This window comes from Bubalus kerabau, chromosome 9 (assembly GCF_029407905.1).
Source record: "Bubalus kerabau isolate K-KA32 ecotype Philippines breed swamp buffalo chromosome 9, PCC_UOA_SB_1v2, whole genome shotgun sequence".
Taxonomy (NCBI): Eukaryota; Metazoa; Chordata; class Mammalia; order Artiodactyla; family Bovidae; genus Bubalus; species Bubalus kerabau.
The window spans coordinates 68843113-68987291 of record NC_073632.1 but is presented as its reverse complement, the minus strand read 5'-3'; the positions used below and the strand labels follow the sequence as shown (position 1 = coordinate 68987291).

The following is a 144179-nucleotide window of genomic DNA, read 5'->3' as shown; positions in this document are numbered from 1 at the left end:
ATGCTGAAACAAGTCACCTTATCATTCCATGGACTCTCATCTCCCTCCAAAAACGCATCCTGACAGAGAGCAGGCAAAGGGAACCCAGAGCCCCACGATGCCCCTATTCAGCCTGAAGAAGCCAGAGTGGTCATCGCCCCTTTTCCTTTGAGACTGGGTTCCCAAATGCCTGAGAAGGGAAGTAGGTAGGTAGGTAGACATGAGCAGGGTATCAAAAGGGGCCAAAGAATTGGCCCTAAAATTAACGAGAGGGAGGAAAGTGATGATCCCAGGATGAAAGAGCGGATGAAACCAAGGAGGGTTTTGGAATGCAGGAACTGAAAAAACAGACCTTCTTGTCTTTCCCTCCCCCATGTTGTAACTATTAGTGGAACAGTAGAACCTGTCTCCCCTCCTACCCCATGGGGAGAAGGTATTTGCTCCACTCTTCCCCCACGCAGTATGCATGCCTCATCCAATCAGCAAATGACCCACAAGACCCCTATCCCACTCCTTGTACCCTGGGTATAAAAGTGGACTAAGGACCCTTGTTCAACATCGGTTCTCCCTTGAGCTGGCCCACTGTTCTAACAGCATCTCCCAGTCTAATAAATTTTATTTCCCTCTCATTCTGTCTCATGTCTGGAAATTCTTTTCCAACCTGCAACCGGACCAAAACAGAGGCCAGTTTTGGGCGGTTACCAGGAAAAAACACAGTAAAAGGTAAGGTTTGTTACGGAGATTTAAGTCTCTGCCTTAAAAATGTCTCTTTGGCAGGTGGGTTACTTCAAGCTAAAAACAATGAAGGCCTGAAGGCCTCGGGAAAAAACTTGGACCTTCCCCCTAACTGCCTAAAAAAGAATTTAGATATAAGACCTGTTCCCAAATACAGCTATCTCTAGAGATATCTGCAAAGACTGTGGGTTACATGTGCAGGGAAAACTCTAGAGATCAGGTCCACTCTGAATCCCATTGTTTCTCCATGGCCCGGGCAAGCATTTATTTACCAAATATTTGCTTTCTCTTTTGTTTTTCACCTCCATGTCAATTGTCTTTCTCCCTTCTGAAGTCCCAAACCACTACCCCAAACATCTCTTGTCTTTAACTGAAGATAGTATTGTTGTTGTTATTGTTGTTCAGTCCCTAAGTCACGTCTGACTCTTTGAGACCCCATGGACTGCAGCACGCCGGGCTTTCTTCATCTTCACTATCTCCCAGAGCTTGCTCAAACTCATGTCCATTGAGTCCGTGATGCCATCCAGCCATCTCTTCCTCTGTCATCCCCTTCTCCCCCTTCCCTCTATCTTTTCCAGCATCAGGGTCTTCGCCAATAGAAGTCAGCTCTTCACATCAGGTGACCAAAATATTGGAGCTTTAGCTTCAGCATCAGTCCTTCATTCAGGGTTGATTTCCTTTAGGATTGACTGGCTTGATCTTGTGGTCCAAGGCACTGTATTAAGATAGTATTAAGGTTCATTAGTGGTTTTGGCCATTTTGGTGAGTTACTCAGTTTTCCTGGGTCTCTCCCAGGTAGATGTGTTACGAAACTTTGATTGTCTCCTATTAATCTTCCTCATATCAGGGCTTCCCTAGTGGCTCCGTGGTATGGAACCTGCCTACCAATGCAGGAGACCCAGATTCGATCCCTGGGTTGGGAAGTTCTCTTGGAGAAGGGAATGGCAACCCACTCCTGTATTCTTGTCTGGGAAATCCCATGGACAGAGGAGCCTGTGGGCTACAGTCCACGGGGTGGCAAAAGAGTCAGACACAACTGAGCAACTAATGCTTTTCACCTTCATGTCAATTTAATTCTTAGATCAAGCGGAAGAACCTAGAAGGGTAGAGGAAAATGTATTTCTCTCTGACAATGGCTAATGTCTTGAGAAATAAAACTTTAGGGTTTGATGACAGAATGGACATATCACACAAATGAAGTGATGAAATAAAATTATTTTAAAGCAAGACCAGAAAATTTTAACAAAATTTTCTCTGCCATTTGAGTCACTCTCCCTCCCTTTAGCGTGCATTGTGTGTGTGCATCTTGCATGTGCTTTCTACTTTAACTGGGTCCCCTTAGAAGACAGAGGAATGCCTAGTCACCAAAACAACAAAAAGGTAATTACCTCCTGACACCAGCAAGTAACCACTTAGGAGATGGTATTTTTTTCTTAATCCTGTAAGAGATCACGATGACCCACTACTCACCTTGTCAGACTATTTAAACTGTCAGAATGTCACTTTGATATAGAACCTTTTGTCTCAAAAATGTCTATAATCGTGCTTTAACATCTAAAAAGAGAACCGACCTCAGAGCTTCTTGAAAAACTGTCTCCCGGCTTGTAAACCTTCAGGTTGACTGGAATAAAATCTTCTATTTCTTTCTTAGATTGATTTTTGATTCATTTTTTTCATCAACAGAAGCATCAAAAATGACCCTAGTTTTTCTTTCCAAATCAAAAAGTTGCCAACTTTCCAGCTAACAATAAGAATCCTAAAAGCCTATTTTTTTTAATCAATTGGCTTTATTTTTTGGAACTATTTTATGTTTACAGAAAATTGAGCTGAAAATACAGAGTTCTCTCCCTCCCAACAGTTTCCTCATTATCGCCTTGCATTAGTATGGTACAGTTATAAGTCCATGGGGTCTCTAGGAGTCGGACACGACTGAGCAACTTCACTTTCACTTTTCCCTTTCATGCATTGGAGAAGGAAATGGCAACCCACTCCAGTGTTCTTGCCTGGAGAATCCCAGGGACAGGGGAGCCTGGTGGGCTGCTGTCTCTGGGGTCGCAAAGAGTCAGACATGACTGACGCGACTTAGCAGCAGCAGTAAGCCTATTATTATGCCAGCAAATTTGGAAAACTCAGCAGTGGCCACAGGACTGGAAAAGGTCAGTTTTCATTCCAATCCCAAAGAAAGGCAATGCCCAAGAATGCTCAAACTACCGCACAATTGCACTCATCTCACACGCTAGCAAAGTAACGCTTAAAATTCTCCAAGCCAGGTTTCAGCAATATGTGAACCGTGAACTTCCTGATGTTCAAGCTGGTTTTAGAAAAGGCAGAGGAACCAGAGATCAAATTGCCAACATCCGCTGGATCATCAAAAAAGCAAGAGAGCTCCAGAAAAACATCTAGTTCTGCTTTTTTGACTATGCCTAAGCCTTTGACTGTGTGGATCAGAACAAACTGTGGAAAATTCTTAAAGAGATGGGAATACCAGACCACCTGACCTGCCTCTTGAGAAACCTGTATGCTGGTCAGGAAGCAACAGTTAGAACTGGACATGGAACAACAGACTGGTTCCAAATCGGTAAAGGATTTGTATATCAAGGCTGTATATTGTCACCCTGCTTATTTAACTTATATGCAGAGTACATCATGAGAAACACTGGACTGGAAGAAGCACAAGCTGGAATCAAGATTGCAGGGAGAAATATCAATAACCTCAGATATGCAGATGACACCACCCTTATGGCAGAAAGCGAAGAAGAACTAAAAAGCCTCTTGATGAAAGTGAAAGAGGAGAGTGAAAAAGTGGGCTTAAAACTCAACATTCAGAAAACTAAGATCATGGCATCCGGTCCCATCACTTCATGGCAAATAGATGGGGAAACAGTGGAAACGGTGATAGACTTTTTTGGGGGGGCTCCAGAATCACTGCAGATGGTGACTGCAGCCATGAAATTAAAAGATGTTTGCTCCTTGGAAGAAAAGTTATGGCCAACCTAGACAGCATATTAAAAAGCAGACACATTACTTTACCAAAAAAGGTCCATCTAGTCAACAGTATGATTTTTCCATAGTCATGTATGGATGTGAGAGCTGGACCATAAAGAAAGCTCACCACCGAAGAATTGATGCTTTTGAACTGTGGTGTTGGAGAAGACTTTTGGGAATCCCTTGGACTGCAAGGGGATCCAACCAGTCCATCCTAAATATTCATTGGAAGGACTGATGCTGAAGCTGAAACTCCAATATTTTGGCCACCTGATGTGAAAAACAGACTCATTGGAAAAGACCCTGATGCTGGGAAAGACTGAAGGCAGGAGGAGAAGGGGATGACAGAGGATGAGATGGTTGGATGGCATCACCGACTCGATGGACATGAGTTTGAGTAAAGTCCAGGAGTTGGTGATGGACAGGGAGGCCTGGCATGCTCCAGTTTATGGGGTCGCAAAGAGTCGGACATGACTGAATGACTGGACTGAACTGAACTGAGGCCTATTATTTCACATGTAACAAACAGTATTAAAGATGTATATATTAGATCATTTCTCCTCAATAGTGAGAATTTGGTTGCGTTTATGTTCCCCTGGTGGCTCAGAGGGTAAAGCATCTGCCTGCAATGTGGGAGACCTGGGTTCAATTCCTAGGCTGGGAAGATCCCCTGGAGAAGGAAATGGCAACCCACTCCAGTACCCTTACCTGGAGAATCCCAAGGACAGAGGAGCCTGGCGGGCTACAGTCCATGGGGTCGCACAGAGTCGGACACGACTGAGCGACTTCACTTTCACTTTCACTTTTCATGTTAAAAACTACTGTAGAATTTCTGGTTATTTCCCGGTATCTGAAAATTGATGCCTATAGCACATTTGGCCACTAGATGGAGCTGAACACTGGGAAATGCAGCCTCACCGTGTTTTGGTGGCCAAGAAAGTAGGTCAGTGAGTCAGATTCTTTAATTCCACATGTGGGTGCCGATTTCAAAGGGTGAATTTGGCCCCGGTTCACCAAATTCATATTAACACAGATCAGCCTAACCATCGAGATGATTAAGAGTAACTAGCAGAGCACCTGTGCCGGGCAGCTTATATAAGTATTTTTACTAGAAAATATGAAAAATTAAAAGGGAAAAAAATAACTGTCTTCTAAACATTACTGTCAGAGCATGAAGATTTTTAGAGATATAAATAGCGATCTGCTTCTGTGTGCAGTAAAAAACTTACCTCTACTGTTTAAATTATGCAGAACATTGTCTGCCTTTCCATCAGAGAATAATAAGCCTTCTCATGTGAACAGTGCCTTGCGCAAAATGTTTGGAGATTTTCTGATTTGAGTTAAACCTCACAGTTCTGTGAGGCAGACGTTTCATAGATGAGCAGACAAGCTCAGAGAGGTTCACTAACTTGTCCTAAATCTCACAGCCAAAAGCTAGAGAACCAGGCTGTGAAGTGGTGAGTGATGCTGGAACCACCAGCCGAGTCAGAAACCTTTTTGTTCTTATCCATTCTCTGCCTCCCATGCCTATTAGAGCTGGAGGGAGAAAATCACCCTTAAAATCCCAATTTCTGTTTTTCCATTTGAAAAACGATGAGATGGTCCCTAAGTCAGTGTACCTTAAATGTAAATGTATTCAGTCTCTGGAGATCTTGTTAAAATGCTGATTCTGATACCATAGATATGAACTGGACCTGAGAGTGTTTCTAGCCAGCTCCCCCAGTGATAATCACACTGCTGATTGGAGGACCACATTGTCCAATTTCGGGCAGCTAATATCTAACGTGTTGGCTTCCCAGGTGGCTCTAGTGGTAAGGAGCCTGCTTGCCACCACAGGTAGATATAAGAGAAATGGGTTCGATCCCTGAATTGGGAAGATCTCCTGGAGAAGGGAATGGCAACCCACTTCAATATTCTAGCCTGGAGAATCCCATGGACAGAGGAGCCTTACGGGCTACAGTCCATAGGGTGGCAAAGAGTTGGACACAACTCTTTGTGTTGTGTTTGAAGTGACTTAGCAATGACTAACATCTGCAAGGGATGTGCCAACAGTAAGAAATGAGCAAGCCATGTATCTGCAGTTTGGTAGCTATTTGAAAGGAACTCTATTGCCTGGTATTGATCTATATTTTATGTGTCTAGATTAGTTGGAGTCTAGCAGATCCTACTGAAGAATGCAACTGTTATTCCAATTATCAGCCAGAATTTCCTTATCATTTTTGGTTTTTATTGCTGATTGATAGCATACCTGGCATCTCAGATGGAGTCACCCCAGATTTCCTGCATGACATCTGATCTGAAGCCCATGTTTTATATCTTTGCAATGCAAAACCATAGTCTCTACCTAATTACATGCTGGGACACAGGTAAGCATCCTATTTCCTAAATAAATAACCTCAAGATTTTATACTCTCTCCATCCTGGAACATGCTTTAATCTCCACGTGCTAGGGGGTTAGTAAACCATAGCATGTGCTTGAGACCCATTTGTCTGAGAGATTTTGCATTTGTTCTATGCAGTGCTTTACGATTTATAAAAGCATTTTCACCTAACTCATTTGATCCTACAAAAATGTGGTGAATTAGATAGGGAAGTTACCATTTTCCCTATTGTGGAGGAAGAGACAAAGTCTCCAGAAAGATTGTGAGAGGCAGGAACACAGCCAGGGTCTCCTGACTAAACCCCAAGCGCCTTCCACTGCACAACACGGCTCTTCTACTCTACCTCATGTTCAATGTACGTGTGAATCTGTGAGCAAGGAGTGAGTTGATGCTGTAGGTGAAAGAAAAGGAAATAAGGGGGTAAGCTTGGCATCACTGTGTTAGAAGAAACTAAGAAATAAAAGTAGAACGTTGAGGCAGGTTGATGGCTAGGAAAAATCTGAAGCTTCTGGTGACCTATTTAAAAACTCTAGGCTTGATTTCTACAGACCCACAACTTCAAAGGTCAATGACTCTTTCTAGAATGAATGTCTGAAATCAGGCCCACAAAAGTCCACTCAAGCCTAATTCATTCATCCAATGTCTACTGAATGCTGACTGCATGTGAGAAAATTTAGGAGATGCAAAGATGAAGACACATTCTTGGGCCATAAAAAGTTTCTTATTTAATGTGTCTGTTACTTGCTCCGTCGTGTCCAGCTCTAAGTGACCCCATGGACTGTAGTCCACCAGGCTCCTCTGTCCATGGAACTCACCAGGCAAGAACACTGGAGTTGGTTGCCATCTCCTTCTCCAGAGGATCGTCCCAACCCAGGGACTGAACCCAAGTCTCTCGCACGGCATGTGGATTCTTTACCGTCTGAGCCATCAGGGAAGCCCAATAGAGGGGGTTAATTATTTCAGTTACTCATGGACTGATTCATTTCAAATATGATGCTGCACCTTGCTACATGCCAAACACTACCCCAGGTGCAGAGCAACGGCAGGGACTAAGACAAAGCCCTTGATGTTTTATTTTTCCATCTGAAAAATGATGAGATGGTCCTTAAGGCAGTGCACCTTCGATTTAAATGCACTCAGTTCCTGGAGATCTTGTTAAAAGGCAGTTTCTGATTTAATTGGTCTGGGGTGGGCCTGAGAGTCTGCATTTCTAACCAGTTCCCCTGGTGATGATCATGCTGCTGATTGGAGAACCACACTATGAAGTCTTCCCTGACCTCAAAGACTTCACTTGGCTGGTATTGTTGTTGTTGCTGTTGCTGTTCAGTCACTCTGTCATGGCAGACTCTTTGTGACCCCATGGACTGCAGCACGCCAGGCCTCCCTCTCCTTCACTATCTCCCAGAGTTTCCTCAGACCCATGTCCCCTGAGTCGGTGATGCCATCCAACCATCTCATCCTCGGTTGCTCCCTTCTCCTCTCACCTTCAATCTTTCCCAGCATCAGGGTCTTTTCCAATGAGTCAGTTCTTCGCATCAGGTGGCCAAAGTTCTGGAGCTTCAGCTTCAGCAACAGTTCTTCCAATGAATATTCAGGGTTGATTTCCTGTAGGATGGACTCGTTTGATGTCTTTGCTGTTCAAGGGACTCTCAAGAATCTTCTCCAACACCACAGTTAGACGCATCAATTCTTCCGCACTCGGCCTTCTTTATGGTCCAACTCTCACATCCATATAGGATACCGAAAAAATCAGTACGATAAGTGCCACAATGCAGGGTGACGAGGTCCCAAGTTTCCATAGAATCATAGAGAAGGGCATCTATTCCAATCTTGAGTCAGGAGACTCTTTCTTTCAAAAGAGACATTTAAGCTGAGCCAAGCTGGAGTAGAGGGGAAAACATATGTACACAGTTCTAGAAGCAATGCTATATGATAGATATTTAATAGCCATTTCTCTAGGAGTAGTTGAGAAAGCCCGAATTTGTGGATTTTGCCCATTTCCTTGATATAAATACTCCCACCATGGCTGACTCCCAAACCAACAGGACATCACTGAACACATGATTGGGAGAAGACGCGCACCAAACTCACAAGCAACTAAAAATCCCCTTCAGAGCATCACTGCCGAGAGGTCATATGATGCTTCTAGGGAATTCCAAGCAGTCCTGTGGGGCGAGAACTCACCGTGGGGGGTGGGGGCAGCAGGCAGGGGAGAGGAGTGCAGGCAAAAAAGGGAGAGAAGGCTGGAAAGGACCACATGCCATTTTAAACAGTTTGGACTTCATCCAAAGGTAAATACGGAGCCACTGAACAGTTTTAAAAGGGAGTGACCTTGGTGATAATAATACCTGTAGAGTGATGGAGCCTGACCACAGTGTTCTGGATGCAAATAAGGAGCAGTCCTGGGAAGCGGAAGCAGTGAGTCCAGACAGTATCTATACTTTCCTGCTAAGCAAACCAACCAAAGATGAAAGCAGAACTGTTGGGTAACTTGCAGCCCCAAATCCCTGATTCAGAGATTTAACATGAAAGAAAAAGTGATTGCCTTTAAATGAATATGACAGGGAATTCCCTGGCAGTACAGTAGTTAGAACTCTGTGTTTTCACTCCTGGGTTAAATCTCTGGTTGGGGAACTAGGATTCCACAGGCCATTTGCTTGCTGAACTAAGACTTAACAAATAAATGAATACGGTAAAGAGCCAGTAAGGAGAAGAGGGGACCACTGATGGAGGAAGGTCTCTGAGAGCAGGTAAGGATGGGACCCCAAGTTCAGATGACCTAGTACAGGGTAGAGGAGTATAAGGACCATGAGATTAAGGACATGTAATTAACGCTAAAAAAACAATCCAAAGTAGTGCTCGGAGGACTAGCCTCTTGTTCATTCTTCTCAATGCTGCCTCGCCAGCGCCTGGAACATGGTGAATGCTCATTGCTCAGTCATGCCTGACTCTTTGCAACTACATGGACTGTAGCCTGCCAGGCTCCTCTGTCCATGGAATTCTCCAGGCAAGATTACTGGAGTAGGTTGCCATTTCCTTCTCCAGGGGGAACATGGTGGATGCTCGGCAATTATTTGCCAAGTGAATTAATGCATGAACAGCTAAGAGGTACTACTGACGAGACCCATGCTTTGCGGCAGGTCTGTGAAAATGATGGTAATGTGTATGCTCTTGAATTCTTACAACTGCTCTGAGAGGTGGACAATTCTTCCTACTTTGCAGATGAGGAAAGAAAGATGTAGAGAGATACAGACATGAAGGCGTTCAGGATACGCCACCCCAAAATATATTGCTTTGGTATGATGGTCATTTTGAGCTGAAGGAATTTGAGAAATAGTTCCTCTCTGAAAGGTTCTCCGATCTTCCCTTTTCTACCTAAAAATAGAAAAAAGTTTCCCAGGAGGAAGTTGCCCTCACTGTACCAGAAAGAGAACATCCTTGTCCCCAGAGATGGGGAGTTGATACTGAAATGTACAATCAGTCTGTACAAACATACTGAAATAGCCCTTCTCTTCCACGAATTCCCCTCATGGGTCTCCTGGTCACTTCCCCACGACGCTCTGTTATCATTTTTGATAACAGAGCCCAGCCCCTTTGTTATCATTTCTTTTCTAAAAGCTACAAAAGCTTCTTGCTGTGATCACTTCTTTGGGTTGTCCTTCTCTTGTAAAATTTGATTAAAATGTGTACACTTTTCCCTCTGTTACTATGTCTTATGTCAGTTCAATTCTTAGACCCAGTTGTAGCCCCTAAGAGAATGGAGAATTTTTTCCTCCCCTACAGAAACTTGCCCATAATCACACAGCTAATGAGTAGCAGATGTGTGATTTAATCCAGGTCAATCTGTTTCAAATTCCTGCTTTTTAACAATGATGATGATTTTAAATGTCTGGCTTTTACACATTCTGTCACATTGCCATTTTACCGTATTCGCAAAGTACTGATGCCTGAACTCACCCCAGACCAACTGAACCAGAATCCCTGGATGTGGGACCCAGGTATCAGTATATTCTAAAAATATCTTCAGGTGATTCCAACGTGCAGAGAAAGTTGGAACCTACCTCATTAACTCATTTCCTAGTTTGAGACTACAGATCTTTTCTAGATCTGCCATTTTATTTTGAAGGAAAATTTTTGCAAATACACCAAACAAAACATTTCACTTTATTTTCATCGAGTCAGTAAAGTACCAGGCCTACAGTAAGCATCCTGTCATTGGACAGTGTTCTCTAAAGCACTAATTTAATACCTTTATAGAGAAGTAGTAAATATTTGAATTAAAAATTGAAAATATTCAGAAAGAAAGAGGAAAACTTGTGCTACCTTATGTCAGTAGAATAAGTATAAATAAGCTAATTACAGAGAGACAGAAGCTAGCACTTAAGCATGGAGCATGTGGCACCATAAATCCCAGCTCAATGCTCACTAATTTGTAAACTTCAGCAAGTTAACCTCTCTGTGCACCATTTCCCTCTCCTATACAGTGGAGTTGCTGATAGTACCTACTTCCCAGGATTGTTAAGAGAAATGAAATGAGTTAATATGTGTAACCACGTGGAGCACAGGAGCATTTTGTGTCAGTCAGGGTTGTAATTGCCTATCTTTTCATCCAAGAGTAAGAAAATTTTTGTCTGTTTTCTTCCCAGCCTGCTACATGCGGCCTTCCATCAATGCTTATTATCGTTATTTTAAAAATAAGATAATTATGTAAAATAACTGTCCAGCCTGTGTGTGAATGCCACTCAAAAATATTCACTGAATCTAAAACTAAAACTACAAAATTTACTCATAAAGCATGTTATGACATCATTCTTTTGAGGAACTTGGTAAACCACTCTAAAATAAAGAAACTGATAGCTTCATTTAAAAAAATATGATTAGATAGTCAGGCCTTAAATTTTACATGTTATCATTCAAATAATATTGACCTTAGGTTAGAATAAAAATATGCAAAAATAAAAATGATTCAATATTAAAACTATAGAAGCACAGTGACTTTACCCTTTTTCTTAGCTTTGTTATTACATCATCATTTTATAGGCTACCTGTTTTTCCCTACTGATATTAACTTCTCAACAACAGTTGAGAAGGAGAAAGAAAAGATAGGAAATATTCCAACAACTGAACTGCACTGAATAGTTTAATGTTGCCCTTTTAATAGCTGGAAATTTTTCATGAAACAGCTCTGGCCACTCCACGACTTGTGAAACAAGTAATTTAGGAAGCTAGTGCTTTGTGAGCAATTCATAGCCCTTAAGGAAGTTGGAACAATGAAATGTACACTGTGCCTATGAGTCATCCCTCAGATACTGGCATTTTTTTCAACAAGCCTCTGTAATGAGAGAAAAAATTATCCTTTCACACAAGCTTCTGAGGCCTGTTATCACTTTGTAGATTGAGTAACCCTTGGAGACAAGGCAATCTACTGGCCTGACAGCGTGGAAACAGCTTCCAGACCAATCAACTCCCTGGAAACTGTTCTTGGACCAATCAACCACCTAGAAACAGTCCCTGAACCAATCAGTGTTTTCTAAGGACTACTCCTAAAACCTGCCACTGCTGCCTTGCAAACCAAAGAAATAAAACTGTACCTAAATTATTTCTCTGCTGACCTCATGCGTCCTGGCCCCTTTGACAGCTTATTTAACAGGCACCTGGAACTCTGCGCCCTTCAGTGGGATTTGTTCTGTACCGAATAATTTGTTTAGCCATGTCATATCCTTTATGGAATAAGGTAAGGAATAAATACATTTAAGAATATATCATGTTGTACATTGTAGTGGTTTTGATGTTATTTTATGAGTGGTTCTTTTTGTTGTTGTTGTTCAAACTAGGTGATTGTCAACCTTGGCTGCACCTTCCAATCACCTAAGGAGTTTTTAGAATCCTGATGCTCAGACCTCCCCCTACATGAGTTAAATCAGAATTTCTGTATCAGTATCTGTTAAAGTTTTGCAGATGATTCTCATGTGCATCTTAAATGGAAAACAACTGCTTAACTGGAGCTCAGCTAGATTAGAAGTTCTCCAAAGGCAAGACGATTTCTTATGTTTTGCTTTATTTCACCCCATGCAGCCTAGTGCAGTTTTTCTACCCAAACTAGGAAACTGGTTGATAGTAAAAACACAGGGAGTTATGGACAGGTATCTGGGATTTGAGGTAAGATCAGAATTATGTGATCCTCTGAGCACTGGAAGAAGTTTATAAGAGCTTGTTCTTCTGGGCTCAGATCTGTGTTTGAGGTCCAATTCTGTCACCACCCAACTCTCTGTCCTAAAGTAAGTTAATCATAAAAAAAATAATAATAAAGTAAGTTAATCATAAAATTAGGAAATAAAAGTATCTATTTGAAAAGGTGTCATAAGGGTTATACTAGATAATGTAAGGAAAGCACTTAGCCTGACCTTTGGTACATGCTCCAGAAATATCAAACTAAGAATAAAAACAAAATGATTGCTATGACCCACTTCCAAGAGTAATCCTTCCTAAAAGATGATGCATGCCATTCATGGGGAAGTTGAGAAAATAACTGCAGGAACAGTGTTCTAAATGTATCTGCAGGCCTGTTATTTAACTAAACAGGAATGTAATCTGATCAACCCTCCTGTCACCTGAACATTTCAGGTGACATTATAGTAATGGAAGTGCCATTGCCTGCACAGACTATAAAAAGAGAAAACACTATAGAGATAGAAGAAAAGAAAGAAAAAAAGAGGGAGAGTTGATGGTGCATGTCTAGCACTGTATGGGAGAAAGAACATACCTTCCATAGTGAAAGCAATTCTGACCCCAGCTCTGGGAGACTTTCCTGGATTATTAAAATAAAGTGAGTGTGCAGTTACTCCAGCTACAGCTCGATTCTCTAGAATCAATGGGCCCTTTTGGAGGAATTCCCTGAAGAGTATCAGGCCTTATTTAATTACACAGCCTGATGAATGTGAGTGTGAGAATCATAGAGAAGCCCCATCTTTTGTCCTCAAGAAACCCCTCTTAAAGTGTAGGAAAAGAAAAAATTTTCAAAACTTAATCACATTTACATGCTTCCCAGGTGGCGCTAGTGGTAAAGAATGCGCCTACCAATGCAGCAGATTTGAAACGTTAGTTCCATCCCTGGGTTGAGAAGATTCCTGGAGGAGGGCCTGACAACCCACTCCAGTATTCTTGCCTGGAGAATCTCATGGACAGAGGAGCCTGGTGAGCTACAGTCCGTAGAGTCGCAAAGAGTCAAACACAACTGAAGCGACTTAGCACCCACAATCACATTTACATTCCAGCTTGTTAGGGCAGGAACATCTTTTGATTAGCCTCTGTTAGTCACAATAATAATGCCACCTCCCATGTACATGAAGGATGTGATTCTTCCAGTATCTAAAAGAAGTCTTCAGCTATTGGCTTATGAGATTTCATTTTTGCAGAGATATAGCCTTTGCCCCTCCATCCAGCTAGGAGTTTCACAAATATATATCACTGGTCATGAGTGAAATTGGAAATTTCTCCTGCTACTACGAATATACAGGGAGGGATTAAATTTGCTGTAAAAACAGAAGGCCATTTTTATTATATCATCCAGGAAGTAAAGCATTATTTAATGAATTAGAAACTATTTTCTAAACTATGCCCTTGTGTCTTCAATGTTATTTCAGCCCCTTAACAAGTTTTTCATAATAAATAATACTCATGTGGCTTGAGAAAGCTAATATAGCAGTACAGATGCATAATTTATTTCCCAGGACATGGATAACACAGGCTCAAAATTGTAATTTGTCACACATATATACTACGAATGTGATTATATACAATGACAGTTTTTTTATACATTATCTAGTTCTTCCAGTCACATGTGTTATTAATATGATCGTCATTTTTCCCACTGGATTCCCTTGACACCTTTTTTGAAAACCAATCAACTGTAAAAATGTCAGTCTACTTCTGGATTCTATTCTGTTCCATTGATCTATTTACACCAACATCACTCTGTCTTGATGACTGTAACTTTTTAGTAATTCTTGAAATCAGGAAATTCTGACAACTTGACAAGTTTGACAAAGTTCTCAAACTTTATCCTCTTTAAAGCTCATTTTTTCTGTCCTTTGAAATTTCACAAAAAAATTTACAAATCAGCTTGTAAATTTCTTTTTAAATGACCCTGCCATGATTCTGATTTGGATGGTTTTTATTCTAGATCAGTTTATGAATGATTGACATCATGATAATATGAAGGCTTCTAATCATGAGCAGTTCCCAATTTCTACTCTATTTAGATTTTAATTTCTCTCTATAATACTTGTATTTTTCAGTATAGATGTTTTGCACATTTTTTGTTAAATTTGTTCATTCTTAAGTATTTTGTTGTGCTGCTTTCATAAATAGTATTTCTTTTTAAATTTCACATATGGCCCGGTAGCATAAAATATATCTTGGTGAATGTCTGATATGTGCTTGTAAAGAATGTGTACTCTGCAATTTTTGGATCATCTAAATATGTCAGTTAGGTCAAGTTGGTAAGAATGCTGTTCAAATTTCCTATATCCTCACTGATATTTTTGTCTATTTATTCTATCACATACTGAAAGAGAAGTATTAAAACCTCCAAGTATGACTGCAGTTCAATTTCTGTCTTGTCAATTTTTGCTTTTGTATACTTTGATACTCTGCTGGTAAGTGATCACACAGTTTGAACTGTTATGTTTTCTTGATTGATTGACCTTTTATTGTTACAATATCATTCTTGGTTCCTGAAAATACTCTTTGTTTTTAAATTTACTTCGCCTGATATGTGGAAATACAGAAATACTAGCTTTCTGATGCTTAGTGTTTGCATGCTATAGAGAAACAGCTTAAAAATTAAAGAGGTTAGAAATTAAAGAAGGTTAAAAATATAAATCTTTGTATGTCTCTGTATTTAAGTGTATCTCCTATAAACAGAATATAGTTGGGCCTTGCTTTTTATTCAGGCTGACAATCTTTATCTTTTAATTGGAAAGTTCAGTCCTTCAAATTTGATGTATTTATGTTATACGTAGGGCTTCCCAGGTGGCAGTACTGGTAAAGAACCCGTCTTTCAATGCATGAGACATAAGAGACATGGGTTTGATCCCTAGGTTGGGAAGATCCCCTGGAGGAGGGCATGGCAACCCACTCCAGTATTCTTGCCTGAAGAATGACATGGACAGAGGAGCCTGGTGGGCTACAGTCCATAGGGTCACACAGAGCCAGACATGACTGAAGCATCTTAGCACATATGCATGCACACGTTATAGGCAGATTTAAGTCTCCTATTTTGCTATTTGTTTTGAATTTGGTCTTCTTTTGGGTTGAGGTTTTTTGGTTTGGGTTTTGTATGTATGTGTGTGTGTGTTATTGTTGTTTATTTTTGTGTACTAGCTTATCCCCTCTATTGGCTTTTTAGCTTTTTGTTTTTTTGGCTGCATAGCTGGCATGATCTTAGCTCCCCAACCAGGGATCAAACCTGTACCCTTGACAGTGAAAGTACCAAGTCCTAACTACTGGACTGCCCAGGAATTCCCCTTTAGGTAATATTTTTAAAGTGATGACTAGAGATTACAATATACATCCTTAATTTATCAAAATCTATCCTGAATTGATATTATACCACTTCATATATACTATAAAAGCCTTGTAACAGTATATGATAATTTTTGGTAAAAGTTGTACCTTTTTTGAAACTTCAAATTTTCATGTACATGTTTATCAACACCCATCAAATGGAATACTTAAGATGTTTGTATATAAAGAACCATGAACAAATATTAAACTCTAGAAAATGGTATGCATACTGAAGTGTCCAGGGATGAACTTGACTGATGTCTCTAACTGCTTTAATATGCATCGAAAAATTAGGTGGATTGATGGATGGTGAGAGGAATGGCTAGATGGATAGATATGTGACAAAGTAAAGCTAAGAAATATAGGCAATTCTTTCCATTTTTCTCCTTGTTTGAAAACTTTTATAATGAAATGTTGGATTAAAAAGCCAATCTTCTAATATGGCATAAAAATTAAATTTTAATCTATTTTGCAACAACAATTAATTACATATGAAACCTTAAAGGCAAAAGAATTATACATATAAAGTCTTCCAGTGATAGCCTTCCACACTAGCCCAGTGATTCCTTGACTTTAGTTTTATTTTTTAATTAAAAAAATTTAAATTGTATTTATTATTATTATAATTATTATTATTATTTGACCACACCATGTGGCTTGCAGGATCTTAGTTCCCTGACCAGGAATAGAACCCAGGCCCATGGTAGTGAAACCACTGAGTCCTAACCACTGGACAGCCAGGGAAGTCCCTCCTTGACCTATTAATTCCTGACCTAGCCTGAGTCCTAAATTCACCACACTGTTGCAAGGCTACAGAAGATCTCACACTTGCCTACCCTGCAGTCTCACATACAGCCCTCTTTTCACTCTGCACACCAAACACAGGAAACTTTCAGCTCCCAGAATGCCCTGGGGTTGATCTTGCTGAGGCCCCAAAGCCTCCACTCTGTTTCCTTGCCTGGATGCTGCCCTCCCCTCCAACCCTCTCCTTGTTTTGGAAACGTCATGCTTACCGTTTGGATTTCAACACAAATGTCATTTCTGTTGAAATGAAGCAGAAGCAATCCCTCCTCACCCAAAGTAGGTGGGGTTCCTGTTCTGGAGGAACTGAGGGAAAGCACCTCCCAGGGCCGGAATTTTCTCTGAAGCCCTCAAGAATCACTGAATTTCCTTCTCAAAGAAGGCAAGCTGTGACCTTCGTAAGTTTTCCTTAGGCAAGGCATTCCCCTTCCTCGTTATGTAGGAGTGTGTGTAACACCTAAAAATTCCCAATTAAAAGCCTGTTTGGGTGTAAAAACCATGCTTGCTTGCTTTTCACGTTATATCATCAGGAGAGAAATATTGTCCCTCCCCCGTGTCCTAAAATGAGGGGAGAGAGGTGTGATACGGTATTACCCTGGACCCTTGGGAAGCAAAGCAGGGTCAGAACAGCACGCACACACACACGCACACACACACACACACAGCAGTCAGGCAGTAACTCCTCAGCAGCATGTGCAGAGCTCCACCTTCAGCCAGAGATCTGAAGCAGTGCCTTTATAACAACAGTGACAAACCAGAGTCACCAGCAACAGAGAACCAGTGAAAACCGTGGCTTGCTTTCTACTGTGGGAGGCCCTGAGTTGCCTGTCTTGTTAGACAGAGCCAGACTGGATTCTGAAAAGAGAAGGGAAGCAGCTCCAAATTTAACAAAGCCCAGAGCAGCCTTCAGCTCCATAGCTCCCTGAGGTTCTCTTTGTAAAACCAACCCCATCCTTCCCTCCATGTTTTTGCATCAGCATCTAAGCTCCATGAAGGCAGAACCATCATTTGTCTTGCTCCCTGTGGTATACCTCAGCAGTTAGTGCAGAATAAGACTTTCTTAAATGCTAGGTGAAAAAAAAAAAAAAACAAAAACAAGGCATCCCTGTCTCTCTTCTTCATTATAATACCATTCTGTATCTTAATCATGGGCTTCCCGGATAGCTCAGCTGGTAAAGAATCTGCCTGCAGTGCAGGCGATCCCAGTTCAATTCCTGGGTTGGGAAGATCCCCTGGAGAAGCAATAGGCCACCCACTCCAGCATTCTCGGGCTTCCCTGGTGACTCAGATGGTCAAGAATCTGCCTACAATGCAGGAGACCTGAGTTCCATCCCTGGGTTGAGAAAATCCCCTGGAGGAGGGCATGGCAAACCACTCCAGTATTCTTGCCTGGAGAATGCCATGGACAGAAGAGCCTAGTGGATGGACTACAGTGGCAAAGTAATGCTCAAAATTCTCCAAGCCAGGCTTCAATGGTATGTGAACTGAGACATTCCAGATGTTCAAGCTGGATTTAGAAAAGGCAAAGGAACCAGAGATCAAATTGCCAACATCTGTTGGATTATAGAAAAAGCAAGAGATTTCCAGAAAAACACCTACTTCTGCTTTAATGACTACGCCAAAGCCTTGACTATGTGGATCACAACAAACTGTGTAAAATTCTTCAAGAGATGGGAATACTAGACCATCTTACCTGCCTCCTGAGAAACCTGTATGCAGGTCAAGAAGCAACAGTTAGAACCAGACATGGAACAACGGACTGGTTCCAAATTGGGAAAGGAGTATGTCAAGACTGTATATTGTCACCCTGCTTATTATATGCAGAGCACATCATGTGAAATGCAAGGCTAGATGAAACGCAAGCTGGAATCAAGATTGCCAGGAGAAATATCAGTAACCTCAGATATACAGATGACACCACACTTATGGCAGAAAGTGAAGAGGAACTAAAAAGGCTCTTGATGAAAATAAAGGAGAGTGAAAAGACTGGCTTAAAACTCAACATTCAAAAAACGAAGATCATGGCATCTGGCCCCATTACTTTATGGCAAATAGATGGGGAAACAATGGAAACAGTGAGAGACTATTTTCTTAGGCTCCAAAGTCACCGCACATGGTGACCGCAGCCATGAAATTAAAATATACTTTCTCCTTGGAAGAGAAGTTATGACCAACCAAGACAGCATATTAAAAGCAGAAATATTACTTTGCTGGCAAAGGTCTGTCTAGTCAAAGCTATGGTTTTTCCAATAATTATGTATAGATGTGAGAGTTGGACCATAAAGAAAGCTGAGTGCAGAATTGATGCTTTTGAACTGTGGTATTGGAGAAGACTCTTGAGAGTCCCTTGGACTGCAAGAAGATCAAACCAGTCAATCCTAAAGGAAAGTCCTTAATATTCACTGGAAGGACTGATACTGAAGCTGAAACCCTAATACTTTGGCCACCTGATGCAAAGAACTGACTCATTTGAAGAGACCCTGATGCTGGGAAAGACTGAAGGCAGGAGAAGGGGACAACAGAGGATGAGATGGTTGGATGGCATCACTGACTCGATAGACATGAGTTTGAGCAGGCTTCTCAGGTGATGGCCAGGGAAGTCTGGTGTACCGCAGTCCATGGGGTCACAAAGAGTCAGACACGACTGAGCGACTGTCATTACATTATCTTAAGCCTGACTGCCATAGTATGCATTCTGCACTGCATTCATTCATTCTTTCCTTTAATCATTTATTCAACTGACATTTATACATCTGCTAAATATTGAGCGAGCAAGTATTACTATTACAGATTCCTTACCCTTCAGAAGCTCATACTCCATAAGAAGTCCAGAGACTAGCAAGGAAACCACCACCATCTCATGTGGCAGTGCCACATGCGGGCATGAAGGGGATAGACGACAGACAGGAAGGTAAAATAGCAATGAGGAACTCTCCCCTATCAAATTAGCAAACATAGAAATAAAAGAGTAATAGTCCGTCCCTCCTTGTTCCTTTCTAACAGAAGCCCCAGTTTTTCTTTGGGTGTTCCTGCCTCATACATGCAGTCAGATGACTCAAGAGAAGCTGACTTTATCCCAGAATCCAAAGGCAGATTCCTAATAAACACAGTGGCCGTCCATTCAGTGGGTGGCCAGTAATTGGTTCAAGAGCCCAGGCTTAAGGTTAGAGTTAGATTCCTCCAGCAACTATTCTATGTCCAGGGAAAAGCACATGATCTACAAGTGCTTTTAAATTTGACCCAGTCAGACCTAAAAGTGGAATTTTATTTCATCATCAGGGTAGCATTTCACCCCTTCACAAGCCAGGAAGAGGCTATCTCAGCTTTGATGTGAGGGGGCCCTGAGGACAATGTCAGCCCATGGCGGGAGTGTGGAGCAACTGCAGATAGGAGAGAACTACAGAAAAATAGAGTAAAAACTCAAATTATAGCCTGCCTGAAGCCTGCCCTACTTCTGTGGCTCTTGTTACAGCAGTGATTAGGATGCATTCCTTATTGTTCAGGATATTCTGAGATAGTTGTTAACTTGGATCCAAAAGTATTCTAACTGAAAAAGCAAAGGTATTGTGAAACTGTGTAATAATACAGGGAAGCATTTACACTAATACTACCAGCGACCCCACCAAAAGGAGACTGCCAAGTGATGCACACATAGTGATTATGTGTGCATCGCATAATCACTAATCATAAAATATCATATCACATAATCATAAAATAAGCAATATTTTAAAATCTACAAGTATAGTTATGAAAGTACTTAAAATAGGATACAAATAGTTTTTAAAAAAATAACCATGATTGTATTTGGATGGGTGTTAGTCACTCAGTCGTGTCCGACTCTTTGAGACCCTATGGATTGTACCCCACCAGGCTCCTCTGTCCATGGGATTCTCCGGGCAAGAATACTGGCGTGGGTTGCCATGCCCTTCTCCAGAGGATCTTCCCAACCCAGGGATGGAACCCAGGTCTCCCGTATTGCAGGCAGATTCTTTACCATCTGAGCCACCAGGGATAGATGTACTATTGAGGAATAATTTTTAGCTCTCACAACTTTCTATAATAAATATATGTTACTGTTATGGTGAAAAATGTTTGAAGATTTAGTGGAAACATAAAGGAATGGATGCCTAATATCTGGAGTAGTCAGAGCAGGCTTTACAAGGAAGTAAGGCAAGCTGATGCTGTCAGGAAAAGTCATTCACCCGAGGCAATTCTAGGTCACACTCACTTTTTTTGTTAGATTTGGGCAAAGAAATGAACTCTTACCAGCCTCATTTTATTTTTTTGGCGTCACAGCATGCAGGCTCTTAGTTCTCCATGCGTGCTAGGTTGATTCAATCGTGTTGGATTCTGTCACCCTATGGACTGTAGCCCACCAGGCTCCTCTGTCCATGGGAATTCTCCAGGCAAGAATACTGGAGTTGGCTGCCATGCCCTCCTCCAGGGGATGTTCCCAACCCAGGGATCGAACCCGCATCTCAAGTCTCCTGCATTGGCAGATGGATTCTTTACCACTATGGCCACCTGGAAAGCCCCCTTAGTTCTCCAACCAGGGATCAAACCTGCATTCCCTGCATTTGAAGCACAGAGTCTTAACCAATGGACTGCCAGGAAGTCCCTCAGGGTCCTCATTTTAAACTACGGATAATATGACCTATGTCACAGAGTTTTAGTTGGAGATGATGTTGATAATGACTGATGTTATGTCAGAGGCAGAGTCATGAATGTGCACAGCTGGTTCAGAAAGATTTGAATATTTTAGTGTGTTTGGAACACAGGGCCCGTGTCAGACCTGGAGCAGTAGCCAGTTTAAGAAGGGCCTTGTGGGTCCTGTGGGAGATAAAGCTTCCAGTAACCTGAAGCCCTATCCCATTTGGGAAAGTCAGATTCAGATTTCACTGGAAATTGTTCTAGGATTCCACCTGGGCCCACTGTGGTTGCTTAGGAATGTACTGAGCCTGCTACACACCATCTATATTACAACCTGAGAAAAGGCAGAAGTGCATATCCTCCCCAGGGCAGAGTGCTTCCTACCATGAGAAAGTTAATTCATAGTTTGCAGAAGGAGGCTGGCAGGAACACAGAAGAGCTATCAGCTTCTGAGACCAACTGGCCATCCTGAAAGGGACTGGGATGGTCTCTCCTCAAAAAGGATGCTGGTCCAGTGGCAGCATCAGTATGCAAACGTGCTAAGTCACTTCAGTCATGCCAGACTCTTTGCAATCCCATGGACTGCAGCCCTCCAGGCTCCTCTATCCAGAGGATTCTCTAGGTTGGTTGCCATGCCCTCCTCCAGAGGATCTTATGTCTCCTGCATTGGCAGGCAGGTTCTTTACCACCAGGGCCACCTGGGAAGACCATGGCAGCATCATTTTAGGGTGTGTTTATGGGAACTTGAGGACAAGGAAAACTTTGGCTTTCCTTTGGGGAGGATGCTGCCAAGTCTTGCTTTTTTTTGTTGTTGTTGTTTTTATTTTTTTAATTGAAGTATAGTTGATTTACAATGTCATATTAGTTTCAGGTATATAGCACAGTGATTCATATAAATATATTCTTTTTCAGATTCTTTTCCCTTATATACTATTACAAAATATTGAGTAGAGCTCCCTTTACTATACAGTAGGTCCTTGTTGGTTATCTATTTTATATATGGCAGTGTGTATATGTTAATCCCAAACTCCTGATTTATCTCTCCTCACACCCAAGTTTTGTTAAGCACAACATTTACCAGATTGGAAATCATACCTTTTGCCTGTGGTATTTAGAGCATCTTTTCATCACCTCCATCACCCTTCCAACAATCACATTACTTGTCAAGGAATTTGCTTGTCTCCTGTAGGCCAGTGGTTCTTCCCTCTTGTGGAGTCACAGACCTTTTCAAGACTGTTACGAGGGCTATATATGCTCTCCCAAGGAATGGACATAGTCATGTCAGTTGTCTGCACATCTTCCAAGGGTTTCTGGCCCCTTATCTGCTTAATATCTGTGGACCATGAGTTAAGGACCTTAGCAGCAGAGAATGGTGAGTCCTTGAAGGGTTTTATGAAAGGGAGTGGCCAATCACCCCAGCAGTGGGGTGAATCCAGAAATGGATTCAGAGGTAGAGGGAGTGAAGGCGGTGCTAGTGGTAAAGAACTCACCTGCCAGTGTAGGAGACATAAGAGATGTGGGTTCAGTCCCTAGTTGGGAAGATCCCCTGGAGGAGGACATGGCAACCCACTCCAGTATTCTTGCCCAGAGAATCCCATGGACAGAGGAGTCTGGCAGGCTACAGTCCATAGGGTCACAAAGAGTCTGACATGACTGAACTGACTTAGCCCGCACTCACAAAGTGAGGAGACCGAAGGCAGGAAAACCACTTATGAGGCCACCACAAAATTCCACAGGCCTGAACTAGAGCAAAGTCAACAGCAAAAGAGAGAAGATGGCAGCACGGTCTTTGTCATGAGATCTGTGGAGGCTGATGGAGCACTTGAGCGAGAGGATGGGTTAGGGGAATCCTGGACACGACAGAAGCGACTTAGCAGCGACTTAGCAGCAGCAGCAGCAGCAGCAGCATATACCTTCAGTCACCATGGTTGAAACTTTGTAACTCCAGGAGAGTCAGTTCTAAGCTGCTTAATGTTTAGGCCTCCTTATGCCCTTTCCTCACAAACAGAGCAACCCAAATGTCCAATCTGGCAGAGGTTTATGATCTATAACACTTTTTTAAATATGAAAATAACAGAATAAATTTACTGCAAGTTCTGGTCCTTTGGAAGTATATTCCATGATAAATCTCCTGTCTCAACTTTCTTTTCTTTTTTTCTATTTTAGAAGCTCAGTCGAGTCCTACTCTTTATAACCATGGACTATACAGTCCATGGAATTTTCCAGGCCAGAATACTGGAGCAGGTAGCCTTTGCCTTCTCCAGGGGATCTTCCCAACCCAGGGATCGAACCCAGGTCTCAACTTTAAACAATAAAAATAGAAACAACTTCTCAGAAAGCATTATTCTATATTCTAACAGAACTCTATCTTTTGGATAATGTTAGTTGAAGTAGCCACCTAGAAACAATCAATTTTCAAAAGAACATAGAGTACTTCTCCAGAGATTTATTACTGATATGAATTTCTTTTTTTAACTTAATGACTCACCAGCAAAATCCTTTAGAATTGGAAGGCTCTGTACTTGGTGAGTGTGCCGATGTTAGTCCCTGATTTATACCCCTGAGTATAATTTGGAAGAAACTGCTGTGTAAATCTGAATACTGTAAACCTGTAAACCATGAGTCTTTTTTAATCTAGTTTCCCAATTAATAGTGTGTAACGCTTGAGAGTAGAATCATGAATGGAGTGAGGAGAGGAATATGGAATCTTTGCTGTGCTAAACTTATATGTAAAAACTTCTACTGAACCTACATTCAGAGGATCAGTGGCAGATTCAGCACAAATAAAAGCAGAGAACCAGGCCCTGGGATGGGGCAGACTGAGGTGGTTGACCATGATTACAAGGACTGATGTCTTGAAGTTGGGTAAATAATCCTTTGTTGTTGCTTAGTCACTCAGTCATGTCCGACTCTTTGAGACCCCATGGACTGTAGCCCACCAGGCTCCTCTGTCCGTGGAATTTCCAAGGCAAGAAAACTGCAGCAGATTGCTTGTTCCTTCCCCAGGGTGGGGGATGGGGTGGTCAATAATCCTGAAATTGTCAAAGGGAAGGAACACCAAAAAAAAAGTCATTCTTGTAAATGCGTCACTACAAAATATGCTGAGTATCATGAAAGCCATGTGCATGGTACTCTGATAATGTCTAACTGGGGATTGACTTGGTCTAGGAAAGTTGGAGAAATTTTCTTTTCCTTTTTTGGAGGCATTTTCTCTGGATGACTCAGTTATCCGTTGCTGCACAACTAGCTACCCCAAAATGTAATGACTAAAAGCAACCATCTTGAAGAAGAGGAGCCTTTTATTCTACTTGCTCATAACTTTGTGATTTGGGTGGAGCCCTGCTAGTCCTTTCAGGGGTCACTCACGCAGCTGCATGCAGCTGGCACGTAGGCTGGGACACAGCTAGGGTTCTCAGGAGAAGCCTCTCCATTTGGTCTCTCCAGCAGGGGAATCAGACCTTTGTTATACTTGCCCAAGTCTTCCAAGAGCACAAAGTAGAAGTTTCCAGCTTTTCTTAGGAGTTAGCCTCGGGACTGGCACAGCCCCATTTGGTGCTGAATTCTGTTGTTTACAGCCGTCACAGCACCAAGCCAGAGTCAAGGGGGGAGAGACTACAAAAGGACATGAATACCAGAAGGTATAATTCATCAGGACCCACGTTGAAGCAAACTACCAGAATGACACCAGTCAGGGATCTGGAAGATGAGTAGGAGCTAAATGGCAAAGAGGGTGGAAGACTGTTCCAGGCAGGGGCAATGGTACCTGCAAAGCAATTGCAGCAGAAGAGCAAAGGGGCTTCTAAGTGACTGAAAGAAAACCAGTGAAGCTGGAATACAGAAAGCCAGGGGAGGATGCTTACAGGCGGCAAAGGGCCAAACCACACCGTGCTATTGTATATTTCTTAGCTATCTTCCATGTGCAAGTGGTAAAATTCCAAGAGAAACTGGCTTAAGCAAAAATAAAGAAATCAATAGAAAAAGAGAGGGGGAGAGAGAGAGAACTTAGTAGTTCATGGTCCTGAAAATTTACTAGTTCATGGTCCTGAAAAGGCCAGGGCACAGTTCACTTCAAGTGTGGCTGTATCGGGACTTTCCTGGTGGTCCAGTGGCTGAGACGCCCCCCTCCCAATGCAGGGGGCCTGGATTAGATCCCTGGTCATGGAACTAGATCCCATATACCACAACTAAGACAGGGTGCAGTCAAATAAATAAACAAGTTTTAACAAGTATGGCCATTATCTGTTGAGGCAATCTGAGAATGAGTTGGAAAAGAATTTCCAGACACAGAGCATTTCAGAAGGGAGTGAATTTACTAAGAACAAAGAGCAGAGATAAAGTGGGCACTGCAAGCACAGGCAGGCCGACCTCCTGACAGGCCAGGAAAAGTTGACACTTTTCATGGGTTAGTAGCCAATTTTTAGAACTTCAAGACAAAGAAAATTCCTGCTAGAAGGTTGGCGTTAGGTGGTTGGTTAGGGCGCTATAGGGTGACTACGGAGGTGGGCATATTTGCCTAATATGGGTCAGGAAGCCTGCTTGTGATGATCAGGGGTCCTTTTGGCAAGGTTACAAAGGGGCTGTGTCAGCTTTTGAGGTGACCTTGGTTCTGGGTTCTGCTTTTGTGGCCTTGGTAAAGGCCTCACACAGCAGAATCCAGGGCTGAGATGATATGGCTGGGATTTGTCTACCTCCGTCTCTTAGCTCTGCCTTCCTCTTGGTTGCCTTTGCTCTCAGCTTCTGAAGCTCTAGTTTGACATCCTCCCAGATTTAAATGCTATAGAAAAGAGAGCTCTTTTCTCTCTGATTAAACATTCAATGGTCCAGGATGGTATTGGAATCAGTTTGGGGCCCACTAGGAATCAGATGGCACACTCTAATTAGGATAATTTAGAAAGAATTCATTTATAAGAGGACCATCTCAGTGAGTACTGTGCTGGAGCTGGCTCATAACAGTTTATAAAAGCCACCTCTTAGCATTGCCTCCCAACTCTGTGTTCAGTGAGTTCACACTGGTAGCTTGAGATGGGCCATGACAGGAATATTTACACCCGAGCAAGTGGCAGGTGCTACAAGTTAAGTCTCTCCCACACCCCTCAGCCCCAGCTATCTACCAGCATATCACCAGCTTATTTTGAAAATGTGGGAGAGATATAGGGATCCTGCAAGGACCCAGGGCTAACAGCAGTCAAGGTCCAAAAGAGCAGGAGGAGAGGGAGGTTACCAGGAATCCAAGAGAGAGGAGTTGTGATACCAGCAGTCTGAAGGGGTATCACAGGAAGGGAGCTGGAGAATAAATAGCCCAACCTTATTTTCTGCACCAAAGACTTAGTAATATTGTTTTATAGATTCTAGAAAGAAAAAACTTGAAATGGACTAATCAGTGTTCAATCAATTCATACTAATAGAATGTGGAGTATTTAGCTGCCAATTTATTTGCCTGATATCAAAAAGTACGGTGCTAGCATTAGGAAGTCCCCATCCTTGCCTTGCTGGAAACTCCCGTGGCCTGACGGTTTAGGAGCCAATCCTGTTCTTGTCATGGACTTCCTCCTCCCATTGGTTTCAAATTCACTTCTACATAGAACCTGAAGAACTGCCAATGATATGGGAATTTAGTATACAACAAAATGGTGTTTAAAACATTAGAGAGAAGATAAAGTGAAAGTGTTAGTTGCTCAGTCATGTCCAACTCTCTGTGACCCCATGAACTGTAGCCCGCCAGGCTCCTGTGTCCATGGGATTCTCCAGGCAAGAATACTGCAGTGGGTTGCCATTCCCTTCTCCAGGGAATCTTCCTGACCTGATCGAATGGGTCTCCGGCATTGCAGGCAGATTCTTTACCGTCTGAGCCACCAGGGAAGAGAAAAGATAAAGTATTTAATAAATAGTATTGAGACAATTGTCTAGTCATTTGGAAAATAATATCAGATCCCTACCTTATACCAAAATCATATGTTAAATGACCTCACAACAATCTGTACAATGATTCTCCCTTTTCTGTGGTCCTTATTCTCTCTATAGTTTCCTTTTGTGACTTTTTGCACCAGATAACTTTGTGTAAGTTATATTAAAAAGATTAAAATGTGTATGAGAATATAAATCATTCCCTTACGGTAAATAGCACTAAGGCCATTCATTCTATTTCATCCAAAAGTTTAGTTGATGAGGCTACTTATATGTGTAATTCAAAAGCATTTCAAAAGACATGAATCCAAATGGTAAGATTTTTCTTGTTTTACTTTTTAAACTCCACTCAAGTGCATTATTTATTTTAACAGAGACAGGCAATTTACAAGTGTAAAATTGTAAAAAGCTGTATTTGGAAAACCTGAATTAACACAGACACCACAATCTAATGTATTCAGCAATGATTTGTGCCTCTTAGAGGTAGTTCAGGCCACTGCTGCCTGGCTTGACCCCTAATTCAGCTCTGTCTGCAGTATTTACATTTCTGGTAGGCACAGCCTTTCGGAGTAATGAATTCTATATTTTCATGCGTGTTATATAAAGAGGTATTTCCCTTTTATTTTTAGTGGAAGGATTTTCAAGCTTATGAAATGTTTCCTATTTCTTTTTTTTTTTTTTCAGATTTGAGAAAGTAATCTGATTATTCTTTGTGAATTTAAGACTTTTTTTTTCAAATAGAATCTTTTTTATTTTTACTACTATACCTACCTAATTCCTTCTACTTTGATCATCTTTAATATCCTTCTCTGGGTTTTTCCCTAGCTCTATCTTATACTAGAGAGACCAAAATCCTATGAAATATTTATCATGTAAAATATTCCAGGACCAGGCACTCCTTTGATTATAGTCACCTCTCTTTTTCTACAACAATCCCCAGACCTGTTTTCAGTCATTTCTCTGACATATCTCACAGACCTGTGCTTGCCAGAGACAGAACCTTATTGGAGAGTTCACAACTTGTGCCTCCATTCTGGCGTGAACTGAATCCAGTCAAAACAAAACACACTTGACACCATAACCTTTCCTTCATCAGATATTTATAGGAGTTTAAGAATGTGCCAAGCACAGTGCTAGGCATGCAGACATGGTACTAGGGGTTGTTTTTGTTTTTTTTTTTAATTTTATTTTATTTTTAAACTTTACAAAATTGTATTAGTTTTGCCAAATATCAAAATGAATCTGCCACAGGTTGGGATGACCCAGAGGGATGGTATGGGGAGGGAGGAGGGAGGAGGGTTCAGGATGGGGAACACATGTATAGGGGGTGTTTTTAAAATATTAATAAGAAGCAAGAGCACCTTGACTTTTCCTTGGCAGAGAGGGCCTTATTGAACTGGGTTTTGTCTCTGTCTATTCTTCATTTGGTACCTTCATTTGAATCCTGACTCCTCTGCTTGCCAGCTGAGATGATGGGCAAATTATTTTAAAATACTTTGTATTATTTTATATAGTAAAGGGACTTCACAGATATTAAGTTAAGGATCTTGAGCTGGGTAAGTACCAAACTGTAGAGTTTGGTACCCAAGGCTTTACCCTCCTGAAACAAACACAATTTGAAGTAAGGATTTGTTCACATTCATCACAAAGAAGAAAAAAAAAAATCATCAGACCCTAAGACACCTAATCAGCCTAATGGGGAAACATATGACTTTAAAATTATATACAGATATAGATATGTAAATGTTATGGAATTCACTCCATCTCCTATTAATGCTGTAGCAATTTAACACACACTTAGTGGCTTAATTCAACACCAATGTATTCTCTTACAGTTCTGGAGATCAGAAATCAGAAATGAGTCCTAAGGGTTAAAAATCAATGTGTGTGACAGGGCTGGTTCTTTCTGGAGGAAAATCTGTTCCTCATTTCTCCCAGCTTTTCAAGGCTGCCAGCAACCTTTGGCTCACGGCTGCCTCATTGCAGTCTCTGCTCCCATCATCACACTGCCTTCTCATCTCTCTGACCATCCTGTCTTCCTCTTATAAGGCCCCTTGTGATTACTTCAGACCCATCTGGATAAACCAGGATACTTACCCAGCTCAAGATCCTTAACATCTGTGAAGTCCCTTTACTATATAAAATAATATAAAGTATTTTAAAATAACTTGCCCAACATCTCGGCTGGCAAGCAGAGGAGTCAGGATCAAATGAAGGTGTCTGCCCAGAGCCTCTGCTCCAAAGCATGATGCTGTCAAAAAAATGAAAGAGAGGGCATTCCAGGACAAGAAAACATTAAAGGCCAAGAAGCCTGAAAGAGCACAGCACCTGTGAGTTGTAACTGGGGTGAGGATGTGAAGGGAAGAATGATGGAGAATAAAGATTGTAAGGGAGACAGAGAGTCAAGGTGATGGGAGAGCGAGTGTGGAATATTTTCTCTGTCAATAGTGGCAAATCCTTAAAAGATTTTACAAAGGAAGATAACCTGATTTGATGGCTGTTTGAGAAAGATCACTGGTGTCAGCATTTTGGAAGAAAATTACAGAGGGGTGAATTTAGTAACAAAGTTATTCTAAAGATCCAGGTAAGAGCTAATGGGAGCCTACACTGAAGCCTGGGAGGATAGGAAGACCGATCAGAAGAGTCATGGAAGAGGTAGAATCAACTGGATTTTGCTGACAATATCCATATGGGTGTGAGGGAGGTAAAGAGGGCAGATTTAAGCATGTCTTAAGATTCTGGCATGGCTACTGGGTGTCAGTAAATTAAGAAGGAGCTTCCCAGGTGGTGCAGTGGTAAAGAATCCACCTGCCAGTTCAGGAGACACAAGAAACTGGGGTTCCATCCCTGGGTTGGGAAGATCCCTTGGAGGAGGAAGTGGCAACCCTCTCCAGTATTCTTGCCTGGAGAATCCCATGGACAGAGGAGCCTGGCGTGCTGTAGTCCTTGGGGTCACAAAGAGTTGGACAGGACTGAGCAACTGAGCACAAACTGAGAACAGTAGAAGTTTCACATATCACACGGTATGAAAAGCCTTCTATTTTGATTAGTAAAAGTCATTGAGAGCTTTCTACTTTCTGAGAAACTGCAAGAGAAACTGAGAAATGCTGCCAAGAGATAACCCTCCTCAGTGGTCTGCCAGTGACTCATGTCCAACAGCCCAATCACAGGGTCCCTACATCCTAGCCACCTGGTCTGATCTTACTACCACCACCTAACTGAACTGAAAACAGTGACGTCACCAAAGTAAACTGCCCACCAGCCACAGCCTAGTCCAAACCTGCATGTTCTTGCTCTGTGACTAAGTAGACATTCCAAGAGGACTTCAGAAAAGAGTAAAAGGTTTTCTATCTCCCTGGGAGGGTTGAGGCTTACTGTGGGTATAAGATAAATAGTGTCCATGAAATAGTGAGCAAAAGTACAAGGGAGCTTAAAATAAAGCACTGACTTATGAAGTACATTCCATTCAGAGGAACGTGATATAATTTTTACTCTCCTAAAACAGTCAGGAAAGGTATTAATTTTTATTGAGCATCTAGTGCCAAACCACTACCTTGCGAAATATTGTCCCATTTTCCGAAGAAGGTAAAAGAACTTCCCTAAATCATACAGATGCTTAAAGGGGAAGAACCTGGGTGAGAACTTAGGAAAGACTGTCTTCGAGCTGGCACTCCAGGAAGGCTTGGGGAACAGGTGTGGGCAGATGAACGGGGCAGCAGATCAGGGAGAATCACGAGAGGAAAAGCAAAGAGGCAGGACTCGGCTCGTTTCAATTATTCCCAAAAGGAGCCCTCCTGACTGGAGACTTTCAGTTCGCCTACCACTGCTTGGTGTTCTAAGCATTTCACCGTGGCGGTAAACATCAAATGTTGTTTCGTAACACAGGCATACGCCTGGAATATTCAGTGACAACTCACTGCCATGAATAATTATTTCAAAATAACAGCTGTGAAGAGATCATGAGGCAGCGGCCCCTCCTCTGTACACTTGGGTATGAACTACGGGCTTTCCAAGTCCACGGGGAACCAGGCCAGACACTCATTCCAGTTATGGAGTTTCATTGGTCACATTCCAGATACGTCGTTTTATTGGTGAGAATGATGACTAGCTAGCAGGCTGATTTACATGCAAGTTCCTACTTGGCCTTTTTCCTGTCAGCAAAATCTACTAGTGTCTTCTAGTTGACTACGAGCTTCAGTATAAAAAATAATTATAGTCGAGGCAGCGAAATACATCCAAGGGACAAGCAAAGAAAGGTTAAGGAGAAGTCCAGCCCAGGTTCAGCATGGGCTGGACGTTACCAGGAAGAGCAAGAGCAAGCTAGCCAAGAAGTGTTGCAAGGAAGGAATTTTCTGGAGCCTTACACAAACTTTGGTTATTATCCTGGGTGATGTTACAGTTTCACTGCTGGTTTGTATTAACTAGTACTAGAAACACATAGTAAGTGACCTAATTCTTTTCCAGTGGATTTTCCTTTTTTTAGGGCTATACCCTGGTTGGCTGCTTTATTTAATAATAAATCAACAGTCAGTATGACTTTGAGCTCAACCCTGAATTGAATTTTCAAATATGTTGTTATAATATTTAATAAATATGAATTCAGATTTTTAAGGTTTTTTAGGTGTAATTTTATATTTCATGAAATTTACCCATTTTAAGTATACAATTCAATAACTTTTAATATTTTTACAGAGTTGTGCAATCATCACCACATTAAGAATTCTTCGGGTTTTTTGGCCACCAGATGGCTTGTGGGTAAGATCCCTGACCAGGGTTTGAACCCAGGGCTATGGCAGTGGAAGCGCTATGTCCTAACCACTGGACCTCCCAGGTAACTCCCAAGAATTCATTTTTGAGCTTATTTTTATTTGAATCTTTCAATAGATGATAATTTTCAAGAGTAAATGATAAGCCACAGAAAGGTCTGCCACCTAAGTTACTGACTAAACTTTTATTGAGTTTTCTTTGAGTGGCCAGAGGTCTCCTGCCCATCCTCTCAGATGCCTGTGTTTGAAGACAGTGTGTCCAGATAACGTGGTTTATTGTTCCGACTCATCCTGTGGTCTCACTGTTACTTGATCTTCCCTGAAGTAAATGACCACTGAGAAGGGAGGGGAATAATGAGGCCTTCCAGTTGGCCTCATTATCACGCATGGCAACCAGCGACCAAACAGCTCTTGACGTCATTAGTAAGTGCTTTGAAATCAAGCATCTCAACAATTCTTGACAACAACTGTGCAAAGTGCCCTCGTGGATCAACAGTGTCACGTATTTCTATTTTTGCTTTAACATTGATTTCAATTCCCTTCACCTGCCTACATCAATCACTATGACCTTGAAGTGTGGGACAAATCTCTTTCCAGTTTTCCCCTTTCCCACATGGACTCTGTGACCTTGATTCTGGCTTTATTTCCTTTATGCTTAAAATGATAATCCATTTCCTTCTGTCAAAGGCATCTACATTACTGTCTCCTTTTCCCCTCTCTTCACAAACTATTCCTACAGCACATACCAAAATTTTAGTTATGAACACCTCGTACTCTGAAATTGAACACTTGGTCTGTGGAGCTTCTGAATTCTAAGGTTCTATAGTCAGTTCTTCCAGGAGCTGCCTTCAAAATTGTCTTAAGCAAACCACTCTCTGACCACTACCTCCAGTCTTTGCAGCTCTGACTTCAGTAATTCTTTTTTTGTCTGGGATCCATAATCCATTAATCCTCAAACTATTCCACTGTCCATAATATTATCATGTCTGTCCTGAACTATCTTCCATCCATGATTCATTACTCCCTACACTTCTCCCTTCAGCAAACTTGCCTGGTAAAAGTCTAACCCATGGCAAAACCAACTGTCCATCAGCTCCACCTTTGCACCAATGCAGCTGAATGTGGCTGGAGGAGAACAACCAACCGTGTGGAGTGGTTCACGTTAAATTATGACCACTAACCTCAGGTGTCCCCTTAGTGCTACCTGGAAGCCCTATCCCATTGTCCCCCATCGTTCACTCTTCCCCTCTCCAAGGCAGCTGTTTCACACCTTCCTTTCTCTCCTAAACCTCACATGGATGACCTTACCTCCCATTTCCTTAAAAAAAGAGAAGCAACCAGAAAAAAGCCTTCTAGGAGCTCCCATTATCACATCTGCCTCATCCTCTACTCTATCACATGTAGTCATAGATAAACTATCCAAGCTCCCTGTTCAATATCATTGTCTCCACTTGGGTGCTAGACCCACTATTCTCTAACCTACTCAAAGATATGGCTTCAGAAATTATTCCTCTCTCCCTTGCATACTCAAATTTTCCTCTCTACTAGATCATTCTCCTTGGTCTATGAATATGTCTTAAAATATCCTCATCTTAGCACATAACAGTATTTACCTCTCAGTTTCACTTTAATCCCCTTTCTGGTGGCTCAGATGGTAAAGAATCCACCTGCAGTGCGGGAGACCAGGGTTTGATCCCTGAATCGGAAAGATTCCCTGGAGAAGGGAATAGCAACCCACTCCAGGATTCTTGCCTGGAGAATTCCATGGACAGAGGAGCTTGACAGGCTATGGTCCATGGGGTCGCAAAGGGTCAGACACAACTGAGCAACTAACACTTTCACTTTACTGGCTGCTACCCTATCTATCTGCTTCCCTTTTAACAAAACTTGAAAATGTACATTGTCAGGGCATGCTGTCTCCAATCTGTCTCTTCCCATTCTCTTTGGAATCTCTTCTAATCATCTTTTCATTGTTTTTGTCATGATCCCCTGTGAGGTCCATGTTGTTAATTTCGACAGTCAAGCCAGTGTTTCCACAGCTGATCTTCCTCTGCTCCCCAAAACACTTTCTTCCCTTGGCTTCCAAGACAGCACTTGCTCTTACTGCCACTCTGTCTCACCGGCTGGCCTGTCTTCTCTGCTAATTCCTCCTCTGTGGATGTAGTGTCTCAGGGCTGAGTACTCAGACACTCTCTTTCTGTACCCCCAGATGATCTTAAGCAGCTTGTAGCTTTAAATACTATTAGTATGCTGCTGCTGCTGCTGCTGTTAAGTCGCTTCAGTCGTGTCCGACTCTGTGCGACCCCATAGACAGCAGCCCACCAGGCTCCTCTGTCCCTGGGATTCTCCAGGCAAGAACACTAGAGTGGGTTGCCATTTCCTTCTCCAATGCATGAAAGTGAAAAGTGAAAGGGAAGTCACTCAGTCGTGCCCGACTCTTAGTGACCCCATGGACTGTAGCCTACCAGGCTCCTCTGTCCATGGGATTTTCCAGGCAAGAGTACTGGAGTGGGGTGCCATTGCATGCTGGTGACTCCTAAATATACATCTCCAGCCAGATCTCTCCTTTGACCTCCAGATTCGTATTCAATTGCCTGCTTGAAAATTGCCAGTGTATGTTTCTCAGGCCTATTAAATGTATATATCCAAAACAGAATACCCAATTCCCAACCCCCAGACGTGTGCCTCTTGTAGTTTTCTCCATCGCAGTGACTGGCTTATCAGTTGCTCAGTCCAAACACTTGGATTCACCTTGATCTCTCCCTTTCTCTCATGCTAAGACTGCACACTTAAGATTGGGACTTGAACCCACAACTTCTGGCTTAGGAGGAGACTTGAGCCCACAATCTCCCAGCAGAAATTCCACACCTGGTCTCAGGACTTAATGAAACTCATGTTCTTTATGTTTCAGTGCAGAAGGAATTCAGCAAAAGGCAAAGTGATAGGCGAGAAATTGATGTATTGAGAGAGAGTCACACTCCATAAACAGAGTGTGAGCCATCTTGGAAGGTGAGAGATCCCAAAATATGGCATGGTTAGTTTTTATGGGCTGCGTAATTTCATAGGCTAATGAATGGGAGGATTATTCCAATTATCTGGGGAAGGGGAGAGGATTTCCAGGAATTGGGCCACCGCCCCCTTTTTGGACTTTTATGGTTGGCTTCAAAACTGTCATGGCCCTTGTTGCTGAGTCATTTAGCTGATGTACTGCAATGAGCATATAATGAGGAGGCCCAAGTTCCACTGGAAATAAATCTTTCACCATCTTGGGTGGGTCTAGTAGGTTCTAACTAGTTTATGTCACATCTTTCACCCACAGCACAATGAAAGATCTGCATGATGCAGCAAAGATCCTGAATGCCACAACTAAGACTCAACACAGCCAAATAAAGAAATTTTAAGTTAATAAATACATACAGAAGGTTTACTGTAAGACAAACACTTTGCATGCTCTTAGTTAATTTTGACTATCTAAATATGAACACACTACTAAAGTGTTGTGGCCTTTTCTTTAAAAAGACTGAATAGAAATCACAGAGGAAATGTCTCATTTAATTTTCTGTACACGATCCTGAATATTTCACTTTTATTCATATTGAAATAATCAGTGCTGAAAATCTTTCTAAAAGGATTTATGCCTGATGGAAATCTAGACCTTCAATATTCACTTTAGAGGAAGAAGCACCTACTTAATAAGATTTTCAAATAAGATGACCTTGTAGGTTTTCTTCCTAAAAATTTAAAATAAAATAAAATAAAACTAGAGTTTCCTTCAAAGATGTATTACCCAATCTAGCTTTGAACACACACCACGCAGTTTCAACTTGTATACTCCTTTCTGTGGTTCTGTGGGTTTTACCCTGTTATTTTGTAACACTGTGTTTTCTAGCAAATGTCCTTCCTGAGCCTCAGGGCCTCTTCCTGCCTTTTCTGAGAAGGAGGGCCCACCAGCCTCTATCAGATCTCTCCTCCCAAGCTCTCTTCTTCAGGGTTCAGAGATTGCGCATTATTTTTTAAAAACAGCTTCTCCCACACAGACCTGGTGGTTTCAGTCGTGGGAAACCACCCACGAGGAGGGCAGACTTCCTGAGTCCAGCCTTGCACAGCTGCACCGTGTGAGGGGAGGGAGGGCATATCAGGTGTTCCACCTTCTGATTCCAGCCCCAAGGAGGCCCTCCAGCATGTCACATGTTCATCCAGGGCTTTAGTGTCCCCAAGTTAAACACAGGGGCCAGGAGCCCTGTCAAGCTCTCACTGTCCCTATTCCTCAGATGACATGGAGATTGGAAAATACAATGATGGATTCCTCTGAGCCTGTCAGAGGGAAACTGAGTGGATATTGAGGATCATGCGTTGATTTCTTTTGGCAAAGAAAGCTGTAAATGGTGAATAAAAGTTCATCTACTAGTGTACCGAGTTGTACTGAGGCAGTCTAGGGAAGAGAAATAGTACCTTATAAAGGAGATTTTTCTTTCTGTAAAACCAAAGAATGGAAGTTTCAAACACTTCTCAGAATGCTAGTAATAGATTTCTTGAGAGTCATTTTCAAAGCAGTTATATCTTTTGGGTTTGGGATTAGTGGGTAATTTCTATTTCCTCTTTTTTATCTTTTTATATATCCTCTGAATCTTTTACTAATATATATTAATTCTATAATCAAGATAGGTATTTTTTTAAAAGAAAGAAGTAAATGGCTTTAACTGCGAATGGAGGACAGAAGAGAGAAAGAAACTGAAAAACTAATAATGATGAAACTGACGTTTACTGAATATCATTTGTTATCTACTGGATAGTAATGAGCTCACTTACTTCTCAATTCTGAATATGTAAAATTCCCACTTTACATATAAGAAAAACAAGGCAGAGAGGAGTCAAATAACTCTTCTAAAGTCACGGAGCTGGTAAATGCAGTCACTGGGGCTTCACCAAGATGGTCTAACATAAGGGCCTCTGCTGTTTTATCACCATGCTCTGCAGCCTTCTAAATGGTCTAAAAATTAGGCATAACATTGTTTAACGTTAAAGGACAGGGTTTTTTGTTGCTGTTTTTTTCTTTTTTTTTTTTAGGACAGGTTTTTTGCTTCTTTTTATACAAACTACATTTTATTTAGGTTAATATTTCCTGAACACACATTAACAAAAGTTAAATGGTTTAAAATGGTCTGTGATTTAAAGTTTGCCATGGATGGGGGAAGGAGGGATTGAGAGTTTGGGGCTAGCAGATACAAACTTACATAGAGAAGATAAACAACATGGTCCTACTGTGTAGCACAGGAACTGTATTAAATATCCTCTAATAAACCATAGTGGAAAAGAATATACATATATATCTGAATCAGCAGAAATTAACACAGCTCTGTACGTCAACTACGTGCATGTGTGCTTCAGTCGTGTCCAGCTCTTTGTGACCCTGTGGACTGTAGCCCACCAGGCTCCTCTGTCCATGGGGATTCTCCAGGCAAGAATACTGGAGTGGGGAACCATGCCCTCCTCCAGGGCATCTTCTCGCCCGAGGAATTGAACCCATGTCTCCTATGTCTCCTGCATTTCAGGCAGATCCTTTACCCACTGAGCCACCTGGGAAGCCCCAAGTCAATTATACTTCAATAAGATAAATTTTTAAAAAGAATGATAAATAAATAAGGGACTTCACTGGTGGTCAAGTAGCTGAGACTCCGCCCTCCCAATGCAGAGCCAGGGTTCGATCCCTGGTCAGGGAACTAGATGCCACAGTTAAGAGTTCACAGGCTGCAAACTAAATATGCCACAAGGAAGAAAGACAGCCCCGTGTGCTGCAGCTAAGACCTGGCGCAGCCAAATGCCTTAGTGATGTGCTGTGCTCAGTCATGTCTGACACTTTTCCACCCCATGGACTGTAGCCCACCAGGCTCCTCTGTCCATGGAATTCTCCACACAAGAATACTGGAGTGGGTTGTCATTTCCTACTCCAGGGGAATCTTCCTGACTCAGGGATCTAACCCGTGTCTCTTGTGTCTCCTGCGTTAGCAGGCCAATTCTTTACCACTGGGCCACCTGCCTTAGAGGCCTAAGCAAATCCAAACTGGAACCTATAAATACCTCAAGGTTAAGAAAGCCAAACCTCAGGACTACCAGTCACAAACAGCCAAGCAAGCTTTCCCATATAAGGCAGGAGTGTAAGCTGTAGCCAATCAAATAATTTCCTTGCTTTGAATCTACCTTTTCTCTATAAGTCTTTCCCCTAGCTCTTATTGGTGGAAAGCACTACTAAATACTTCTATTTTGGTGCTGCCTGATTCCAATTGATTTCTACTCCAATAAACTCTTAAAATCTTTAACATGTCTCAGTTTGTCTTTTAACAGCTGGTATCGGGATCATTTTGTGTAGGTACCTCAAAGAGATTTGGAAGATGACTCGAATGGTTTGGACGTTTAGGAAACATTAGGAGCTGCCAATCAGCTTTCAAAAAATTTTTGTACAGGGACTTCCCTGGTGGTCCAGTGGCTAAGACTCCACACTCCCAATGCAAGGGACCCAGGTTCGGTCCCTGGTCAGGGAACTAGACCCCACATGCCACAGCTAAGAGTTCATATGCAGTACCTAAAGATGCCACACACTGGGCTTCCCTGGTGGTTCAATGGTAAAGAATCTGCCTACCAATGCCAATGCCGGAGACACCGGTTTGATCCCTGATCTGGGAAGACCCCACATGCCAAGGAGTAACTGACCCTGTGTGCCACCACTGTTGAGCCTGTGCTCTAGAACCCAGGAGCTGCAACAAGAGAAACCACTGCAATGAGAAGCCCACACACTGCAACTGCAGAAAAGCCCAAGGAGCAACAAAGACCCAGCACAGCCAAAAATAAATAAAATTATATGAAATTTTTTTTTAAAAAAAGATCCCACATACCACAACAAATTATTTTATATGTGTGTGTGTGTGTGTGTGTGTGTGTATTTTTTGGCCCTGCCAAGCAGAGTTTCCCTACCAGTGACTGAACCCAGGCCATGGCAGGGAAAGCCCCAAATCTTAACCACTAGGCCATCGGGGAACTCCCCCCAGATAAAATTTTTTTTTTAAGTACAGTCTATCCATAGGTCAGAGGATGAGATGGTTGGATGGCATCACCGACTCAATGTACATGAGTCTGAGCAAGCTCCAGGAGTTGGTGATGGACAGGGAGGCCTGGTGTGCTGCAGTCCATGGGGTCACAAAGAGTCAGACATGACTGAGCGACTGAACTGATCCATAGGTCAAGATTCTATCCACATAGCAAATGGTCGAGGAGAAACCACACAGCAAAGGGGGCCCTTATCACCATGATCTCATTTCATGTCAACAGTGTGGTCCCTGTTCTGCTCACAGCCAGGACTGGCTACTCCTTAGGGCTGCTAACTGTCAGTCTTCTTTTTCCTCTCATCCTCCACTTCCTGATTTTTCAATCTGCTCTGTTCCTATGGCTGGATTCATTCCACTTTGTGTGTGTGTGTGTTCACACGCACTCATGTGAGTGCTCAGTTGTGTCTGACTCTTTGCCAGCCCATGGACTGTGGCCCACCAGCCTCCTCTGTCCATGGAATTTTCCAGGCAGTAATACTGGAGTGGGCACCTATTTCCTACTCCAAGGTATCTACTCAATCCAGGGATTAAACCCTTGTCTCTTGCGTCTCCTGCATTGGCAGGCAGATTCCTTACCACTAATCACCTGGGAAGCTTCATACCACATTTCAGGACACCGGATCACAGAAGCAATTTCAGGGCTCAGAACTGAAGAAAGGCCTCAGTCTCAGTAAACATTAGCCGGATGAATGAGTAATGACTATAGGTGTGGTCATTTCACCTAATATCCCAGGGTGGGGAAGGACACAGGACTGCAAGATATAATAAAGACTACCTATGCTAACCAATTAGGTTCTAATTGTGGGGGATGGGGGAGCTTAGAAGGGCAGCAGCATGGTTCACTGGAACCTGCAAGTCAAGTTCAGACTCTGACTTTACTCCTTCCATAGCGTGCAACTTTGATTTTTTTCCTTGAGCCTCAGTCAATAGGCCTATTTAAAATGCCTAGCTCAGGACCCAGGTAGCACAGTGGTAAAGAACCCACCTGCCAATTCAGGAGATGCAGGAGCCATGGGTTTTATCCCTGGGTCAGCAAGATCCCCTAGAGAAGGAAATGGCAACCCACTCCAGTATTCTTGCCTGGGAAATCCCATGGAGAGAGGAGGCTGGCGGGCTGTAGTCCAAGGAATCGCAAAAGAGTTGGGCAGGACTGAGCAAACACATGCAACTCAGGATTTCCTTGGAGGTCCAGTGGTGAAGACTGTGCTCTCAGCGCAGGGAGAACAGGTTTGATCCCTGGTCTGGGAACTAAGATCCCACATGCTACACAGCTCAGCCTTAAAAAAGAAAAATGCCTAAGTTTCAAGGATGCTATATTTTGGGCATAAGAAGTGTCTACTCAGGCTCTTCCTTGGGCCTTGCTTTTATTCTGACTCCATAGAGGAGACCCCAAGTTGATGGGTTATAAATTGGGCCACAAGTGAACGGGGCTCTCTTTCTTTCTTCTTTATCTTTTCTGAGGGTCAGCATGGAAGGAGACACCCTTCCCTCCCACCCGCCTCCACCCCCAACACACACACTCATTGTTCTTCTCTTAACCCTGTCTTCTCTTTCTGGGTGTATGTTTCAGTAGTAGGAGGTCAGATCGATCTCAGCTCTTTCTTTCCAGGTGGCCGAAGTGGCAGAGAAGACGGAAAGCATTTCCTTCTGAAGAAAAGACCTATCCATCCTCTTGTCTTTTCTTCTGGCATCTCTTCGCTTCAATCTCGGGTCTCCCATGTCACCAACTGGTCATAACACTTGGGTTTAGGATTAAAAAAAGGAAGGGTCTGATTGAGTCATTACCCCTGGAGTACCCTGCCCCAGGGTTTCACGTACAAGCCCAGCAACAACAAATGGTTAATGCATTCAGATTGAATTTTGATGACAGTCATCTCAGACATGCAAAGAAAATGTTGAAGATGGAGCTTCAAATTGCCAATGAAAGTATCTCAGTTTTCTAATGTGAGACAGTGTTATCCCAAGGTGACAACTCTCTGCCAAAGCTGTTTCTCTCACTTTTTTTCTGTTCCTCCTGGAGACAGTGTCTAGAGGGTGGTGCTTAGGTGACTTCATGGTGACGCTTCTCTGGCTCGTCACCGTGTGTTGCAAGAATGCTAGCCTGGCCTTGGCCTTGAGCTGTCAATCCTGAAGTCTCCTCTCTTCACTCTCCTCCTTCCCCCCCATTCCTGTGACTGGCAGGAACTTCTCTTGCATCACATCTGCCTCCTCACCAAGGTGAAATCTGTAAACACCTACTTCCCAGAACCATAGTAGCAGAATGGCTCCTGGGGAAACATTATGGAATAGAAAAAAACATAAACATACACCCCACACACACAATCTTTGTCACTTATCACTGTCTGTTGTCTGAATATCACCTTTGGAAATCGTATAGGGAAAGAAACCTGGAATTTGGGATTATTCCCCAAAATTCATAAGGTCAAGCTCTTACAAATAATCTCTAGTATTATTACTATGTACACCAGAGGTTTCCCTGGTGGCTCAGAGGTTAAAGCATCTGCCTCCAATGCGGGAGACCTGGGTTCGATCCCTGGGTCGGGAAGATCCCCTAGAGAAGGAAATGGCAACCCACTCCAGTATTCTTGCCTTGAGAATCCCTTGAATGGAAGAGCTTGGTGGGCTACAGTCCACAGGGTCGCAGAGTTGGACACGACTGAGTGACTTCACTTTCATCACTACGTATGACTTCATTTCCCATTATACTCTTTCATGTTCTCCCTATTACAGAACATTCAGGGATTTTCCATTTTGCTTGCTACTGTAACTGTAACATCTGAAATAGCACATGGCCCCGGGTAGGTGCTCAATAAGTATTTGTTGAATGATTGAGTGGTCAGTCGCATCCTCTGTGTTTGGATTTATCCAGTTCCACTCTCGGGGCAATCCTCCTTCCCTTCTCTCCAGGTCCTTGCAGAGTGGTACACAGGCGCTTGCGTGCTGGCCAGAGCAGTCACCAGCTTGGAGGTGGTAGTTGATAGTGGTGAGTCTTAGTGAGGTCCCTCAGGAAGAGCAAGAAGGAGCACACGTGGGGGCAAAGAGTGGTCCTAGAGCAGCAGTTCTCAAACTTTTGAATCTCAGAACCTCTTTACACTTCAAAAAATTGTTGAGGACTCTAAGGAACTCTCTTTACATGGGTTATATCAATATTTCTTCTATTAAAATGAAAACAAAAATTTAAATATTTATTAGTTTATTGAAAATGAACAAAATATTACATGTTAGCATAAATATTTTTAAAACAATGATATTTTCTTTTTTAATTGAAGCATAATTGATTTACAATATCATGTTAGTATCAGGTATACAGGACAAGTGATTTATTTATATATTAATATATATGTTCTTTTTCAGATTCTTTTCTCTTATAAATTACTACAAAATATTGACTATGTTTCCTTGTCCTATTCAATAGATCCTTGTTGGCTATCTATTTTGTATATAGTAATGTGTATAAAGCATAGCTGTATTTTCCAAAATAAAAGTTACCAAGAGGAGTGACATTTACTTTTTTTCAAGTCTCTTGTGTCTGATTTGATAAAGGCAGCTGAATTCTTATATCTGCTCCTCTATTCAGTCAGTTGTGATATATTTTGGTTGAAAACTGGTCTCACATAGAGATATAGTTGAGAAAGGGAGGATCTTGGGGACTCTGGTGGTTTCTGACCTCATTCTGAAAACTGCTGTCCTAAAGAGACACTTGTGGGACATTCTTGGTGGTTCAGTGGTTAAGACTCAACTTCCACTGCATGGCGCAGGGGTTCAGTCCCAGGACAGAGAACTAAGATCCTGCATGCCTCGGGGCATGGGCAAAGTAATAATAATAGTGATAGTAAAGTAGCTATTTAAGCTTAATAAATAGACAGTTGCCGCAGCAATAATGACCCTCTCTGTCACAAAGCTCCTTGTTGTTGTTGGTCAGTCTCTAAGTCGTGTGGACTGTAGCTCGCCAGACAGATCTGTCCATGGGATTCTCCTGGCAAGAATACTGGAGTGGGTTGCCATTTCCTCCTCCAGGGGATCTTCCCAGACCTGAGATCGATCGAATCTGCATCTCCTGTATGGACAGGCGGATTCTTTACCACTGAGCCACCTGGGAAGCCCCACAGAGTTCCAGCCCTCCAGAAACTCCAGATCCTGCTAGAAGAAGAGAACTCCCATTTCTCACCTTCCCTGCCTCCCATTCTCCACTTAACGATTGCCCAATTCTTCAATCATATATGACAGCTGGCAGTCTGGAACAGGAAAGATAGATAAAATATACGTTCCTGAGGGAAGGTGCTGAGGGAAGAGGGGAGTGGACTAGCCATCCTAGGAAGTGGGGGAGGGAAAGAAAAAACACTACCCAAAAAAACACTACCCATCTTCAGCGAGACGAGATTAGGAAGTGCAAGCACATTTATGAACAAAGATGACTCAGTGCCTGGGCTGAAAGAAGGAAACAAACAATAAAGCCCAACCTGCTGGGTGTGTGTGGAAAGAACTGGTTCTCAGAGGGGGAGGAGTTGGTGTTATAAATTAACAATAACGTAATTACATTTTTACAGCCTGGTTCCTATTTATTGGGGGAACTGATGGAAAGATAGCTGACAACCAAGTTGAGCTCTGAGACCAGTGAATTCTCAGCACATTGGCGTGGCCTTGCTAACACGGGTGGGAAGGCTTTAGGTAACAACGGTTTATAAACCATCCCCCTTGGGCCAGCACCACCACCTACACCTTCACTGTGTATCTTGCTTGTCTGCTTTACGGAGGGAAGGCACAGGCAGCAGCGGTCAATGGTCCTAGCCAGGTCCCTGGGACCACCTATCACATGTGGTCCAGCTCTGCTTGGAAGGCTGTCTCCGTATGTGTGTGCGCATGTGCCCGTGTGTGAGTGGTTGTGTGCAGATGCAACTAGAGGCAAGAGCCACACCCACATGGAAATAGAAGACTTTTGTGTCTCTCTAAGAACTTCTTAACCTATTAGCTCAGTGAATAAGTATAAGCAAGGATTGGGTTTTTTGTTTTTTAATATAACAACTTTACTGAGATAAATTTGAATGCCATAAAATTTACAGTTTTAAAGTTTACAATTCAGTGAATTTTAGAATATTTACAGAATTATGCAACCATCATCAATATCTAATTTTAAAACATTTTTATAAAAGTAAAAACTTTGTTTCTTTTCCAGAAAGAAACCCCATACTCATTAGCAGTCATTCCCCATTCCTCATCCCCTCCAGCTCTTGTCAGCTACTAACCTTACTTCTGTTTTCTATACATTTTCTTTTACTGGACATTTCATATAAATGGAATCAAATCATACAGTTCTTGTGTCTGGCTTCCTTCACTGAACGTGTTTTCAAGGTTCATCCATGCTACAGCATGTACCAGTATTTCTTTCCTTTTTATGGCCAAATAATACTCTATGGTTTGAATATACCACATCTTAGTGATCTGTTTATTATTCAACAGATACCCATTAATTGGCAAGCATTTGGGTTGTTGTGACTATTATAAATAAGGCTACTATGCATATTTATGCCACAGCTACTGAGCCACGAGACACTAGAGAGTCTGTGCGCCTCAGTGAAAGATCCCGCTCGACACAATGAAGACCCCAAGTGCCGCAACTTAGACCGGACACAGCCAAACATAAATAAATTTTTTTTTTTTAAAAAGTCAATCTCATCCAAAAATATCCTCATGGAAACATCCAGAACAGTGTTTGACCACATACTGGAGAACTGTGGTCCAGCCATGTTAACACATACAATTAATCATCACATTTGGAAATTTAAAAATAAAAAAATTAAAGTAAAAGTAGTGTTGCAGTGAAACATGAAAAAGTTTTCTTTTTCTCTTTGCCTTTTGGTCCTTCTTTGATTTAACTGTTCCTGATCTACAGTCTGCACTGATAACTAAAACTACATCCCAGACCTATTGCCCTCTAACTCTGCATGAACCACATTATGTATCCATTATCTTTTAATTTTATGCTAGTCACATCCTGATGCTTAGTTTTACAGCACTTTCTCTACAAACCACCCATTATAGTTTGTTTTTCCCTCCTTCTGCAAATTGCAGTGCAATCCACAAAAAACAATGGGCCCTACTATTGAGACCAACTGTTAGGCCCAAATGACTGGGCTACCTGATGCCAGCCTATTGAGTGTTTTGAAACAATGCAAAAAGAAAGAATACAGTATTCTTACATCTTTGCTCTTTATTTCCAACCCCTGACTGCAAGCAAGCCCCAACTATAGGATCCCCTTGATTCCCCATGGAGGGGAGAAACAATCCTTGAGGCATGAGCCTACTTTTCTCCTCTGCTGTCTTGAGGATTAAAGCCATCTTTAGATTTTCTCCAAACTCTGTCTCCATATTTTCTTTCCGGTGGGCAGAGGAAGCCAAGATTTTGGCAGCAACGATAGCTTCTAATTAGCCTCCTTGCCTTTCAACTTTGGATGTCTTGGCACTCTCTGACTCTGCCAAAATACACTCCCCAGCACATGACATAAATACTTCCCCACATTCTTGAGATACTCACAACACCAGAGTTCTTCAGCAGGGCCCTGAGTGCCCTCTCAGTATGACCTCCATCGAAATTTCCAGTTTCTCTGGATTATTTTCTTTCCCACCCATGCCTGCCCTGCGTACTATCATCTCTCTGCCTTTGCTTTAAGGTTGAAGTCCTGTTCAGTTCAAATCAGTCACTCAGTCGTGTCTGATTCTTTGCAACCCCTTGGACTGCACCACACCAGGCTTCCCTGTTTGTCAACAACTCCCGGAGCTTGCTCAAACTAATGTCCATCGAGTCGGTGATGCCATCCAACCATCTCACTCTCTGTCATCCCCTTCTGCTCCTGCCTTCAATCTTTCCCAGCATCAGGGTCTTTTCCAATGAGTCAGTTCTTAGCATCAGGTGGCCAAAGTATTGGAGCTTCAGCTTTAGCATCAGTCCATCCAATGAATACTCAGGGTTGATGTCCTTTAGGATTGACCAGTTTGATCTCCTTGCAGTCCAAGGGATTCTCAGGAGTCTTCTCCAACATCACAGTTCAAAAGCATCAATTCTTTGGCACTCAGCTTTCTTTATAGTACAACTCTCTTATCCATAGATGATTACTGGGAAAACCATAGCTTTGACTAGACAGATCTTTGCCGGCAAAGTAATGTCTCTGCTTTTTAATATGCTGTCTAGGTTAGTCATAGCTTTTCTTCCAAGGAATAAGCGTCTTTTAATTTCATGGCTGCAGGCACATCTGCAGTGATTTTGGAGCCCAAGAAAATAAAGTCCGTCATGGTTTCCATTTTTTCCCCATCTATTTGCCATGAAGTGATGGGGACCAGATGCCATGATCTTCACTTTTTGAATGTTGAGTTTTAAGTTAGCTTTTTCATTCTCCTCTTTCACTTTCATTAAGAGGCTTTTTAGTTCCTCTTCACTTTCTGCCATAAGGGTGTGTCATCTGCATATCTGAAGTTATGGATATTTCTCCTGGCAATCTTGATTCTAGCTTGTGCTTCATCTAGCCTGGCATTTCACATGATGTACTCTGCATATAATAAGCAGGGTGACAATATACAGCCTTGATATACTCCTTTCCTAATTTGGAACCAGTCTGTTGTTCCATGTCCAGTTCTAACTGTTGCTTCTTGACCTGCATACAAATTTCTCAGGAGGCAGGTAAGGTGGTCTGGTATTCCCAACTCTTGAAGAATTTTTCACAGTTTGTTGTGATCTAGACAGTCAAAGGCTTTGGCGTAATAAATAAAGCAGAAGTAGATGTTTTTCTGGGATTCTGTTGCTTTTTCTATGATCCAACGGATGTTGGCAATTTGATCTCTGGTTCCTCTGCCTTTTCTAAATCTAGCTTGAACATCTGGAACCCCATGAACAGTATGAAAAGGCAAAAAGATATGACACAGAAAGATGAATTCCTGTAGGTCTACTTTAAAAAAAAAATCATGCTCTTTCTTTAAAAAGAAAAATAAGTGTGGGGTCATAAATCAAACTCCCTCTACCCACCCTTGCTTCCTGTCCACGCCTTCTCCTTTCTGGCAAACTTCTAATCTTCTTATGGTTCTTCTAGTGTCAACCTTCATATTTTAAAGTAAAACGCTAATAATGATATATTTGGGGGGCTTTCCTGGTGGCTCAGTTGCAAAAAATCTGCCTGCCAATGCAGGACACTCGAGTTTGATCCCTGGGTCAGGGAGATCCCCTAGAGAAGGAAATGGCAATCCTTTCCAGTATTTTTGCCAAGGAAATCTCATGGAGAGAGGAACCTGGCAGGCTACAGTTCATGGGGTCACAAAAGAGTTGGACACAACTTAGTGACTCAACAACAACAATAATATCCTTCTACTCCTTTCTGGTGTGGGCTCTCATGTTTCCTAGTTTCCATGACTTCCTCTTTGTTGGTTTATTCTCTTCAATGAAGCACCTCTTCTAGTAGCTTCCTGAAGAAAAAAATGCATGGGAGAAATTTCACAAGTTGTTCTGTATTTGAAGATCTTTTATTGTGCCTTTATGCTTGAATGATGGTTTGGGAGGTATCTTAGTTCGGGCTGCGGTAACAAAGTACTGTAGACAAGGACTTCCCTGTAGCTCAAATGGTAAAAAATCTGCCTGCAATGCAGGAGGCCTGGGTTCGATCCCTGGGTGAGGAAGATCCTCTGGAGAAAGGAATGGCAATCCGCTCCAGTATTCTTGTCTGGAGAATCCCATGGACAGAGGAGCCTGGTAAGCTACAGTCCATGGGGTCGCAAAAAGCTGGACAGGACTGACTAACAGGTGGTTATAAATAACAGAAGTTTCTTTCTAACAGTCCTGGAGGCAGGAAGTTTCATATCAGGGTGCCAGCCTCCATGGGTTCTAGGGAAAGCCCTCTTCTGAGTTATGAAAGTGAAGTGGCTCAGTCGTGTCCAACTCTTTGCGACCTCATGGCCTCTAGTATCCGTCCATGGCTCCTCCATCCATGGGATTTTCAAGGCAAGAATACTGTAGTGGGTTGCCATTTCGTATCCTCACCTGGTAGAGAGCAGAGAGAAGGAAGCAAACTGTTACAAGGGCACGAATCCCATTCATGAGAGCTCCAAGTACATGACTGTATCACCCCCCACCCCCAAAAGCCCCACCTCTTAATATCATCAGGCAGGGAAAAATAGGTCCTATACAAAATATTGAGATCAGAATAGTATCTGAAACATCAGCTTGAAGCCAGAAGACCATGGAATTATGACTTCCATCCCTGGTCCTGGCAGATTCCGCATGCCAAGGAGCAGCCACAACTACCGAAGCCCACGCTCTAGAATCCATGCTCTGCAACAAGAGGTGCCACCGTGATGAGAAGCCTGCACAAAGTAACTGAATATCTCAACTAGAGAAAGCCCATGCACAATAACAAAGACCCAGCACAACCAAAAATAATTTTTAAAATTTCTTCTAAGTTTTCTACGTCCTGCAAGTTCCTCTTATTCCCACTTGTTTGTTTCTCTGGTGATCCTTGCCTGACTGCTTGCACTTTCAGATCAGGTCAGGTCAGTGGCTCAGTCGTGTCCGACTCTTTGTGACTCCATGAATCGCAGCATGCCAGGCCTCCCTGTCCATCACCAACTCCCGGAGTTCACTCAGACTCACGTCCATCGAGTCAATGATGCCATCCAGCCATCTCATCCTCTGTCATCCCCTTCTCCTCCTGCCCCCAATCCCTCCCAGCATCAGAGTCTTTTCCAATGAGTCAACTCTTCGCATAGGGTATAGCAAAAGATGCGGATGGTAAACCCAGTATACATGGCATCAATTACTGGCTAGTGAACATCTTTATGAGATGATCTGGCTGGGATATCTCTTAAAGAATCTTTGCTGTCAGTATTTAAGCTAATCACATGTGCACTTGTATACATGCAGAATAACTGTAATATGCTTAACTTACTAATTTTGCCGAAAGATCACTCTCATCTCTCTCCTGAAATTCAAAAGGCTGATGACATCATTTTAGATTACAGCAATGAGTCATACTTGGCTGCAAGTCATAATCAATATCTCAGAGAAAACTTGGTAAAATATCAATATCACAGCTTCATTCTGAGTTTCTCTGTGCTTTTCTTTGGCTCTGCAATTCAAACATTGTTTTGGTCTTCCTCTCTGTGTTCATCAATGTAAAAAGAAAAAAAAAAGATATAATCAGGGATGGTCAGTTTCATTTTCTTATACAAATCTTAAATTTCCAAGGATAGAATAAGGACACAGTAAAGATAACTCAGGCAATTATGGTTTGGTTGCTTTGGACAAATCTTGAATCTTTTTGGATATGGTAAGGACATGGAAAATCTTCTTTCTTAGGAAAAATTAATAGAAAAATAATTGGCCAAACTTCATTTTTCTTTTTTGTGCTCTAGGGTTACAAACTACAAAAAAAAAAAAAAAAAAACTCTACATGATCCAACTTAGACCTGAAAATCAAGAGCATTTCTCTAAAACAAAGATTCATTTTGGAACCTTTTACCATTACATAGTTGAAAGAGCCTTTGAGTCTGAAATTCTACTTTATTATCTCACCCTAAGGGACTCAAGATTGCTGGGAGAAATATCAATAACCTCAGATATGCAGATGACACCACCCTTATGGCAGAAAGTGAAGAAGAACTAAAGAGCCTCTTGATGAAAGTGAAAGAGAGTGAAAAAGTTGGCTTAAAGCTCAACATTCAGAAAACTAAGATCATGGCATCCGGTCCCATCACTTCATGGCAAATAGATGGGGAAACAGGGGAAACAGTGTCAAACTTTATTTTTCTGGGCTCCAAAATCACTGCAGATGGTGATTGCAGCCATAAAATTAAAAGACGCTTACTCCTTGGAAGGAAAGTTATGACCAAGCTAGACAGCATATTCAAAAGCAGAGACATTACTTTGCCAACAAAGGTCTGTCTAGTCAAGGCTATGGTTTTTCCAGTGGTCATGTATGGATGTGAGAGTTGGACTATAAAGAAAGCTGAGCACCAAAGAATTGATGCTTTTGAACTGTGGTGTTGGAGAAGACTCTTGAGAGTCCCTTGGCCTGCAAGGAGGTCCAACCAGTCCATCCTAAAGGAGATCAGTCCTGGGTGTTCATTGGTAGGACTGATTTTGAAGCTGAAACTCCAATACTTTGGCCGCCTGATGCAAAGAACTCACTCATTGGAAAAGACCCTGATGCTAGGAAAGATTGAGGGCAGGAGGAGAAGGGGACGACAGAGGATGAGATGGTTGGATGGCATTACCAACTCAATGGACATGGGTTTGAGTGGACTCTGGGAGTTGGTGATGGACAGGGAGGCCTGGCGTGCTGTGGTTCATGGGGTCACAAAGAGTCGGACACGACTGAGTAGCTGAACTAACTGAACTGATCTCACCCTAAGTTCAAATACAGTAAAAATTGAGGCATTGCACTATTTCATAGAAATGAGATATGCAATTTTTTTCATGGAATTTTAGCTGACTAGGATAAGATTAAATTGACTGTTCGGGGACCTGAAAAATAAAGGCAATTTGACAGGGTGTATTTCTATTCATTTTCCTTAATTTATTTTAAGTTTTCTGGAAGTAGCTTAAGTATTTTCTGGAAATGTCAAATGAAATAAGCAAAGATAACCAGCTTGATTTAAAAAGTGGATTTTCATGTTTTTACTGAACAAAAGTAAGAACACTTTTTCTGTAAGGGGTTCATAGGCAAATAAAAAAAAAACACCAACTTAATTATTTTGGGTTCTTTTGTTTATGAGAAAACAAAAATTTTATTTCATTTGGCTTTAAAAGGAAGAACATCAAAAATAAAACCTTACTAAACCCCAACGATCATATTTTCTCCTCAAATTGCTCCTCTGGATTTTCACAGTCCTGTCAAGCTACTATTTCTCTCCAAATCAACCAGATTAGAAAGTCAGGGAGCATCCTGTCCTTTCTCCTTTCTCCTTACCTCTCCTCTTCCTCATCCTCCCCACCATGTCTGGTCTCCACACTCAGTCACCAGGTCTTAGGCTTTTATTTCCACGTCTACCTTTCCATTTCCTTTGAACTATCTTAGTCCAAGTCCTCAGGTACCTCACAGGTAAGTTATTGCCATTTGCCTCACTGCCTCTAATCTGTTTTTAGAGGAACGTCAAGCTTTTTTGCCTAAAGAGTCAGGGAAGTAAAGGAATGAAATGCTCTAGATGAGAACAAGCAGGCTTTTATTTTTTTAATTGAAGGATAATCGCTTTACAGAATTTTGTTGGTTTCTGCCAAACATCAACATGAATCAGCCATAGGAGTACGTATGTCCCCTCCCTTTTGAGCCTTCCTCTCATCTCCCTCCCTAACCCACCCTTCTAGGTTGTTAGAGAGCCCCTGTTTTTTTTTTTTTTCTTCTAAATTTATTTGTTTTAATTGGAGGATAATTACTTTACAATATTGTGATGGCTTCTGCCATACATTGACATGAATCAGCCATGGGTGCACACGTGTCCCCCGATCCTGAACTCCGCCCAACCTCCCTCCACACCTTATCCCCCTGGGCTGTCCCAGAGCATCGGCTTTGAGTGCCCTGCTTCATGCATTGAACTTGTACTGGTCATCTACTTTACATATGGTAATATACTTGTTTCAATGCTATTCTCTCAAATCATCCCACCCTCACCTTCTCCCACATAGTCCAAAAGTCTGTTCTTTACATCTGTGTCTCTTTTGCTGCCTTGCATACAGGATCGTTGTTAACGTCTTTCTAAATTCCATATATGTGCATTAATATACTGTAATGGTGTTTCTCTGACTTACTTCACTCTGTATAATAGGCTCCAGTTTAATCTGCCTCATTAGAATGGAGTCAAACTCATTCCTTTTCATAGCTGAGTAATATTCCATTGTGTATATGTACCACACTTTCTTATCTGCCAGTGGACATCTAGGTTGCTTCCATGTCCCAGCTATCGTAAACAATGCTGCAATAAACATTGGGGTACACGTGTCTCTTTCAATTCTGGTTTCCTTGGTGTGTATGCCCAGCAGTGGGATTGCTGGGTCATATGGCAGTTCTATTTGCAGTTTTTTAAGGAATCTCCACACTGTTCTCCATAGTGGCTGTATCAGTTTGTATTCCCATCAACAGTGTAAGAGGGTTCCCTTTTCTCCACATCCTCTAGAGCATTTGTTGTTCGTAGACTTTTTGATGGTGGCCATTCTGACCAGCATGAGATGATACCACATTATGGTTTTGATTTGCATTTCTCTAATAATGATTGATGTTGAGCATCTTTTCATGTATTTATTAGCCATATGTATGTCTTCTTTGAAGAAATGTCTGTTTAGTTCTTTGGCCCACTTTTTGATTAGGTAGTTCATTTTTCTGGTATCGAGCTTCATGAGCTGCTTGTATATTTTGGAGATTAATTCTTAGTCAGTTGTTTCATTGCTATTATTTTCTCTCAGTATGAAAGTCAAGCAGCCTTTTTAAAGGGCAGCCTCTATTCAGCTCTAGCCAATTGTCGCTTCAGCAAGCATGATGGGACAATGTTGCTAGAAATCCAACTTTCTCAGAAAAATCAGAGATTTCCAGAGTTTCCATAAGTTCTCTCACTTCCCTTGAATTTCTGGAAATTATACATCCAAACAGAGGGATGTGTAGTGCCTGGAAAATAGGTTATGCAATATACTGGGTTGGCCGAGCCTATCAATGCTTGTCATGCCCATAGTTCCTAAACTGGTCCTAAATGGTTCCTTAGAAAGTGCCTCGCCATCCTGGCTCATCATTCTTGGCAGGAGTGGCCCAGAGGAGATCTGATCTAGTAAGAAAGTTCTGTTGAACCAGGATGATGGTGATGAATCATCCAATCGTCCAGTGAGAACCAATCCAAACTGGACCAATCAGCTTCCCTCTGGAATTTGAACTTCAGATAAACAGTGTGTTAACTGGCAGTGATAGTAGAGGAAGAAATATACAAAAGCACAGAGTAGTTAAATCATGGAGATGACAGAACATTGGACCAAGCAAACATCTTCTGTTTAGGAGTCACAAAATAAACCTAGTTATCTAGGGTTGCACTGGATGCTGAAGAAATTTTGAGTTTCTTCATTCCAGATCTTTTAGGCACTGTACCGTAATTCCTCTTCTTCCCATGAGTTCTGGGTATAAAGGTTTCCTAGGATCCTATGAGGCCTGATATGTGGTCAGTCAGGAAGATCCCCTGGAGAAGGAAATGGCAACTCACTCCAGTACTCTTGCCTGGAAAATTCCATGGATGGAGGAGCCTGGTGGGCTACAGTCCATGGGGCCTCAGAGCTGGACCGCTACTGAGTGACTTCACACTTTCTTATCTCTCTTATGACTGTGTTCATATCATTAGAACAGATAATTCATTACTTTAGGTAATCTGAGTGAATTCTTGCAATGAAGAAACACAAAAATGTATTCCGTGTTCTTTTTTTTTAAGAGGTAATTTTCTCAAACCTTGAAAAACTGCAAAATGCTTGTCCTAACTGCTGCTTTTCTGTGATCCTCTACCTTTCTCTTCAAATTGTTTTGATGTTTAAAACTGTTCTGTAATACTCAAGAACACTGTTTACTAACAGAAAAATACATCAGTAAGTCTAATTAATGTAGAAAGTAGGGAAAACCACTAGACCATTCATGACCTAAATCAAATCCCTTATGATTATACAGTGGAAGTGAGAAATAGATTTAAGGGACTAGATCTGATAGATAGAGTGCCTGATGAACTATGGACGGAGGCTCGTGACATTGTACAGGAGACAGGGATCAAGACCATCCCCATGGAAAAGAAATGCAAACAAGCAAAATGGCTGTCTGGGGAGGCCTTACAAATAGCTGTGAAAAGAAGAGAAGCGAAAAGCAAAGGAGAAAAGGAAAGATATAAGCATCTGAATGCAGAGTTCCAAAGAATAGCAAGGAGAGATAAGAAGGCCTTCCTCAGAGACCAATGCAAAGAAATAGAGGAAAACAACAGAATGGGAAAGACTAGAGATCTCTTCAAGAAAATTAGAGATAGCAAGGGAACATTTCATGCAAAGATGGGCTTGATAAAGGACCGAAATGGTATGGACTTAACAGAAGCAGAAGATATTAAGAGGTGGCAGGAATACATAGAAGAACTGTACAAAAAAGATCTTCACAACGAAGATAATCACGATGGTGTGATCACTCACCTAGAGCCAGATATCCTGGAATGTGAAGTCAAGTGGGCCTTAGAAAGCATCACTATGAACAAAGCTAGTGGAGGTGATGGAATTCCAGTTGAGCTCTTTCAAATCCTGGAAGATGATGCTGTGAAAGTGCTGCACTCAATATGCCAGCAAATTTGGAAAACTCAGCAGTGGCCACAGGACTGGAAAAGGTCAGTTTTCACTCCAATCCCAAAGAAGGGCAATGCCAAAGAATGCTCAAAATACCACACAATTGCACTCATCTCACACGCTAGTAAAGTAATGCTCAAAATTCTCCAAGCCAGGCTTTAGTAATACGTGAACTGTGAATTTCCAGATGTTCAAGCTGGTTTTAGAAAAGGCAGAGGAACCAGAGATCAAATTGCCACCATCTGCCGGATCATCGAAAAAGTAAGAGAGTTCCAGAAAAACATCTATTTCTGCTTTATTGACCATGCCAAAGCCTTTGACTGTGTGGATCACAAAAAACTGTGGAAAATTCTTCAAGAGATGGGAATACCAGACCACCTGACCTGCCTCTTGAGAAACCTATATGCAGGTCAGGAAGGAACAGTTAGAACTGGACATGGAACAACAGACTGGTTCCAAATAGGAAAAGGAGTACATCAAGGCTATATATTGTCACCCCGCTTATTTAACTTATATGCAGAGTACATCATGAGAAACGCTGGACTGGAAGAAGCACAAGCTGGAATCAAGATTGCTGAGAGAAATATCAATAACCTCAGATATGCAGATGACACCCCCCTTATGGCAGAAAGTGAAGAGGAACTCAAAAGCCTGTTGATGAAAGTGAAAGTGGAGAGTGAAAAAGTTGGCTTAAAGCTCAACATTCAGAAAAGGAAGATCATGACATCTGGTCCCATCACTTCTTGGGAAATAGATGGGGAAACAGTGGAAACAGTGTCAGACTTTATTTTGGGGGGCTCCAAAATCACTGCAGATGGTGACTGCAGCCATGAAATTAAAAGACGCTTACTCCTTGGAAGGAAAGTTATGACCAACCTAGATAGCATATTCAAAAGCAGAGACATTACTTTGCCAACAAAGGTCCATCTAGTCAAGGCTATGGTTTTTCCAGTGGTCATGTATGGATGCGAGAGTTGGACTGTGAAGAGGGCTGAGCACCGAAGAGTTGATGCTTTTGAACTGTGGTGTTGGAGAAGACTCTTGAGAGTCCCTTGGACTGCAAGGAGATCCAACCAGTCCATTCTAAAGGAGATCAGCCCTGGGATTTCTTTGGAAGGACTGATGCTAAAGCTGAAACTCCAGTACTTTGGCCACCTCATGCGAAGAGTTGACTCATTGGAAAAGACTGATGCTGGGAGGGATTGGGGGCAGGAGGAGAAGGGGATGATGTAGGATCAGATGGCTGGATGGCACCACTGACTTGATGGACGTGAGTCTGAGTGAACTCCGGGAGTTGGTGATGGACAGGGAGGCCTGGCGTGCTGGGATTCATGGGGTCGAAAAGAGTCGGACATGACTGAGCGACTGAATTGAACTGAACTGAATTAATGTGCGAGTCTAAAAGTCTAAAAAATGTGCCAATATTCTAGAGTGCACAGGAAGGCTTGGGTGCTGCATTCCATTGTGTCGAAAAGAGTCGGACAAGACAGAACAACAACACACCTCAGGACATGTGGCCCTAGGCTAGCTACTTTATCTTTCAGTTCAGTTGCTCAGACTTGTCCGACTCTTCAGCCCCATGAACTGCAGCATGCCAGGCTTTCCTGTTCATCAACAGCTCCTGGAGCTTGCTCAAACTCGTGTCCATCGAGTCCTTGATGCCCTCCAACTACCTCATCCTCTGTCGTCGTCTCCTTTTCCTCCTGCCTTCAATCTTTCCCAGCATCAGGGTCTCTTTCAATGAGTCAGCTCTTTGCATCAGGTGGCCAAACTACTGGAGCTTCAGCTTCAGCATCAGTCCTTGCAATGAATATTCAGGACTGATTTCCTTTAGTATTGACTGGTTTGATCTCCTTGCAGTTCAAGGCACTCTCAAGAGTCTTCTCCAAAACCACAGTTCAAAAGCATCAACTCTTCAGCACTCACTTCATCTTTAGAGACTTTATGTATCATTTACATCTACATTACAAGTAGAATATCTTCTTTAAAGGATTGAAGAAATAAATGATAACAGATGAAAAAGTGCTTTGAAAAAAGAAACTCTTACAAAAACAAAAGAATAATTAGCTCATTCCACAATCTTTGCTGGCTCTTTTCCACCAGCTCTTGCTAGGCTATATTTTTTACTTGGATCTTAAACCCAACTTCAGTTTAGAGACCTGAGAACTTCAATTAAAGGCTCTCTAAGATCTTTGACAACAAAATCTTTTACAGGGATTCCCAGATGGCTCAGTGGTAAAGAATCTGCCTGCCAATGCAGGAGACATGGGTTCCATCCGTGGATGGAGAAGATCCCTTGGAGAAGGAAGTGGCAACCCACTCCAGTATTCTTGCCTAGAAAATCCCATGGACAGAGAAGCCTGATGGGCTACAGTTCATGAGGTCGCTAAAAGAGTTGGACACAATTTAGTGACTAAACAACAACATCTTTTACAGGACTGGAAGTATATGATTCCTATTCATCCCATGATCATGAACACTTACTACGTAGTAAGTGTTGGAAACACAAAAATGAGTAAAATCCAGCAAAAAAAACCCCGTGAAATCCAGCAATGAAAAATTATGAAATGTAGCATTCACAAAGTTTATATAAAGTTTTTGGGAAGCATCATTCTGGCTATTGCCTCTGTTCAACTCTGCTATCAATCACAAAATACTTCTCAAGCACACAAAGCTGAAGAATACTGGTTAAAGGGTGGTAAGATACAGAGAAGTTAAAAGATTATTGTGGTATTCTAATAACCTATAATCTAGTGTTGCAAGCAGTACGATAGTGTTAAAATTTTAGTCTTGCCTGACCTGGAGTTCAAATTCTGTTAACTTGCTTATTGTATGACATTTGACAAGTACTTTTTGTCGCTCTAAGCCTGTTTTCAGGATTCCCTGGTGGCTCAGAGGGTAAAGAGTCTGCCTGCAAGGCAAGAGACCTGAGTTCGATCCCTGAGTTGGGAAGATCCCTTGGCGAAGAAAAGGGAAACGCTTTCTAGTATTCTTGCCTGGATGGAGAAGACTGGTGGGCTGCAGTCTCTAGGGTCGCAAAGAGTCGGACACTGAGCGACTTCACTTTCACTTTCAAGCCTATGTTCTCTCCTGTAAACTAGCGATAAAATATAGTACCTATTCCTTAGAGTTCATTCGAGGTTCAAACGAGATAATTTATGTAAAAAACAGGTCATGGTACAAAAGTGCTAGATAAATAGCCACAATTCTTTGTGTGTGTGAGCGCAGTACGGGGAGATGACGAATTTCTATCAACACAGAGCAAGTAAAATGCAGTGTGTTGCAGAACTGTTTCACTTTCTCCCTTTGAGACACAACTCTCCTCCTCTGCTTCCTTCTCAGTACCAAGCACTGTTTAGCGATCCAAAGTCCCACCGTATGAAAGCGGTAGCATTTCCAACGCGCAATTACGGATTATGGAGAACTTTTTATATATTAAGAAGTCAGTTTCATGGAGTCACTCTCTTAATTTTTATTCCGATTACCATGGCTAATGAGCAGCGTTTCTCACTCAGGTTAATGAAAAAACGTGAGCCACACTTCATCAAATGTAATGTAAATGTGGACTGGTTTTCCGACTGTGAAGAATGAAACTCTTACAACGTACTCTGAAATCTTAAAATAAAAAAACACACACACACACAATAATAATGCTATTATGTTGGGCTTGAAATAAATACTTCCCCAAGGTCAGTGGCTGGGGAGTAGGCGTCAGTGGTCTTGAAGCTTTCCGATTCTTTCCCCTGGCTCCCGCCCCTAACCCCAACGCCCAAATCAGCCTAGATCTGGCTATCTGATCAATGCCTTTAGGGCAAAGTGCAAGGATAAGTAAGGAGGAGTCAGGATGGGGGGGTGGGGCAGGTGGGGCTGAAACGGAACTTCATTGTTCGCGGGACCGACTCTTCCCGAAAGAACCCGTGGGCAGCGCCTGCGCAGTGCGCGCTCTTTGTGCCTGGCTGCAGCAGCGGGTTGTTTGTGTGTGTCTCTTCCAGGCGGTGGAGGCGGAGCCTGATGGGCGTGACCTGCTCTGTCGCATTCTTATTGGGCTTTCTCAGGAAGGTGGGCGGGCACAGGGCGGAGCTTCGGATAACAACACTCAGAGCGGAGGCTGAGGATATTTGTTGCTGCGCCGCCACCGCCCGAGCCATGGTCCGCGATTCACTCCGGCTCTCTTAGCAGCAGCAGCCGCCACTGCCGCCGCCCTGTGATCTGTGGCCTCACTAGCTCCTTCTACTCCTGCAGAGCCACTTTTCCGCTTAGCGCTATGACCGTCGTTTCTGTCCCACAGCGGGAGCCGCTTGTTCTAGGCGGCCGCCTTGCGTCCATGGGCTTTTCCACCCGCGGTTACTTCGGCGCCCTCCCGATGGTTACCACTGCTCCGCCGCCTTTACCCCGGATCCCGGACCCCCGGGCGCTACCTCCCACTCTCTTCCTCCCTCACTTCTTAGGGGGAGACGGTCCCTGTCTGACCCCCCAGCCTCGCGCCCCGGCACCTCTTCCCAACTGCAGCCTCGCCGCGGCGGGAGGCACCCCTCGGGCGGCACCAAAGAAGCGACGAAAGAAGAAGGTGCGGACCAGCCCGTCGGGGCAGCTCCCCAGCCGCTTCCACCAGTACCAGCAGCACCGGCCGAGCCTGGAGGGCGGGCGGAGTCCCGCGACGGGCCATGGCGGAGCGCAGCAAGTCCCGGACCAGGCCCAGGCCGCCGCCTGGGTCCCAGCTCCTACGACCGCCACCCGAACTGAGGAAGCGAGCCCTTTACTTGGCCCGCTGCCGCCTGCGGCGCCCGGCCAACCCTCGTTCAGAAGAGAGGTAAGGGCCGCGAGGGGGATGGAGGGGGAACCGTTGGCGTTCCGGCCTCTATACGGCCACAGCCGGGCCCCGAGGTTTGGGGCCCTGCGCCGAGGGGTCGGGGAGGGAGGCGGGGGCCGGGGCGAGGGGCGGCTGTTTACTCGGGAGGGAAGTTTCCGTGACGCCGGCTCCCTTCTTGCTGGGGGGAGGGGGGGGGGGAAAGGCCTGCGCTGGCACCGCTGATTGGCTCCGGGGAGCCGGCCAATGAGAGAAGCCGCTGCGCCCCAGCAACAGCCCGGATTTAGAAGGCTGGCGGCGTTCCAGGGGGTTTCGGTGTTCCGGGCGCGCGGGGGGCGGGGAAGGGAAGCAGCCCGCGGGAAGCTTACGTCAGCGCGCGCTACGTGCAGAGCGCTCCGGCGCCCATGAAGGAGGCGAGCGGGCGGCGATGGAGGGCCGAGTCGCGGGCCAGCCGGCGGCTTCCCGACCGCTGGTAGCGCCAAAACCGGTCGGGACGCGCTTACGGCCTCTCGCCTCCCTATGTGGGGTTCTCAGTGGGCTGCCAGTCGCTCGCTTACGTTGGCTTTTTGTTGAGTTGTGAGGTGCCTGGTGTGGGGCACCGGTCCAACTGGGGCGCAGCTCCTTGCCGGGCCGACCTACTTAGCTGTACTTCTCAACTTCGGAAGTTGGCAGGAGCGACGGTAGAGTTGGGTTGTCTCTTTGAAGCGATAATTCTGTTTATCAGGTGAACGGAATTTACGGTTTAACCATCCCCACTATGTATGCTGTGCCAGGCTTCCTTAATGGAACGTGGTGTTGTGCCCAGAAGAATGAAGTTTTCGAAAGAAAAGTTGTCAGTTGACGTTATGATGCCCAGTTGCTGTTAAAGGACTAGGATAAAACTGATTAAAACTTACATGGTATTAAGTCGCTAAGGTAACATTTATATCGCAATAAGACATTTTCCCTTTAATTTCAAAGATTTTCATAATAATGAAAATAAGTTACTGCCATTTGTTGAAAGAATGTTTAAGAGACTTGCAGCTTATCTGGCTGTGCCCTTGCAAAAATTAAATTTGTCCGCCGTGAGTCCTAAAAATTTTGTATAGGTTCTTGTTTCAATTCCATGGGCTTCCCTGGTGGCTCAGACGGTTAAGAATCTGCCTGCAGTGCAGGAGACTCGGGTTCAGTCCTTGGGTCGGGAAGATCCCCTGGAGGAGGGACTGGCAACCCACTCCAGTATTCTTGCCTGGGAAATCTCATGGACAGAGGAGCCTGTCCGGCTACAGGCCGTGGGGTCACAAAGAGTGGGACACGACTGAGCGTTTTACATTTCCATGGCTCTTCTGAAGCATTAGTGATAATGTAAAAACGAGTTTTTATACTTGTTTCTTAATAAGATTACTTTTTCTAGAACTATATTCGAACCTGGGCGCTCTCTGTTGCAGTTACCACTTTTGACTTGGTTATGTTACCTTGTGCTCTGGCTTTCTATTTGTGTCCTACCTCACTACGGCATTACAAGTGTTGAAAGGACAGTGATCTAATAGATTATCTTGTCCTTTCCATCCTCTCATCGCTTCAAATAAGGATCACTTGAGTTAGGAAAGTGATTAGAATTAAGGCAATAAAGTTCTTGAAGCAATTGTTAAAGTAGGGGGCAGGCAGAAATCGCCTTTACCATTATGTATAAAAGTGGAAAGGATGATAGAGTTTTTTTAGTATTTAAATTTCTGAAATTTTATTTTCAGAAGCTGGGAGATCATTTTTAATGTATATACTTAGTAACCACTGTCAAAACATTTCCTCACTCCTTCTCACATTTTCATTCTTAAATATTTTATAAAGTACCGGTCTTACAAGGTGTAGTGTATCTGTTAACATAGTTTTTCTTTCTAATCTGCCAAAGCATTTGAAAATTTCTCTTGGAAAACTCCTACTGTAAAAACACTGACTTTTGTTAGGAAGAGGTTGGCATACTTGTTTGGAAGAGAGCTCATTATCTTCTTTCCAGAAAGATGAACTTGGTTACTTTGGGCCTTTTACCTTACGTTTTAGAATCAGCTCATATACTGCACTGATAACAGTGATTTAACTATTTTCGTGGTAAAATTAGATGTGTGCATATTTGGACATCAGTGCTTAAGTGCAGCAAGCACATTTAATCAAGACAGTGAATGAAAGTCCAGGAGAACTTTTTTAAAAAATAAATACTAGATATATAGTGAGGTTCATGACTGCTTTTTTTATCATGAGACTGTATTCACTTTTATTATGTTCCTTGTCTTTGTAGGTTTTAAAATCAAAGATGGGAAAATCGGAGAAAATTGCCATTCCCCACGGCCAGCTTGTTCATGGTATACCCTTGTGTGAACAACCAAAGATAAACAGACAGAAAAACAAATATAACTTACCACTAACCAAGATCACCTCTGCAAAACGAAATGAAAATAACTTTTGGCAGGATTCTGTTTCATCTGATATAATTCAGAAGCAGGAAAAAAAGCCTTTTAAAAATACTGAGAATATTAAAAATAAGCATTTGAAGAAATCATCATTTCTAACTGAAGTGAGCCAAAAGGAGAATTATGCTGGGGCAAAGTTTAGTGATCCACCATCTCCTAGTGTTCTTCCAAAGCCTCCTAGTCACTGGATGGGAACCACCATCGAGAATTCCAACCAAAATAGGGAGTTGATGGCAGTACACTTAAAAACTCTCCTAAAAGTTCAGACTTAGATCTCAGTATGTATGTAAAACGTAGTTTTTCCAAAATCCCTGGACTCCTTGAAAAGAAGTGGTACAGAAACGGAAAATTGCCTTGTAACATACAAGGGCAGAAGATGAGTTTAAAAAATTACAAACAGCTTGTATTATATTTTATATTTTGTAAATACTGTATACCATGTATTATGTGTATATTGTTCATATTTGAGAGGTACATTATAGTTTTGTTATGAAAGTATGTATTTTGCCCTGCCCAAATGGTAGGTGTTTTGTATATATACAGTGGAGAAATTTTAAGTGTGCTAAGGCACATATAAGACCGATTTATTTGCACAAGGTACTGAGATTTTTTTTTTTCAAGAAACAGCTGTTGAATCTCAAGGTGAAGATCTCAATGTGAACAGTTTACTAATGCACTACTGAAGTTAAATCTGTGGCACAATCATTGTAAACATAGGGTTTGTCTATGTTTCTCTAAATTGATTTCTGCCTTCTAATCTGTAATTACTGGAAAACTTCTATCCCCATTTTTACCAAACTTAATTTCTGGTTTTTTGGTTTATATCCATTCAAATTTAAAATTTTAATGCCAACAAAATCGGTTGTAATCAAATTTTAAAACAATAATAATAATTTGGCCCCCCCCTTTTAAGTCTTGACTCTTTGTGTGTGATTGTTTTTCATGTTTGAATGTGTAACTAGGAGATGGATTTTAACTTTCCATTTCACTGGCTAAATGTTTATACTAATTGTATGTCCTCTTGAAATTTGCAGAGTCTAAAACACTACTACCTCTAAGGGGAGGAATTCCCCATCTTATGAATGGAAATGGTTGTGGGCAAAAGTGTAGCTGATTTAGTTTATAGCTTAGAATGTTTTATTTCCCAACTGTTTTTGTAAAGTACCATTTGACTTACCACATTTACAATGAAGGAAAATGGCACTTGTTTGGTTTTCAAATTTTCAGTAAACTTCCAGTGTACTGATTTTCAAAATCAGTATATTGATACTAAATGGGATACTTGAATCAAAGCAAATATAACATGTTAAAATAATAGATGGAGATTTTGGAATCTGAAGCTTGCTTGAAGTTATTGTAGCATATGCGTTTTTTACTTTAAAATTCAAACTTCTACTCAATAGTGTATAAGGTCTAGTCCAATAAGAAATTCTAGAACACGATTTTCCCTTTTCATTATACAAAGCCAAGGTTATCTCAAACAGTACAAAGGAAAAAGTGGTAATGAGTAATTGGTCAGTATTTAGACGTGTGAAAATGTAAAGTTGTTAAAAGGTTATATATGATTTTATAAAACAGTATAGATGAGAAAGGTGCTACCATCCTAAGGGGAGAAAATGAGTCTTGTTCTCAATTTCTTGGATCCTTTGGTTCACACAAGGGAGGACCTAACTTTAGAATCCTATTGACTTGATGAGCAGTTGCCATGATGGCATGATGACTTCTGCCACCACAAAATCTTTTAAGAATGTACAACTTGTAAACAACCCGTCCAGCCATTTTTCTTTGGCACTGATGCCTTGTTTTTATGAATTTAGAGAAAGTTACACTTAATTTACATACAGGTATATATAGCTAGATTTTTTAAAAAGCATTTAGAGAAACTAAGATACAGGCACTTTCAACTTGTAAAGACTTCTTTTAGCCAAGAGTAGTGTTAATACACTGGTAAAGAAGATGGCTAAATTTTTTAAGGGGTGATATAAGGAAATTATAAATAATAAATTTTATAGTTTGAAAAGTGGTTGAAATAGACTACAGATATATTTAGTGAGAAGGTGTTAACAAATTTAAGTCGAATAGTTTTGGTTTTGCAGTAAAACAGTTATTTAGCAGTCTTAGCCCCTTCAGACTACTGTAACAAAATACTAGAGATTGAGTAGCTTATAAACAAAATTTCTCAGTTCTGTAGGCTGGGAGGTCTTAAGATCAAGGCATCAGCAGATTTGGTGTCTAGGGCTTCCCAGGTGACGGTAGTGGTAGAGAGTGTGCCTGCCAATGCAGGAGATGGAGATTCCAATCCCAGGGTCAGGAAGATCCCCTAGAGGAGGGCATGGCAACCCACTCCAGTATTCTTCCCTGGATAATCACATGGATAGAGGAGCCTGGTGAGCTACAGTCCATAGGGTTGCAAAGAATCGGGACAGGACTGGAGTGAGTGAGCACATTAAGCATGCCCAAGAGCCCTCATAAGGTTTGTAGCAGGCGACCTTTAGCTGTGTACGCACATGGCACAGGGGTGGGGGTGCTTTCTGGGTTCCCTTTTATAAGGACATGAATCCTATTCATGAGGGTTCCTGCCCTCTTATCCTAATCACTTGCCAAGTCTCTACCTCCTAGTACTATTTTTCCCCTATTAGAGCTTGAAACATTTCCTCCCAATGTTCCTGTAATTTGTTTTGTGGGGGTATAAAGTACACTACTAAATTTTAACTAATGGCCTAGTTTAAAATTGCAAAGGGGTAAAATGTGTATGTGAGTGGAAAAAAATTGTTCTATTCAGTGGCACTTCCCCTATAAAACATATATGCAGTTTAGAATCTCATACTGAAGTGTCTTTAGGTAAATCTGTACAATTTGATACTGTTTATTCAGCTCATACCACTGATGTAGTGACAACATAGAAAGCTGCTTTTATTTGCATTAATCTTGGTGCTAAGTAATTTGTGTCCTTGCAGAATGAGAAAGGGGGAAAAAAGGTAATAAAAGACCAAATTTCAATATTAAAAGATTGATGGGAGCCATTCTTTTCAAACTTAAAGGTGGTTTTTAAGTTAAAATACAAACTTTAGTGTAGTTTATAAATTTGAAGATCTGAATGTATTATCAAGTAGTTTACATTTTACTCTTAACCAGCTTTCAGGTTTCTATACCCCGTTCCTTCACAAATTATAAAACTAGTACAATTGTGGGAAATGAATGGGATCCAGTTATGCTGTACTTAAAACCACTTGTATTTCTTTTGCCTAGTACGTAGTTTTTAAACTAGCTAAAAACCCATAGTATTTGTTCTGTCTTCACCTGCCTTCATTAAAAGCCCTGACTCAATTTTGGTGTTGAGAAGGAACAAAACCCAGGCCCATCCCAATGCTTCTGCCCCTCAGCACCAGGGCCCAGCATGGACCTGGTAAGGAGGGCACAGTGGATATCCACCCAAGACAGGGAAATGAGGATTATGAGGAACTATGAGTGTAGTGGATAAACTAGACCCCTCTGATGCCTCAGCTCCCAGCATGTTCTCAAAAGCATTTCAATGTCTGGGGAGGAACAGGGCTGTCATAGCTCAAAGCCACCAACCTCTACCCTATTTATTCCTGGTTCCTCCAGAAGCAGCGCTGGGGAGAAACATGAATATTCATTGGTTTGAGATTACCAAAAAAATGCAAGGCAAGTATTTTGTGGGGGAAGCTGGTTTTGTGATTGAGGTGGTGGGTTAATTTTGAGTTGAGTCCACAGGGTCGGAACTGGATACGACTGAGCGACTAGCCCTTTCACTGAGCTCCTGTGGTAGCTCAGATGGTAAAGAATCTGCCTGCAGTGCAAGAGACCAGGGTTCAATCCCTGAGTTGGGAGTATCCCCTGGAGAAGATAATGGCAACCTATCCAGTATTCTTGCCTGGGAAATCCCATGGAGAGAGGAGTCTGATGGGCTACAGTCCATGGGGTTGCAAAGAGTCGAACACGACAGCAACAGACACTTTCTCCATTAAGCAATCAGTTCTAGAAAGGAAGCTGCAAAGGAACTTCTATTTGATGCTGGCATTTTTGTATGAGTCTTCATTGCTGCTTACACAAATGCAGATGTCTTCCTTACAGATGGGAAATTGATTTTAAGAGTTAAGCCCATAGTTAAAAATTCCCTCAATTGTTAAGTCACCAAGTTTAGCTTTTAAAAATAGTTATGTTGTAAATATTACCACTAATTGGCCTACCTGAGTTCTGAAGTCTCCCAAATCTTGTCTATGATTCCATCAAATGGCTCATTTATGTGCATATGCACATTTCTTCGTATAATAAAATTCCTAACAATGAAACTAATATAGAGTCCTGTCTTGGATAAAAACTTCAACCGCTACTCTTTGTTTGAAATAACCTGTTCTTTTGTGTCATTTTGAGCAGCATGTCTACAGAATGTGGGAGATTAAGTGTGAAATTATGTTCAGGAGATAGCTAACCCTTGGACATCACAGGTTCAGACTGAGCCTCAGGTACACTTTATACACACGTATTTTTAAAATATTAACTACTACATGATCTGCAGTTGGCTGAATCCCAGGATGTGGAACCCTGGATATGGAGGAGTCACAGATAAGAGAGTCAGACTATAATTTATATGCATATTTCTTTCAACTGCAAGGTGCACCCAACCTATGAGTTGCTCAGGGGTCAACTGTACAAGGATAACTGGCAAAACGAAAAGTTAACAACATAGGTGGGTGAGAAAGAAATGGCCACCGTAACTAAAATACAAGCTGCCTTCCCTTCACCCTACACCCTACCGAATGTCTTTAGGAGGTAAAAACAAGTCAAATGTTTTCCAACAGGTGGTTACTAACTAGTGAAAGAGTAGGGATCATCTCCTTGGTAACCAGACCCTCCAGAAGGAGTATTGCATGGGGCCTTAAAATGGTATGACATGCAAAGAAAAGCTAAATAACTGTCAGAGGTAAAAGTTTTAGCAGTGTTATATGAAAAGATGTGGACTAGAGTCAGAAGATTCAGTCTTGAATGGTGTATTGGGGTAATAACATGAAGGGCTTTAAATTCCATGTTTAAGAGTTTCAACTTTATAAGCATGACAGTCATCAGAGGTTTATGAACAAGGTAGTAAGATTCTAAAACAAAACGTGAAAAGATGGAGTATAGTTTGGAAACGGAGATCTTGAGACATGAAAACCACTTGAGGATTCAGTAGTTTAAAAAAAAGCCTAAAGGACATTATTGGAGGTTATACAGAAGCATGGACTTATTTGGGAGATGTTCTGGAGGTAGAATTCAAGAATTGAGAAACTGAATGAAGCATAAGAAAAAGATTTAATTTAAAATTGAGCCATTAGGAAGATAAAGCCAGCAATTAAGGAACTCTGGAAGGGGCTGGAATTGTAAAGGAAGGTAATTTTGATTTGCATGTTGAACTTTGAGATGTGTAGGATATCCAGGTGGAAATATACAGCAAGTAAGGTCAGGTCAGGCCAAGAGGCACAGCCGTGGTAACTGCACAAAAACCCTAAATACAACATGAATATGAAACAAGTATTGTCTTCCTGTATTTTCTTTTCCCCTCCTTAGGTTAGCACCTTTACCAGTACTCCTGACCTCATCCTTTCTGCCTCCTATAGACTCTAGACTTCATCTATGATAGTAAATGGTTTAAAGTATTTCCTCTGAAACAGTATTAAATGATGGTTAGTTACTACTGACCTGTATAAGTCTGTTAGTAATGGTTCTAATACTAAATTCTCGATTAAAAACAGACAGCAGGGAGCCGGTTGCTGGAAAGGAGGAACCAAGTTTCTTTCCCTTTTCTGAATTTCAAACTGGGTAAAACTGATCTTTTATAATACTATAATTTTTTGTAAATCTTACCCGTTCTAATGACCGTCCAATTTTATTGCTGAATACGTTTTTCTTTATTGGAGGGTGGACACCCCGGACTCCCACGCCCTCTATGCAGCTGATACTTGCTTCAGGTTGAGGGAGTCAAGCAGATGTACTTACACGTGGGTATGAAAGGCTGACAGTCTCATCATCTTCCTCTATATATTTAACATTTTGAAGGACACTGCTGAATGAAAACATTACAAAATCACAAGCCTGCTCTTCTAGCCCTGAGGTAACTCCTCCAAGTTGTTTTTTTTGTACTTTATTCCTCTCCTGAATCCATAAATCTTTCAAAAGTTTCCAAATGGGTAAACAGTATGTCTGTTACGAAATGAATTGTAAGCACACACCATGTGTAATTCAGGAGCTCACTTGTTTTTGTATCTGAAAAGCAATTTGAGAGTACATTTTATAGACTGCTTTTTATAAACATTCATAAAAAATTAATCTTTGAAAGAAACTTTCTTGAAAATTTTAGGATTCTCTGAAGGTATGGGATGGATGAAATTTTAAGAGTTAGGGATAATTTATTTTATGCTTGGATTAAACTTTTTCTTTAAATCTCTTGGATTAGATTGTTTTACTCTGAGTTTTCAGATTACTTTTCATATCCTTTGCAATTTTCTTGGGAGTTCTAAATTGAATATGCTAAGAAGTATGAGTAATATTCCCAACACCCAAGAATTGTATTTGCCAAAACTAAGCTTGTGAATTACAATTTAAGATTTATAGGTGTTACATTTACTGAGGGTTCATTATCAAGGTCTTAAAATTCATTTTCTCTAGTAGATGTTGTTTAGTCATTGTGTTGGGACTCTGCGACCCCATGGACTGTAGCCCACCAGGTTTCTCTATCTATGGGATTTCTCAGGCAAGAATACTAGAGTGGATTGCCATTTCCTTCCCCAGGGATCTTCCCAACCCAGGAATTGAATCCACATCTCCTGCTTGGCAAGCAGACTCTTTACCACTGAGCCACCAGATAAGTGAAAGTGAAAGCAGGTCAGTCCGTGGAATTCTCTAGGCCCGAGTACTGGAGTGGGTAGACTTTCCCTTCTCCAGGGGATGTTCCCAACCCAGGGATCAAACCCAGGTCTCCCGCATTGCAGGCAGATTCTTTATCAGCTGAGCCACAAGGGAAGCCCCATATCTACATGTGCTTTGTACTGAGTTGTGTCTAAGTCTTCGTGACCCTTTGAACTGTAGCCTGCCAGGCTCCTCTGCCCACAGGATCCTTCAAGCTACTCCTAAATTATTACAGATAGTTCCTTTGTTCTAAGATTAGAAATTAACCTGATTAGTTGTCAAAGCCGAATTACAAACCAGTCTAGAATCTTGAGATGGCAGGATCAACACATTCTGGTGACTTTTTGATTATTTCTGACATGGAAATGTTTGATTTAATTGAACTCAAATTGCCTTCTAACAGTAAGGTCTTTAAACAGGAAGATCTTTATTTCACTCTGCTTGGCCACATGGAACCAGAGGCCTTTGGCTCTTCCTATCAAAATCTTGGAAAGATATACAATTTGGGAGATCTTGCTATAAAATAATGGCTGTTAACCGTCCCTTTCAAAGTTGAAATTACCCTTAAAGTGACCAGACATTAAGGGCTCTCACATTAATAGAACAAAAGGATTATCAAAGGTTAGAGTTCCCTTTTCAGTGTTCCCAGGGTCCTAATCACTGTGCACTCATCCAGTCTCTTTAAATGTTTCTTCAGTTCAGTTCAGTCGCTCAGTCGTGTCCAACTCTTTGCGACCCCAGGAATCGCAGCACGCCAGGCCTCCCTGTCCATCACCAACTCCCTGAGTTCACTCAGACTCACGTCCATCAAGTCAGTGATGCCATCCAGCCATCTCATCCTCTGTCATCCCCTTCTCCTCCTGCCCCCAAATCCCTCCCAGCATCAGTCTTTTCCAATGAGTCAACTCTTCGCATGAGGTGGCCCAAGTACTGGAGTTTCAGCTTTATCATCATTCCTTCCAAAGAAATCCCAGGGCTGATCTTTAGAATGGACTGGTTGGATCTCCTTGCAGTCCAAGGGACTCTCAAGAGTCTTCTCCAACACCACAGTTCAAAAGCATCAATCCTTCGGCGCTCAGCCTTCTTCACAGTCTAACTCTCACATCCATACATGACCACTGGAAAAACCATAGCCTTGACTAGACGAACCTTTGTTGGCAAAGTAATGTCTCTGCTTTTGAATATGCTATCTAGGTTGGTCATAATTTTCCTTCCAAGGAGTAAGCGTCTTTTAATTTCATGGCTGCAGTCACCATCTGCAGTGATTTTGGAGCCCCAAAAAATAGTCTAACACTGTTTCCCCATCTATTTCCCATGAAGTGATGGGACCGGATGCCATTATCTTTGTTTTCTGAATGTTGAGCTTTAAGCCAACTTTTTCACTCTCCACTTTCACTTTCATCAAGAGGCTTTTTACTTAGGTTACTGTAAATCATGTGATCTTTGAAACCACACCCTGAATTTTAAAACTAAGAAAACAGGATTATGTTTATAACAGATAATCAAGATTTTTTGATCACTCTTTTGCTAACTGGAAAAGCCTACTTATGAACATTCCAATTTTCAAAAATTTACTAAATGTTAAAAATCAAAATAACTGAGGAAAAGATGTGATAAATCAAGCATAATTTACTGTTCAATTGTAGACTCTATGTAATTAATGAGTATATGGGTATTCATTGTAAGATTACCTTACTAAAGATTTCTACAACAAAATGCTAACAGAATTAGGGAAAATGAAGGCTGCTTATACACGTTAGAAATTATAATGAATATCCTAGTAGCTTCCCTGGTGGCTCAGTCAGGGAAGAATCTGCCTGCAACGCAGGAGACCTGGGTTTGGTATCTGATTGGAGAATATCCCCTGGAGAACAAAATGGCAACGCACTCCAGTATTCTTGCCTGGGAAATCCCATGGACAGAGGAGCCTGGCAGGCAGTTCATGGGTCCATTTAGCGATTAAACCACATTACTCCTGTATTATACACAAATTGAGTATTTGCCAACAATTCCAAAAATTCATTTACATTAAATATAAAGCACAAAAAAGTCAATCTTTTGAGGCTGTAAACTGAATGTTTTTTCTTTGCACTTTCAACTAGGCTGCTTATTTGGTCCTAACTTCTAAAATAACAGAACTCTAGTCAGTGACTGAAATACCAAAGTCATTGTAAATTAAGAACTGAAAAATTAGAGAAATGATAATGTATTTAAGCACTGGCTTATTTGGGAAATGTGACAATTGTTATTTAATGTTAATGTTGAAATAAATGTTAAAGCTTGAAACTAAATTTAGAGGAGTAGGAGGTAGGTGGAGACTATTGAGATTCTGAAGGACATTTATCATAACTGCCCACAGTTTGAGGAAAGTTAAAGAATGATCCACAAGCAGTGTAAGGAAATACCTGTTTGTATGAGATGCCCAAAGGAGAAGAAAGGGGATGGCTAGAGGACTGGTTGAAGACGGTAATGGCAACCCAGTCCAGTACTCTTGCCTGGAAAATCCCATGGATGGAGGAGCCTGGTGGGCTGCAGTCCATGGGGTCGCTAAGAGTCCGACACGACTGAATGACTTCACTTTCACTCTTCACTTTCATGCATTGGAGAAGGAAATGGCAACCCACTCCAGTATTCTTGCCTGGAGAATCCCAGGGACGGGGGAGCCTGGTGGGCTGCTGTCTATGGGGTCGCACAGAGTTGGACACGACTGAAACGACTTAGCAGCAGCAGCAGCAAAGGGCTGATTAGCACTGAGGTGACCAGGAAGTAGATGGACAAGGCAGCATGCAACTCTCTGGCTCCCACTCTTTAAAACCTTTGATGCTGAATTAACATCTGTGCAGCTAACGAAAAGTTAAAAGCGTTTACATTTATTCTTCTAGTTCCACTTTCCATGATAGATATTCATGTAAAACCACATTTTAGCCAAAAGTAGGTAACAGGTGATGGACAAAAGTGTGGTCACCGAAACCTCTTTGAGTATTAGTTACACTTGACTACTGACAACCAGCTAAGAGCACCTTATACAGTGCTTTTCATGTATGAGATACCGTAGAATAAAATTTTATTATCCATGTTTTTAAGTGGCATTAAAAAAAAACCCCACATAGATTATATGACAAGACTAGGGAATAAATTATAAAGTATAAAACAATAAATGGTTAGACTTAATATGCACATTAAAAATTATAATGAATATCTTAACAAAACTAGAGCCTGAGTATTTCTAATTCAGCTACATTGAACATTTTAAGGTTTACCCACAATGATGAATGTAAATGCTTTTCCTTAAAGTTCTTATGAAATTATGTTTCAGTGTTAAAATAAATTTAAGTAACACTCCTTCTCATTTTTAAAATGTAAAAATGCCCTGAAACATTCAATCAATTATACAGCTTACATCAGAGTACTTTTTCCTCAAGGTGCAAAGTATTACAACAAAGTGGATACTGCCTCACACATTTAATAGGAATGGTTTTCAGTTTTGCCTCACAAAAAAAGCATTAATTTTTTTTCTTACTACTGAAACAGGGTATCACTTGAGCCTGGAAGACTATTTTATACTGTGATTTCTGTTGAAATAAGTCAATTTAACAGCATTTTAAGACTACTTATCAGGAGTAAGCTAAGAAAACTACAATGTAGTTATTTCTTTAGGAAACAGCTGCTCATAGCAAAGAATCCTGGGTTTCCTCAATCTACATCTACATCCATTTCTAAAAAGCATATAGTTCTTAGGTATTCAGTTCATATAATATACTCCTGAATTCGGGAAGCTGTAACTTTGCTTCTTGTTTCAGTTATACTTTTCCTGAGAAACTACTCATCCTACACAAGCTGCAATACGTATGATCAAACAGTAATAAACGTGTGGTCAAGATATTCTCTCATTTGGAGACTGACCCTTTAAATTTTCTATCCACATTCTGAAAGAACCTGAAACCTGACACACCAGTAAGATATTCTTGATTTTAATTTATAACCTATTTAAATACTAGTTTATAAACTAAGTAGGCTTTAAGAGGTAGGTTTAATATGGTGTTTAAAATTGCATAATATATTTAAAAATGGTAACCATCAATCCCCTTGAGCATCTACTTCCACGAGTTGATACTTTTTCATATATTCAAAATTGTTGTATATTCCTAAAACAAAAGCTTCAAGAAGAGTAATCATATAACCCTTTCCCCCAATATAACATTATACCATGTTTTGTGGGGGGACTATTACTGGGGTATAGTAGCCTGGGTCTATTTTTAAATTCCCAATTTCTTCACAACTCCTTTATAGTCCATTCACCTTCTTTGTGGACTGTCCCAGCTCTACTGTGTTCCTGGGATGGAATCGGTGCATCAGGAACATTCTCTAAGTGTGGGGTGGGGCCGGGAGGGATTCAGGGAAGCCCAGTCAAGAATGAAGTGCTTACTCCCCTGAGGCTGTTTATGTGAGGCAATGGGGCCTGGTCTGGGATGCACAAGCTTGGTTAATTTGCTTGATTTAAGAGCATCTTGTACAAAATATAAATTTTGCAGAGGGCCTAAAGTGACCTGGAAGACCAAAGCTGGAGCTAATGCTATAATCCTAAATATCCTATTTTCATCAAGGGAGTGATTCAGATGCTAAGTTCATAATCTTCACTTAATGCTTAAATGTTTTCTAATTGAATATATGAGTTTTGAGACTAGTATCTGGATGTATCACTGAACCACTGGTTTTTAAACTACTAGGAGTGACAGACTTGTTTTAAAATCTACAGGTGCTAGATCTGAAGCTTTGGTTTCATGATGCTGGATTAAGATCCTCTGCATAAGTAGCAATGCTATACAAGTACTCCAGATACTCTGCCACCCTGTTTGGAAAACAAATTTAATTTTTAACTCCAAGTAAGAAATTACAATTTTAATGTAGTTTAGAATCATGCTGCTACTGCTAAGTCGCTTCAGTCATGTCCGACTCTGTGCAACCCCATAGACAGCAGCCCACCAGGCTCCACTGTCCCTGGGATTCTCCAGGCAAGAACACTGGAGTGGGTTGCCATTTCCTTCTCCAATGCATGAAAGTGAAAAGTGAAGTCGCTCAGTCATGTCCGACTCTTAGCGACCCCATGGACTGCAGCCTACCAGGCTCCTCAGTCCATGGGATTTTCCAGGCAAGAGTACTGGAGTGGGGTGCCATTGCCTTCTCCGTAGAATTATGGGCTTCCCTGAAAAGCTCAGTTGGTAAAGAATGCACCTGCAGTGCAGGAGACCCTGGTTCGATTCCTGGGTTGGGAAGATTTGCTGGAGAAGGGATAGGCTACCCACTCCAGTATTCTTGGGTTTCCCTTGTGGCTCAGCTGGTAAAGAATCCACCTGCAATGCGGGAGACCTGGATTTGATCCCTAGGTTGGGAAGATCCTCTGGAGAAGGGAAAGGCCACCCACTCCAGCATTCTGGCCTGGAGAATTCTAGGGTTGCCAACAGTTGGACATGACTAAGCAACTTTCACTTTTCTTTAGAAGAATTGTAAAAGTATTTCTAAATGTTTCTTCTTTTAAACTCTGATTTTGCCTCATGCAATAGAACTGGAATAAAGCGAGACACTCATATTTATTTATAATAGAAGAGCATGTCTTAGAATAGTAGTACCTCAAGTTAATATATATTTATCTCAGATAACACACAAAGTCCTGAAATTAGTTAATATTTTACATTTAAAGATAACTAGCCCAGTGGCACAAAATTAAATCCTATCCTGATAAAAAATTTTAGCATGTTTCCCCATTATCTGTCTGCAGCTGCAAAATGCCAGCTGCTATACAGCAATTAGGAGAAGGCAATGGCACCCCACTCCAGTACTCTTGCCTAGAAAATCCCATGGATGGAGGAGCTTGGTAAGCTGCAGTCCATGGGTTCGCTAAGAGTTGGACACGACTGAGCTACTTCACTTTCCTGCATTGGAGAAGGAAATGGCAACCCACTCCAGTGTTCTTGCCTGGAGAATCCCAGGGACGGCAGAGCCTGGTGGGCTGCCGTCTATGGGGTCACAGAGAGTCAGACACGACTGAAGCAACTTAGCAGCAGCAGTAGCAGCATACAGTAATTATGTGTATTATTTACAAGAGAAAGAAAACAAGCAATCAAAGTGGCCATCTTTACCTTCTCTGACATATCTGATCCTCTATGAATCCTGAAAAAATGGAGGTAGGAAGTGCCCCTATATTTAAACTGGGGAAGTACCTGAATAAATATACTATCTTTAAAGGAAATGATCACAGATAGGTGATACATTTGCTTTATTTAACAATCTTACCCTAAGTATCCTCTCTTAAAAGGCCCAAGAAACAATTCTATAGCAGAAGTGAATCCTAGAACAGATGTACCCAGAATACAATTTTCCAGGGTATCAGCACAATTGTTAATCAACTTCTACTCACAGAACCCAGTTTCACTGAAGCCTATAATCGTTTTTTTTTTCCCCCCTAATTCTATTATCTCCTTTTCCTCTAAATATTATCTTAGTTTAGCATATATCTGTCAAAGACTTTCGTCTTCCAAAAAGACAAGCATGCTGATCAGGGAGGGCAGTATGGAGCCCAGCCACCATCCAGCTACAAAGTCTGTTGTGTGACTTGTTTGTGCATGTCATTTAACCTCTCTTCATCTCACTTACCTTATCTGCAGTGGTACTGCCCACATAAAGTTTTTGTGATGAGTGAGTAATGTTAAACTTTACAGAGCATTGCCAAGCACATATTAAATAATCATCAAGCTTAAACTATTATCATTCCAGTTTTTCCATCAAACCAAACAGCATCCTCATAAGCAGTCTAGCAATTACAGTGGACAAACCAAATCAGAGTAAATCGAAGGATTAAGCATGTTCAGAAACACTGCCTTATTAACTTTTTACTAAAATGTGATTAAATGTAGACACTATAATCAATTCATAGTTAGTATCCACAATAACTACATACATGTGTACATAAACCAAAACATTTATTTAGAAAATACAAAAAATTACTGTTTGTCTTGCTCTTTCTTCAGACTATCCTTTCAATTTTCAATAGTGCCACATAATTTTATAACTAATTTTTATTACATCTGAACACTTCAAAGAGCTGTAGTTTTGAAATAAATTTTGCTATGATTAAATAGAGAAAATCTATTCAGAAAGTACAGAATACACGAATTTACGGTACTTATCCAATTACCACCAGCATATAAATTATTTTGTAAAGTTATTTCTTACACACAGGATGTAAAATGCAAAAAAAAAAAAAAGAATGGAATTTGTATTCAAAACAAACAGAAGCAACACTGGCTCCTATATGCTAAAAATATGACAGATTTTTTTTCTTAAGCATTCTAGATACAAATATTAACTGTATGGGCTGAGAACTTTTAATTTCAATATAATTCAACAAGGTACACAAGTAGAGCTCTATAAATATATCCCCTATAATAACCATATGCAAAATCATTTTATCACAAATACTACCAAACCCTCTGAAAAACATAAACTACAAACACATTTTTAAAGAAATTCTGTTTTAACAACTACAAAAGAATATCAATAAAGCTATTTGGCTTTAAAAAACGAAGGGCAGTGTAATGTAAATCCCGTACTGAGAAGCTGTTTTCTGAGAATGCAGTCTTGAGTTTAATACAAGGTACTAAACATTTTCAAAAATAAACAAGACTTATTCTAATACCATTTAAAGTCTTGAACAAAAGCTCTAAAAAGAAACCACAAAGTAACAGATGAAAAGTAGGTACGTAGAATTAATGGTATAAAATGTGATTTTATACAAAATGTACCAATCTTCATATGTATAAGGCTTGATATGAATATTTTTGGACTATGAGTGTTGCACATCATTTTTATAGCAGTCTCAAACCATTCAAAATTCAGTATTTTTAAAATGTTTTGATATTTCTGACATGAATGAACATGATACAGGATACAACTTAATATCAATTTATCTATACTGTTCCACGCAGGAACCTTTTTTAAGCTTAGGAAAGAATATCTTTTGAATGCTTGATCTCTACATAAACTCTACTTTTAGAAATGTCAGTATTTTGTGATACAGAACTAATACCATCAGGAATTGGCCCAAGTTTAAAGAGAAAACACAAAGGAGACATACAGTGTCAAACAGTCTTAAGTTTGCCTTATGCAATTATATAGTCATCATTACTTTTACATGAAAGTGCTTTAAAGTAAAAAATATTTTTTTAATTACTGTTAATACTTAATATCCAAATCAAAGTTTCTAATTTAGTTCCACTTTATACATTTCCTCTAAAAAGTACTCTTCTGCCACAATGTAAGCAAAAAATGGTCCATAAAATGGGACATCACTCACATCGTATTTGTGGTGTGGGTCCTTAGACCAAATCTTCATTAACCCAAGTGAGAGAGCCTTTATTTCTTATACATGCCCAAAGTAACTAATATCAACTCACATTTTCTGTAAGCCTTCAAGAATTTTTATTCAACATAATGAGAAGTTTAATAACCTATATTAACACTACAGAGCATTCTTCTGTTGCTGTTCACCAACTGTTTTTATGACGGTAACTCCGCGATCTGGAATGTGATCGAAAATGAGAGTGTTTCGCTGTTTGTGCTTTTGTTTCAGAATTGGTATATGCTTTGGGAGATTTACATGGGGATCTGGCTATGGAGTCAGAATGTCTTCCATGTGATCTTGATTTTGTTCCTGAGCTAGTCTGCTTCTGAGGTGAGCTTGACTGTGATTTTCCTATTGACTTGGACCTTTTCTGCAAGGACTTGGACCTTGACCGTTCTCTAGAACCAGAATTCCTTCTTGGAGTTCTTGACTGCCTTGCTGAGGTAGACCGCCTGGGTAGTGATTTGGAGCGAGATTTAGATTGGCTGTAAGAAAATCGCCTGTGTCGAGACCTGCAAACATCCATAACGTCAGAATATATATTTCATACAAAAATAGTTAATAGGTTAGGAAACAACACTTTCAGGAACTTATATACTTTACATAACATTAGTTGTGCTTTTGTTGGAGAAAAAAATTCTAATTTTATTATGCGTGCTTTTGGTTCAAAAATATGTACAAGTTTGTAATATTTGACCAAAAGATTTTGACTTTGCTGGGTATCTTTTATGAGTCAGTTCTGAAAAATATATTTTGCATATTTAGTCTGGGTTACATAATTTCTAAGAGGTAAGAAAATCTGAAAGGGGAAAAAAGATAAAAAGAAAATATCTAAGAATATTAAATAATGTTAATAAAAGCAAAAACCTAGATTGAGGACTTCTGAATCTTGACATGACAGAGCAACTTGTTCTAGAACCATCTTCCAATTAAAAAAAAGCTATATTAAAAGGCTAGATTATATTCTTTGCAGCCAAAGATGGAGAAGCTCTATACAGTCAGCAAAAACAAGACTGGCAGCTGACTGTGGCTCAGATCATGAACTCCTTATTGTGAAATTCAGACTTAAATTGAAGAAAGTAGGGAAAACCACTAGACCATTCAGGTCTGACCTAAATCAAATCCCTTATGATTATACAGTGGAAGTGAGAAATAGATTTAAGGGACTAGATTTGATAGATAGAGTGCTTGATGAACTATGGACGGAGGCTCGTGACATTGTACAGGAGACAGGGATCAAGACCATCCCCATGGAAAAGAAATGCAAACAAGCAAAATGGCTGTCTGGGGAGGCCTTACAAATAGCTGTGAAAAGAAGAGAAGCGAAAAGCAAAGGAGAAAAGGAAAGATATAAGCATCTGAATGCAGAGTTCCAAAGAATAGCAAGGAGAGATAAGAAGGCCTTCCTCAGAGATCAATGTAAAGAAATAGAGGAAAACAACAGATTGGGAAAGACTAGAGATCTCTTCAAGAAAATCAGAGATACCAAGGGAACATTTCATGCAAAGATAGGCTTGGTAAAGGACAGAAACGGTATGGACCTAACAGAAGCAGAGATATTAACAAGAGGTGGCAAGAATACACAGAAGAACTGTACAAAAAAGATCTTCATGACCCAGATAATCACGATGGCGTGATCACTGACCTAGAGCCAGACATCCTGAAATGTGAAGTCAAGTGGGCCTTAGAAAGCATCACTACGAATAAAGCTAGTGGAGGTGATGGAATTCCAGTTGAGCTCTTTCAAATCCTGGAAGATGATGCTGTGAAAGTGCTGCACTCAATATGCCAGCAAATTTGGAAAACTCAGCAGTGGCCACAGGACTGGAAAAGGTCAGTTTTCACTCCAATCCCAAGGAAAGGCAATGCCAAAGAATGCTCAAACTACCACACAATTGCACTCATCTCACATGCTAGTAAAGTAACGTTAGCTCAAAAGTCTCCAAGCCAGGCTTCAGAAGTATGTGAACCATGAACTTCCAGATGCTCAAACTGGTTTTAGAAAAGGCAGAGGAACCAGAGATCAAATTGCCAACATCCACTGGATCATGGAAAAAGCAAGAGAGTTCTAGAAAAACATCTATTACTGCTTTACTGACTATGCGAAAGCCTTTGCTTGTGTGGATCACAATAAATTGTGGAAAATTCTTTAAGAGATGGGAATACCAGACCACCTGACCTGCCTCTTGAGAAACCTGTATGCAGGTCAGGAAGCAACAGTTAGAACTGGACATGGAACAACAAACTGGTTCCAAATAGGAAAAGGAGTACGTTAAGGCTGTATATTGTCACCCTGCTTATTTAACTTATAGGCAGAGTACATCATGAGAAACGCTGGGCTGGAGGAAGCACAAACTGGAATCAAGATTGCCAGGAGAAATATTAATAACCTCAGATATGCAGATGACACCACCCTTATGGCAGAAAGTGAAGAGGAACTAAAAGGCCTCTTAATGAAAGTGAAAGTGGAGAGTGAAAAAATTGGCTTAAAGCTCAACATTCAGAAAACTAAGATCATGGCATCTGGTCCCATCACTTCATGGGAAATAGATGGGAAATAGATGTGAAACAGTGTCAGACTCTATTTTGGGGGGCTCCAAAATCACTGCAGATGGTGATTGCAGCCATGAAATTAAAAGACACTTACTCCTTGGAAGGAAAGTTATGACCAACCTAGAGAGCATATTCAAAATCAGAGACATTACTTAGCCAACAAAGGTCCGTCTAGTCAAGGCTATGATTTTTCCTGTGGTCATGTATGGATGTGAGAGTTGGACTGTGAAGAAAGCTGAGAGCCGAAGAATTGATGCTTTTGAACTGTGGTGTTGGAGAAGACTCTTGAGAGTCCCTTGGACTGCAAGGAGTTCCAACCAGTCTATTCTAGAAGAGATCAGCCCTGGGTGTTCTTTGGAAGGAATGATGATAAAGCTGAAACTCCAGTACTTTGCCACCTCATGCGAAGAGTTGACTCATTGGAAAAGACTCTGATGCTGGGAGGGATTGGGGGCAGGAGGAGAAGGGGATGACAGAGGATGAGATGGCTGAATGGCATCACCGACTCGATGGATGTGAGTTTGAGTGAACTCCGGGAGTTGGTGATGGACAGGGAGGCCTGGCGTGCTGCAATTCATGGGATCGCAGAGTTGGACACGACTGAGAGACTGAACTGAACTGAGACAACACTTATAAAACAACTGTTAAAAGGCACTGGAGAATAACCAACAAAAGCAGAACTTGAAGGGTTACAAGCCATGGCTCTTTTCCTGAGACCGTTTTCCAAAAGCCAGAATGGGAGAATTAAGCCCAACTAGAAAATAGCTACTAGACTAAGCTGAAGAGACAGAGATTAGAATTCAGGGCCATCAAAATGGCTAAGACTTAACAGACAAAAATCCCAGAGATGAGGAAAATGCAGATAAACCACCTCACCCCACCCTAAACTCTGCCTATAAATTTTCCTTAAGTCACTGGCCACCATCTACTTTGCACATGTAAGACTCTAAGAGGTTAGCAAAAAACAGCAGCTGAAAGATTAAAGAACTGAGTGAACAATGCAAAGAAAGAGAGGAAAACAACAAAATGGAAAAGACTAGAGATCTCTTCAAGAAAATCAGAGATACTAAGGGAACATTTCATGCAAAGATGGGTACAATAAAGGACAGAAATGGTATGGACCTAACAGAAGTAGAAGATATTAGGGAGAGGTGGCAAGAATACACAGAAAAACTATACAATAAAAGGTCTTAATGACCCGGATAATCACTATGGTGTGATCACTCACCTAGAGCCAGACATCCTGGAGTGTGAAGTCAAGTGTTCTTAGGAAGCATCACTACAAATAAAGCTAATGGAGGTGATGGAATCCAGCTGAGCTGGTTCAAATCCTAAAAGATGATGCTCTTAAAGTGCTGCACTCAGTAGGCCAGCAAATTTGGAAAACTCAGCAATGGCCACAGGACTGGAAAAGGTCAGTTTTCATCCCAATTCCAAAGAAGTGCAATGCCAAAGAATGTTTAAACTACCAAACAATTGAGCTCATTGCACATGCTAGCAAGGTAATGCTCAAAATCCTTTAAGCCAGGGGTCTACAGTGCAACTTCCAGATGTACAGGCTGAATTTAGAAAAGGCAGAGGAACCAGAGATCGAATTGCCAACATCCACTGGATCATACGAAAAGCAAGGGAATTTCAAAAAACATCTACTTCTGCTTCACTGACTATGCTAACGCCTTTGACTGTGTAGATCACAACAAATTGTGGAAAATTCAAGAGATGGGAATACCAAATCACCTTACCTGCCTCCTGAGAAAACCATATGCAGGTCAAGAAGCAACAGTTAGAACAGGACATGGAAAAATGGACTGGTTCAAAACTGGGAAAAGAGTACATGGAGGCTGTATATTGTCACTCTACTTATTTAATTCATATGCAGAGTACCTCATGCGAAATGCCAGGCTGGCTGAAGCACAAGCTAGAATCAAGATTGCCAGGAGAAGTATCAATAACCTCAGATACGCAGATGACACCACTGTGATGGCAGAAAGTGAACAGGAAAGAGCCTCTTGATGAAGATGAAAGAGGAGAGTAAAAAAGCTGGCTTAAAACTCAACAGTCAAAAAATGAAGATCATGGCATCCAGTCCCATCACTTCATGGCAAATAGTGGGGAAACAATGGAAACAGTGACAGACTTTATCTTCTTGGGCTCCAAAATCACTGCAGATGGTGACCACAGCCATGAAAATTAAAAGATACTTGCTCCTTGGAAGAAAAGCTACGACAAACCTAAACAACATATTAAAAAGCAGAGACATCACTTTGCTAACAAAGGTCTGTATACTCGAAGCTGTATGGTTTTCCAGTAGTCATGTAAAGATGTGAGAACTGGACCATAAAGAAGGCTGAGCCCCAAATAATTGATGCTTTCCAACTGTGGTGCTGGAAAAGACTCCTGAAAGTCCCTTCAACAGCAAGGAGATCCAACCAGTCCATCCTAAAGGAAAACATTCCTGAATATTCACTGGAAGGACTGATGCTGAAGCTCTGATACTCTGGCCACCTGATGCAAAGAGCTGACTCACTGGAAAAGACCCTGATGCTGGCAAGGAGTGTGGGCAGGAAAAGGGTGTGATGGAGGATGAAATGCTTGGATGGCATCAACTCAACGGACATGAGTTTGAGCAAACTCCAGGAGACAGTGAAGGACAGGGAACCCTCTGTGTGCTGCAGTCCATGGGGTCTTGGAAGAGTCTGACAGGACTGAGTGGCTGAACAACAAACAATGTAACTGCAAACAAAAACCACTGAGGTCAGAGAGGTTAAGCAACAGTCTTATCCTCTAGAACTATAACTAGAACAAAGTAGAACTGTACTGTCTTATAAGAAAATGTGGTTCTTTCTATTCCTGATACTCCACCGTGACTGGGAACTGAGTCTTTTTTTGTTTATTTTTCTCCAGACAAGTAGTACACTTTACTGCCACTAGAAGGCAGAAAATGCTGTGAATATTCACTTCTCTAGATCAATCAGGAGAAAAGTTGGTTGATTAAGGCTCTAATGCATTTGGAAACAGCTTATATTTTTAATGAATCAGATGGACAATTTTCTCCTTTTCTTTTACTCTTTTTCACCAAGACCACTGGTTATCATTTAGTAAGTTAGGAAAGTACTGCTTTAGGTACAATATTATATCTAGTTTGATTTTTTGTATATAAACCATTAACTTATAGTAATGTGAAATGCCGAATATCATTCATACTACTCAAGTCCTTTGTGAAGTCAGAAGCAATACCCGTGGTATTGGTGTGACTTTGCTACACACATGGCATATAAAATTTCTTAATTTGTTCTCACCACATTTTAGGTTCTATAAATGTAACTTGTATTTGAGTATATTGATGTCAAAATCTCAAATAATCAGTAGTAAAATGGCTTTCCTTTAGCCATGGAACAAAATGGATTATTCTCCACAGATTCACGGGAGGTTTATATTCTTACACTATCAGACCAAGTATGATAAAAAGAATCAAATTCCAGACCAAAACATAACTGTTCCTAAATATTTCTTCACCCACCTTGGTGATGGCTCAATCCTGACCTGGGTTCTCCTGGCTTATAAAAGGAACTCAAGGCTTCCTCTTACTTGCATGCCTCCCTAAGAATGTGCCAAAATTAAAACATTTGGTTTAAACCCAAGGAGAGGGACTGATCTGACATGTTAAGATTCTAGGGCTCTGAATCGGCCACATTTTCTAGTAATCAGGATTCTCAGATATTTCTCTCTTCCTGTCTTTTCTTTCCACTTGGTTGGAGGGACTGGAGCCAGGCCACTTTATAAGTCTTGTTTTTAGAACTAGGTACTTGGGGTAAAGACTGTCTAGCTCAGGTACACACACCCTATGTTGGTGTGTCTTCCTTGTATAGGCTCCTGGGAGTTGAGGAACGGAGGGAGTGGAGTGAAAGTGAGCTGCTCTACAGATCAGCTCTGATTTGAGGTTATGTTGTCATTGGACAGCTTAGACATATGGCCCAGGAGAGCCAACTCTTTCTTTTCTTATCACTAACTGCGCCTTGTGGCATGTGGGAGCTTAGTTCCCTAACCAGGGATCAAACCCAAGATAAGTCCCCTGCAGTGGAAGCCCGAAGACTTAACCACTGGATTGTGAAGGAAGTCCCAGGAGAGTCAACTCTTTTTACTCAGAGAAAGAGTGTAAATGCTGATCAATCTCTAAGAACAGAATTCACCTTAAAAATCCATATGGCTATAAAAAAATTACAGCATTAAAACTCAAGAGAAAAACAGTAAGTGGTAGAATTGGGTATGCTAATACAATTTCAGTTATGACTAAAACAGCATCAAGTAATTTCCACTGCAATTTCCTATTATTCTAACAGAAACTAACTTCTAGCAGGAAAAATAGATAACTTGTAAATATCTTTTTCTTAAAAATCTACTACTTTTATATTTTCTTCCTACAATACTACCATACTTAGAATTTATTCTTGAAATAATTTGCTTTTTATAAATACATTGATTCACATTTTGGTCAACTTTCTTTCACAAATGATTACATTTTATTTCACATGAGTTTTTAATTATCAGGCCTCAGATTCTTAATTTGGGGATTCATTTAAAAATTTTTTATTTAAAATCCTCATTTTACTGTCAAGTATACAACTTTAAATTTTTGCTTTTTTCCTCAGTATATACTATCTTTCTATTAGAAAGGTTGAACTTAAGTCTGTCATAAAATGAACACACTGGGAGGTATCTAACAAACCCAAGTTAAAATAACAATACATTATAAATTGAGAGGAGTATATCCTTCTAAAAAAGTTGATTCTTTATTTACATTAAATAAAATGATTCTGGTGTCCTGTTTTTGAAAACTTTTTAAAATGTTTTCTGGAAACAGCAGAAAATTAAGTTTTCAATCCCCTTTTATTTTGTACTCACTCTTTAAGGCTATCCGACCGCCGCCTATTTCTTCCCCATGAGGAACTTCTACTTCGGGTTCTCCTTTGGCTAGGGCTTCTTGATCTCCTATGATCACTTGGAGAACAAGGGTGACGTTCTTTTGATTTCATCTGGCCTGGTGCTAGAATATGAAGTTCAAGATTTATAATTCATTACCTGAAAACCTCAATAAACAAGCCACTCAAATAGTATTATATTCTGAAATAATTTTAAATTAAAAAATTTGTCATTGCTGAAACTCATCCTGCTAAAAAAGCAAGATCTGCTATTAAGTCACACTTACTTTTGCGATCACCTTGTGCAAACTGTATTTCAATCTGACGGCCACATACCCACTTTCTATTGAGGTTATAAAGCGCGTCTTCAGCATCACGAACATCTTCAAATATGACTAGCTGTTAAGGACACTTTGAACATCAGATATCAAAAATATTATTTTTTTAAAATAATTTACAGGTGGCATGAAATTATTAGGAAAAACAAGCTCAAGTTTTTAAGGTCATATCTCTAACATAACTGAAAAATCAGAAAAAATATCACTATCAAAACAAATGCCCCATTATGATTCTGAAGAGTGAGTCTGAAAATAAAAAGAACAGAAACAAATCTATAACTGTATTTTTAATGTATACATTAAAAGTTGTATAATGCATGTAATTTGAAACATGAGAATAAGTCCAACACTGGCTAGTATTATCAAATAAAACATTTAGGCAGGACTCACTCCCTTCTCTTAGGTTAAAGATTTACCAGGTTTTTCAGTATTTCAGGTAAAAATCAGTACACAGAAGCCTTCATTCTGAAATTAAAATTACTTTCATTAAAAGGCTTTTTAAATTAATTTAGGAGAAATTACTTATAAACAAACGTGCACACATATAAGTGAGCTAAAACATATATTCAAAACCGATTTGGTCCTTTAAAAGTGATCATATTTGACTTTGAACCTACTGCTTTAAAAAACCTTTATGTTTTTACTACTTCCGATATAATTATAAAAGAAATATATAAACAATCTGTTAACATCTATAAACAATCTGTTAACATCTGGAATTATATATCCCACTGAACTCCCTTATCTATGTAAATTATATAATAAACCTAACTAAAATGGAAACAAACTATATAAACCAACTAGCTGTATTTCAGGAGGTTGTCACTGGTTTAACTTTTTAAAAACAGAAAAAGCTCAAGTAATGCAATACAAAATGAGACTTAGGCAATTACCTCAGTGTCACTTGATCTTGAACCTTGACCTTTATTCTTTAGGGCTTGCAAGATGGACTTTATAAGAGACGCAGAACCAACAAAATCAGACTTGGCTTTGATCCTGGAACTCTGAGTAAATGTAGGAAAGCCGAAGTCTCAACCTGGTGTTGGCTTTGTCTTTTGCTTGGTAAAGACTTCCCCTCTTCCAGGTCTTTATATCTGTGTCCACCCTCCCTCTTTACTCCTTGATGCTTGAACTTTAGGTGCCTTTTGTCTCGCCTGCTCGGTTTATGCTTGGATTCTAGCTAACAGGTTGGTTCAAACTGAGGGGTGCTTGCCAGCTACTGTGGACTGCTTTAGATTTTCTGAGATAAAGAAATAAACACATTTAATTAGGCAATATTATTTCATAAAATATGCTCCTGAGTATGTGTGTGTATACATATATGTATATACACATGTATGTAGTCTATGCACATGCACACAGTAAAATAAAGGATATTGAACATAAGCAAATCCTCTTGGGCGGCGGGTGTAGAAGTCAAGTGGAATGTAAACGTCTACTATAGGGCCATATCGACCAAACTCACGGCGCAAGTCCTCAGGCCTGAAGTATTTTAGAAATAAGGTAAAGAAATATGAATAGCTAGATTCAAATATTTTGCCTACAGAAATTCAGTTGAAACCTTCAGAAGAAAGTATATTTTCCAGACTAGAATTATCTAAAATTGTCTCTCATAGGAATCACCCAGGGTTTAGAAAAGAAAGAAAAAATAAAACGACAAATTCTCAGTTCTAAGTTTTGGAGATTCTGATTCAAGAGGTCTGGAAATTTGTATTTTTATAAGCACTCTAGGTGGCTTTCATGTTTATTCAGGCTGGGGATACTGATTCAGCACATTCACTAAATTTTTTTGCTTTTTTAAAACTGAAGTATAATTGATTTACAATACTGTGTTAGTTTCAAGTGTACAGCATAGTGATTTAGTTTTTATATTTTTTTTCACATTCCTTTTCAAATTCTTTTCTATTACAAAATATTGAGTACAGTTCCCTGTGCTATACAGTAGATCCTTGCTGGTTATTTATTTTATATAAAGCATATGCACTTTTGAAAGTTACTTCTATTACCAGACTTTTCAACTGTCAAAATACAGAGTACTATTAACTATTCATTAAGAACACATTTATTTGTCTCACTATAATTTCATATTTATGTTAAACGTTGTCAGATAGCAATAAGATTCTAAAGAAGTCCTAAAGTTATTTCTCAGCCTTTAAAAGAAAAATTGATGCTTTATTAGTAAACATAAAGCAAAAATAACTACCAGAGCCTCAAATCTGGCAAGTATTTTTGAGTCACTTACATGCTTTCTACTGTCATAGGTATTAAAGAGGGGACACCAAGGAAACACATAGCATAGTATTTCTCTTCAGGATTTACAATTTAACTGAAGAGACAAAACACTTAGCATTAAAAACTGACATTTATAATGCATTTACATACCAGCCACTGTTCACCTTAAGAACACTTAATTCCCATAACATCTTTACAAATGTTGTTTACAGATGAGGGTAGAGACAGATAAAGTCACCTAACATCACCGAGTCAGCAAGAGACAGAGCTGGAAGCAAACTCCCACAATCTGACACTAGTCTGGCTTCCTAATGACTATATCCTACTGCCTCATGGAGCTCTTAGAGATTCAAAACCAGCTATGAGCACAAAACACGGCTTAGAGGAATTAAAGAGTATTTCAAAACATAGAAAAAAACATAGAAAAAAGGGCCCAAAGATGAGTACAAAGCTTCTAACTCCGGCAACTGGAAGAAAGATGGTGTCCAAGATAAAAATTAGGTAGCTGGAAAAGAGAGTTAGATTGAAGATTGAGGAGAGGCAAAAGAAGAAACTTTCACGTTTAGAAATGCCAAATTTGAGGTGATGGTGGAACAGCCATAAAAGTTCTATTCTATGAGCAACTGAAAACTAGTTATACAAATTCAATTTTATTTTTTCTCAAGACTAGAAGTCAGTGATTAAAGCTAGAGATATGAATTTAAGAATTACATAAAGATTCAACTAACACTGACCAAGTAGCCAATATTATGTTGATATCATGACAACTTCATTTTATTTTTATTATTTTAAATATTCACTATACCATGCTTAACTGCCTGCCTTTCCTGAGTGACTGTTAACTTTAGATTTAGAGGACAATGACAATGTCTTTTTCTTTCATTTATTCATTCAACAAATACTTATTGAGTATGTACTATGGGCCAGGCTCTAGGAATATGATGGAGAACAAGAAAGACACAATTCCTGCTCCCATAAAACACAGACTAACAGAGCAAAAATTCTCAACCATTCCTGAATATTGGAATCATCTATAAAGGAGATGTCATAGAAGCAGGCATTCCAGCCTGATCCTTTAATCCCTGACCTAATTTGTGCTTCCCATGGTGAGCCCCAGTTATGTTTCATTTTTTTAAGGGTTTCATAGGCAATTCTGAGGCTCAGGGTTGAGAATCACTTCTAAAGCAGATGTCTTCACTAATATATCTCAGTACCTAGCATAGTTGCTTGGCATATAGGAGGCCTCAAAATATACCTGCTGTATTAATGAGTGAAGGACACATTACTGTTACCATTTACCAGTCAAGGAGACTGAAAGTGAGAGCAGTTACCTTGCCCAAAGCTACACACAGCCAGCGGCAAAGCTAGAATTCAAATGAGTACCTTCAGAGGCAACCAATTCCATCAACCAAATGTGAGTGGCTGACAGAAAAGGATACTAGATATATAAAGGAGGCTAGAGCAATGTGTCATAGAGACTTAGAATCCCAGAAGTCTGAGGGAATGAACCTTCTCAAAAGAACTGGCTCTCATTCAGTCTCCACTCCATCTGTTAGCTGTTTTTTTTTTTTTTCCATTTATTTTCGTATTTCTGGTGTAATCTATCTTGATATTAAACACCCATGTATCCATCAACAAGATTTATTATGCCTTAATACTTACTATACTTGTAATTTTTAGTATTTTATAAGAAGTAAGATATTGTTTCCTTCTCCCTTAGAGATAATCACTGGTGTTCAACATTCCTCTACATAACTTTGTATTTCTACTGCAAATCTACATAAATGGTATCAGATTACCTGTAAAATTTTGAACCTTGCCTTTTCCACCCTTGAGATTTCTCCAAGGTGCTCTAGTTCACTCATTTTAACTCTGTATTGCTATTGTTATGGATAAACCACAATTTTACACATACTTCTATGGGTGAGCATTTAATATGCTTCCTTTTTTTAACTGCAAATTGTACTGTAGCACAGTTTTCTGGGATGTACCACTAGCCATGCAATTGATGGGTTGAAGAGTATACATATCTTCAGCTTTACTACATGTTCTTCAAAACGGCCAAATCAACTTATACTCCTCAAGACATGCATTAGAATTTCTAATAATCCAACTCCTCACTCCCTGCCTTCTGAAGGATATTAAGTGAATGGGTACCTCATTATTTGAATTTTAATTTCTGTAAACACCAGTTAGGTTCAACATCTTTACATGCTTATGGGTCATTTACTCAAGGGTCAGAATTTCTGGGCTAAAGAGGATATATATATTTAATTTCTATGAAACAGCCAAACAGTTCTGCAAAATGGTTGTTAACATTTTATACTCCTACCAACACCATGTACGATTCAGTTCTGCCCATCTCTGTCAGCACTTTGTATTGTCAGTCTTTTGAATTTTAGCCATTCAAGAGGGTATTAAGTGGAATCTTGCGGCGGTTTCAATTTGCATTGCAATTTGCATTACAATTTTGCATTTCAATTTGTACATTTGTGTTGTACAAATGATGCTGAGCACTTTTTCACCTGCTAATTGGACATTCATATGTATTTCTCTTGAACATGTAGGAGTTTTTTGTCCATTTTTAATAATAACATGTCTTTTCGTTGTTGACTTATAAAAAAAGTTCATGACTATTAGAAAAAGTCCTTTGTGAGATATATGCTTTCTGAATACTTTCTGCCAGTCCCTGGCTCACCTATTTACTTTCTTAATGAACAGAAATTTTAATTTTGGAGAAATCTGATTTTTCAATATTCCCTTTTAAGGTAATGACTTTGTCTTATAAAAAATCTGCGTATCCCTAAATCATACAGATATCTTCCTTTGCTTTCTTCTAAAAGCTTTACCATTTTATCTTTTATATATCAATTAATGATCCAGTTCAAATTATGTGGGACAGAGGTCAAAGTACATTTTTTCCCTACATATATGTCCAGTTGTTACAGCATCATTTGGTGTAAAGATTTTTTTCTAAAGGCTTTAGTTTAGTGCCTTTGTCAAAAATCAATTGACTCTATATGTGTGGATTATTTATGGACCCTCTTTCTGTTTTATTGATCTATTCGTCTATCCTTAGGCCAATAACAAACTATTTTGATTATTGTAACTTTTTAGTAAATCTTTAAGCCAGGGAATATAAGCCTTCCAGCTTCAATGACCTTTTTAAAAATTATTTTGGCTATTCAGATCCTTTGCATATTAATATACTTTAGAATTAATTTGTTCTTATTTTTAAAAAGCATTTGATCAGGAATACCTTGAATCTATAATATAATCAATTGGGATGGAACTGATAACATAAAAGGTCACCTTCCAATCTAAGAGCACACAGTATATTTATTAATTTATGTTGGTCTTTGATTGCTCTTGGCCATGTGTTGTTATCTTCAATGCAAAGGTTTTTACGTGGTTTTGCAAAACTTATTCCTAAGTACGTTTTTTGATACTAAGATAAAAGGAATTTAAAAAGTTTTTGTTGTTTGCTGTTAGTATATACAAATAGAATTTTCACTACATTTACTTCATATTCTAGTAACTTAAGTAAACTCACTATTAGTTACTGTAGCTTTATGTAAACAAACATGTCACCTAAGAACAGGGACAGGTTTTACTTTCACCTTTATAATTTTTATGTCTTTATTTTTCTTGCCTTGTTGCATTGGTTAGGACCTGCAATAAAATGTTGAATAGTGGTTTTAAGAGTTGACATCCTTGTCTTGTTCTGATCTTAAAGGAGAAAGCATTCAGTTTCATCATTAAGTATGTTGTTAGCTAAAGGTTTTTCATAGATGCCCATAACCTGAGGAAGTTCCCTTCTATTACTAGGTTGCTGAGCCTTCCTATCATGAATTCGGCTGGATTTTGTTTAATGCTTTTTTCTACATTACCACTTACACCAATATTAATTTAAGCCTCATACACACTATAACCAAAGAACGCTACTAAGTATGTCCAAGAGAAGTACTTGATCGGTGCTCCCCAACCTAACATGATGTTAAGCATCAAAACAGGAATGTTTTATTTGAGATTTGGGCATAGCTTTGTTTCACTAGAAAACTGTATCTGCCATTAAAAAATTATACAAAAAGATTTAAAATTAATATTCTTCCCAATCCACATCTTATTTCACCAGTGAAGAGAAACATAACACAAATTATAAAATTACAAAATGTATTTTTAAACCTTTCCTTAGTTCTTTTGCTAAATTTCATTTCTAACAAATTTTTTGCTAACCTGCATGTTATAATGGCTTGTGCTTTATTATATATATTAAACAGCTACTTTAAAGAAAATTTTAAATAAAATTTGACTTTGTTATAAAACTAACAATTAGAATTTGAAAACAGGATAAAGAAAACCACTCAAAGAGATTTCTTTCTAAGCTTATTTTCTATATGTGTGGATTATGTGTTTATATAGTTTTTCCCTTCTTCATTTTATATAACTGAAAATATATTGTATATAATTTTATACCCCATTTAACATTTATCCCAATGATTTTCTTTATAAGCATACCAAATGTTAAAAAATTAAAATGTGTCTAGGTATCATATTGCTAAACTATATGCCACCTTGTACAAAAAAAACTATTAAGTTTACATGTGATGATTCTACTTTCATAACACTAGTCAACAGCTGAGCAGTTTTAGTCAAGATCCTTAATCTCTCTAAAATCTCACCTTTTCATCTGTTATATAAGGTTATCGAAAACAATAAAATAATATATGTAAAGTTTTTAGTACAGTGCCTGGTACACAATGAGTACTCAACAAATGTTAGGATTACTATAATTTCACTACTTCAAACCTCCTAGATTTTGATTGCCCTCCCCACCCTCCACTGCCCAGTGGCAATGTTAAAAAGTTGTGGAAAAGATGGAAAAATAAATAAATCTCAATTATCATTCTTGATTATCTAGATCAGAGATCATGCATCACACATACATGTGTGTCTGTGTGTGTTATTTGGCCTGCACAATGTTTATAAACATTTAACAAAAAGTGCTGAAACATGGAAATGCCAATATTTTATAGCTTTTAAAACTACAAAAATGGCAATTTCGTAAATTCAACTTAGATACCGCCAACAGTTCGAAACTGACAGTTTACACACACACAAGACAGGCTTTTGGCTTCTTTTGAAAATTAAAACGATGTGGCCACAAGTCCAAATACCTATACAGCCGTTATCAGCTAAAGCTTGGTAGCAGCCGCTGTCCCCTTGAGATGGCCCATGTTCTTTTCCATTTGCAACAGCCCACACCATTCTATTGGGCTTTAACCTGACACCTTCACTCATTTATTCATATTACCTTGGTTGGCTTCTGTGGTCATTAGAATTGGAAACCTTACATTTTTTTGTTGGCACTGCTGCTAAGTCACTTCAGTCGTGTCCGACTCTATGCGACCCCATAGACGGCAGCCCACCAGGCTCCCCTGTCCCTGGGATTCTCCAGGCAAGAATACTGGAGTGGGTTGCCATTTCCTTCTCCAATGTGTGCAAGTGAAGTCGCTCAGTCGTGTCCAACTCTTAGCGACCCCATGGACTGCAGCCTACCAGGCTCCTCCGCCCATGGGATTTTCCAGGCAAGAGTACTGGAGTGGGGTGCACTGCAATCTTATTCAGTATACAAGTGGTCTGTTTAACCGTAGCAATTTTTTTTAACCTTATCCAAATTATAAATTTTGCTTGCTTTCTATGTAATATGCTGATAAACAAGTTGAGCGAAGACATGTAAACACGGGCATACTTAGGATGTTAAAAGTATGTTAACTCACAGTCTATAGTTGTGACATACATATATATATATTATTAACAGAAATCAAGTTTCTAAAAAAGACTTAAAATTTACTTCTCAAAAGTAAATTATAATGATTACTCCTGATGGCTCTGGAGTCAAAGGCTCCAATATATTTCCAGCCGTGAAGCCCCAGGTAAGTCACTGACACTCTGAATTTCAGCTTTCCCTTATGGACCACAAGATAATCTTGCATAACTATAAAGACTGGGATGGGGAGGAGGGCTGTGGAGTAAATTAAGCAAGCCCAGTGAAACGAAAATGTTTACTAATCCCCTCCATCCCCTCTGGCTCCTATTGAGGGAGAAAGACACAGCTATAAGCAGTCAACGTTAGAAACTATGCAGACAGGATTCTCCAAAGGGGGGCGGGTGGGCTGAATGCAACAGAATCGAACAGGGAAGTCTCTCCAAACCATTATTATGAGTGTTTACATTGCACTCAAAACTTTAAAGAAAAACACATAAATCTCATTCACTGAAGTTATCCTTTGTATACAGTATAAAACTGTGCAACAAATAAAATTTAACCAGCGCCACCTGTAAGTAAACCAGACTACTGACTACAGGGAAAGGGAGTCGTAAGGCCCAAGATACGCACTATTCCGTAACGCGTTCTCACCATCCCCAAGTCCTTCCCATCTAGGTAGTGAGATGCGCGGCTTTATCCCTGCACAGCGACAAAGGGGCGAGACGCTGGCACTCGCCCGAGGAACTCTCAGGGGCGGAGGCGGGGAGTGACCGTGGCTCCCAAACAGGGGCAGCCGGCGCTCCTCCTGTTCTCTCCGCGAGGAATAGGCACCAGCCAGCCGCCCAGGTGCGGGGGGCGGTCAAGGGCGCCGGGGCCCGGAGACGGGGCCGCGCCGGGGCGGAAGGCCGGGCGGGAGGGCGGAGGCGCGAGTCCCGCCCAGGCCCCGAGCAGCCCGAGGACTCCCGCCGGCCTCTGGAGATGCTCCTCCACGGCGAGCCCCGGGCCGGCTGGCGGGGAGGTGCGGGTTAGCCCCGCCGGGCTCTGCGTCGCGGCCGTTACCCGCCCCTCCCCCGCGCCCCAACCTGCGGACCCGCCGCCGCTCACCTGGTGGCGTCCGCGACGTTCCTGACGAACAGGGAGGTGTTGGGGGGCCTCGTGTAGCGAGACATGACCGCGTCCTCCGTTCCCTCGGGGGTTTGCCCGGCCGCCGGGCTCGCTCTGTCTCCCGCAGCCGCCGCCGCCGCCGCCACAGCAGCTCCGCCGGCCCGCGGCGCGACCCCCTCGCCTCGGCCTCGGCCCCGCCAGCGCGCAGCCGCAGAGGCGGGCGCGGGGGGAGCGATGTGCAGCGCGAGTCCGTCCGTGCGGACCACGCGGGGGCGGGGCGGGGGGCGGGGCCGAGCGGCGTGTGGGGAGGGGGCGGCGCGGGGGTCCCGGGATTCGAGGGCCTCTTCGAAGGGGGCGGCGCAGGAGCCCCGGAGTGGAGGGCATCGGGGAAGAGGCAGCGCGGGGGTCCCGGGGGGTCGAAAGGGACTCTCAGAGGGGGCGGCTGGGGTCAGAGTGTAATAGGAGGGCGTGGACTAGAGCGGTCCTAGGGGCTGAAGCAGGTGAACCGGAGGTTAGAGAGCATCCGGAGAAAAGATGTCGCAAGTCGGAGGTGGGCGGGGTGAAGTATGCCTTCAACCGCGCCACAGCCGGATGGTCACTGGGGCCTTCTTTATTGCATCCTCAGCCCCAGACCTTGGCAATGGTTCTGCCTCCTGCTCTTTGAATGCTGAGGCTGTTTAGACTTTCAAACTGTGAGGATTTTTTTTTTTTCTGTGTGTTTTGATTCTTCATCCATTATTCGTTTAGAGTACACCATTCAGCTGTGAGTACATTCATTCAGATGTTTATTGAGCACCTGCTATGCACAGAGAACTATTCTTGGTGTGGGACCCAGCAACAAACAAAAGAAGCCACATCCCTGCCCTCATAGAGCTTACATTCTTGAGCGAAGACCAGATAATAAAAGAATGAACAAGTGAATACGTGCTGTAGAAGAAAGCGATGAAAATGCAGAGGCAATTAAGCAAATTTAAATTATCCTCTCCCTGCCTCTCCAAAATGTCATAGCCACCCCTTCTTAGTAATCCTCGTGCCTTCACATTTGCTACTGTGGTCAGAAAAACTTGTTACCAGGACTGAAACCAGGTGGCTTGTAATTATAGTAGCACCCCTTTTCATTCTCAGAAGTGGCTAATTTGGGAGGGTAAATAATATGGTCACCCTACCTAGCCCATGGCTGTCTCAAAGGCTGTGAGAGTTTCCCAAGGTCAGCAAATGCTTCTGGAATAGTGGCTTCTGGAATTCGTTCAAAATGTGATTCCTTAGGGCACAGCAAGCTCAGGGCTAGCCTGGGAATCTAAGGGGTGGTAGTGGGATCACATTCTTTGAAGCTTACAACTTGGTAGAGGCGGCAGAATCTAATTATCACACTAATAAAGACAAGCCTATGCTAAGGGTAGGAAAACAGCTATATGCAGGACTTCCCTCGTGATCCAGTGGTTAAAAATCCATCTTGCAACACAGGTGATAATGGTTCAATGCCTGGTGGGGGAACTAAGATCCCACATACTTTGGAGCAACTGAGCCTGAGGACCACAACCAGACAGTCCATGCACCACCACGAAAGATCCCACATGATGCAAGAGAGATCCTGTGTGCTGCAAGACCTGATGCTGTCAAATGAATAGTTTTTTGTTTGTTTTTTTTTCTTGAAAAGGAGCTACATGCTGCAGGAAGGGTACTTTATAGGGGTTGGCAAGCAAGGCTAGAGGATCACTGACCTTTACCCTGAAGAAGCCTTACAGGAATATTTGAAGAATGAAGAGGAGCAATCCATACACTGGAACAGCATGTGCAAAGGCTTTGAGGCAATACTGGGAAATGAAAGGCAGCAAACAGGACCAGCCAGCTGGAGAAGAACAAGAAAATGAGGCTGGAGAGCAGGCTGAGTGTATGGTAGGAAAGTTTGATTTTCTCAGTTCAGTTCAGTTGCTCAGTCGTGTCCAACTCTTTGTGACTCATGGACTGCAGCAGGCCAGACTTCCCTGTCCATCACCACTCCCGAAAGTTGCTCAAATGCGTGTCCATTGAGTTGGTGATGCCATCCAACCATCTCGTCCTCTGTCGTCCCCTTCTCCTCCCACCTTCAATCTTTCCCAGCATCAGGGTCTTTTCCAATGAGTCGGTTCTTTGCATCAGGTGGCCAAAGTATTGGAGTTTCAGCTTCAACATCAGTCCTTCCAATATTCAGGACTGATTTCCTTTAGGATGGACTGGTTGGATCTCCTTGCAGTCCAAGGGACTCTGAAGGATCTTCTCCAACACCACAGTTCAAAAGCATCAATTCTTTGGCACTCAGCTTTCTTTATAGTCCAACTCTCACATCCATACATGACTATTGGAAAACCCATACCTTTGATTAGATGGATCTTTGTTGGCAAAGTAACATCTCTGCTTTTTAATATGCTGTCTATAACTTTTTTTGAAACAAATTACCACAAATTCAGTGGTTTAAAAGAACAGAATTGTATTCTCTCACGGTTTAGGAGGCCAGAAATCTGAAATCAAGGTGTTGGCAGGGCCACACTCTCTCCTAAGGCACTGGAGGAGCATCCTTCCTTGTTGCTTCTGGTCCCTAGCGCCTCCAATCTCTGCTTCCATCTTCATACAGCTTTCTCCTCTTTGTCTTATGAGGACACTTGTCATTGGATTTAGGGCCCACCCAGGTAATCCAGGATGATCTCATCTCAACATCCTTAACTTAATTGCAAAGACTCTTTTTCTAAATAAGATTAGGTTTTGAGCCTGTCTTTTCTGGGGCCACCATTCAACCCACTACACTGACCTTGCCGAGGAAAGAGATTTAGTAGGAAGTGAGAGTTGTTAATAAACCTCTTCCCTAGGGCTTCCCAGATGGTGCTAGTGGTTAAAGAACCTGCCTGCCAAGGCAGGAGATGTAAAAGATATGGATTCGATTGGGAGGATCCCCTGAAGGAGGGCATGACAACCTACTCCAGTATTCTTGCCTGGATAATCCCACAGACGAGGGAGCCTGCTAGGCCACAGTCCATATGGTCACAAAGAGTTGGACACAACTGAAGTGACCTAGCACACACACATGCACACTGACACATTGTGGAGTAAAAATTCACTAGACTATGTAAACCATGAACCTATTAGTTAAAAATATATGCATTGGTATGCTCGTTTATAAACAGAGCTGTTTCTAGGTGGAGGCGTTACACTCTGATTTTCACTTTCTTTTCCTTACATTTGGTACTGTCGGGTTATTTTTAAAATGCTTTTTATAATTGGAAAAACCCTACAAATCTCTTTACAGTTTGAAAAAAGCTTTTATTGGCATATCTGAAAAGACCCAATGGATAGGTAGTGGGTTTTTTCCTGTTCCTATTGATAGAAGCATTTGAGGAAAGGGACTTAAACTATGGAAGTTCAGTTACAAACTTGAACTTTAAAGCTAGCTGGAATTGATTTAAACTAAGTTATGGAAATGGTAACTATGTCAGAGATGGATACGATAAGTAGCTTGACTATAGTAATCATTTCACTATGCGTGTGTATATACCCATTTATCATGTTGTATGCTTTAAATGTGTACAGTTTTAATTTAAAATAATAAATAAGTTATGGAACCCTAATTGTTTATATGACATAAAAATGTATGTTCTTCCTATTTCCAAATTTGATTCGAGGCAATGAAGTGTAAAGAAGTGTGGGGAAACTGCTCTCTAGTTGGAAGGCTGGAAGAGGGCTGTTGTCAGGAAGGGACAACCAAAGAGCGTTACACAGAGGGTTAGGCTCCCCCAGCCTCTAACCAGGTCCTTAAACCAGTTCAGATGGTAATTGCTGCTCTGTGCTTTACCCTTCCCTTGGCATTTTTGGGTACTTACCAAAGCAAAAGTGAGAGTCACTCAGTCGTGTCCGACTCTTTTCGACCCCATGGACTATACAGTTCATGGAATTCTCCAGGCCAGAATACTGGAGTGGGTAGCCTTTCCCTTCCCCAGGGGATCTTCCCAACCTGGGGATTGAACCCAGGTCTCCCGCACTGCAGGCAGATTCTTTACCAGCTGAGCCACAAGGGCAGATACTCTTACTTAAAGAAGCGAAGAAAAGGCTTAGGTCAAGACTAAATACTCTGCCTGTCACCAGGTTCACGGATATATTCATATTTACCCTAAGACTAGACTTTAGCTAGATGTATTTAGTGAAAGTATCACTTTAATGAATCATTGCCTTATGGCATTAAATGGTACCCCTCAAGGCTTGGGAGAGTTAATGTTCTCTCTAAATTGCCAGAGAATTCCCAAGGGGTATACCACTGGCAAAATCTGATGACTGTTTAATAACTATAACCCCTGTTGTATAGCAGAGTTATATGTATCATTCTTTGCAGCAATTACTACTTCCTTTCCACTTAATACAGTTTTAATGGGAATTCCCTGGCTGTCCAGTGGCTACCACTCTGTGCTTTCACTACCAAGGGTGCAGGTTCAGTCCCTGGTCAGAGAACTAAAATCCTGCAAGCCGAGGAGTGTGGCCAGTACATAATAATAATAATAACGCAGTTTCAAAATTACACTTTATGTTCACCATAAAAAAGAGGTATTAATTATGCGATGTGATAGAAGTGTTAGCAAATGTTAATCATGTTGCCATACATAAATGTATCAAAAAAAATGTTATACACCTTAAATGTAGGCAATGTTATGTCAGTTCTAGCTCCATAAAATAAATAAGTAATTAATAAATGCTGCCAACAAAGGTCTTTCTAGTCAAGGCTATGGTTTTTCCAGTGGTCATGTATGGATGTGAGAGTTGGACTGTGAAGAAAGCTGAGGGCCGAAGAATTGATGCTTTTGAACTGTGGTGTTGGAGAAGACTCTTGAGAGTCCCTTGGACTGCAAGGAGATCCAACCAGTCCATTCTGAAGGAGATCAGCCCTGGGATTTCTTTGGAAGGAATGATGCTAAAGCTGAAACTCCAGTACTTTGGCCACCTCACACGAAGAGTTGACTCATTGGAAAAGACTCTGATGCTGGGAAGGATTGGGGGCAGGAGAAGGGGATGACAGAGGATGAGATGGCTGGATGGCATCACTGACTCGATGGACGTGAGTCTGAGTGAACTCCGGGAGTTGGTGATGGACAGGGAGGCCTGGCGTGCTGCGATTCATGGAGTCGCAAAGAGTCGGACACGACTGAGCGACTGAACTGACTGACTGACAATCTAATGCTTCTTGTTTTTCCCTGTAAGAGAGACTTTGATTGGAAAATACTTTAGGAAAATTAGGTTATTTCTCATTTAAATAATATCATTACTTTACCTAGATCACTTTTCAAAAGTAAATAAATGTTAAACTTCTTCATTGAAATCACAGTTCCATAGAGAATATAGCATGAAAAATTCAGAATCCTTTTTTAATTTGCTAAAACTTGTCGTAGTGGACAAATCTTTCAAATCGGCCATCTGTAAGTTATGTTTAAAATAAAAGCACTTACGATTTTATTTCTAATGTTTGAAACTGTACTCCTAAGCCCTGTCTCTGAGAAAATTGCTGATAACTCACTTGTCATTTAGCATTTAAGTGAAAGTGAAAGTTTAGTTGCCCTGTGACATGTGAGATCTTAGTTTCCTGATGAGGGGTGGAACCCACATCCCCTGCATTGGAAGGTGGATTCTTAACCACTGGACCACCAGGGAAGTCCTAAGGCTAGCCCTGTTTCTAATTACCATGGATAATCAAGAGATACCAAGGCTGGTTTATAAAAGCAAACAATGTATTTTTGTTTTTCATTCTGAACACACACACACACACACACACATATATATATATATAAAATTGAAATAGAGCTGATGTACAATAGTATATTAGTTTCAGGAGTACCACATAGCAATTTGACATTTACATATATTATGAAATGATCACCACAGTAAGTCTAGTGATCATCCATCCCCATACAAAGCTATTACAGTATTATTAACCATATCCTTATACTGTATATTACACCCCCGTGGCTTATTTTATAACTGGAGGTTTATACCTCTTAACATCCTTCACTTGTTTCGTCCACCTTTCCACCACTTTCTCCTCTGGCAACTACCCATCCACTTGTTCTCTGTATCTATGTGTCTGTTTTGTGCAATATGTATTTGTTATTCTACAGCAAACCTACAATGCCTGTGGCTGTATAATATCACTAACTTTTTTTCCAGTTCTTAAATGGGTCAAAATAGTCTCATTATCAAATCTGTAATCAAAGAGTCAAATCATGAAAAATTAGTATATTTTAATCAGTTTAATTAACTAGTTTTGTTTTTGACTATCATAGTGGAGAATTAGACGTAAATGAAAATTAAATTGTACTTGGATATGCATGAATGTGTTGAAATTTGGATGATGAAAAGTACTTTGGAGAAATAAATTCCACAGTAATGAAGTCAGCTGGTATCATCTTATGCTGTGAACTAATTCTCCAACAGATGGTGCTAGCTTGCCTCTAGTGACAGCTATTCTGGTCTATCCTCCCTTAAAATGTACCATGACCTTGATGGTGTTGATGGTAGAAAGTGATGTGGTGATTTGAATAGAATGTCTTGTAAACATTCTTCTATTGCCCCTGAACTTTGGTTAATAAGACATCATTTCACACAATCCTATTGGAGAACATATCCTCTTATGAGGATTATGAACATTTCTTCCATGACAGTTCAGCTGGTAAAGAATCTGCCTGCAATGCAGGAGACCCTGGTTCAATTGCTGGGTTGGGAAGATCGCCTGGAGAAGGGATAGGCTACCCACTCCAGTATTCTTGGGCTTCCCTGGTGGCTCAGATGGTAAAAAATCCGCCTGCAATGCGGAACACCTGGATTCGATCCCTGGGTCGGGAGATCCCCTAGAGGAGGGCATGGCAACCCACTCCAGTATTCTTCCTTGGAGAAACTCCATGGACAGAGGAGCCTGGAGGGCTATAGTCCATGGGGCCGCAAAGAGTCGGACACGACTGAGTGACTAAGCACAGCATAGCTATAGGAAACCATTTTAAAGGTAGTTTATATGATAACAATGAGTATTATTTAACTTTTTCAGAAAAGTCAGATTAGAGAAGGCTTGTCTCTTTAACTATATATCCCCCCAAATTACACCAAATCTCAAAAATGTTGGAGGTGGGTGTTTCTTCCTAACTTAATTTGACAAATATTTAGTGATCTACTAAACATAGTACTAGGATGAAAATAGATGTTTCCTAATTCTGAAGGACTTAGTGCAATTTCCTGGCATTAAGTCATTTTCACATATCCTATAAGAGTTTTGCCATAGTGATGCACTTTGTTACTATTATAAGCTATGTTTCTTTAAATTATCTTTTATTTTAAAAGAAAAATCTATTATTGATATTAATTTTTTAAATTTCACAGACAAAAAGCAATCGTCAGAAAATATCATGAAGTGGGACTTATCTAGTGGTCCAGTGGTTAAGGCTCTGTGCTTCCAATGCAGGGGGCACGGGTTCAATCCCTGGACAAGGAACAAAGAGCCCACATGCTGTGAGGTGAGGTCAGAAAGTAAAAAAAAGAAAGAAAAGAAAATATTTTGAAGAAATATATAAACTTCAGCCAATTTAAGTAGGTATCTACATAATTTCAAGCTTGACACCTGCTCTCTCTTTTAAAAGGGAAATTAATCACTCAATAATAGATGTTAAAGCCATGCATGTGTGTGTGCCTGCTTAGTCACTCAGTCATGTCTGACTCTTTTTGACCCCATGGACTGTAGCCTGCCAGGCTCCTCTGTCCATGGGATTCTCCCGACAAGAATATTGGAGTGGGTTGCCCTTCCCTTCTCTAGAGGATCTTCCCAACCCTGGGATCAAACCCAGGTCTCCAACCCAGGTCTCCTGCACTGCAGGCGGATTCTTTACCATCTGAGCCACCAGGGAAGCTATTAACTAGCACAAAACTAAAACTTCCTCCCTAAAGTATTAGAAGGGGAATAACTCTCACACTATGCAATTCAATATTTAATGTCATATCGGTGGAACACATAAAACAATTTACAGTACCACCAGTGGTAAGTGTTTTACCTTTGGGGGAACATTCTAGCTAGAGAAAGAGAGAGAGTGATGCATGTAAACAAATCATTATTATACAATTTCATTAGCACTGCATACAGATATTTCAAAGTACTATGAAGGACATGATAGAAACAGATTAGTTTTCTATGGGGACCACAATTTATTTTAGATAAAACTGACATTTGAGCTATTTATTGAAGGATAAATACAATTTTACTGAGGAATAGAGAAATCAGGGCATTTCAGGGAGATAAGCAAAGGGACAGTGTGGTGGGAACAGTATGGTGTGCTGAACTACGGGGGAGGAAAGAATGAATGGTAAAGAGGTTGGAATGGAGATCAGGAGCCAAATTTTGAGAGGATCTGCATGTATATCATGCCAAGGAGCTTTGGCTTAATCCTTTGGGCAATGGAACTCCAGCACAAGTTTTTAAGCGGGGGATTAAGAAGATCAGATCTGTGTTTTACAAGGCTGATTCTGACAGAAATGCGGAGGATGAATTGGAAGGAATAGTGAAGTAGAAACTGGCACAAACAGATCAGTTAAAAGGCTCTTGCATGTGGTATGTTTTCTGTTTAAAAAAGTATTTCTTAAGTCAGACAGAGAAAGACAAATATTACAGGATCTCACTTACCTATGAAATCTAAAATAATGGAGCTCATAGATACAGAGAACAGACTGATGGCTGCCAAAGCCAGGGGGAAGGGGCTGAAGAAAATGAATGAAGGTTGTCAAAAGGTACAAATCTCCAATAGTGAGAAAATAAGTCCTGGGGGTAAAATGTGTGGCATGGTGACTAGAGTTCACAATACCGTATTATACATTTCAAAGTTGCTTAAAGTAAATTTTAAAAGTTGTCATCACAAGTAAACAAAAATTTTTATCTGTGTGTGGTACTGCATGTTGACGACACTTTTTGTGGTAGTCATTTCACAATATCTACATACATCAAATCATTATGTTGTACACCTAAAACTAATACATTGTTACGAGTCAATTATACACAAATATGCTAAGTCGCTTCAGTCATGTCTGACTCTTTGTGATCCCATGGACTGTGACCTGCCAGGCTCCTCTCCAGGAAAGAATTCTGGAGTGGGTTGCCATTTCCTTTCCCAATGTCAATTATACCTCATTTTAAATACTATTTCTTAGCTTTGTTCACTGAAAAGGCTTAGCACCCTGAAAGCATGGACTATAGTCTTTAAATATAATTTTTTTTCTCAAAGGAACCATGACTGTGAAAGAGTGGCTAATGTCAGGTCTGGGGAAAGAAATGTAGAAAATAAGTCTAGAATATTTTGTAAAATCAGAAGTAAAGAAGCTATCAAAGTCCTCTGGCGTCCTGTCAAAAGGATTCAAAAGGCAGTAAGAGCTAAAGAGGGGACAATTTGAGTATCAATAAGTGCGATAAATTAAAGCATCATTTATTTGTAACTGTGCAAGGTCCCACTCATACTAAAAAATAAGTCTGATTGATCACCTTTTGAATCTAACTTCTCTGTGTAAACTTATACTTCAAGGAAACCCAAATGGTTGATGAGAGAAGTTTTCTTTCGAAAAGTATTTCAGTCAGTAAAATAAAGAAGGAATGATAGAATTCAAGAAGGAACAATAGAATTAAAGTGAAATTTCTCAGTGTCTGACTCTTTGTGACCATGGACACAAAGCCCATGGAACCCACCCGGCTCCTCCATCCATGGGAGTTTCCAGGCAAGAATACTAGAATGGGTTGCCATTTCCTTCTCCAGGGATAGAATTAAAATATCACAATTTTGCAACTTCTAGAGAAATAATGGATCTAGGCAATGACCATGAATGGCTGTTCAATTAACACAAAGAATCAACCAGTTATATGCCCTCTTGAAGGAAGTTCATATCAGTATACTCTTGCAAAAACATTGAGGGATCCAGCCTATAGCTCAGCACTGCCTAACAGAACTTTATTTGATATTGGAAGTATTCTGTATCTGTACTGTCCAATACCAGAAGAAAGCGGTTAACAAGTTTCACTATGTGGGAATCTATAGGAGTAACTACCCAGTTTCTTTAACAAATAAATTGCAAACATTTTTTAAAAGGAGGTAAGCTAATGTGAACTAGAGGATGTGGTGGCCTCTTATTTTGTGGTTGAGGACCCCTGGCACTCAATGACGGGTTCTTGCTGCAGAGCTAGGGGGCTGCCTTGTTGATGTGAGGTCAGAGGCAGTGGAGTGAATGGGGAGCTAGAGAGGTGGGCTGATGATGTCCAATCATGTGTGTTTATACAATGGCATTCAACTCAGAATGAAAGACATGGACCAACATGAATGAACCCCAAACACATGATGCTGAACAAAAGAAGCCAGATACAAAACAATACGTTCTCGTGATGCCATTTATGCCAAGAGTTCAAATTAACATCTGTTGATAAAAATCAGAGATGACTGCCTTCAGGAAGTAGGGATTCCTGGAAGGGGGAATGAGGGAACTTTCTGAAGGTGATGAAACTGTCCTACATCCAGACTGGCATGTTGGTTATACAGGTGTATATATTTGTCAAAAGTCATCAAATTATATACATTTAAGATATGTATTCATGTATATTTTACCTTAATAAAAAATAATGTTTCAGGACTTTTCCTGACTCCGAGTTCCACTGCTGGGGGCACAGGCTCACTCCCTAGTAGGGGTACTAAGATCCCACATGCCACACAGCATGGCTTGAAAAAAGAAAGGTAATGTTTTTTCTTTTTTTAATTAAGAAGAGAGGAGGGGGTCAGTGGACAGTAACTGTAAGAAACTAAAAACTTGATCCATCCATTCTTTGGGGCTTCCTTGGTGACTCGGTAGTAAAGAATCTGCCTGCAATGCAGGAGACGCAGGAGACGTAGGTTTGATCCCTGAGTCAAGAAGATTCCCTGGAAAAGGAAATGGCAACCCACTCCAGGATTCTTGCCTGGAGATTCCCATGGACAGCAAGCAAGGCAGGCTTCAGTCCATAGGGCTGCAAAGAGTCATATAAGAATGAAGTGACTTAGCACGTATCCATTCTCTGAACCAGCTCCACTGGTGGCTTGCTTGGGTTGCTAGCGTGGGATGTTGCCAGCGTAACTAGAGGGATCTCAGAAGTTTTCGTGAGCTGGGTAGGGGTGTGGTTATTCTGCAGGACTCTGTGGTGGGCTTCAGTCTCATGGGAGGGATTTAAGTCACTCTAGAGTTTGGCTTCCGGCATCCTTGGGAAGCTACAGGCAGTGGTGGTGGAGCCCTGGCTGGGTGAGGGGCACCCAGGCCCTGCCCTCTGCAGCTTCCAGCTGGAGTCTGAGATGTGTGCACCAGTCATCAGCCTTTTGGTAGGTCTCATATGTGGCGCTAGTGGTAAAGAGCCTGACTGTCAATGCAGGAGACCTAAGAGATGCTGGCTCAGTCCTTGGGTTGGGAAGATCCACTAGAGGAGGAAATGACAACCCACTTCAGTAGGCTTGCCTGGAAAATCCCATGGACAGAGGATCCTGGCAGGCTCTGGTCCATAGGGTTGCAAAGAGTTGGACATGACTGAAGCAACCTAGAATATTTGTTCAGACTTGTTGTCTAAAAGCTGACTTTATGTGAAACAGGAAATGCTGCTTTTACAAATGCTGGCTGAAAAATCACAAACTGGTAGCACTAATTTAAGAGAAATATCAACTCCTTGGCAAGGATGGCACTGTGCAAAGGGGGGATACAGCGACTGGGTCATCTCTGGAGGATAGAAGCCTAGAGAAAGAGTTATCAAAGATTCAGAGCCTAGCAGAATCAGAGGGAGTACAGACGAATACCAACTGTATCCTAAAGGAGGAAATAATAAAATAATACTTACCTAGTAAAAGTGAGAGATGAAGAGAGATCCAGATACTCAGGAAAAAAGGAGATGATGACTGAAGTTACAAGACTGATCCAGTCACTGAAAAAGGAGCGAACACATCTCAGTAAACTTCAAACAACAGCTTCCTTGCTGTCCCTCCAAACTGTGGGCCTTGGTCTGAAAGCAGAGGCCTCCCGTGATGCCAGGCCACATATACCCACCTCCCCTCCAGTATGACCTTATCATTGCCCATGATGAAAGCAAACAGTTCCTGCAGAGACCTCCCATTCTTTCTCTTCTTCCTCTGGGAGGTGCTCATGGACAACCCCCCACCCCCACCTTCTTGGATTGGAGTTTCTTCTCAACCTTCAAGCCCTAAAAACAGAAGTGAGTTCCTTTGAAGTTAATCCAAATTTCAAATGAACCAACTACTGGAACCAACATCAAGAAACTAGAGACTTTTACAAATTATGTCTCTTCAAAACGAATTTTAATCTCATTCGTCAGCATTTTAAAAACTGATGCTACTTCCAGAACCATACTTGTGCTCTAATTAACAATAAATAGGGATTTCCTTGGTGGTCCAGTGACTAAGACTCAAGCTCCCAATGCAGGTTGTCCAGGTTCGATCCCTGGTCAGGGAACCAGATCCCGCATGCCACAACTAAGACCCAGTGCAAACAAATAAATAAATAAAATAAATATTTTTTAAAAAATCAATAGACCTTTAGTTCTCTGAATAGGGTTTTGTGAAATTATTTTTATATAAATTTTATAATTATTTTTACTTTTCACTATATATTATGTTTTCTTTAATTATACGTGCAGTTTATCAATAGTATACAATTCCAAGAGGATTCTATAGTTCTTTAGAGAGTCCCAAGCAGGATTGAGGGCTTCCTTCATGGCTCACATGGTAAAGAATCCGCCTGCAATGCTGGAGACCAGGGTTCAATCCCTGGGTTGGGAAGATCCACTGGAGGAGGGCATAGCAACCCACTCCAGTATTCTTCCCTGGAGAATCCCCATGGACAGAGGAGCCTGGGGTCCATGGGGTCACAAAGAGTCAGACACGACTGAGAGACTAAGCACAGCACAAGTAGGATCAAGCCTGAGCTCTATAGGGTAGTAACCATTCAATAACATACATTTTATTGGCTCTCTCTCCTTGCCTGTATCACTCTGCTTTTTCTGGGATTAGCTTCCAAATAAGTTACATGCCCCTGAGAGTATGTCTCTGGTTCTGCTTTCAGACAAAACTAAGCTAAGACATTGGAATGTACAGCCAGCCACACCATATGTAACTAGGCCCTTCAGGCTGACTTTCCCTTGCCTTCTCCTACCAAAGTTGCGGACACTGCCATCAACAAATGAAGCTTAGTCACATCCTTCTGAACTTCGACTTCCCTGGTGGCTCAGGTGGTAAAGCGTCTGCCTATAATGCGGGAGACCTGGGTTCAATCCCTGGTTCGGGAAGATCTCCTGGAGAAGGAAATGGCAACTCACTCCAGTATTATTGCTTGGAAAATCCCATGGACAGAGAAGCCTGGTAGACTACAGTCCATGGGGTTGCAATGAGTCAGACACGATTGAGTGACTTTATTTCGCTTCATCTGAATTGCGGTCTCCATTGTCAGAGAGACAGCACGTAATGGGGACAATGTCATCCCCAGGCACTGGATGCCTCTGCTCTATGAATTCTCTAGACTCCTCCCATCCTGCCCCTTTTCAAATGTTCCTGAATGTATCAGTCACATTAAATCAATGAGATTGATGTAACTGCTCCTTCCTTATTCCATTGCTTCTCTGACACCGCCCAGGAAATTATGGGAACCTTTGGTCTTGAGTGTCCCTCAATTGTGCTGCCATGTCAACGGGTTGTCTGGTAGCAGTCTAGTAATTCATTTTCAGTAGAGAAGTTGCAAGCAGCTATGTCGGGTAATTTTAGGAGCTGAGGGCCTGGATTTCTGCACTTAAGCCAATCCTGATCTATGTCAGAGGCCGTCTCATTAGAGCTGGGAGCACCCGATCAATCTTGTTGTGCACAATAAACAAGACAGAGCACACGATAGCACAGAATACTGGACATGAACACTGTCTGTTTTTTAATCACCTGCAGTCTTTCAGGCTAACATATGCTTCCTTGAACTGAGAGCTTCAGAAATAGCATAAATCCCAGTTGCAGGCATCTCTGGGATTTACTGGAGAAGGAAATGGCAACCCACTCCAGTATTCTTGCCTGGAGAACTCCATGGACAGAGGAGCCTGGTGGGCTACAAGTCTGTGGGGTTGCAAAGAGTTGGACACGACTGAGCAACTAACACACACACTGGGATTTTGATCCCAGGCCTTTAGAGTGCCAATAAGGTGATCTTGCAGAGACATCCTTAAACATCTAGTGATTTTTTTTTGCTCTCTGTTCTTATTTAAGAGAGAAACATCAGAATGGCTCAAAAGCTTGGCTAGGAGCTGTTAACTGATGGCTTCACTGTACAGTTTACTGTAGACCTATACTCAGGCCTTACTTTGTAGATGTGCAAATATTAGCATCTGTAGGGTTTTTTCCCTTTGGGTTGTTTTTTTGTTTGTTTGTATTGTTGTTGTATGTTTCAGAAGAGGGTGTAAACATGGCTGCTATTATTCTAGGAGTTGAGTAAGGGCAAGGGAATTAAGTTCTCACAATGCAGGATATAAAATTTAACTTTATCTCCTTGTTTTACTTTTTTGTCCTACTTTCCTAAAATATTCCTGAGGCTAGAGTTCTGGTTCAACTTTTCTAGTGAGAATACCTGTCTTCTGTTGGGGTGGGAAAGTTTTAGGTGCCTAGCTGTGCAATGTTAGGGCTGGCATATAGAGATCTAACTGCTTTTTATACAGACTTTCAACTAATCTTGTTTTTAATCCATGCCCCCTTCAAAGTGACAGATACTCCAATTCTGCAGCCATTTTTGTCTTGCTTTTTGGCTTTTCTGATGCAGATGCTTTTTGTTGCTGTTGTTGCAGCATGTGGGATCTAGCTCCCTGACCAGGAATGGAACCTGGGCCCCCTGCATTGGCAGTATGGAGTCCTAACCACTGGACCACCAAGGAGGTCCCTGACTGCAGATGCTTAAATGTCAGCTTTCTCTGCTTTGTTAAGTCTCCATTTGTCCACCTGCTTGCCATTTCCCAAGTTGTATTCTAGCAGCAAATCGCCTATCTGAAAAGACAACACATCTCAACCTCCTTAGTATCTAGTTATGGTCACATTACTAAATTCTGACCAAAAGGGAAATGCTATGAAAAATATCTGGAATAGCCCCTTAATGGGATTTGATTTGGCTGTAGGGCACATCCTTTTATCTTTCTCTTCTTTCTGGAAGGTAAACATGATAGCTGAAACACCAGTAATTATTCTGAATTCATGAGAGAATCTTCAGGAAGGAAGCCACATGCTGAGGATGAGAAAGCAGAAATATAGGAACGTTGGTCCCTGGTGGCTGTAGAGTTACCCCATACTAAAACCAGACTATGATACATTGATAATTGTGTACATGGCATTACTGAGCGTGTTGCTGACAGGACAGAACTTCCTTTTTGACTGCTGCTGCTGCTAAGTCGCTTCAGTCGTGTCCGACTCTGTGCGACCCCATAGACGGCAGCCTACCAGGCTCCCCTGTCCCTGGGATTCTCCAGGCGAGAACACTGGAGTGGGTTGCCATTTCCTTCTCCATCCTAGGAGAATATAAATAGACTTCTCTCTCCTTAACAATTTACCTATCTAGTGACTGGAAGAATTTCCAATAGACTGATTTTTACCTCCTTTCCTTTTAGTCTTTGTTTCTTCTCCACTAACCCACATATTAATACTTACTGGGCCATCAATTGTAGGAAAAAGTCACATTGCAACGTAGCCTCTGGTTCTGTAACTCTACATGACAGGATCCCAGGTGAGCTGGCACAGAGGGCAGTAGGAATATTCCTGAAAGCCATTTCTATACCTGGATGGCTACTAATACTTATCTCTACACAGAAATACTGCATCACACATAATCACATTCCATGAAACTCAAACCAATGTGTGTGCAGTTCAACTTCCCATTAACTGGATCCCAAAATGCTTATGGCCATTCCAATGTGACATGACTAAAGGGAAGTCTATCAGAGGGAACGTAAGAATGGAAAGAAATAGTGGTCCTAACTGATTGTGATTGAAATATCTTTGGCAAATTCTACTCAAATATATGACCATGTGAGGTCATTTTTAGGCCCTTAATGTGCTTGGAAGCAGTCTGTGTGAGTGAGGGACTCTGAAGCTTAAGCTCCATTAGCTTCATCATATATTTGCGCCCCGATTGGACAGGCGGAATAACATTTATCAAACAGGAACACTTGGTTTACTTACGTTGTTGCAATCACAGTACCAGTAGAAACAACAGCCACTATGCCCAACATGTTCAGTTGAATGAGACGCAAGAACATCCTTTTATTCACAAACCAATCACTTCTCGTGATCTTAAACACTGGCTTCTGCATAAATTCCTCCCAAACTTCACTTCTGTTTCTCCCTCGTTTTGTGATGCAGGAATTTCACACTGTGAGGTCTCATCCTCTTTGTTGTATCTATTTCCAAATATCTTGCTGACTGAGACCCATTCTTAGCAAATGAGTCATGTTTACTTAAATCTGCTAATTCAGTACAATTTACTTCTAACTTATTAGTACACAAAGTAGTTTTCAAACACACATATCCACATGATGCTTTAATCCTTCATATAATCCTAACCAGATATATCATGCATACTGTTATACTGTACTCAGAAAAGTTTCATGTTTTATACACATTAATTTTATACATTTCCTCAGAATATATTTTTCTTTTGACTGCAAGGAGATCCAACCAGTCCTTTCTAAAGGAGATCAGTCCTGGGTGTTCTTTGGAAGGAATGATACTAAAGCTGAAATTCCAGTACTTTGGCCACCTCATGCGAAGAGCTGACTCATTGGAAAAGACTCTGATGCTGGGAGGGATTGGGGGCAGGAGGAGAAGGGGACGCCAGAGGATGAGATGGCTGAATGGCATCACCAACTCGATGGACATGAGTTTGAGTGAACTCTGGGAGTTGGTGATGGACAGGGAGGCCTGGCGTGCCGCGATTCATGGGGTCGAAAAGAGTTGGACACGACTGAGCGACTGAACCAAACTGAACTGAACAGTTCATTATGGGGGCTTCCCAGGTGACGCTAGCGGTAAAGAACCCGCTTGCCAATGCAGAAGACTAAGAGACGTGGGTTCGATCTTTGTGTTGGGAAGATCCCCTGGAGAAAAGCATGGCAACCCACTTCAGTATTCTTGCCTGGAGAATCCCATGGACAGAGGAGCCTGGTGGGCTATGGTCCATGGGGTCGCAAAGAGTCAGACGTGACTTGGTGACTGAACAACAACGACAACCACACTTCATTATAAGTTAAAGAAAATGGCAGTGTAGCAATGGGGGTGGGCAGTTTCTCTGATATGAGCAGCAGAAGCTAAAAGTAGAATCCATTGCTACGGAACTTTTACCGTGATAGTTTTCATAAGATGTTTCCCCGGGATTGTTCTGTAAACTTTTAAGCTTTTTCAGCTTCCACAGGCTTGCTGTCTTATCAGAATCATAGGCTGCTTAAGCGGATACTCTGGATAGCAGTGTAATTTCCTTGCACACGAGCGTTTCAATTCTACCGAAAGTTTACTAATAACTGCTGTTTCAGATACCACATCAATCAAAGTTAACTAACAAACACTTGCTGAGATTCTATATTGATGTCAGTTCAGTTCAGTCACTCAGTCATGTCCGACTCTTTGCAACCCCATGAATCGCAGCACGCCAGCCCTCCCTGTCCCTCACCAACTCCTAGAGTTCACTCAGACTCAAGTGTAAAAATATACAATGAAGGTAATGGAAATACAGGTACTCCAATGTCAAAAAGGGACATAAGAGGCACTTTTCAGAAAGAATTTGGGAATTTGAAACCAGATTGTTGGTTACGATTTGCGGAGTTTATTTCACAGCATTAGTATCTGAAGATCAAATTATCTTGGATTAGCAGCTATGGTGGATCATCCTATTGTGCAACGCAGAAACTTGGGTTGAATTTGATCTTGTGTAAAATTCATGTAGCCATCAACTGAAAGAAGACAAATAGGCTGGTCATGGATTGGCAATTTTGGCCTTTTTACTCATTTAATTTAGCCTAGTTTGTTTTCTTCATCTTCACCTTCATTGTGTATTCCCTGGGCTAAAAATGGCATATTTATGTGTGTTTAATTGTATATATTGCAGACTTAATTTTGAAAATAAAACTATTTAGACGAGACTACAGCAGTGTAAACATTTCACAGCTGCAAAATGTTTCCTTACTACCCCTCTTTTTGTTGCTCTCTCCTTCATATACATTGCATTTTCAATTTCTTTTCATAGTTTCTCTAGTATTGTAAAATTATATGGTATAGGGTCTTGTCTGTTAATGACAAGTATAAACCTTGAATATTTCTGTGTAATAACTTTGACTTTAGACCTTTTATTCCCATTTCAAATATTAATTTTGGTTCACTTCTATTCAGTAGTATACACTGTTCTACAGTTAACTTTGCTCTGTTGTTCAGCTTTGCTGAACTCTGGTATTGAATGTTATGATCAAATCTGGGTTTTGAAGCTTTCAAACCAAGGTGATAGGTACATTATTACATGTCCTTATGATTGCAGATCACTAGTCAAGTGTTCCTGGAGAAAGAAACTGACTTCTTGGCAACAACAACACTTAGGTAAAATTATAAACTAATTTTAGACAAGAAAAAGAAAAACAAACACAGAAGAGCATCAATTGCTGCTTTTTTTTTTTCCATACAGTCCAAGGATACAGAACTTTTATTAAACAGCGGATAGTGGGAGTGGGCCAACCTCAAGGGACAGGCCAATTGCTGCCATTTGATATGAATTAGACAATGAATAAAATATGTTTTTCTTAAATGATAAGTGACATTCTAGATTTTTAAAAACTGGCCAGCTATCATATTTCCCTGAAAAAAATTAAAATATTGAATGAAATCTCTCTTCTCTCATAAGTGAGCTTGAATGAACTTTTCTCCTAAGCCATATTAATTTATAACAAAGGAAGCTAGTTTCAGTGAAGTTAAATAGCTTATAATAACAATAATTAAATATGTGTTAACTGACATAAAATGCATTAGAGCAAATAGAGAGGTGAAAAGCACCTTTTTAAGAACATTTTAATCTGATTCATACTTATTACTTTAAAAAAACATGTAATTTCAAGGAATGATCTCTAGAAAGGAAATGAACATTTTCAGTTCTAATGTTATCATAAATATACATTAACAGTTTTTAATTTTTCAAGGCCAATACACAGGAAGCCTTTATTAAAAATGTATCTGGTTTTGTTATGTGTTTACCATACATGTCTCTTTTTAGAAATACTTTTTATCATAGCCTATAATGAGAGATTACTCAAAACAAATCATCTGCTTTGCTGATAGGTAGTTATCTAGAGCTGCTGGTGTTTGGTAGCTGTTATGGACTGAATTGCACTTCCCCAAATTCATAGGTTGAAGTTCTGACTCCCAATGCGACTGTCTTTGAAGATAGGGCCTTTAGGGCATTAAGGTTAAATGAGGTCATAAGGATGGACTCCTAATCTAATAGGATCCGTGTCCTTAGAAGAGGCAAAGACACCAGATAGCTCTCTCTCTTTCTCATCTCCGCTCCCCACTCAACCTCCCCAGCATAGAAGGAAGGTCATTTGAGGACAAAATGAGAAAGTGGTTGTCTGCAACCCCAGGAAGAAAGTTCTCACCAAACACCAATCCTGACAGCAACCTGATCTTGGACTTCCAGCCTCCAGACAGTGAGTAAATAAACTTCTGTTGTTCAAGCTACCTAGGCTCTGGTATTTTGTTATGGCAGCCTGGGCAGACTAAGATAGTAGATAAAGGCACAATACAAATTTAAAAGGACTGTACATTAAATAAAATTCTGACTCTGCGGATTGGCAACGTCTGATGTGATGTACAGTGTAGAGATAGCACCAGATTCGCCTTGGAGAGCACCAAAATACCACTTTTGAACAGAGGAGATGTTTCCAGTTAAAGCATTACAACATAAGTAATTTGATGGTGATGACTCATCTACTTCACTCAGCTGGTCACTAAATTACAGATTCTAACAGTATTTCAAGAATTGCATAAGAGATTGAGAATTTGCAATTTCTATTATTGTTGATATTTCTATTGTAGAAATTTTATTATTTTCTCTAAAGCAATTCAGATGTTTGGACTTAGTAAATGGAGCAATTCAAAGCAAAGTCTTGATACTCTTTTTTTTTTTTTTAATTGGCTTATTTGGCTGTGTTGGGTCTTAGTTGCAGCACACAGGATCTTTGTTGCATCATGCAGGATCTTTCATTGCGGCACTTGGGCTTAGTTGTTTTCTTTCTATTTTATTTATTTACTTATTTATTTATTTTGGCTGTGCCACACAGCTTATGGGATCTTAGTTTCCTGATCAGGGATAAAACCCTGGCCCTCAGCACCGAAATCTTGGAGTCCTAACCACTGGACTACTAGAGAATTCCCATGATATATTACATTTAAAAATCATAAATAAGAAAAATGACACTCAAAAAGAAGAGAGCAAAAGGGAGAGTGCAGATGAGAGGGAACTACAGAAGGTACTGGTAGATTGTGCTAGGTCTTTTTTTCTCACCACCACGATCAACTCACAGTGAAAAGCATGCTTACTAGCAAATTTGTGCTTTAAAAACGAAAATATTTTATTGAAGCAGGTAGGCAGAATGATTAAAGAATGAGGTCATAGGGGAGTATCTTTACCCCAAAATGGGTTTTACTCAAAACTGAGTCTAATCTCCTACTTTTACAGGTGAGAACCTGAATGACCCAAGCAGACACTGATCAAGTGTCAAGGACTGAGATGAGATCCCTGTCTCTGGTTACCTAAATATAGGCCACACAATTTAGACACATGTTTTAAAAATGTGAACTCAATTATAATTTGTTACCATAACCACTAATATTTAAACGTTCTCAGCCATTAATTAACCTAAACTACGACTTATCCCTAGAGTTGAGCAGACTCCCCTAAAACCTTTTAACTTGGAAATCATCATGCTATGGGGTGGGGGGGAACTATCAATATAATACTCAGGAAGCCTTTGTGGTTCTTACAGGCACCTCTTTCTCAACAGACCACTTGATTGAGGCATGAATGACATATCAAGAGCTATGCATATTTAATGTATGCACCTTGATGATCTTGGATGTAAGTATGTATCAGTGAAACCATCACCACAATCTATGCCGTAAACATATCCATCACCTCCAAAAGCTTCCTCCTGCCTTCATTATTATTAGTTTTTGTGATAAGGACACTTAATATAACATCGACTCTCTTAACCAATTCTTAAAATTTTTTTTTGGCTGCGAGGGGTCTTTGTTGTGGTGCACAGGCTCTCTAGTTGTGATGCATCAGCTTAGTTTCCCCGGCATGTGGGCTCTCAGTTCCCTGACCAGGGATCAAACCCATGTCACCGTTATTGGAAGGCAGGTTCTTAATCACTGAAACACCAGGGAAATCAATTCTTAATTGTCAACACAGGCACTACACTGTCCAGCAGAGCTCTAGGAATTTTTCATCTTGCATAACTGAAACTCTGTACCCTTTGACCACTTCTCTTCAGGCATTGAGCCTTCTAGCTTGGCTCCAGTTTCAATTTAACCAAGTACCAGAAGCTTATTTGTTTCATATTAACAAACAAAATATTTCAAATGTTAACTAGTAAAAAGACTTAACTTGGCTTTTCTGTCTTTTTAGGTCAGCCAGAGGTTTCACCAGTGTCTCTTCTTCCTTTACTTTGGTCTTACACTTTGTAGCAAAACAGAATGCTGCTGCTGCTAAGTCACTTCAGTCCTGTCCAACTCTGTGCGACCCCATAGACGGCAGCCCACCAGGCTCCCCCATCCCTGGGATTGTCCAGGCAAGAACACTGGAGTGGGTTGCCATTTCCTTCTCCAATGCACGAAAGTTAAAAGTGAAGGTGAAGTTGCTCAGTTGTGTCCGGCTCTTAGCGATCCCATGGACTGCAGCCCAGCAGGCTCCTCCATCCATGGGATTTTCCAGGCAAGAGTACTGGAGTGGGGTGCCATTGCCTTCTCCGAAAGCAAAACAGAATAGGGAGCACTTTATGCAGAAGACCTTAGAGAACTGCATTTTTCCTAATCAGTTTTATTGGATATTTCTCATTTGCTTCCTGTTTCATGTTTCATGTTCCACTTAATTCCTAGATGTTTATTTATTAAGTTTTAGACCACACATTTTAAAAGTCACTAATGGCTCTTCAGGAGATCCAACCAGTCCATTCTAAAGGAGATCAGCCCTGGGTGTTCTTTGGAAGGAATGATGCTAAAGCTGAAACTCCAGTACTTTGGCCACCTAATGCAAAGAGCTGACTCACTGGAAAAGACTCTGATGCTGGGAGGGATTGGGGGCAGGAGGAGAAGGGGACGGCAGAGGATGAGATGGCTGGATGGCATCACTGACTCGATGGACGTGCGTCTGAGTGAACTCCGGGAGTTGGTGATGGACAGGGAGGCCTGGCGTGCTGCAATTCATTGGGTCACAAAGAGTCGGACATGACTGAGAGACTGAACTGAACTGAACTGAATGGCTCTTCATGATCACATCCTTTATAAATCTTCTTGAGTATTTTAAGCATCCCATGACCATTCATGTAATCCAGTCCTGCTAGCAACTCAAAATAAGTAGCACCAGGACTTTCCTGGTGGTCCAGAGGTTATGAATCTGCACTTCCTTAGCCAGGGAACTAAGATCCCACACGCTTCACGCTGCAGCCAAAAATAAACAAACAAGTAACACCAAAATGACTGAGAAATTTGAGAGGTGAATCCTTAGTAAAGGTAATTATTAACGTGATATGTACATGGTCAAGTTGTACACATTGCTTGAGAGAAGACCTTGAAGAGATGTCCTCTCTTGAAGGACCTTCTAGTACTGCATTGGGTCCAAGTTCTAAATGTTGTATCAACAAGGGTAGGGGAGCCATAAAATTTGTCTCCATTTTCCTGAACCATAACCTTAGGGGAGAAATGCTCTCACGGCACAAGCTGGGCTGTGTCCACACAGTGTTGTAGTCCCCCAGCCCTAGGGAATCAGGCAGTAAAGACACCTTTCCTCTGAGAGAAGCTCACTGTCCTCATTTCCAGGAATGGTTATGGTCAGCAAAGCAGCTAATCTCACTGCCAAGAGGGAGGGAAGTCAAAGGGAGCCTCAAGTAACTTAGTACCAGGACATTCCAGGCTTTAAAATAGCTGCCTTTACCTCATGGGTCATTTGAAGAAATCTATACAGAACTTGAAAACAAGTTGTACTAGAACCTTACCCAACAGAAGCAAGATCCTGCCAGACATCTTTGCTCATTCCCTTTGTTTTTGTTTTCCAGAGTTTCTTCCTCAGTTTAACATTTTTCCTGGTTACTCACTCACTCCCTGGATGGTTTAATTCTCCTCTGGGTATAACCCAATATGCATAGTAGATACATGGATATGCAGTTTCCTTAGCTCCTCCTCTTTCCTTCCAGCCACTGCTAGGCTCTAGTATGGCAGCATCCATCTCCTCTGACACACATCCATCCACTGGCCCGTCACGTTCTCACTGTCCCTATCTGTTGAATGACTTTACCATCCACCTAGCCATTCCCACTAGAAACCTCAGTCATCTCACCTCCTTTGCTCACTTCTCTTCCCCCAAAAGAATGCCTTTCAAACAGGCATCAAGTCTGGCCACTACTGTCTGAAGAATGTTTTTAGAGTCCGGGGACTTTGCAGGAAGTTTTTAGCTTGTCTCAGCCCAAAGTCTCTGTTTCCATTTATCCTCCACATCATCATCAATTATTCTTCCAGAACAAAAATCTGATTTTATTTCTCTCCTGTTTAGTAACATCTGATAGTTACCCACTGTCTCCTTAACAGTGTAGGACTTCTCTGGTGGTCCAGTGACTGAGACTCCATGCTCTCAGTATAGGGGGGCCGGGTTTCATCCCTGGTCAGGGAACTAGATCCCACATGCCATAACTAAGACCCAGTGCAGCCAAATAATATATAAAATAGATAAATGTTTAAAAAAAAAGTGTATAAAATTCTGCTATGTCCCTTCACCCTCAATCAAAACTCATCTTTCTGCTAACCCGCTCTCTTGGTTCACTTATTATTGTTGTTGTTGTTCAGTTGTTCAGTCGTGTCTGATTCTTTGAGACCCCATGGACTGCAGCATGCCAGGCTTCCCTGCCCATCACCAAGTCCCGGAACTTGCTCAAACTTATGTCCATTGAGTCAGTGATGCCATCCAACCATATCATTCTCTGTTGCCCTCTTCTCCTTCTGCCCTCAAACTTTCCCAGCATTAGGGTCTTTTCCAATGAGTCGACTCTTCGCATCAGGTGGCCAAAGGATTGGAGCTTCAGCTTCCGCACCAGTCCTTCCAATGAATATTCAGGATTGATTTCTTTTAGTATTGACTGGTTTGATCTCCTTGCTGTCCAAGGGACTCTCAAGAGTCTTCTCTAGCACCACAGTTTGAAAGCATCAATTCTCTGGTTACTCAGCCTTATAGCCAGCTTTCCCAATATCTTAGCCCAGAAGTGGTTTCTTAATGTGCTATCTAATTTTTCACTCTATTTCTTTTTCTGGGTTCTCAACTTATTTTTTTTCTTCTCATTTAGGTCATGCTTTGCAAGTCTATGTTGAGGGTTTTATTTTACTATTTTATTTTATTATAATCCCAAGAATATAAACCTTATCCAAGTCTGCTGTCTTGCCAGAAAGAGTTCTAAATCTGAAGTCCAGAATACTATCCAGTCTAGTCTTGTACAATTTGGCTAGTGTTTCAGTCATGGACAATGTTGCTTTCCCAGAGTAAAGGAAATACTTGATCTGCTCTTCCCACCAAAGCACTCATTTGTCATGAATTTCTTCTTCTAAAAGATATGGAATCAGGTGTCATGGAGGCTCATTTCCTGAGCAGAGAGAGAAGTACCTTGGACTTTAAAACCAATCCTTTAATGAGAACACTTTCTACCCACCCATCCCCAAAACAAAGGTCAAAATTAACAGTTTAATACTAAATTCTGGGTATTGTATTATTTTTGCAGATATAGCACCTGGTAAAGGAAGGGAAGTACTCTACATTAAAAAATACTATTTCTGGGAAAAAGAATCACAGGCTCCTTAGTGGCAGCACATCGACAGTTGTATGAACATTATGCATATAAATGACTGTGATAGTGAGAACTACTGAGCTGACCTGATTCAAGAAGGCATATGTCCAACTCCATCAGCTTCCAGAGGCCATTCTTCCTGCCTCTCAACCCCCACAGGCAAAGGACTGAGAAGTCTGGGGAGAAGAATCGCACTGACACACACAGTATCTGTAGGTATTTATCATAGCTGAGTGGTTAATTGCTACCATTACTCCATTAGCCTACTAGATTCAAGAAGAAAAATCAACCAACAAACATTTATTGACAAGGAAAGGTTGTATCACCACCGTACCATGTTAGAAACACAGTGGGAAGGCAAAAGAAGTTTAAAGACTGGAGGGGAAGATATATATTCAACAAATTATTACAATTTATTAAATAAATTAAGAATACAATAAGTAAGAAATACAGGCTGCCAACAATAGAAACCCAACACATGAATGCATGCATGTGCATACACACAAAACAAAGCTTGAAATGAATCTACTTTTCTCTACCTCAAGTGACAGCTTTGTTAATTCACAAGTCATATAAATAGCAGCTTCTATATAGAATTTCTATGTACCCCTTTTCTGTTGTTGTTTATAGCTGCCTATAAAAGCAAGCAAACATGAGTGCTACTGATGTCAGCAGGCAGGGTTGCTGCAATAAATTTATTCAAAATGAGTAACTGTTATGGGTTCTGGTGTCAATTGACAAGCTATAGATGAATTTAAGAATTTGGATAAGCAATAGAGCACAGAGGCTGAAAGTAGGCCCCTGGAGCCAGACTGGCTTCTGTTCTATACTTATCTATACATATCTAGAAGATCCACTACTTACCAGCAGTGAAATCTCATACAGTGCATGTGTAAAGTGAAGATAAACAATCTCATTAGCAACCTCATCGGTTGTTATGAGAATTACATGAGTTAATACTTTGTAAAGCACTTAGCTCCTGTTACAGAGGAAGTGATCTACAAATGTCACCTATTGTTTTTACTCAAACAAGGCCAGTTTTTCAGCCAGCTGAGCACAGTAATACGAAATCACATAGACTCAAAGGAGATTACTGCAGGAGTGTATCTTGGTAAGTTTATTAAGCATAAACAAGAGGGTCCAGGAATTTAATTCCACCTTTGTTGTCTCTAGAGCTGAGTTTTGGTTAGACTGAGAATGACAGTATTTTCTGATCTAGAATGTGACATTACTCTAGTATTTTAACATACTCTAGTATGTCAATACGTGTAGTAGGTAAAAGCAGCAGTAGATAGTCTTCATGTATATTAGCTTTCTTTAGATCAGAAATGCATTTTCAAAAAAAAAAACACATTTGGGGGACTTCCCTGGTGGTCCAGTGGTTGAGACTTCCCCTTCCAATGAAGGGGTTGTGGGTTCAATCCCTGGTTGGGAAGCTAACATCCCACATAAAACAGATGCAATACTGTAGCAATTCGATGAAGGCTTTAAAAAAGATTCATACCAAAAATATTTTTAAAAATATATTTGTCTTATTACATGAATATATTCTGTCTGATTTAACCTAATAGTGACAAATTAAGAATAGAGGTGATAGGGTATGAGATGCTGATGGAAGCTTTTACTATGTAGAACACCTTAGATTATAAATCTCTACAGTGCTATTAACAGTTATATCATTAACAACAGTTTTTCAGACTTTGTGCTTCACTCTGGAGCATCTTGAATTTCTTCATTGGGTAATCTAAAACCGAGTTATAATGTGGACAGCAACCGCACACCTCATGTTTCTTGAGTTCAGCCTCAAAATTGTAAATGAAAACAGAAAATATGTTCTCTGTCAAAGCTGTTACTATTAAAAAAAACATAGTCAAATCAACAAAGTAGAATGAGTATCAGATCAGATCAGTCGCTCAGTCGTGTCTGACTCTTTGCGACCCCATGAATCGCAGGACGCCAGGCCTCCCTGTCCATCACCAACTCCCGGAGTTCACTGAGACTCACGTCCATCGAGTCAGTGATGCCATCCAGCCGTCTCATCCTCTGTCATCTTTTAATTAACTTTGTTTTGCGCTTTAAAAAAAAAACCAACCTCATTTTAAATTCTTAATTCTAATTCTATTCCACTCAAATAGACTATAAAGGGAATACATAGATAGTGCTTACTGCGTTCCAGACGCTGTTCCAGTCATTAGTGAGTTCTGATTCTGATGAGAAAGCCATATACAGTAGTTTCAGCTTTTCTATTACACAGTAATAACCTCAAGGAGAAGAAAGTGAGCGCAAACCGCAAAGTGAAGTTCGTAGTCTATAGACCTGTGTTCTTTGCAAACCATTTACATTGGCACCCAATTTTATGAACTAAAAACCTTGTATAAATTTGTATTACTATTCTAGAAACAGAGTGGCTTATTCCTATTTTAGAGAGAGCTGGTTTTTCAGAGAGACTATGTTCCACTTGACTCCTCTGGTTGGTTCAGCCATAAAGAATCCACCTGCACTGCAGCACATGCTGGGGCTGAGGTGGGAGGAGGGGGGTTGTGTTTCAATCCCTGGGTTGGGAAGATCCCCTGGAGAAGGAAATGGCAACCCACTCCAGTATTCTTGCCCGAAAATCTCATGGACAGAGGAGCCTGGCGGGCTACAGTCGACGGGGTCGCAGTGTCGGACACGACTTATCGACTATGAACAACAACAAACTTTCACTTGGTCTGCTTCTGATACCTATTAACCAATGAAACCGTCCCCATTCTGCTACTGTGGGACAGAAGCAACGACGGGCAAGGAATAATACCCTTAGAGCATAGATCAGTTGTCAGGACAGCCACGAGACCTGAGAAGAGCGGAGTCGCCAGAACCGGGTTTTTCCCAGCGACCCCCGCACGGACTGGGGGGCGGAGCACCTGCGGGCTGCAGAAGGGGCGGAGCACGTTTCGGGCGAGGCTCTGGAGGCGGGGCCGGGGGGGCTCGGGGGCGGGTCTCCCGGGAGCTGTGGCGACGACCTCCGCGGACGCCGGGCGTGTACGTAGGCTCGGTGGGCCGCCGGGAGCGGCCAGCGTTCCACGGCGAGAACTGCTGACCGGTCACAGGCTGTAGGCACGATGAGACCCGGAGAGGAGCGGCCGGTTGAAGGGGGTGCCTGCGCCAGCGTCTCCGATCTGGAGCTGCTGAAGCTGCGCGCGGCGGAGTGCATCGACGCGGCGGCCGAGCGCCTGGGGGCCCTGAGCCGCGCCATCTGGAGCGAGCCCGAGCTGGCCTACGAGGAGCATCACGCCCACGGAGTGCTGACGCGCTTCTTCCAGAGCGAGACCCCGGCCGGGTCGTGGGCCGTGCAGCCGCACTACCAGCTGGCCACGGCCTTCCGCGCGGAGTGGGGGTCGCCGGGGGGCTGGGCGGCGCCGCGCCCGCTGCACCTGGGCTTTCTATGCGAGTACGACGCGCTGCCCGGCATCGGGCACGCCTGCGGCCACAACCTGATCGCCGAGGTCGGGGCGGCGGCCGCCCTGGGCATGAAGGGGGCCCTGGAGAGCCTCGCCGGACTGCCTCTGCCGGTGAAGGTGAGGTGGGACCCGGGAGTGGGGCTCTCTTTGCCTGCCCAGTCCGGGACCGACCAGAGAAGGGCGGCAGCTGGCGCTTCCCTTGCGCATCAGTCCCTTGCCACCCCGGGGCAGGTGTAAGAGACAGCGCTCGATGTCCTGGCCTTTGCTATAGTGGGCAGAATCCCTGGATCAAAATCAGTAGTTCATGAGTTGCCGACCTAGCGACATTTTACAGATTTTTGCTTTTTTTCTCCTGTATGTGAAGTGAAGTCACTCAGTCGTGTTCGACTCTTTGTGACTCCACGGACTGTAGCCTACCAGGCTTCTCCGTCAATGGGATTTTCCCGGCAAGAGTACTGGAGTGGATTGCCATTTCGTGCTCCAGGGGATCTTCCCTACCCAGGGATCGAACCCGGGTCTCCCACATTGTGGGCAGATGCTTTTACCGTCTGAGCCAGGGAAGTCTCTCCTGTATAGTTGTAAACAATTGAGTCGCCTTTCTCCCTTAGGAAAGAACCTTAGAACCAAGCCTGGTTTTCGTGATGGCTTATTTTTGGTAACGGGGCAATCGCAATTGGCTGACAAGCTTGTGCAAGCTCTAGAAGGAAGTAGTTATTGTAGGGAGACCTGCAGACCCTCCTTGTTAGACTCCAAAAATTTTTTTTTTTGTTTGTGGCAGTTCTAGAAGCTGTTGTGATTAGAATCATTGGAGTTTGGATAGGAAATGTTCAGCCAGTAGAACTACAAAACTTCTAGAAGTATACAGAAAATGGGAAGAGAGTGACCATTAAGAACATAGATGAGTTGATCCTTAAGTCTTAAAGTTTATTTCGTGATTTTAAGAAATTAACTCGAAATTAAACAGGGAAATGTTGTTTATGTTAGCCATGCTGCTGCTGCTGCTGCTGCTGCTGCTGCTAAGTCGCTTCAGTCGTGTCCGACTCTGTGCGACCCCATAGACGGCAGCCCACCAGGCGGGCAAGTTTAATCTTGTGTTACTCTGTTTTTCCAGATTGTATATTCTTCATTCTGTGAGCTAAGATTCAGTCAGCACCATTCTGGTTAAGGGGAAGACTAGTGTTATATTTCATATTCTTTAGCCCATTTTTTTCCAGCGTCAGTAACCTTTCTCTTTTATTCTAACAGTTCCGTCTTTTGTGGCTTTTTCTGTTTAGCTGCCTTCTCTTTTCTGCCTCTGACTGGGCCTTTGTTTTTCATCTGGCTAGGATTTTGTTTTGTTTGGGGGAGGAGGTGTCCTTTGCTGTTGCATGAAACACTGGAGAGGTTTAGCTTTAACCAGGTTTATGAAAGGTTCAGAGAAGTCAGCAAGATTTAACCTGAAAAGTCATCAGATTTCTTGAGTCAAAGATTAAGTGTAAAAAGCAGCTTAATATAAGAGTTTGAATGCCTGGAAGTATACACACTTCTGATTTTGAACCTTAATACTCAGATTTAGAAGGTTATCTGTCTTACCTGAAAATGGAGTTTTATGTTGATCCTCTTTGCAAGCCAAGACTTGTTCCAACTCGTTTCATTGTGTTCTTATACGTGACCTTGAAAGTGTATTAGTTTATAGATAATTTGTCTTTACTTTTAAAAATTGTTTGAAGAAGTTAAAGTTTAAATATCAAAGTAAAATGTTTATTCTGTAAAGTTCTCTTTTGTTTAATTAGGTGTTTGGTGACCAATAAATCTGCCTGGTTGAGCTGGTGGAATCGAATTAGTAAGTTTGTGTAATAGTTGGCCGTTTCTAACTGTGGTATTAAGATTTATTTAATACTTTTCATAAAGGATGAATGTGTTAAGACCTTTTAAAGAGGTAGTTTAGTAAAGAAACAAAGTTCAGGCCTGAAGGTCAGGATATCTATCCCAGCTCTGCCTTAAGACTTGCTCTGTGACCTGGGGCAAGACACTTGACTCCGTGCCTCGAAACCACCTTTCTTAAAATGATGACAAGGATCTCTTACCTACCTCACAGGGTTGTTGTGAGGATAACTAGTAACTAAAAAGTTCCTTACAGTAAAGTGATTATGAATCATTATATACATATACTAAAAGATAATCAAATAAAAGCTTTAAGAAATAAGTCCTAAATAATTTTGAGGGACTTAGTATATAGTACTTACCTTTTTTCATCTTTGACATTAGTTATATAAAATTGCGTTAGAAGATTGGGAAAAATTTCCTGTAGAGCTTTTAGTACATACTCGGCAATAAATTGGTATAATAATGTCAACTGCAAGTTTGTGATTAATTTAGCACCATAGATTTATGCCCACTGCATAATTTAAGAGTCAGAGAACAAAATCTCTCTTCATAGTTTGATGTAGATTGTGAATATATATGCAAGGAAATCTGACTGACATTTCCTACTAGGAATTTTTGTCCCTCTGACACAGTTATTTCTTTCTAGGTAATTGTCCTGGGAACCCCTGCAGAGGAAGATGGTGGTGGCAAAATTGATTTAATTGAAGCCGGGGCTTTCAAAAATCTTGATGTTGTTTTTATGGCCCATCCATCTCAAGAGAATGCTGCTTATCTACCTGATGTTGCTGAACATGAGTGAGTAATCAAGTTGAAAGAAACTTCTTATTTATTTTGGTACCTGGGTGCATCATTGAAGTGGTTTAAATTTTTACATCAGAAGTTTCACCATAATAGTTAATGGTCCAGTTAGTAGTCTGGTTCCAAGAAGCCACTGCTCAGGTGCTTCAGGAAAACCCTACATTCTCTGCAGTAGCTAGAGAGTAATAGAGGAACCAACCCAGCAGGGCTAGTGATAGTTCAGTGCTAAGGATAGTTCAGTTAACCTACCTCTCTGCATCCCCTGTTTTCAGAGGGTGAGTATTTTAACTGTCCTGGTGTCTTCGGCCTTATCACCAGAAATTGGTGTTGTGACAGGAGGAAGAATCTTTCGTCTTTGGTTTCAAGGATGATGTATAGTAGTACACCTCTGGAAAACCTTAGAGATTAGAAATCTCTGCCAATGCCTCTGGCTAGAAGGGGCCAGTGGCTGCAGGCAGGCTTCCTAGTCCATTAGCCTTCCAGGATTTAGGGTTAGGTAGATTTATTGGCCTTGATCCTGAAGTCAGCCCTTTTGGCCTCAGGCCTTTTCTTAGTATCTGACTTCTTAGATTTTCATTGGCCATCTTCTAAAGTGGAAAGAGAACAAGAACAAAAATTTTAAAAAATTACTCATCTATCTATGCTAAAAATCTGTAACAATAAATAAAGCACTGTGTCCCTATTACTCACCTTCCCCACATCCAGTCCTTTTCTAGAGATAAATATTCTTCCAGAACTTTTAGGGTGTATTAATAGCCATAAAATAGGTACATGTATAAATTAAATTTTAAAGGAGGATTTCCCCCAAAAATATTCTTCTAAATATATTGTTGATCTTGCTCTTGCTTTTTAAATTAAACAATATGTCTTGAATATCATTCCACATCACTTTTTAAATATGTTTTTAAGCCTAAAACACTAATGCTAATACAAAACAGGCATTAGCATTTCTTTTCCTGTAGTCTATTGTGCTTTAATTGTACATAGATTTGAATCCTAGAAAAAATAGTGCTAGAATCTTTTTCATAAAGGACATCCTTTTCTATTTTATAATATTTATCACCAGTTTTGTTAAAATTCCAGTTTCTGGGTGATGGTGATAAGATATATATTGAGGAAATAACAAGTATCCTAAAATTTTTAAAATGTGTTTTACTTGAATGCTTTTACTTGTTTTGTTTTGTTAATTGAATGTTTGGAATCAGTAAGAATTGTCATGAGCCTCCTTAATCTACTCATTTAAAAAAAAAAAATCTAAGTGACTTTTTATTAATTTACACATGGGTACTATTATTCAGGCTTAAAAGTATTATCTAAGCAAGTCATCTTTGTAAATAACTATTTAATATGTAATCCTTTCTTTAAACCTTCAGTTCAGTTCAGTCACTCAGTCATGTCTAACTCTTTGCAACCCCATGGACTGCAGCACTCCAGGCCTTCCTGTCCATCACCAACTTCTGGAGTTTACTCAAACTCATGTCCATTGAGTCAATGATGCCATCCAGCCATTTCACCCTCTGTCGTCCCCTTCTCCTCCTGCCTTTAGTCTTTCCCAGCATCAGGGTCTTTTCAAATGAGTCAGTTCTTCGCATCAGGTGGCCAAAGTATTGGAGTTTCAGCTTCAGCATCAGTCTTTCCAGTGAATATTCAGGACTGATCTCCTTTAGAATGGACTAGTTGGATCTCCTTGCAGTCCAAGGGACTCTTCAAGAGTCTTCTCTAACACCACAGTTCAAAAGCATCAATTCTTTGGCGCTCAGCTTTCTTTATAGTCCAACTCTCACATCCACACATGACTACTGGAAAAACCATAGCTTTGACTAGATGGACCTTTATTGGCAAAGCAATGTCTCTTCTTTTTAATATGATGTCTAGGTTGGTCATAACTTTCCTTCTGAAGAGTAAGCGTCTTTTAATTTCATGGCTGCAGGCACATCTGCAGTGATTTTGGAGTCCAAAAAAATAAAGTCTGACACTGTTTCCCTGTCTATTTGCCATGAAGTGATGGGACCAGATGCCATGATCTTCGTTTTCTGAATGTTGAGCTTTAAGCCAACTTTTTCACTCTGCTCTTTCACTTTCATCAAGAGGCTCTTTAGTTCTTCGCTTTCTGCCAGAAGGGTGGTATCATCTGCATATCTGAGGCTACTGATATTTCTTCCGGCAATCTTGATTCCAGCTTGTGCTTCATTCAGCCCAGCGTTTCTCATGATGTACTCTGCATGTAAGTTAAAGAAGCAGGGTGACAATATACAGCCTTGATATACTCCTTTCCCAATTTGGAACCAGTCTGTTGTTCCATGTCCAGTTCTAACTGTTGCTTCCTGACCTGCATACAAATTCCTCAAGAGGCAGGTCAGGTGGTCTGGTATTCCCATCTCTTGAAGAATTTTCCACAGTTTATTGTGATCCACACAGTCAAAGGCTTTGGCATAGTCAATAAAGCAGAAGTAGATGTTTTTCTGAAACTCTCTTGCTTTGTTGATGATCCAGTGGATGTTGGCAACTTGATCTCTGGTTTCTCTGCCTTTTCTAAAACCAGCTTGAATATTTGGAAGTTCACAGTTCACGTATTGCTGAAGCCTGGGTTGGAGAATTTTGAGCATTACTTTACTAGCGTGTGAGATGAGTGCAATTGTGCAGTAGTTTGAGCATTCTTTGGCATTGCTTTTCTTTGGGATTGGAATGAAAACTGACCTTTTCCAGCCCTGTGGCCACTGCTGAGTTTTCCAAATTTGCTGGCATATTGAGTGAAGCATTTTCACAGCATCATCTTTTAGGATTTGAAATAGCTCAACTGGAATTCCATCACCTCCACTAGCTTTGTTCATAGTGATGCTTCCTAAGGCCCACTTGACTTCGCATTCCAGAATATCTGGCTCTAGGTTGGTGATCACACCATTGTGATTATCTGGGTCATGAAGGTCTTTTTTGTATAGTTCTTCTGTGTATTCTTGCCACCTCTTCTTAATATCTTCTGTCTCTGTTAGGTCCATACCATTTCTGTCCTTTATTATACCCATCTTTGCATGAAATGTTCCCTTGGTATCTCTAATTTTCTTGAAGAAATCTCTAGACTTTCCCATTCTGTTGTTTTCCTCTATTTCTTTGCATTGATCACTTGAGAAAGGCTTTCTTATCTCTCCTTGCTATTCTTTGGAATTCTGCATTCAAATGGGTATATCTTTCCTTTTCTCCTTTGCCTTTTGCTTCTCTTCTATTCACAGCTATTTGTAAGGTCTCCTCAGACAACCGTTTTGCCTTTTTGCATTTCTTTTCCTTGGGAATGGTCTTGATCCCTGCCTCCTGTACAGTGTCACAAACCTCCGTCCATAGTTCTTCAGGCCCTCTGTCTATCAGATCTAATCCCTTGAAATTTGTTTTTTTATTGTATCTGAGTAGTTAGACTAGCATGAGAACTATTTAAAGTGAGAAAACAGTGTATAAAATTTTAAGGCTTTAGTGATACGGGTATTCTGGAACATTAATAAAGTATTGATCAGGAACAGCTGACTTAAAGCAATAGTATTTATAAAATTGTGAGTTTAATCTGATTTTTAGAGGTTTTCTTAACCCATTTCAAATATTACATCCTGGGAAATCTCTGGCAGTCCACTGGTTAGAACTCTGTGCACTCACTGCTGAGGGCACAGAATTTGATCCCTACTCAGAGAGCTAAAAATCCATAAGCTGGGTAGCTCTGCAAAAAAAAAGGTAAAAATAAAAAGCCACACACACAAAAAAGTGACCTCCTTTTTGTCTTTGCTTGACCTTTCCCCACCCCTAAGACAGAATTATCTGAGTTTCTGCAGACCTTTGATAGAGAACTGTCACAATACAGTGTAGAGGACAGGAGCCATCTTTTTGGTAATACCAGCACTTCATACAGTATTGGATTGTTTATTTAAGTTTAATGGCATACAGATTTAATTTGAAGAGGAGTTTGAGCAGAATTCTTTTCTGGACTGCCTTCTTTGTGTTAGTTACTGTATTACATATAAATTAGAACTAAAATATGTAAATTGATACATTATTGCTACAAATAATTTGCAAATAAAAATTCCAGCAGTGTGAATTAATTTTGAATAATGATTGGATTTTCTTTGTTTAGTGATATTGAAAAAAGTAATTCCTAATGATGTTTTATTTCCTAGTGTGACTGTGAAGTACTACGGTAAAGCGTCTCATGCTGCTGCTTATCCCTGGGAAGGGCTGAATGCATTAGATGCTGCTGTCCTCGCTTACAACAATCTGTCTGTGTTAAGACAGCAACTGAAACCAACCTGGAGAGTTCATGGTACAAATGTCAGATACTTTGGGTAATAGATGGTGCTTAATATATTTGAGTGCAATACAATTCTTTAATAGACTATTTGATGAAAAACATTGGGGTTTAAAATAAATACATAAATTTTTTTAAATGTAAAAAAAAATTGGGGACATTCTATGTACTGTATGAATATTCAAAAATTTTTTTAACATTTTCAGAAATTCCTGGGGCAGGATAGTAGATGTTTGTTTACATGTGGTTAAGATTATTTGTACATAAATAGTATGGTCATTTTGAGTATTAGAACTGATGTTTTTATGTAAAGGATATATGTTCTTTCTGTTGGTATTTGAAAGTTAGAACTTGATTTCCCAGTTATCCTGTTTCTTGATAACAAAACTTCATTGTTTTCTCATTTTAAAAAAATTGATGGTTACTGGTTTTATATATTCAAGTGCTGTTAATCCTAAGTAAACGTACTATGCATAATTTAAAATTATGTGTAGCACTTTAATGTAAATACAGTAATAAAGTACTGTCTTGAAGTTGCAGATTTATTTTTTAGTTTCTTTCCTTATGCTTTGGGAAAGTATTCTACTTCAAATCTCTTCTTTACCCGATTTTGCTGTACTCTAAAATTAGTTCTAACTGCACTTTTACCAATTTTCTACTTTAGTTTCTTTAAAAGGACCAAACATGAATATGTAAAAATACTTTTAAAAAAAAGCAGGTCATAAAATATCAGGCTGTGCTTATTTATTTTAGTTATTATTTTGAATGGATACATCTTCCTTCTCAGTATAGTTCCAAATAAATGCATTTGTTTTGACAGCTGAGAGTATACTTTGTGATCTTTGATTTGTATTGGTTTCTTATTGACATAAAAATATTCTCAAATATTTCCCCAGAGCCAAATGCCATTTAAAGTGGGATTCCTAAGATATGAGGGTATAGAACCTCATACCATTGGGGATTTTCCTTATGTCAAAAGTTTAGCAAAATATACAACTATAAGAAAGCCCACTGAAATAAAACTCCCTTTCAGAAGGCTAACAATACTTGTAAAAATTTCTGACAGTTTCTTTTTAGTCAAGAATCATAATTTATTAACATCATGTAAATTCCTCAGGCTAAAGTACATATAGACAGTTATTTTATTTTTCCTATTAGCCAGTAAATATCCCAGAATGCATAGAAACTTGTATAACATCAAAATCTTGATTGGTGTATATGTGAAGGTAATAAGTTTAAACTATTTTTCTGTATATATGTTTTGGCTGAAAAACTTTATGGCTGTATTTAAACTAAAGGAATGGTCTCCAAGCTCCAAGTTCAATTCCAGTAATTTGGTTCTTTTTATAGGTATAATAAAAAATGGTGGTGTAAAACCCAATATCATTCCCTCTTATTCTGAGTTAATCTATTACTTCCGTGCACCCTCAATGAAAGAACTTCCAGTTTTGACCAAAAAGGCAGAAGATTGCTTCAGAGCTGCAGCTTTGGCTACTGGGTGCACAGTAAGAACTTTTAAGAGTTAATCTAAGTTATAATCAGAAGTATATATGTGGGCTGGGACTATTTATATTAAGTTACATTAGAATCTAATTTTGCCTTGCTTTCATTTGGCAGTGTCTTGAATATGCAAAAATCAGTTGATTTGAAAGTCTTTCATTCTTATTCATTTTACTCGGTTTTTGCATAGGGAAGACCACAGTTGTCTTATCACACAGGACTTAGAATAACTGGTATTGCTGAGCTAGAATCCCTGCCTTTCTGCAAGTTATATTTTTCCTTACTGGCAGTTATGCTTTTAGAATTGCTCTATATAGTTGCTATAAAGGCAACTTTATGGCAAAATCAGCCAAACCTATCTTTTGTTTTTATTCCTCCTATCACGGTTACTGCTTTTGATACCGTATTTTACACCCTTTTCTTTTGTGTGTCCCTTAACTCATTATTATAGTTACACATGATTTTGCTACTTTTGTCTTTTAACCTTCCTACTAGCTTTAAAGTGGTTGATCTACTACTTTTACCTTTGGCAATGAGATTTTTCCTTTTGTAATTTTCATATTTTCAATCATGGCCTTTTTTTTTTGCTTAAACAGTCCTTCAGACATTTCTTAGAAAGTTGGGGCTTTGTGATACTGAACTCTTAGCTTTTGCTTGTCTGTGAAACTTTTGATCTCTGCTTCAAATCTGAATGAAAGCTTTGTCAGGAGGGTATTCTTGGTTGTAGGTTTTCCCTTCCATCACTTTAAGTATATTGTGCTACTCCCTCTGGCCTGCAGAGTTTCTGCTGTAAAGTCAGCTGATAGCCTTATGGGAATTCCCTTGTAGGTATCTTGTTGCTCTTCTCTTTTGCTTTTTAATATTCTGTCTTCATCTTTAATTTTTGCTGTTTAATGACAGCATGGTCCTTTTCAGGTTGATCCTGTTTGGTATTCTCTGTGTTTCCTGGACTAGATGTCTGTTTCCCAGATTAGAGAAGTTTTTAGCTATTATGTCTTCAAGTATGTTCTCTGCTCCTCTCTCTCTCTTCTCCTTTTGGGATCCCTATAATACAAATGTTAATACTCTCAATGTTGTCCCAAAGGGTTCTTAAACTGTCCTCATTTTTAAAAATTCATTTTTCTTTTTTCTTTTCAGCTTGAGTGATTATCACTACTTTGTCTTCCACTTTGCTCATCTGTTACTCTGTATCATTTAATCTACTGTTGATTTCTTCTAGTGTATTTCTTATTTCAGTTACTATATTCTTTAGCTCTGTGTAGTTCTTTTTTATATTTTCCAACTCTTTGTTTAAAACTTCTCATTCTGTTCATCCATTCTCCTGAGTTCTTTGAGCATATTTATGATTATTACTTTAAATATCTTATCAGATAGATTGCTTATCTCCTCTTATACTTAAATAGTCTTTTAATAATTTTTATGTTTTGGCTGACTTATAGTATCTGTTGGGCTTCCCTGGTAGCTCAGCTCATAAAGAATCCACCTGCAATGTGGGAGACCTGGGTTCAATCCCTGGGTTGGGAAGATCCTCTGGAGAAGGGAACAGCTACCAACTCCAGTATTCTGGCCTGGAGAATTCCTTGGAGTCGCAAAGAGTCAGACACAACTGTGTGACTTAGTATGTTTAGATTTTCATTGTTTCTAACTTAGATGTTGCTAAGAGTAAAATAATTATTATCTCTGCCATTTTATAATTGATTTTTGCTAATGTTATTGGAATTATCTTTAGTTTGTGGGAATATTGCCCATTTTTTATTTAATAAAATCTAAATCTGTAAATCCTCTTAACTGGGCACATGTAAACTGCTTCTGTATCTTAATGCACTGAAATTAATAAATGAGGACCATAGTCAACCCCTCCACACTGTGGATCTTCTGTCTTTCTCTTAAAGTACTTTATACCTTTCAGACCAGGTAGTGGTGTCAGTGTCAGTTTGTATACTGCTGCTGCTAAGTCGCTTCAGTCGTGCCCGACTCTGTGCGACCCTATAGACAGCAGCCCACCAGGCTCCGTCGTCCCTGGGATTCTCCAGGCAAGAACACTGGAGTGGGTTGCCATTTCCTTCTCCGATGCATGAAAGGGAAAAGTGAAAGTGAAGTCGCTCGGTTGTGCCCGACTCTTAGGGACCCTATGGACTGCGGCCCACCAGGCTCCTCCGTCCATGGGATTCTCCAGGCAAGAACACTGGAGTGGGGTGCCATTTCCTTCTCCAATGCAGGAAAGTGAAAAGTGAAAGTGAAGTCGCTCAGTTGTGTCCAACTCTTAGCGACCCCATGGACTGCAGCCTACCAGGCTCCTCTGTCCATGGGGTTTTCCAGGCTGAAAGTCAGTAAATCTTGATTTGTCTTTTAGGGGCTGTAGCCTAGAGCAGTGTTTCTTATGTGGCTTTGGGACCACCTGCATCAGAATTACTTGGGGGTGCTGGTTAAAGTGGAGATTCCTGGCTGCTCCCACTCCTGGTTTAGGTGACTGAAACTGAGACTTACTGGTTGGTAGAACTAGGTGACCTTGTGTGCTTTGGTGCATGTAAAGCATAAAGGAGATAGGGTCCTAGGAACTCTCATTATAGAAAAATGTGTTTTTTTTAAAAGTAAAGATTTGAGAGAGTTTATATCCTGAAGGGGAGGCGCCTCCTTTTAAAACCTCTTTCTGTTAGAGAACCAGTGCTGGTTTGAAAATTAGATCGTGAATTCAAATTTCTTAATTTTAAATTTGCGTTATAATTTTTATTAGGTGGAAATTAACGGTGGAGCACATGATTATTACAATGTTCTTCCCAATAAGAGTCTGTGGAAAGCTTATGTTGAAAATGGAAAAAAGCTGGGAATAGACTTCATTTCAGAAGATGCTATGTTCAGTGGCCCTTCAGGTAATTAAGTTCTTTCAGATATACCATGCTGTTTGAGGAAGGGAACTACCATCCAAGGTTAAATGGTTTTGCTTAACAACTTTGGAGGTTGGGGGAAGTATTGCTTATGCTTTTTAATGACACTTATTTACAAACTTAATGGTTAGGAGAAAGACATTAAAGAACTCTTCAGTGAATGTAGAATGTCATGTGAACAGATTTGCTTTTAGAAACAGCCAACCTACTCTTGGCTTTATATTCTAAGTGTTTCTAGTGTTTAAATTTGCTTAGTTCTAATTTTTAAGTAAGCTACTTAAAGGGGAAATCGAATTTTAATTCATTCTCAGTTATCAGTAAACAGGTTACTAAGGACTTGTATATGGGGACATTTTCAGTTTCTGAGAAATAACAAACAACTATTAGAATTTAAACATGCATAAGTATATCAGGTTATTTTAGTTTTTTTTTTCTTTAAAGAGCATTATTGTTAACATGTTTACATGTTAGAAATGTATCTCCTAAAATATGGTAGATATTGATGATGTAGACTCAGGGGGACTTGGAGATATAAACAGGGTGTTGATGTCATTCAGCGAGATAAGAGTTCAAGGGAAAGAGCAGGCTGAAGTAGGGTGGATTGGTATAAATTATTCATTTGTTAAATTTGAGGTCTTCACAGGACTTCTCAGGAAAGCTGTTCAATAGCCTATTCCAAAAGTTGTCTAGGTTGAGACTTAGGGGTTGTCAACACATGAGAGGTGATTGAAGACATAGGTTTCAATGTTGAGGAGGTTGCCTGAGGACACAGAGGAAGGACACAAAGAGATGAAGCCCTAGGGATCACCAGTGCTCAGGAAACAGGTGACAGAAGTGACTAGAGAGGGAGTCATAGAGAAAGCCAGACAGTCAGTAGAGAGTGGAGTCATGGAAACCAAAAGGGTAGAGAATTTCTGGAAGGGAAGGAGTTGTAAATCATGTCAGGTGTATAGAGATAAAGGTACATGTGCTCCGTTGGACTAGCAATTAAAAGTTAATGATTCATCTTACCTTTCCAAGGATCTACCGATTTTGGAAATGTTTCTTTTGTGGTTCCCGGGATTCATCCATATTTTTACATTGGGTCTAATGCCTTGAATCATACAGAACAATATACTGAAGCTGCAGGTAAGTGTTGACGTTTTGACACGAGCTCTTTTTGTAGTAGTAGCTGCCCTTCTAATTGCTCAGTTTAGCCCATTATCACTTCTTTACCGAACACCTCAGGAAATACTATATTGTGGTGGTCAGTTGGAGAGGCAATTTAGATATTGAGAGCTAACCTGAAAACGAATAAATTAGGTGTAATACATATGAAATTGCCTTTATTTAACTTCTCTCCTCTTTAGGATCACAAGAAGCTCAGTTCTACACTTTGAGAACAGCCAAAGCTCTGGCAATGACTGCACTGGATGTTATTTTTAAACCAGAGCTGCTGGAAAGAATCAGAGAGGACTTCAAATTGAAACTTCAAGAAGAAGAGTTTTAAATACAGTAGAATAAAAGGAGGGTTTAGGAGCTACTTACAGATCATTCAGAAGAAGTGATGATTTTTTCCTGTAATCTTTTTTAATGAGGGAGGAGGGCATGGCTTGTTTTTCAGTCTTAAAGGAGTCAAATTCCTCTTACCTGAAAAGTGAGGACATGATATGGAAAAAACATATTACCTCATATCTACAGTGAAAATTTCGCAAATCTGTGTCTGATGAAATTGTGACCTTTCAGAGCTGGCATTTCATAAACAACCTGGATGACACATGGTTTATTGGTGATAATATTTTATAAAGCCATATGTTGTGTGAGTGTATTTTAAAAGATCCAAGAGATTTCAGGCCTTACATTCATAATGGGCACATGAAGAGATATTTTTGGTATTGGTTGGTAACACGTGTTCTATAAAGTTGTTTAAAAATTCCTGTTCTAAATTTAGGGAAGATTCATTTGGAATATCTGACTGTATCTGTTTTGGTCTAGAGACTCTTTTCATTGATAATAAAGGTAGGCTTTTAATCAGAAATGCTGTGGGAAACAACTAGAAACTCAGCTACAAAGAATGAGCTTAAGTTACCATTTGAAAGAAAATGAAAATGTTCTTTTTTGTATATAACCTACTCAGAGAAGTGGCAATGAAGTGCTGTTTCTCATTCCATATTATTGTAATAGGGAAAATGGTAGATGGATAGGATTAGACTCTTCCTATAAGGTTTTTGCTTAGTGGCCCCATGTGTCCTAGAGGAATATGGTGAGAGGAGTGATGTCTGCTTATCTTGAATGTTAATGTCATGGAACTGGTCCCCTCTACCTATCAGCCCTATTCAGGCTTCTCCTCAGAAGCTAGCCTGTCCAGCCTGAGCAAACTCGGTAGTTTATTAAATTTAGGGAACAGAATTCTAAGCCCCCTTAAACCCCATGTTAACCCAGTAAAAACTAAAAAGTATTATATTAGTTTTTCCTGGTGTGACTTTCTTTATCATGATAAAAGAATGTGAAAAGTTTCCAGTACAACAAATATATTAAGCTGTGAGTATAGTAAAGGTCCAGGAGTCTTTATTTTAAAGGGAGTCCTCAAATTTGAGTCATAAGCATTCCAAAAATGGAAGAGGGAAAGAGAGCAAAGTGAGCATTTGGTCTCAGCTGTAAGCAGGTCAATTTGTATGCTCTAACACTTGGCTTCTCATTTGGAAAGTTAGATTTGATCCCTTATCCTTATAGTCTTTTAAACCTCTATTTCCTCTTCTATCTGAAGCTATTTAAAGTTAAAAGAAAGAGAGGGGAATTTGAGAGGAGAGTTAGTATTTGAGAATTGCATTCCTTCTGTATCTGCCGTCTGCAGACTGGCCTGATTTGGCAAGCAGCCTAATTGTTTATGGCTAGCATGCTGAAAATGAGCTGTTCTTTTTTTTAAAGGGCGCAGGAAGAAACAGCATCAGAGAGCAAATTGTGTGACCTGCAACACCTAAAATATTTACTGTCTGCCCCAGTCCATCCTGTATAACATAAAAACTGGTTCTCTGTGACTTACATCATATAATCAGATCTTCTCCTAGAAGAAGACTTCAAGCCTCTGGATCGAAAACACTGAGAAAGGGATTTAGACAGCAGTGCCCATAATGTGTCAGTGGTTTGTCCTCCCTGGGGGTTGTGGCTCTTTCGAAGTTTGCTTTCTTGTAGTATCCAGCCTTAAGGCCGTGTCCTGTGCAAGCCACTCTTCTTAACTCTTGGTATCAGCTTTTAGAACTTGATCCTCCTTGACATTCTTTGTCTGATTTTTAAAAATTAGAGTAGATCCCTGCATCCGGAAGATCCCCTGGAGAAGGGAATGGCTACGCACTCCAGTATTCTTGCCTGGAGAATTCCATTTCCCCCTAGATCTCACCTTGACATTTTATGTTAAGTTATTTAGTATAATTCAGACTTTATTCTTTATAATTAAGACTTTTAAAATCCCCTCTTCATTTTTATTTACTAGTGAGTTAATAGCCATATTACATTAAAGCATGTAAATAAATATGCAAATAAATGCTGAGTCAAAATCTCCCATCCAGAGGAGCAAGTGTAGCTAATCTTCACTATGCAATTAGAATTTGGGAGACTACTTCCTTTGTGAAAGTATTAGTTGCTCAGTTGTGACAGACTCTTTGTGACACGTGGACTGCAGCCCACCAGGCTCCTCCGTCCATGGGATTTCCCAGGCAAGAACACTGGAGTGGGTTGCACTCCCTTCTCCAGAGGATCTTCCCAACCCAGGGATCAAACCCAGGTCTCCCGCATTGCAGGCGGATTCTTTACCGTTTGAGTCACCAGGGAAACACTTCTCTGTAACGGTAGTTTTCCTTTTGGAACTAAGGTCTTTCTTTATCCTCATACTTCAGTGGCGTGTTTGTAATGTGCTAAATTTTCATAAATGTTTATACTTAGCTTAAATTATCATTGTGTTGATTGGGCCTCACATTTTAGATGAAATCTCCAAAGATTATTTGGAGGATAAATGGAGAACCATTCAATTTCAGGAGAACAGTGTCACTTCTAGATAAAAAGGGTTATATATATATGTATATACATATACTCTATATATGTAAATGATTAATATTTTTAGGAGGTTGACACATGAATAAGACTTTTTCAAAATTTGGTGTCTTGTTTTTGAGAAAGGGGGCAACTAACTTTTTCTCCCAGAATTAGTTTGAATAATGACACTTGACTATCTCTTAGATTCAGTGATTGTATGTTATTCCTCCACTGGATTATGTATTCTTTGAAGCCATTGTCTTTTCAGTATGCTTAATTTCCTTTAGGTACACTAAAACCTGACTCATTTGAAAGATAAAACAGGCCAAGCTAAGTCAGTATAAAGTTTAAAAGAATTTGACTTTTAAAATATTGAATCAACTTCTGACCTAAACTAGAGACATAGGTGGACCTGTTGAGTATCTTGGTTTTTATAGAAAATGGTTTTATTACATGCTTTTTTTTTTTTAACTTTAACTGTTCACAGGCTAAACTAAAAGCCTCTTCCTCAAATACCAACTTTTGGCTATTTTTGTTAAATTAATAGACCTAAAATGTATAATCCAGATTAATGGTTTAAATTTAATAACAGATTGAACATGTGTTTTCTTTTGTGACTTAATTTTAAAAGCAGGCCTGACTGAATATGGGACCTGTATAAAACAATTATGTGGTACTACTCACTACTAGGGGGCTTCCCTGGTGGCTCAGGCGGTAAAGCGTCTGCCTGCAATGCGGGAGACCCGTGTTCGATTCCTGGGTCGGGAAGATCCCCTGGAGAAGGAAATGGCAATCCACTCCAGTACTCTTGCCAGGAAAATCCCATGGACGGAGGAGCCTGGTGGGCTGCAGTCCATGGGGTCGCAAAGAGTCAGACACGACTGAGTGACTTCACTTTCACTCACTACTAAGTTGCTATATACTATATAATGATTGAGTGTAGCTAATATTTAGCTTGCCTGTTAAAATTCTCAGGTTCTATTAGTTTTAAAAACTACTCATATTTTATTAATTATTCAGGAATTTTCCCCTTTTAATTGCTTCTTCCTGTAGCACTCATAAGGGCTAGGACATTTAGGTTAAAATAGAACACTCTTGCCTAGAAAATCCCATGGACCGAGGAGCCTGGTGGACTGCAATCCATGGGGCCACCAAGAGTCAGACACGACAGAGCGACTTCACTTTCACTTTTCACTTTCGTGCACTGGAGAAGGAAATGGCAACCCACTCCAGTGTTCTTGCCTGGAGAATCCCAGGGACAGAGGAGCCTGGTGGGCTGCCGTCTATGGGGTCGCACAGAGTCGGACAACTTAGCAGCAGCAGCAGCAGAACATTTTCATGTGTTTGTGAATACTTGTATAAACTGGAACTGTTTTGGTTTCCCACAATCCTCCAAAGGATTGTTTATTTATTAGTAAGTTGTAGTGATCTTTTCAACAGTTGAGTTTGGTGAACATTTGTCCAGGAGAGCCTACTTCTAAGCACTGGGGGTAAGGTAAAGAGTAAAATATAGTTCATGCTCCCAAAAACTTGTGGTTGGTGGTAACTTCTCATAAGATTTGCTCCATTTAAGCAACACTGGGTTTGAGGGAACACCTGAAGGCTGCTGTCTTGGAAATTTTTGAGGAAATGTTTCTGAAATATTTAAAAATACCTGAGTTATCTCAATCTGTTTGAATAGAAGAAATTGATATGAAAAGTCTTCTTAAAGAATGATTATCTACAAAACTGTATAATATGTTCTTTTTAGAAAACCTTTCAGATAGTTTTTATTTTATACATTTCTTACTTTTTATCTGAAGTATCTCTGGTCTTCTGGAAAATGTCCTACATAGTACTAGCCTTCAAAAGATCAAAGTAAATTTTCATTGTAAAATAAGTCAATTGTCTTCCTGCTAGCTAGCAACTCTTTATAAGTGTGTAAGGTATGAAAAACTGCTTCTTTACTTTTGTTTATACTTCAGCAAGCCTTTTGCAAACAAATTATATAGTTAAGGATGATGCATTTGACATGTATGAAGTTAATATTTTCAAGTAAAATCAGTCTCTACTACTATCAGATCATAGTCATTTAAAAAATATTTTAATGCATACATATATTAAAGTATGTATGAAAAATGTATAATGTTAATAAATGTATTTATCAAATAGCAGTTGTGGTTTTCTTCAACCTATATAGGGAGTTTTGAAAATATATGACTATAAAGCACAATTACCCAAATACACTGTGACATAATCTTTTTTAAGAATTTATTTTTTGGAGAGGATAATTTCTTTACAATGTTGTGTTGGTTTCTGCTGTATATATTATAGTCTCTTATTCAGTATTACAGATGTTGATTTGCTTTTATACTATAATGTCATGTTACTTATATGAGAATTTAAAAAGAACAATTATTTTTGTTTAAAAACGAGTGTTTTACTAGTCTCAGATGCTGAGAAATGCCAGGACAAGTTTTACATGATAAGACATAGGTACATAATTACAGTATTGAATTTTCTTAAAAAATGTTTTTCAACTTCAGTATAGTCATACCGTGTAATAAATGCAACAGAGCAGATTTTTAGATTCTTATCAATGGCTAGAGAATAAGTGCCTCATATGAAAAAAATTGCAAGTGTCCGTGTTTTTTGGTTTGAACTGGCTTTCAAAATAGAGTCCAAATCTGTTCTTTTTTTCCAATGATAAAAATGTAAAATGAGCTTTGATTAGTATAATGGCTCACAGCATCCAGCTGCTTTAAAAAATAAACCTCAGAAATACAAAATAGAAAAGAATATCAAATTAAGGTCTTCAATAGACAAAATTCTTGTTTAGCTCAAAAGACTAAGTAGCCATTGCCCCACTGAGTAAAACAATGAGTTGCCTTTGAGAGTTTGGACTTTTATCTATTAGTTGTGTTGCTAATGCCTGACACCTTTTTATTTGACCCAAGAGAATAGAAAGCAGTTCAAAAACTTCATGTTTTCCCACTTGAGCTTAATTTATTTAAGGAATAACCAAACCTAGATCCAAGCATCGTTACTGCCTGTGAATGATATAGATTCAGGATTAACCATCACTTCAAGCCTTGTCATCAGACCTGACTCATTCCTCACAGGAGGATCATGTGTTGTGTGTGAGAAGCTAAAAGAGTTTGATACGAATCTAAATACCCCTGAACTACAAGAATTCAAGTTTGCTTTTAGCTTGATTGAGGAGTAAGAGGCCATCTGTGAAGAAGTAGACTTAGGTGCAGTTGAAATCTTAGCAAAACTTTAACCTGTTGTCTGTCCATTAATCTCTGAAAGTGGTGAGGGGCTACTCAGTTATTGTTCAGCCTGTTTCCTCAAAGATGGAGTGGTTACCCACAGCAACTATTTGGTATACCTCCCATTGTCTTAGCTTTTAGCTTCTGCCCATCCATCCAAAGTCACAAAACCCACTCAAGTGGGTTGTGTGTTTTTAAGACAAGCTCTTTTGTAAAAAATATGTATGTAAGAAGAGCTTATAATAGAAAATCCCAGCCAGAAAGAGATCGCAGCCACAGCTGTTTCAGATGTTTATGATGGTGCTCAGTCATGTCCAACTCTTTGTGATCCTATGGACCGTAGCCTGCCATGCTCCTCTGTCCATGGGATTTCCCAGGCAAGAATACTGGAGTGGGTTCCCATGCCCTCCTCCAGGGGATCTTTCCAACCTGGAGATTGAACCCACATCTCATGTTTCCTGCAGTGGCAGGTTCTCTACTACTGGGTCCACCTGGGAAGCCCCTTATCTCTAGGAGTCTCTCCAATCAGATTTTAACCCATGTTTCCCAGCTTCTGATGTTGCTATTACCCCACCTACCCTCTGCCATTTTCTAAGTTCTGGCCTAAATACTACTTGTTTCATTGATCCAAGGTTGGAACAAAAGAATTTAGAAAATCAAGTGGAAATAATAACAAAATTTAGAAATTAACTCACAAAGCATAGATTTCTTATTCTAAGATAAGAACAATTTGACTAATAAAACTTGTCTTCTGTCCTCACCCCAATATGTCATAACTGTATTTATTACCTATTAATATATGGCCTTGATTTATCCATTCCCGTTGCCAAAGAAATACATTTTTCTGCCTGTACAGAAGCATGTTCTTCATGTTGAATCAATTTCTGATGTTTTGGTTATTTGCTGGGGTAGGTTGTTTGTTTTTAACACTGTGAAGTGTCCTTGTTCTGACCTCATTTGCAGACAGCTATTATTGAGTGCAGGGTAGGCTGAGTAGGAAAAAGCTTATTCTGACTCTTGTTTCTAATTCCTTTCACATCTCCTGAAGGGCCAGCTGACCCTCTCTTAGCTCAGTAGAAGGCCTATACAGACTGAAATGGGATTTTGATAAGGGTGGAGAGACACTTGAATTAGCTGTCCTGGGAATTAAGAGTTGAGGTCATTTAGAGGATGATGACCTCTGGGATTTTAAGATCAATGAATCTGGAGGTGACTGTCATGTGTGAGCAGAGAAGGACACTCTTCATAGTGAATAAAGCAAATCACACTGAAAAAAAGGAAAGGTAACTGCTGAGAAAGAGAAGCTGTCTGCAATCGTTATAGTACTCATCAGGCACAGCCATTTTTTCACTTCATGTCTTTGTGATTCCTGTGGTCTTAAGCTAGTTTGAGTGCGTTACTGTTCCATTGAATCACTAAGGTATAGTTTTGAACTTCCCTGGTTGGCTCAGATGGTAAAGAATCTGCCTGCAATACAAGAGACCTGGGTTTGATCCCTGAATTGGGAAGATCCCCAGGAGAAGGGAATGGCTACCCCCACTCCAGTATTCTTGCCTGGAGAATTTCATGGACAGAGGACCCTGGCAGGCTATGGTGTCACATAGAGTCACAAAGAGTCGGACATAACTGAGTGACTAACATTAACAAGGTATAGTTTAATTCCATTTGTGATTTTTAAAGTCTTAAGCTGAGAACTTGGAATTACACTACACACTATTTACTCAATATAATAATAATACTGATCTCAAATCAGCATCCATTCTATACATTCATTGTTAATATGAGGAAATTAAGTCTAGAGTGTGACAAGAATATTTCCCTAAGAGTATTCATCACAGTATTATTTTTTTATCCAGTGTTAAGGAAAAGATTGCCATGTACACTCATAGTATGGAATGATTTTAATGGCTGCAAACTATAGGGAGTTTTTAGTAGGAAAATGGTCATACTATGTCATGGAAAAAAAGCCTGTATAAATTTGTATATAAAATATGGTGACAACTTTACAAAACTATGTAGACAAAAAGATAAGTAACACTAGTTGCCCATGGCTAATAGGATTATGAATGGGTTTTTTTCTGCTTTTTATGACTTTACAAATTACCATCCCCTCCAAAACAAAAAAGGTAGAAAGAAAGGAAATATTCCTCCCACATAGAGTAAGCATGCAATACTGAGTTGCTTCATGTATAAATGCAGCTCTTACATAACTTTTTGTGAATGATACTAAAGGTATATGGTTACACAAACCTAGTTCAGTGCTTTGCTCACTTGAATGTACGTAAGAATCACCTGGGGAACTTGTTAACATACAGATTCTAATTGGGTGTGGGGTGAGGCTTGATGTTCTGCTTTCCTAACATGTTCCTAGGTAATGCCAGGGCTCTTCTGGGAATTACAAGTATTTGTCCCAATTATATATAGATAAAAATTAAACAATATGAAATTGAAAAGTTAAAGCATCCAATTATTTTGAGAGGTGATAATACTTAAGTGAACTAAATGGTTTTATTCTAACATTATTAATGTGTTTGTTGGATAATGTGCTTTCTTATTACTGCAAATACTGGAATTTTCCATACAAAGAAACTCAGTTGTAACACAATTTTTTTAATAATCAGAATGAAATGTTCTTTTTCTGTATGCTTTATTGTGATCATTATGACTTACATTCACACACAGTTTTGGGCTCCAAGGTCAAACCCACAAGTCCATTCCTACAGGGTGGAATGCAGGCTTAGACCTAGGTTTGTGAAGTTCTCCAGTGAATTGGAAATATAAAATAATTAAACTGGTCTTTCACCACAGTCAGTTTGAGAAGCACTGCTCTTGAACATACTAGGTGCTTAGAATTACTTGCTGAATGAATACAAAAAGTGCCACTATTAAAAATGAATAAATAGAAAAGTGCAACTATTAAAAATTTTTTCCTCATATTAATGTTTATGTATTGTGAGTGCCAATTTATTTGTTCCATATTCATGTGAAACCTGCCTTTTTTTTTTCTTTAGCTGCACTGCATAGCATGCAGGATCTTAGTCTCCTCACCAGGGATTGAATCCGTGCCCCTGCAGTGAGACGCAGTCTTAACCACTGGGCCGGCGGGGAAGTCCTCATACCTGCCTGTTAACTAGACAATGTTATTAACCAAATCTCTCTACTCTCCAGTCAAGCCAACAAGTTTATTAAGCACTATAGATGTCCACATATAAAGGGTGGTTTTCTCCAAAATTATCAGAAAAGAGAATTGCTTTGTATTTGGGTTTTTATGAGGTCAAATTACAGAGTTCTGTCTCAGTGACATAGCTTTGAGAGCAAAGTACTGTCACCTCAATCAATGCTGTTAGATGCTT

General features: G+C 40.6%; 3 protein-coding genes, 3 long non-coding RNA genes and 1 other non-coding gene across 13 annotated transcripts; 4 read left to right on the top strand and 3 right to left on the bottom strand.

Annotated features, from left to right (window-relative positions):
• Positions 1–11613: 11613 nt before the first annotated feature.
• Positions 11614–35185, top strand: LOC129619409 (uncharacterized). Its single transcript, XR_008697867.1, has 4 exons — positions 11614–11814; positions 31695–32191; positions 34680–34777; positions 35088–35185. It is a non-coding gene; the product is annotated as an uncharacterized LOC129619409 (long non-coding RNA).
• Positions 35186–58233: 23048 nt separating this feature from the next.
• PNRC1 (proline rich nuclear receptor coactivator 1) lies at positions 58234–62342 on the top strand. Of its 2 annotated transcripts, XM_055535511.1 has the most exons (3): positions 58234–58991; positions 59762–59903; positions 61261–61408. In XM_055535511.1, exons 1-2 carry the CDS (start codon positions 58446–58448, stop codon positions 59852–59854), a joined length of 639 nt encoding a protein of 212 aa, XP_055391486.1. In that variant the 5' UTR covers positions 58234–58445; the 3' UTR covers positions 59855–59903; positions 61261–61408. The 2 variants fall into 2 exon arrangements, with proteins under 2 accessions (XP_055391486.1, XP_055391485.1); XM_055535510.1 differs by lacking the exon at positions 59762–59903 and having other exon boundaries at positions 58244–58991; positions 61261–62342.
• A 12956-nt stretch (positions 62343–75298) lies between these two features.
• Positions 75299–93865, bottom strand: SRSF12 (serine and arginine rich splicing factor 12). 5 transcript variants are annotated; one of them, XM_055535512.1, is made up of 5 exons: positions 93653–93865; positions 85924–86028; positions 84496–84599; positions 84192–84333; positions 75299–77248 (listed from the first exon to the last, which is right to left on the bottom strand). In XM_055535512.1, the coding sequence occupies exons 1-5, from the start codon at positions 93715–93717 to the stop codon at positions 76879–76881; spliced, it is 786 nt and encodes a 261-aa protein (XP_055391487.1). In that variant the 5' UTR covers positions 93718–93865; the 3' UTR covers positions 75299–76878. The 5 variants fall into 5 exon arrangements, with proteins under 5 accessions (XP_055391487.1, XP_055391488.1, XP_055391490.1 ...); XM_055535513.1 differs by lacking the exon at positions 85924–86028 and adding an exon at positions 85440–85786 and having other exon boundaries at positions 84496–84619; positions 93653–93809; XM_055535515.1 differs by lacking the exon at positions 85924–86028 and adding an exon at positions 85440–85786 and having other exon boundaries at positions 84496–84607; positions 93653–93809.
• A 254-nt stretch (positions 93866–94119) lies between these two features.
• On the top strand, positions 94120–121163 carry LOC129619972 (uncharacterized). 2 transcript variants are annotated; one of them, XR_008698327.1, is made up of 3 exons: positions 94120–113396; positions 114735–114826; positions 115379–121163. It is a non-coding gene; the product is annotated as an uncharacterized LOC129619972 (long non-coding RNA). The 2 variants fall into 2 exon arrangements; XR_008698326.1 differs by having other exon boundaries at positions 114735–121163.
• Positions 108530–108602, bottom strand: TRNAG-GCC (transfer RNA glycine (anticodon GCC)). Its single transcript has one exon. It is a non-coding gene; the product is annotated as a tRNA-Gly (tRNA).
• On the bottom strand, positions 120735–121685 carry LOC129619973 (uncharacterized). Its single transcript, XR_008698328.1, has 3 exons — positions 121591–121685; positions 120963–121003; positions 120735–120869 (listed from the first exon to the last, which is right to left on the bottom strand). It is a non-coding gene; the product is annotated as an uncharacterized LOC129619973 (long non-coding RNA).
• A 78-nt stretch (positions 121686–121763) lies between these two features.
• Positions 121764–142987, top strand: PM20D2 (peptidase M20 domain containing 2). Its single transcript, XM_055535508.1, has 7 exons — positions 121764–122353; positions 124749–124897; positions 129055–129197; positions 130533–130687; positions 133417–133552; positions 134588–134695; positions 134917–142987. The coding sequence occupies exons 1-7, from the start codon at positions 121898–121900 to the stop codon at positions 135054–135056; spliced, it is 1287 nt and encodes a 428-aa protein (XP_055391483.1). The 5' UTR covers positions 121764–121897; the 3' UTR covers positions 135057–142987.
• Positions 142988–144179: the final 1192 nt, after the last annotated feature.

Excerpts from the sequence above, each read along its gene's own strand:
- PNRC1 (XM_055535510.1), top strand. The coding sequence starts at position 58,446 with ATGACCGTCGTTTCTGTCCCACAGCGGGAGCCGCTTGTTCTAGGCGGC. Across the intron at positions 58,992-61,260 it reads AACCCTCGTTCAGAAGAGAG|GTTTTAAAATCAAAGATGGG; the intron begins GTAAGGGCCGCG and ends TTGTCTTTGTAG.
- SRSF12 (XM_055535512.1), bottom strand. The coding sequence starts at position 93,717 with ATGTCTCGCTACACGAGGCCCCCCAACACCTCCCTGTTCGTCAGGAAC. Across the intron at positions 86,029-93,652 it reads AACGTCGCGGACGCCACCAG|GCCTGAGGACTTGCGCCGTG; the intron begins GTGAGCGGCGGC and ends AAAATACTTCAG. Across the intron at positions 84,334-84,495 it reads TGCACAAGGTGATCGCAAAA|CACCAGGCCAGATGAAATCA; the intron begins GTAAGTGTGACT and ends TTCATATTCTAG.
- PM20D2 (XM_055535508.1), top strand. The coding sequence starts at position 121,898 with ATGAGACCCGGAGAGGAGCGGCCGGTTGAAGGGGGTGCCTGCGCCAGC. Across the intron at positions 130,688-133,416 it reads CTTTGGCTACTGGGTGCACA|GTGGAAATTAACGGTGGAGC; the intron begins GTAAGAACTTTT and ends AATTTTTATTAG. Across the intron at positions 133,553-134,587 it reads TATGTTCAGTGGCCCTTCAG|GATCTACCGATTTTGGAAAT; the intron begins GTAATTAAGTTC and ends TACCTTTCCAAG.